The sequence below is a fragment of the Alligator mississippiensis genome, chromosome 13, assembly GCF_030867095.1.
Source record: "Alligator mississippiensis isolate rAllMis1 chromosome 13, rAllMis1, whole genome shotgun sequence".
In the NCBI taxonomy this organism is placed as follows: Eukaryota; Metazoa; Chordata; order Crocodylia; family Alligatoridae; genus Alligator; species Alligator mississippiensis.
The window spans coordinates 44,681,265-44,825,443 of NC_081836.1; the positions used below are offsets into that span (position 1 = coordinate 44,681,265).

General features: G+C 41.6%; 2 protein-coding genes across 3 annotated transcripts in view; both read right to left on the reverse strand.

Moving 5' to 3' along the window:
* ARL6IP1 (ADP ribosylation factor like GTPase 6 interacting protein 1) overlaps positions 1-10,967 on the reverse strand; it is a 13,442-nt gene extending 2,475 nt beyond the window's left edge. Inside the window, exons 1-6 of the mRNA XM_006273045.4 lie at positions 10,859-10,967; positions 8,224-8,357; positions 5,239-5,358; positions 3,018-3,135; positions 2,285-2,369; positions 1-842 (exon numbers count right to left, since the gene is read on the reverse strand). The exon at positions 1-842 is cut by the window's left edge and continues 2,475 nt beyond it. Of these exons, the coding sequence (XP_006273107.1) occupies positions 724-842; positions 2,285-2,369; positions 3,018-3,135; positions 5,239-5,358; positions 8,224-8,357; positions 10,859-10,894 (612 nt within the window). The 5' untranslated portion in view covers positions 10,895-10,967 and the 3' untranslated portion in view covers positions 1-723. The remainder of the gene's footprint in view (positions 843-2,284; positions 2,370-3,017; positions 3,136-5,238; positions 5,359-8,223; positions 8,358-10,858) is intronic.
* An 8,157-nt stretch (positions 10,968-19,124) lies between these two features.
* Positions 19,125-120,124, reverse strand: SMG1 (SMG1 nonsense mediated mRNA decay associated PI3K related kinase). Of its 2 annotated transcripts, none has more exons than XM_014610734.3 (63): positions 119,984-120,124; positions 104,415-104,578; positions 99,441-99,596; positions 94,228-94,364; positions 88,801-88,859; positions 86,234-86,447; positions 84,116-84,241; positions 83,950-84,022; positions 82,871-82,968; positions 81,481-81,654; positions 80,472-80,696; positions 79,476-79,577; positions 77,885-78,154; positions 76,817-76,947; positions 75,573-75,734; positions 72,261-72,379; positions 71,355-71,442; positions 71,161-71,262; positions 69,897-70,037; positions 69,328-69,527; positions 68,828-69,024; positions 64,887-65,054; positions 63,100-63,254; positions 58,803-58,948; positions 57,700-57,901; positions 54,760-54,869; positions 54,277-54,424; positions 53,674-53,833; positions 51,893-52,013; positions 49,817-50,065; positions 49,118-49,402; positions 47,916-48,060; positions 47,295-47,433; positions 46,703-46,933; positions 46,404-46,581; positions 45,661-45,822; positions 45,005-45,222; positions 44,629-44,783; positions 43,296-43,518; positions 41,298-41,544; positions 40,653-40,882; positions 40,055-40,303; positions 39,280-39,418; positions 39,083-39,192; positions 37,762-37,980; positions 37,124-37,314; positions 36,660-36,832; positions 36,127-36,406; positions 35,050-35,322; positions 34,518-34,752; positions 32,156-32,382; positions 31,177-31,327; positions 30,907-31,096; positions 30,194-30,663; positions 28,121-28,258; positions 26,712-26,864; positions 26,165-26,344; positions 25,723-25,950; positions 25,008-25,219; positions 24,095-24,201; positions 22,919-23,098; positions 22,720-22,826; positions 19,125-21,766 (listed from the first exon to the last, which is right to left on the reverse strand). In XM_014610734.3, the coding sequence occupies exons 1-63, from the start codon at positions 120,070-120,072 to the stop codon at positions 21,689-21,691; spliced, it is 10,989 nt and encodes a 3,662-aa protein (XP_014466220.1). In that variant the 5' UTR covers positions 120,073-120,124; the 3' UTR covers positions 19,125-21,688. The 2 variants fall into 2 exon arrangements, with proteins under 2 accessions (XP_014466220.1, XP_014466219.1); XM_014610733.3 differs by having other exon boundaries at positions 69,897-70,040.
* Between the last annotated feature and the right edge of the window lie 24,055 nt (positions 120,125-144,179).

Below are 144,179 nucleotides of genomic sequence, written 5' to 3' on the forward strand. Positions count from 1 at the left end.
TGACTGTTAAGAGCACACCCCCCTAACTCAGTCGCTACAGTGTCAGTGCAATGATTGAATGTTATACAACTAATGACTAAGCTCAAATTTAAGTCTTCTGGAGCCCAATTTGGCAGAAATAATCTAGGTCTATGCAACTAAGCTGAACAGAAATTAAGTACGAAAACTTTAGCAAGGCCATGGAATCATCTTCAGCTCATGTCTGTGAAAATAGCCACAGAAAGACCTGAACAGGAATGAAGAATGTTAATTGTTCTCTTCTCCCCACAATTAGTAGTAACAAAAATCTCCACACCAGCAGAATCAGTTCTTTAAGCATATACTTAAACAGTACTTGCTATGCCAGCAGGTCAAAACTAACTTCTTTATAAGGATGCTACTTGTATTACAATACTGCCATTTCTTGTTTTTCTTCAGTATCTGATAGAGGGACGTCTTACTTGGTGTAGATGTTGAGTAAGTTCAGTGCAGCTCCTCAGGTACAGGATGGCCATTTCCCCCTATACGATCATTAGGAGACTATAGGTGATGTGTGACCAACAGTGCGGGAGTGAGACAAACCCACAGCTGTTGCAAGAGTGATATTTCTGCTGAACAGGGAGCCAATTTTAAATTTAAAGCCAATAAACAGAACAACTTATTCTAATATATCTGAAATATACATAAGCATTCTAGAAGCTGTTCCCCAGGAGACCTTATGCTGTGGAAGTAGCAAGCAAGGCTTCATTCATTTTTCTTTTCCTTTTGCTTGAGAAGTTTGTTTATCTCCCTTTTTGCCATTCCAACATACTTTGTAATGATTCCATGTTGGTTTAATCCAGGAAACAGCAACAAAACACTCACTAGGAAAAGATTTAAAAAAAAAAAAATGGCTGAAGTTATTTAACAGCGTTCTTTAAAAGCTCCCTTCACTTTGTATCCCCAAGCTCTCATTAAACTTTAGTAACCATACTTTATATTGGCCCCCTCCCCACCCTTTTTTTCCCCACTGGAAAAAGTTTCCATAAAATGATCAAAGAATTAGGTCCGGTTATAGGCTGTGTGACCATATGTCCTGGTTTGGCCAGGACAGTCCCAGACTTCACAGGCTGTCCCAGTCAAATGGTGAGAATTGAAATGGAAATCCTGGATTGGTGCCACCCTGACAGCACATGCTCGGTCTGGCTCCTCCTAAGCAGGCTGGAGTCAGGGGGCTGGGCTAAACAAGGTTTCTCCAGCCTAGAGCAAATCAGGCTGGGGGAGGGAGCCAAGGTCAGGATTTGTGCACCCATGTGGGCAAGCAAGGATGGTGGAACAAGGCTGAGCAGGACAGCACAGAGGCCCACAAACACGCTTCATTGCCAGTGCGCAGAGGCTGAACCCAATTGGAAGCAGACCCTGTGCAGCTACACCAGCCTATACTGTGCAGCCACACAGCACCTCTTCCCCTGCTGCCAGCAGCCTCATGCCCCACTGCTGCAGCTATTGCCAAGGCCCAGGCTGCACATGGCAGCCCTAGGCAGCTGCCAGTGGCAGGGGCAAGGGGTGCCACTCCCAGTTGGGTCCAGCCTCTGCATGCATAGGATGAAGCCCAGCCACAGGCCTCCCACTGTCCCATCTGGCCTTGCTCTGCCATCAAGGATCCTGGAAGCCATTGGGTCATAACAATATCTGTGTGAATACACAAATCTGTACAGGAAGGGCAATGCAAAGGCATGATGAATGCATGTGTAGGTCCCATCCTGGATTTACTTGCCCCTTCCCAAATTTCCCTAAAATTATGTTCACCCCAATTATAGAACAATAAATTGTTTAAGAGGCGAGGAGAAAGTTTTCCACTAGACCAGCAGTTTTCAAACTTTGAGCTGAACCCCTTCCCCACATCCTTCCCTTTGAGTTTCAGTTTTGTTTGCCCCCACCCCAGAGCAGCAGCACAGCCAGGCACAGGGTGCCCCGTCTCTCATCCTAGCAGCCACTGCAGCTCAACTCAGTCCACTCACCACATCTCCAGCACCTCCTGCCTCAGCCCTGCTGTAGCTGCTAGGCTGCGTGCCTCATGCACCAAACTCCTGGAGGTGCAGCCACCTGCCCAGGGCTCCCCATCCCCACATGCCTCTGCCAGGCTGCAGAGGCACCAGCTCCTTGAAAACTTCTTGCCTGCACCCCCCTGTACTGCACATCCCCCAAAGTTTCTCCACATACCACCCCACCCCCCCAGGAAGGCAAGCCCCTCAGTCTGAAAACCACTGCACTAAACTGTTTTCACACAATGCTTTCTTGCAACTATGTTGCAAGATATACTTACCAACAAGGTAGGTGAGGAAGAGATTGTGAACTTGCTGCCCTACCCAAGCAAGCACAGCAAGAGAACAAAGCATAGTCATGAAGTACTATGAATGAGAGAGAAAGAGAAAATAAACATTAGGTTACCAAGAGCTTTTTGGAAATCCTCAAACAGCCTACCTGATATGGTAAAAATTAATTCAAATTTAAAAAAGAAAAAATGTTTGACATGCCCATGATTTACACCTTTAAACAAGCTATTTCATGTGGACAAACTGAAAAGGCTTTTTGATTTCAAAATTGGTAATCTGACTGTTTCTCTTTATGTCAGCTGTCCCATTTCACTCAGGGTGCTTTCATAAAAATATGTCCAAATACTAATTTTGGTTAACATAATATTTGAGAACTGAGGGTTTCTAGTCAAAACTGTTTTTTAAGCTAGAATTTCAGAAATGCACCTACACAACACCTTAAGGGGTCTACACAATACAGTATGTCCCAAAAGCAGCATCTGCCTTAAGGGCAATTCAGAATCTGGGTTTCCAGGTTGTTTTCCTTACATTTACAAAATTTCACATTTTAAAAGAGATGGCTACAAATTTAAAAGTTGTTTAAACCTTAAGTGGCAAGGTACACAAATCACAGGCATTATAAGCTGCAAATCACAATGGTCACACTAAAGCAGGATGCCATTTTATGCCTTAAGATATAAAGTTCAACTGAAGTTTGCTTAACTGAGGAGACAGACACGCTACCATTTTAGGTTTTTCTTCCTTCAGCGTGAAGAGTCGTTTCCACCAGCCAACAACTCTGCGACGTGTTTTTACCAAGTTGCTGCAAATTTCATGGAATCTTTGCTGCTGTTCAGTGGTCCTTTAGAGAGGGGATTGGAGGAAAAGGAAAAAAAAAAAAAGAAATATTTGAAGTGTTCTATAATGCAGCAAACATCCAGAGTTTGGATTTTCAAGAGTCATTTAAAATTTCACTGCTTTTTCAGCAAAGACAAAGCAGCCAATATTTTGTTGCTGTTGTAAAGTGACCTACAAGTAAACTGTCTTAGTTTTGTTTGCTTCTATATTTTCTTAGATGTGAAGTACTATATTTGATCAACTTCATACTTGCCCCTAAGAGGAGTGAAGAACTTGAAGTCAGCATATCATTTTTGTAAAGAAATCTATTTAAATAGCATCTATCACTACATAAATATGTACATGACTACCTGAAAATAGTTATCCAAGTCAGGCTACATTAAAAATTTGAGGCCAAAGTATTGTTACTTAGCTTGTATAAGCTGTTACCTGACACTGAGCACCAAGAGGAACCCATGTTAGTGTCCATCTTTTTTTAAACTCAAATTTAATCCCTTCTCATAGGATTCATAGATGTAGGGTCGTAAGGGACCTGTAGATCTTCTAGTCCGTCCCCCTGCCCTGGGCAGGAGAGAAAACTGGGCTCAAATGACCCCAGCTAGGTAAACATCAAGCCTCCTCTTAAAGACCCCCAAGGTAGGAGTCAGCACCACTTCTCTTGGAAGTTGGTTCCAGATCCTAGCCGCCCCGACTGTGAAGTAGTGCCTTCTAATGTCTAGTCTAAACCTACTCTAACACTTATGGCTGTTATTCCTTGTTCCCCAGAGTGCCTCCCAGAGTAACAAGGTCTCTCCCAATCCCCGCTGGTCCCCCCTAGTAAGTTTATAGATGGCCACCAGGTCCTCCCTCCCTCAGCCTTCTCTTGCGAAGGCTGAACAGGTTCAGGTCCCGTAGCTCTCCTCGTAGGGTCTGCCCTGCTGTCCCTGGATCATGCGAGTGGCCCTCCTTTGGACCCTCTCAATACTGTCCACATCCTTCCTGAAACACGGCGCCCAGAACTGGACACAGTACTCCAGCTGCGGCCTACCAGTGTCGCATAGAAGGGGAGGATCACCCCCTTGGCCCTGCTTGCAATTCATCTATGGGTGCACAACAAGGTATGGTTAGCCCTACTGACTGTGTCCTCACATTGGCGGAGTCAATAATGACTCCAAGATGCTTTCTGCCACCGTGCTTTCGAGAAGGAAGTTCTCCAGCTTATAGGTATGCTGCCGGTTCCTACTGCTTAAGTGCAACACCCTGCACTTTTCAGTATTGAACTCCATCCTATTTTCATTTGCCCACGCCTGTGACCTGTCCAGGTCCCACTGTAATCCATCTTTCCCTTCTAGCATGCCCACCTCACCTCAAATCTTGGTGTCATCTGCAAATTTAAACAGGGTGCATTTCACCCTGTTGTCCAAGTCGCTAATAAAGAAACTGAACAGCAGGCCCAAGGACCAAGCCCTGGGGGACCCCACTGCCCACTTCCCTCCAGGTCGAATATGACGCATCCACCACCACTGAGTACGACCCCTCAGCCAATTTGCAATCCATCTGACTGTGTAGGCATCAATGCCAGTCCCCTCACTTTTTAATAAGAATGGGGTGGGAGACCTCATGTTTCTCCTTCTACAAACATCCATTGTTTTACTTCCAGAAGTAACCTACCAGGTTTAAGTGTTTTATTATTTCCCACCATATTTCTGTTCTCAATCCCTGTGTATCTAAGTCTTCACTAGATATCATTCCCGACTAAAAATCTAACTCTTACTACTGTCTGATAAGGCCCAAAGCATTAGGTTTAAAGAGACTACAATGGCAATTTCTTGAAGTACATTAAAGCAACTTGGACCAAATCCTAAAAGCCTCTTTAGCTTAAGAGACAGGGAGCATGAAAGCTATAGCTGCAACAACACACATTCTCTGTGTTCTGAAGAGGCATGCTGGACTCCTTAATAGACCCACTAGTCTATTTTTGGGAGGCTTTAGTTAGCAAGTTTTTTACTCCAACCTTCATATCCTTAAGACCATTAACCTGATATTCACCACCATGTTCCTCATTTGATACTTAGTTTTTAGAAAAGAAATCCGAGATAATTCTTTTGCTAGTTTTGCCTTTACATACCATTTGTTAGAGCCAAAAATTCTGGGAGCAAGAGCAGGAACAAGATAGTCAGCCAGACAGAGGAACATGACAAAACAAGAAACGCCTGAAAGAACAGATGGATCCAAGTAGTAGATCATCCTGTAAAAAAAACAAACAAAACTCAAATACAGCATGACTGCTGGGCTGTAGCTTTCCAGAGAGACTTATACTTCCCTACTAGAGGTGCACCAATACATTGGTCCATATTGCACTGGCAGTGATAAAAGGAAAACTGACATTATCAGCAATCAGCTTTTTTTGGCTAATGAAGCTGGTAATGTCACCAGTAAGTGCTGTCTGCACAGGTGGGAAGTTTGGAAGGGACGTGGAGTCGGACTGAGGATCCCACGGTGAGCGAGTGGTGCTGGGGCAGGTGCTGCCCAGGCCAGGCAGGGAGGGGCAGAGGACAGAGCTGTGGGCAGCTTGTCGGGGGAGGGGGGGGCAGCTCCCACTGCCACATGCACCCCAGTGAAGGCATGTGTTCCCCAGATGTGTGCTGGGTGAGGGAGGGCTGCCTGCTGCAAGCTTGGGGCCCAAGGGCTGTGCCAGCCTCTTCCCAGGATAGGCAGCAGTGCCGGGGGAGGGGGCTACAGTGAATTTTGGGATGGCCATAGCCCCCCCTCCCAACACCACCACCCACCCCAAGCATAGCCCTGGCACAACCTCCCCACTGGGAAGAGGCCAGAGCAGCCATCCCCCAGCAGGCAGCCTGCCCTCACCCCAAGTACAGAACTGGGGGCACATGCCCCCCCACTCCTCCAGAGTACACACAGCAGCAGCAGTCTCCCTTGCTCCTGACAAGCTGCCCACAGCTCCGTCCTGCACCCTGCCCTGCCTGGGTACCACCTGCCCCTGCCCTACTCCATCCCTCCCTGTGGGGGCCTCAGCTTGTCCTCCCCCATGTCCCTTCCTACCCCCACCCCCCCAAAACTTACTGGCCAGACACTGCTCTCCAAGCTGCTGGGCTGTATATGGCTAGTTAATACTGATCCAATTGCCTATAAAACAGCTGATAACTAGCCATCAGCATTGGCCAAAACAATCTTTATCAGTGCACCCCTATTCCCTACCTTTAAAAGGAACACCTCCCCACCTTGGAACAAAAATTAAAACAAGTCTTTCAAAGTTGTTCTCATTATCAGTGGCAACACATGTAGGACTATACCATCAACGCAGATGTATTGCAGGGGTAAGTGAAAAGAAGGAATGCAAAAGCACATTTATTGCCTACACTAAAGGAAAGCAGAATGGCACAATATGGAAAACACCAGTTTTGAGAAGTTAATGGCCATGTGATAGTTAAGTTTAAGATAACAGCAACCGCTTAAGGCACATGGCTGAACAGCTGCCAATACAATGTTAACACTAAAACCTGCAGCAAAACAATGCTTTGTGTATGTTTAGCATAAAAACTTGCTACTGAAGTAGTCATTACCAAATTATTTAACTTGCACCCCTGCAAGCAGTTGTTCACCAAGGATCTTGCATCAGAGGACAAGATGTGGATACTAGCCCTGGAAGCAAAATAACTGGTAGCATTTGATCCCTACAAAGTGTCCAACCTTAATGCTTGGGAAGTATTACTCTGTGCAGGTAAACCAAGCCATGTACACATCACAGCTCACTGCCTTTCTACAGGAACAGAATGTTCTCTCAGGGCAAGTACCTTTGGTTCATGTTTGACACCATAATGTTCAGACCCTTGAGACTAGCTGAAGCAGTACTGTCACAAGGAAGTCTGACACCTGGGACAAAGCCCTCAGTAGCAGCCCACCCTCACCCTTTACACAGATCCAGGGAGCACACAACCCCCCATGCTTACCCAGGAGTGCAAGTCGCAGTGGGAGTTGCCCCTCCCACAATGAACCACTTGTGGCTCTGCCCCACCCCCCTGGCTGGGCAGTGCCTATTGGCAGCTCTTCAGTTCAGCACCTGGGGCAGTCAACCCGCTTGCCCCCCTCCCCTACCTTGCTAAAGCACTGAACTCAAGTTATCATTTTGTCTCGGTTTTTGCTCTACTACAACAGATCAGCTTGCTATCACAGACAACTCAGCAATCAAACTGAACTGGTACAATTTGGGATGGGTCAGTCCCTCTATGTAGGGAGGTGAGGTGGGCAAGACAACTTTTAGGATCTTCTTTCTGCATGCTTCCAGCTGACTTCAGACCTCAAGAACTATTTGGTGGAACATCCTGTTTAGATTTATAAACGAGTCCCCTGTCCTCCCCTGTCCTTGTGAATGCTTGGGGGGAGAACTTTGCAACATTTGTATCCCTAGGCTTCCACAATTACTCTACATCTGTAGGCACATCCCAAACTCCTACAGTGTGTGCGTGTAAATCTGTTACTTCATGAACAGAATCCTGTCCACAAGGACAAACCCCAAACCAGCTTTATTTACTCTCCAACTAAGGACAAAGAGACCAAGAGAACACAAGCAGCAGCATAAAAAGTTTATATTCTGAATGCCACATACTGTAAGTTTCTTGGATAAGGCACCTAAATTGTTAGTCTTATAGACTCAGCCAAGAGAAGCAAGGCTCCTCCAAGGCTCAAGACCACAAACTGTCAGTGCTATCAAGCCAAACAGCAACGCAACCTAAATTAAGAACAAGAGTATCAAATCTGACTAGAAAGCGAGAGATACAAAAGGACAAGATGCACATGAAACTGAGTGAAGTCAGAATGCAGTAAAAAGCTAGAGCAACAGCAACTCATAAAGGACATTTTTAACAACCAAGGTCAGAAAGGATAAATAAAAGGATCAGTGAAACATGCAATCACTGCTGGCCTCAGAGCAAGAGGTCTTGTGCACCCTCCTGTTACTACTGCTCTTACAAAAAAATCTTAGACCTTACTGTCTATATTAAGCAAGAGATACTGGAGCAAAACTTTCCCAGGTGGTATTTTTAAGGAGAAAGCTTCAGTTGATTTTCTGGCAAAAATAATGCAGACTACTTACAGGAAAGCAAAGGTAACAGTACCCATTACTGCAAGTGGAAACCATACTTTTTCCCAACGAAGGATTTTGTCAGTTACCAGAATTACTTCTCCCCATCCTTGTAACTGCTCTTCCAAGCTGGCAGTCTCTGCAGCCTGCATAAAAAGACATTTAAAGTTGTCACTAATTAGAAAGTCACATGGGTACTTACATATGAATTATTTACTACATGCACTAAATTTTTCATTAAGTATTTGTGCTTGCAAAGCCACACTAAAATAAATTATTCTTCTATAGGTACAGGACACAGTCAATCCTTTTCAGTTAAATGTTCTTCCACCAGTTTTTCCTCAGTCATACAACTTGGCACTGTAACTCTGTGGTTTTAATGAAGACAGTAAGGTTAAGATTTTCACAGCAGATTATGTAGTAACATGTCCTCCAAGATAAGGTGTCTTTAGATCTCCTAAGCTATTCTGCATCCCAACCTGAAGCTCATCCCTTCAGAAAAAGAAAGGGAGGGAGGAAGACTTTTGTTTGGGAGATTAACTAGTCTGCCAATCATAAGATTCTCCAGCATAGAGAAAGCATTTGTAAGGAATTCAAAGTGTCCTCTTTTTTAAAAACTAAAACTGAATTCAAGTCCCCCACCCTATCCAGTATTTAGTACATGTATTTTACTGCCCTTACATCCAGTCCGTTTCACTGCTTCTCACTCCATTTTGAGTTAGACAAAAAGCAGAAAAACCTATTTGGAATTTTTTTAATAGTGGGAAAAAAAAAAAAAAAAATCAAAGAATTAAAACACACATTTCCAAGAGTAGCACCCAAAAGTACTTGGGTACACTAGTACAATGTACTTAGTACATTTATTTATGAGATACCATAAACTGAACAATTTTTGGCTTGCATTCTTTTAAATTATATGTATGAATGACAAAAGGTGATGTTAACTCAGAAATGGTCAAAAATAGAAAAAAAAAAAGGTAGTTTCACATCTGACTAGTCACACGGCAATCCAACTTAAAAAAAATGCCTACGCCAGCCTCTTTACCGTTGCCTCAGGTCATATGTAACACATTAAATATAGCTGATAAGCTTGCTGTCCATGGGGAAAATAGGAAAGATTGCTGGTATCACAAAAAGGGACTATTTTCCTAGGGAGAGGGAAGGTAGAAATAACTTAAAACAAAAAACCCAAAGTAGTCAGTGTAAAATCTGCATGTGATGATCAAAACCTAGATGCAATTATCAGATCAGTTATATCTATATGTCCTGCCCTATCTACCTTCCACATTAAAGATAACTGTACCAACAATAAGTATATCTACTTCACACTTTCTAGAAATAGCCTCAATTTCTCATTTTCCAAACTAGGAGACAAAAGCCTGCTGTCAACAGACAAGTCTATGTTTGTGTTACTTCAGTATCTGGGGCCACCAGCAATCACTCAGAAAAGGGAACTCATCTTAAGTTACCCATTACACAAGAGGCACTTTAGCAGGACAAAGGTTAGAATACAGCTGTCAGGAATAACAGCCTGACTTCTGCCAGCACACAAAGCAGGTAGCAAGTGTACTTGTTCTCCCATGCAAATAGGCAGAGAACAGGTGCCAACTCCTCCTGTCCATCACCTCCTCAACCTTCATTCAAATGCTTGCCCCTCCCAAGCCTTCTCTCCCATTAAGTCAGGCAATTTCAGCCACCTCCCCTCCCTAGCCCAGGTATTGTAGTTATGCCGCATGCAGCACCTCCCAGCTTCCAAGAGACCCTTTCTAGCCGAGTGCCTGAGTCTCACTCTCATCTGCTGCTGCTTCCTCCTTTCTACTACTTTTTCAAAGCTCCTTCTAGGAGCTTCTTTCAGCTCTCAACACCGTTTGAGTGCCTCACTTTTCAAAAACAAGGAACTGGAAGGGACCTCCTGGGCCATCAAGTCCAATCTGAAACTGCAGACAAAATATCACTCCTTTCGTTCCTCAATGTCACCCTTCAAAGCCGCCCTCCCCCTTCCTCCCACGATTATTTCTGCTACTACCTCTGACTCCCCAGCCCTCATTTTCAGTTCCTGCCTGAACCTGTGTTTAAAGCCATCTGCGTATTCCCCACTTCGTCCAGAGCAAGGCCCCTACACCTGGCTGTTTCAAGCCTTCCTGTCTCTCCGAAGCAAAAGCATAAAAACCCTGGAGTGAGAAGAGGTGCACCTTACAGACTAACTGAATCAGAGATGCCACAGGCTTATGTGAGACAGGGGTGGAGATGGAGCTGCAGTGTCAGCTGCTCTGTCCCGAATCCAGACTAAGGAGAAAGCAGCCCAGCCCTTTAGGGGAGACACAGAGCCTGGGGCAGGGGCCAAGCCAAGCGCTAGGAGTCGAAAGCCGAGAGGAGAAAGCGCAGAGCCCGATGTGGGGCGGGGAGGCAGCCGGGCCCCAAGCCGCAGAGGCCTCCCCGCTGCCTAGGGGAAGGGCAAGGGCGCACCAGGGCACGGGCCCAGGGGAGCCGAGCCAGGGGAGAGCGAAGGCGCGGGCCATTGCTGCGGCACAGCCCGGGGAGACTGCGGCGCAGGAGCTGGGGTAGGCCTCGCCCGGCTCGGGTGCAGCAGCTGAGGGCGAGGAGGAGAACGGAGGCGGAAGCAGCCCCGCCCGGCCCGGCCGCTCACCAGCTGGTTGGTGCTCTTGTTGTCTCCGTCCGCCATCTTGTGCGGGTCCGCACGCTCCCACCAGCCAAACACTGCGCCCGCCCCAGCTAGCTGCTCGCCGAGCACTGCGCCGGGTTGGCGGCGCCGCCCTTTATGGACACGGCGTGGGGGCGGGGTCCGCTGAAGTCTACGCAACGATTGGTCGACTTGAACGAGTGGCCGGACCAATCCCAGAGCGTCGCTATTTGAAAGCGGGCAGCTGCCAATCGGGGCGTGGCTCTCTTCTGTCTGCGCCTCTGCCCTGGGGCGGTGTCAACGGCCAACTGTCTCGGTCTCGAGCGACGAGCGCGGGGGGCGGGGCCACAGCCTCGTTCCAGTGCGGCCCACGGCCCGAGCTCCTCCCCCCGCGACACTTGCCCCCGCGTGTTCGCCTGGTCTGAACAAATATACACGTACGTGTACACACACACACACACACACACACACACACATATATGTATATGGATAGATAGATCATTTTAATAATTAAAAAAAAGTGTGTCTCCCAAAGCTTGCACAGAACAATTTTTCCAACTTTTCAGTGGGTCTAATAAAAAACCTCCCATTTACTCAGAGAGTCTCGTCTGCCCGTGCCCTCAGACCAACGACCGACAGTCTGCTAATCTTCCGTGCCCCGGGAAGGAGGGGAAGCCAGGAGCAGCCTGTTGCCGTCCGGTGCTGCCCTGCATCCATGTCTGCTCGCGCCTGTTGTCTTTCCCCGCGGCGCCGGGGCCCTCGCGGCATCGTGGCCCTCGCCCAGCGCACGCGGTTCAGAGCAGGTCCCGCTGTGCCTCAGCTCCTTAGCTTAACGAGTGGTGCCCCATCTCCGGCCACATCAGTGTTAATTGCTGCTTCCCTGACGCCAAATGGCCGGGCCTGCGGGCTGGATGCCGTGCCACGGCGCACCGGACGGGGCTGGCACGCAGGGTTGGGCCGACACGCCAGACCCCAGCCTGACACCCGCGCCAGCATCTGGCCCACAGGGCTGAAAGGTTGGGCGGCCCCAGGCAGCCCCGATGAACGCCTGGCCCGGTAAGACGCTGCAGCACTAGAGAGGCAATCTGCATGGAGGATGCATCTTGTGAATTATACCTCCTGTGAGGTTAAAAAACCCCTGCAGTTAAACAAGCAACTTTAAGGCTCCCTCCTTTGAGTGCACGGTGGTTGATGGGGCTCCCACATAGATACCAGTGTTGTGACTAAAACAGTCGATGGTCACCTTGGCTGTCAACAGCAAGAGTCCTATTTAAACAAGGATGAGAGGATAGCCATATAAGTGTACAATCTGAAGCCTTTCCCAGACAGCAAGGTCCTGCGAATGTGGACTGCTACCATATTCACCTATCCTACCTATGCTGAATATGGTGTTACTTATATTCTGGTCGTACCTGGGATCCTTAAATATGGACGTGGACCACAGTATATTAACTGCTCGATGTTTTTCAAGCAGGGGAAAACAGTGCTGGATCTCTACTGAAATAGGCTCTATAATGGCTGCAGGAATCTGACTCAGCAAGTTCACTGCATGTTATATGCTTAGAGACGCATTTTAATAATCTCTGTGAGACTGTTGCCTAACTTTCTATCCTATTAGCAAAGACAGTCTAGGTATGTTCCCATAGGATTTTGTCCTGTTAAAGTAACCAGACCCTTCCTACCACCAGTGTATGAAGTACAAAGTTCGCACTGTGGTCAGTGAAGAAAACTGGGAAATGAATACATAGGTTCACATACACCTCGTACAACTCAGGACAGGAATTTGTGCAGAGTGCTGTGTGAGATCCTGTCTTCAAAACAGCACCGTGGAAGGGGATCAGCTCTGAGAACCTGAATCTTACACTTGGAGGAGATGTAATATTGAGGAACAAAAAGGCCTCTTCCCTGACTCTTAGAATAGAGAACAGGTCGCTAAGGGCTCAAGGCACAAACTAGCAATACTGATAATATTATATAGATTCCCCAGATAGAGATCCCTCTCAAATTGGGAGAGGGGGAACACACGAATGGAAGCCTTAGGGAATCAAATTGCTGTAGAAGTTACATGCAGCCATGAAAAAGGTGATGTAGAGGTAATTCCTGAATGCAGGCATCTCTCATCACTATTTCTGGGAGGTCCGTTGCAGAGAAAGGTGTTCTCTTGCACACCTGACTGAAGAAAAGACACCTTAAGGGGCTATGCACATCATGTCCATGAGGTGCCTGCTGAATAGACACACTGGGCACATCCAGAAGAGCGTGCACGTGAATTTTCCCGGGAAGAAAATAGCAGTGACACAGTTGCGCTGCTGCTGCTTGTCCCTGGGGAGCGCCTGTGCACGCATGCTGTGGCAGGCAGCAAGTTGCCCTGGCTGAGGTAAGGGAGGCTGGGGCCAGCACCTGGACTCATCCCAGCAGCCTTACCTGGGGTCCCATGGGCCTCCAGGGGCTGCAGTCGCGCCAATCCAGCAGCAGGGAGGCTGGGCTGGCAGCCAGAGTGTGGCTCCAGCCAGTTAGGCTCCAGTTTCGGGTGGTGCATGCTGCCACCACATGCACCACTCTGCTTTTTTTAGGTGCAGGGTTTTTTTGTCACTGGGATCTCTCAGTGTCAGAATCCCTCCCCTCTGCCCATGCTGCAAATTAGCCGTGCAGCGAATACCTGCATGTATGGCGCTGCAGAAGAATCTGCAGCACCAGATACTGCACATGCTCATTCACCTGGATTTCGACTGATTTAAACTACCTTTGCCTACGTGCATGTGCTAAGCCTGGGAAACCATTACGTAGGCGTCAAAGGCCGCATTCCAAAAGCTGAACCATGCTCTTACTGATGTTACTGGGTGAAGTAGAAATAGGTTGGTGAGAGATTCGTTATACATTGGATTTTTTCTTGTGGAAGATAAGATCTTACTAACTTGTAATCTAAAATGCCCCTATGAACACTGGCACATGAACAACTGGTGCCTCCCAAGACTGGGGGGCACCATGGCAGCAAGCAGGGACCGTCAGTGGCGGGGGGTGGCACTGCCGGTTGTGTCAGCAGCAAGGTGGGGGTGGGCAGGTGCAGGCAGCAACTACCCGCAGAAGCCAACAGTGGCTTCGGCAGTGGCCAATTTCAGGAGGGTACATGCCCCCACATGCCCCTCCTACACATTACCTGTGGAACTGCACTTTTCCCCATTGACTTAGATGCCTCAGCTGGCAAAGTGCCTTAGCTTTACATGAATGAAACCGGTCAGCTGCTGAGGTGAGTGGGATTGCACCTTAAGTGAGCTGCCACAACTGCCCCTACATCGAGAGCCTATTGTAGTTGTTAATCTTTTCTAACAACAGCCCCCTGCCACTTGTCACTCACCTATCATAGACCCAGGAGTCCCAGGGACTGGGAAGGTTGTGGAGTTTTGTCATCTGCATAATCTCATAGAACTGAGATGAAGAGCCTATGCCCTGAGGAAAGGGCACTGTTTTACCACTATTGGCCTGGATACAGTAACCACTTGTTTTTTTTCCATGATAGCACTAGTATAGAGAAGGGAGAGAAGGGACTGGAGCAGGCTACCACCTCATAGACAGCAGTAGGGATGATAGGAAACATTGTAAAAGTGCAACCTTGTCTGCACTCAGCTGCAGAGCTTTGCACAATATTCTTTAAACAGGAAATATACACAAAATAAGATAAAAATCCCCACAACACAACATGAAGCATCAGGAGCATGTTGTATCTATGTTTCTGTCCCTCAGAAGAACAGTAGCACTTTGTAGATGTTATTCAAAACACTCAGGAAACCTGCCCAGCTCCTTCTCCTATCCATTCATGAGGCTGTCTCCCTTAGTTTCACGAAGGTTGTGCCAAAATGGCAAGGAGCTTTCAATAAAAGGTAGATGTTTCTCATCAGCCTCCAGCTCCCAACATCAGATTTCTTCCTTTACCCCTCAAGTACTAAATGACTGTAGACAAGTACTAAATGACTGCGCAGTAACTGGAGTACCTGTGCAGTAGTGCTGCCAAATGGCTTTTAGGTGATGCCAACTGCACAGTAGCTCATTACTACTGCACAGTAGCATCATGTCACACTTTGTGCCACGTGACATTACTGCACAGTAGTAGCAAGCTACTGAACAGTTAGTGTCTCATGTAGACACAGCCAGGGCGTAGTTAAACACTTCCTCCTGAGCCTTTCCAGACCACCTTATATAACTAATGGTGCAGTTCCCATAGTCAGCAATCAGGCCTTGCCTCACCATAGAAAATTCTAATCTGTTGGTGAACTCCTAGGTCTAGTGCAAAAACCAACACTTTGGGATCCCCTGACCTGCACTACCCATTACTGCTTAGGAGACAATACCTCCTTGATAAAGTACTCACCTGTTACAACAGATCCAGCAGCTGATCTACCAACATCAAGATTGGTAGCTATAGCCTGGTAGCAGTCATGGATGGCCATCTTCCAAAGAGTTCTCCGTACAGAGAATTCACATGTATTGTTCTGTTGCTGCAGCTCCATGCACTGAACAGGTTTAATGGGTTTTGGTCATCAGAAGCCTGCAACATTATCCTATCCCATTACCTAATACTAGTTGGCTGAGTCACAAAAGTGGCAGGTGATTGAAGCTGCTTTAGATCAGAATCTAGAAGTGCCTGTTCTGTTTCATGCTCCTCAGGGGCTCTTATTAATTACCCCAGTTGTGAAGATATTGCATAAACATTAGATATGCTTGCAAGAGCTAGTTTATGTTCATTACTGTGTAGACAGGATCTGTTGGCAATACTTCCTTTATATTGTAAGACCGTATTTTTAAAGCCCTCCTACCTTGCATCATAGGAACAGTTAGAGGATGAAACAAGAGGAACCACAAGAATTTTCTTTGATAACAAGCCTTGGAATCCCGCTGCCTTCCAGTCAAAATCCTATAATGGTGTAGCACAACATGCTTCAGGATGCGTACCACAACACCGAGTGTTTATTTCAAAACATCACGCTGCCAGGTGTCCTCAGTTATACAAGGGTAAAATAACTCGATCGCTGCAGTAGAGTGTGAGGAGGATATTCTGTTCCATTCATTAGTTACTGCAGATCTCTTAAAATGGATACACAAAACCAGTACAGGTTTCCCTTGTTTTATGTTGTACATGTGTTCTAGAAAACGGCACATAACTCGAATTCGCATAAAGGGAATCCACTTTACAACGTAACAAATAGGGATATGTTCCAAAACCTCAACTGTACTGACCCCAGACCTATTTCTACCACTTTTACAAGACAGTTTTGGTACTCAACAACAGAGACAGTACACACAAGCACAGGGCACTAGCATAATGGGGATGGCAACTACAGAAACATGTCGCAGACGAGCAAGGAGCCACACAGGAGAATATATTTTGGTGCGTGTCACTCCCACAATGCACCACACAAAGCACCTGACTGTGAGCTTCCACCACACCAATCACATAAGAGTGAATTTACCTCTCATATAACAATTTTTTGGTATAAAAAGGGCCATCACATAAGAGCAAATTCACACATACAGAACCCACATAAAACGAGGGAAACCTGTATCACATTTCACACTGTAGATGTGCTCCAAGCTGAATTTTAAAGACAGACTTAAATGTGTGCCACAACTGCATTTAAACCATGCTAAGAGAGCATCAGCTCTCTGACGGTAGCCTCTCTCTCTCTCGGGACTTAAGGAAGGGGAAAGACACAGAAATGAGTCTCAGTAAATGCTATATGGTAGGCACTGCCTATACAGGACCCATGATTTATTGAACAACACCAAGCTGGGGGAAGTAGTAGATATGCTGGAGGGTACAGCTAGGATTCAGAGACCGAGACAAATTGGAGGATTAGACTAAGCAATCCCGTGCACAGATACAAGTTGGGGACCAACTGGCTGAGCAGCAGCTCTACAGAAAAGGACCTGGGGGTTACAGTGGACAATAAGCTGAATATGAGCTAAGAGCGTGCCCTTGTTGCCAAGAAGGCTAATGGAATCCTGGGCTGCATTGGTAGACGTGTTGCCAGCAGGTCAAGGGAAGTGATCATTCCTCTCTATTCAGCACTGATGAGGCCAGATCTGGAGTACTGGGGCTAGTTTTGGGCCCCCCCACTGAAGAAAGGATGCAGACAAATGGTTAGGAGTCTGGGGCACATGACTTCTGAGGAGAGGCTGAGATGGGTTTATTTAGTCTGGAGAAGACTGAAGGGGGTAGGATTTAATAGCAGCCTCAAAGGTGGTTCCAAAAGGGATGGAGCTAGACTACTTTCAGTGGTGGTAGATGGTAAAACAAGGAGCAATAGTGTCAAGCTGCAGCAAGGGAAGGTTAGGTTAGATATTAGGAAAAATTCTCTCATGAGGAGGGCAGTGAAGCACTGAAACAGGCTACCCAGAGAGGTGGTAGAATCTCCATCCTTGGAGGTTTTTAAGACCTGGCTAGACAAGGCCTTGGCTGGAATGATCTAGTTGGGGATGGTCCTGCTTTGAGTGGAGGATTGGACTAGATAACCTCCTGAGGTCCCTTCCAACCCTCATTTTCTGTGCTTCTATCATCTCAGAAGAGGTAGTTCTTTGTTGGATGGTAATATAAAGGCCAAGCTTGGGGAGCTGGGAGATTTAAATGTTTGTATTAATAAAACATGTAACATTTATACAAGTTGTTTCGTTATACTGTGAATACTTACACTAGATTGTGCGCAGGAGATTGGGGAAGGCATGAAAGCAGTGAAATCAAATGACTTCAAAGCCAGATCTACTAGGAACAAAACTTGTGTATGCTGAGAGGGGAAATGGGCAACTGTCTAGTTAGTTTGCATTTCAGCTCTCCCTACTCTTACAGCATTCAAAAAGCATCCTAACACTCAAGTAGTGGGATGCGTTTGTCCATTCCAAAGGATTTCACACTGAGAACACACACATATTATTGTGCAAATGCAAGAGAGAACTTCAGCAACTTGCCCAAAGACACCATAATGAACTGGTGGAAGTGCTGAGGCCTGTAGAACTCAGGCTTCCCAACTTCTATGTGCTGGCTCCCAATGGAGCCTGCTCTCCTTACTTTATTACAGCATGAATACAAAAGCACTCTAATGACAAAAAACTAATTTTAAAATGTTGACTAGATTTCTAGGCAAGTTGAGAAATTACTGTAGTACCTCAGAATTTGATATTGCAAAACTTTTGTGCAACCACTAATCAGATTGCAAAGCTGCTTGTAATGTTTTCTGACATTTACATGATACAACTGAAGAAGGGAGCAGATTGGCAATAATGAAATGGCTCTTAAATTATTAGCTTATCAGAGCAGTACAGGACAACCAGGCAATGGGAAACAGATAGTAACTGGACCACCTTTTAAACTACTGGTTGAACACAGAAGACTATTTTATTAAATCTGTATTAAAATTGTTAATACAGCAGTATTAAAAAAGAAGTCTGGCTTTGCAAAAGTCAAATGTAATTACTACAAAAACATGTTTGAAACATCATAGTTTTACAAGTTTATGTCACCATTGTTTTTAAAAAGTCCCTTTGGGATGCTTGCGTGGCTTATTACATGGCAACTGAGTCCCTCAGAGCCTCTAATGTATTTATTCTCCCATCTGTGTGAGGGAGGGAAGTGCTGTTATCCCAGTTCTAGAAAGGAAAACCGGAGGCAAAGACACAAACTTGTCCATGGTCACATGGGCAGAAAAGGCAATTTGATTGAATCAGGGCTTCCCCAATCTAAAGATAGTATCCTAACTACTAGATTATGCTTCTCCCAATGAATGTAACTGTTACAATAGCTATTTTTCTTATCTTAAAATCCAACTGCTACTAAATCACTATTATATGTTACAACTGAAAACTTCAAGGCTACTTGGAATTTAACTCCTGTGATTGAATTTATAAGTACATGAAGATGGTGATTTGTGACCAGCTTGCACCACTGACAACTTTCTGCCGTTAATTACACAGGTATAACTTAAACAAATGTATATTCCTCAGCTAATGCAAGAGTACAGAATTTAATTCTGAAATTATATTCTCACTTAGCACAGCTAAACAGTATCTTTGACTTAAACCCCTCAAAAGCTGAAGCATACGAGCAGTCACACTAAAACAAAATGGTCACACTAAAACAAGATGTGTGTTTATATTTAATTATTGGCAAAATCTGGGTCTCAGTTTGGTACTATTACAGCCATTTTCTCCCCCTCATTTTGTAACTTACAGAAATGAAAATAATTTTCAATATTATATAAGGAAATTAAGAATACAAGTTTTGGGGTATTGTTTTTAAACTTTATTCAGTTTTGCAGTAAAGAACCCATCTCCACACAAGCGTTTCATTTCTGGATAGCAGAGGTATAATACATGAACCACAGGTGAGTGCATTAACCCTCCCCCTCCCCCAGCTTCCAAGAAATAAAACATGTATAATACACTCTTATTACTATGGTACTCCAATACAGATAAGGTTATTTGTAAGTGGAGGAAAAGTAAAATGGACTAACAGTGTGAGTGCCGTCTTATGACTTTTCTTGTAACAATCAAACACTGTCTTTCTTGCAATACATGGCATGGCAGAGGGTTTAGAAAGCAATGACATTGGAATGCATTTGCTCATGAAAATCATTAAATATATAGCTGGTGCCTTCCCTACACCTAGTGAGGCCATCAGAATTTAAAAAAAAAAAAATCTTACACAACGTGTATTTCTGTGAAACTCTGGCAAAAGGGGAGACTGAATTGTCTATAACCTACTGAGAATGCAGAGCAGTTACCATAGTGCAAATGTTTCAAATATAAGTTTTGCCAGTACTTTTGCTTGGTGTTGATTCATTTTATTTGAGAATTGCTAGCCAAAGGACAAAAGCTCTCTACTCACACAGGCAGATGCAACTCCATTAATTTCAATGAAATTGTGTCAGCTCATGCCAGTAGTAAATTTGGCTCAATATCTTTAATACTTAACTTTTAATTTAAGTATATCATTTAATTGAACTGCTCAACAGTTGTGTGTTTTGACTCTGAAAACTGACTAGTATGATGGAATTCCAAGTTTCTCTTTCAATTGCTTTTACATTAAACTTGCCAAGTTTACAAATGTTTTTGCTTTTGGTTTTTTTTGTTTGTATCTGTACCAGTCCTGCAAATTCATCTGGAATCTGAAAGCTGAGCTGTCTGTTTTGGACATCCCCACCAGTAACAGATTTGTAATTGTGACTATTACGCGTGAGAGCAAAAAATATTAATAATAAAAAAAGTAACCTTCTTCCATAGTATGCTAGAGCTAATGCAGCCCAAAGAGGTTAAAATGGTGGGAAAAAAGTGGGAAAATATTTCGGTCAACAGACAGACTGACACAGAGCACACATAGGAAGTAGATCTGAGTAAGAATATGCCATTTTTAGAGAGACTTTCTGATCATGATCATACTCTGAGCACAAAGCTGAACTTAAAAAATAAAAATTTGGTGGTAAGAATTTCATTCTGAATGCATTATTAAACAAATGTCTACTGAAGCCATATGGTAAAGCAAAGTTACTTTGCCTATATCTTTACAAATCCTGTTGAACGAAAAGTGGAGAGTCCTTCATTTATTTTCCATGTATAACCCCCAGGAAGTGAAGCACTCTAATTTACAAACGTAAATTAAAAATCTTAAGAAAGTGAATTAAAAAGCATATCACTCTACCTCCACCAGAACATCACTTTATTGTTTATCTGTCATCAACAATGTAAAACTCTACTAGATATTCTATCCTGGTTTTAAAAAGGTAAAGATTACATTGGATTAGCTATGTATTACAAAAGAAACTACAGCAATCACAGTAGAATGAGATTGGAGGGACAATTTTGAAGTACAAAAAAGTGTACACTGCAAGCAGAGGGAAGTGCACATTAAATCAAATGCCTGTTAGATTCATTACTTTTAAATGCACAGTGACAATCTGAGAAACTGTACATGATAGAATCACAGAAGTGACTTTAAAATAACCAAAATTACTTTTTGTATTTGACCATCCAACTCAGATAATCATTGAATGTTTGATGTTTTCAGTGTTTTTGGAAAATTTCTTGTTTATCAAACAAAAAATTTAAATTGTTAATTTGACTAAACTGTGAAGTACAAGGAGTGAAATAAAAAGTATATTGGAAGTACACCTAAACTACAAGAACAAGCCAAAAAGGGTGCGTGTGTGTAAGGTGTGTGGGGGTAGACACAAAGGCTTTTTCTTCTATCTCAGAAGTTCTTCCAATGTAGTGTGTATCCGATGTACAGCTCTTTGCTTTCAGTCCATTTCTGAAGTTCATATTTTATAGCCTCTTTTGTACTAACTGGTCAACTCAACCAGCTTTGTTGCCAAGCAACAAGAGTAACACAAGAATCTGAATGCATCAAATCTTCCTTTGCTGTGATTTCTTCGTGGCCCCTTTTTTTCTGTTTTGCTTGAACAGGGTTCGATGTTTCCTGAATTGTTCACAGGGGAATTGAGGTGGAATTGAGTTCCAAATCACTCTGCGGTTTGTAGCATTCTGATTTCTTTCTGCAGCTCACCCCCGGACACGTTTGCAGTTCTTCTGTAGCAGAAAGACAACCGTGTTGCTCAAGCGGTGAGCGTTCACCCTTGACCCTAGGGGGTTGCAGACCATTGTGTTTAGCGTATCCCTGAGTGCAGCTATCCTGCAGGATTCACTTCCCAGTGCACCGAGATTTCCTAGGTTTCCTCAGAATAAGCCCCAGTATGCATCACCACCGGCTGTGGTGCAGCTATGGATGCCTGAGGCCGAGTTGATTCTGGTGGATGTCTGACCTCGCTGAACCAGACTGATCTGCTTCCTTCCTATTCATACCCAGGCTGTCCAACCTTCATACAGCTGAGCCAAGTTATCTAGATTAGTTGCTTCCTTAATCACATAGTCAACCTATTAAAAAGCCAAAAACACTTTTAATATTAGGGTATTCTGAATATATTTTCAAATATACAAATAGACAGCAAGAATGATCAATAAATTAACAAGGGGTTATAATTTAGAAGTTTCCAGAAATAAGATTATTCAATTAATTATTTCATTAAGTCTACCCAAGGAACAGAAACTTGTAGGGATGAAAGGACCACATATCCCATGTAAAGCCTAAACCCTACAAACATGTAAAAGTGAAGAGAGCTTCACTACTGTTAATAGGGCTGCTTGGGTATAAAAACCAAGCACTTCCTTGCAAGTCCGTACGACACAGACCAATCATGCTCTCCAGGACCTGTGCAACCTTGTCTTCAGTGGCTGTGCACAATTATGTTACTTGGAAAGTTCAGTACCAGTTCTGATGCATGAAAGAAATGCATGATTAGTTGCGCTAGATCTCCATGGCTCACAGGAAGAAAGATCATTAAAGTAAATGTGACATTGGGATTAGGAAAGTATGGAACAAACTAAATGCATCACTAGTGCATTTTACACCAGTGTCTCCCTGCTTTGTCATGTGACTGCACACAAAAATTTAACTCACACTGGGATTTTTTACTTCTCTAGCACATTAAAGATCTTGCAGTGTATGCTACTCTTCCTGCCTCCCCACTCTAGCACGCTCTAATTAGCAGTACCAGTTTCCCAGGTTTCTCCCTGATATAAACGCATTTATTTTAATTAAAATAATTGGGACAGAGCACAATATTCTCATATACCTCTTCATACAGTGCTAGGGTAGTTTAAATAAACTTGACTGATCATAAAAAATATGCTACTTCAGTGTTTATATTAACAGATGAAAGCTAGAGACCGCTCAACACCAGGGCTGCAGTTCCAAAGTTGTGCTTTAAAAAATAATAACTAACTTAGCCAAGATGGTTAACTTGGTAAACACTAAGTTTTTAACTCACCTGTTCAGCAACAGACATTCTCCTGTTGAGATCCACATCTCGGCCCTCTAACTTGGCTTTGACTCGTTTCCACACACTAACTGCATACGAATTTCTTTCTTGCACAGCTAAACGTATAAATTCAACTGATTAGCTGCATTTTGTACTGGGGCATAATCAAATGAAGGCTTTTTATAGCAGTTTTTATTCTCTTATTTACCTTTTCCTGTTTTCGGGTCCCTGACAGCCTTTTTAGGACTACAAGCAACACTTTTGCCAGTTCCTGGAACTGTGCTTGGAGGTGTATCTGCTGATGTAGCAAGATTCTTCTGAATTAGCTTTCTGGCATTCTGTGACATGACCTCTGGCTGGGTCTTCTGCCCTGTATTGTTCCGTACCGCTGTAAAAATAAAGTTTAGTAATTTAAGTTGGACAATACAATTTAGAAAGATGACTAAACCCAAAATACATTTAAGTGGAAACAAAAATTCTGAACCACCAAGCACACACTTTTATATATAAAAAATAGTATGTTAATTCACTAGTTCTTCAAAGGGATTATGATAGCCAGGGTATAATAAGCAATTTAACCTTGTAAAATACACATATTATGTTTGCAGAACCAGTGTGCTATAGATATATGCTCATATATGAGAAAATGAATATGAGCATTTCAGTATACTTAAGTGAAGGATTCCATTACCTGATCTTCTCTCCTGCTTCCCAGCCTCATTATTTCTGCTCTCATTTTCTTTGTATAAAAAACCCATTACCCAATTTAAAAAAAAACAACCCAGATTTTTTTTTTTTTAATTGTAAACCATGTTTTTTATAAAAGGTTAGAGGATTTGTTTCCAAGTTTAATCCCCCTGCATGGAATTTGCACAAATAATTCCTATCAACTGAAAGGAGTTAAGAATGTAAGCTTAACCCAAGTACGGATAGTAGAATGTTCTTAAATTGGAATACAAGTTTGTATGGAGATTGTTTATGGGATCTTTCATACCACGCTTTTATGCCATGTGAACATTATGAGTTTAATTTAAAATTAATCCTTTCCCACTAAAATGTAATAAGTGGTATCGATAGTTCAATTCTTTATTCCCAATAAGATATCTAGACGGTTCTACAGTAACAGGTTCTAGTGTGTTCAGGATATATTTGACACAGCACAGAAAGAACAAGTGTTAAAACTGTTACACATTCTTAGCTAAATATTCTTGGATTTGTGTGTTGAAGCCAAATATTAGATGCTACAAGAACTTTCAACTGAAAGTATTTATTAACTGCTAATAGCCTAGTTACATCTGCACAGTTGACTGTATAAAGAGAATCAGTGAGCTTGTTTTAGAAAAGCATAACTATTCAAAGTTTAAAATTTGAGATCCAGTGTTACCTGCAGCAAAGGTTGGCTGGTAAGTTGCAGCTGATGTTGGGCTTGAACACTCATTTGATGCATCTGTGACTAACGGTGACGCAAAGCTCACTAGATTATTGTAGACACTACAAAACATAATAGTCGGTAAAGTTTTTCAATTTATAGTAAAATTACTTGAAAATCTCATATGAAAATGAGTAAACAATTGAAATGAAATGAAATTTTATGAAATTATTTTGGCGTACTGAGACACTTGAGTGTTTGCATGTTGTTTTCTACTTCAAGCTTTATTTCCATACTAGCCAACTACCCATCAGAAATGATGGGAGGGGAGGGGACAGGTGCAGACAGAGCACTGCCATCCACCACCCCATGCTGCCACTGCCTTCCAGGAGCAGGATACAGGGTGTGGTGGGGGGGAAAGCTTGCCTTGCTGTCCCCCTCGGCCAGTACCCTGTGCCACTGCCACCTCCGGGGGGTGGGGTGGGGGAGGGAAGGAAAACCCCCCCCACTCTATCTGTACAGTCACTGCTGCCTCCAGGAAGCAGGGCCCGGGGGGGGGGGGGGGGGGGGTGCAGCTCTGCTCTGTTGCCACCTCCTCCAGGGAACAGGAACCAGGGTGGGGTAGGGCAGTGAGGCCAGTAACACTGGCCTTGACCCCCCCCATCATGGCAGAGCTCTGTCACCACCGCCTAGTGTCCAAAACACTCTTGGAGTACTCCAATTGGTTGTTACAGTCAGCATTATGATTGGCTGCTGAGACAACCAATCAGAGTGTGAATACAGCATTATGGACAGACAGACAGACAGACAGACAGACAGACAGACAGACAGACAGACAGACAGACAGACAGACAGACAGACAGAGACTTCTAGTATATTAGAATGCAAGAAAGAATATTTCCTTCAACCAAACAAAAGACTGTTTTACCTCTGACTCTGTGTTTTCAGTTCTTTCAGGGTGGGAGTTATTTCCTGCAGCATTTCAACATGCTCTTGACTGCGGACCTGACCCATAGCCTGAACTAATGTAAACAAAACTGTCTGAATATTGTCTTGCCATGATTTATATTCACCCAAGAACTGCCTAACACTATTCTCATAGGGAACATCTTCACCATCTGCCAGTGCTGCTTCTTCATCCTATAACAAAGAAATTGTGTGTTAAAAAATAAAAGTTTGCTTTATTATATACTGCAGAAATGATTAGCAACTGCCCTAACCTCTGCCGCCTATGATGGTTTCCCAGAGTTGATACATTTCAAGAGTATCATCTCAAGAAAATTAACACACAAAGAAAACAAGTGTCAAATTTTAACAACCTATACAAAAATACATTAAGAATTCTTGTTTAACTTAATCCAAAATAGATATGTATATACAAAAAAAGAAAGGCTTTACTTTAACCAATGTCAGATTAACATAAAAACTGCACAATGGTACAGGACCTCTGCAATAGATCCCTGGGTAAAATTTCTTTGATCTCAAAATGTTTGTCTGTTCAACTTGACGCACTGGTTAATTTCTGCTCATTTCAATATATACACAATATTGCCTAACATGAACATCCTACCAATTATATATATTTTCCTGGACATGACTAGTTTGGTTCCTCAGAAACAGAATGAGGCAAGGTTCAGTCATACCTTGGCCATAGCTTTCAGCAGATGCTTGACATCTCCAAGTTGTCTATTGTGACCAGTCAGAACAGTTTTTATGGTGTCAACCAGATTCTGAATTGTTTCACAAACTGTTTCTGTCTGCTGTTCTTTCTCTGTTTGCACTGTTCTCTGCGTAGACATGTCCTGGGTCAATTGTTTATGAGCTGAAAGAAGCCATTCAGAACTACCAATAGTATGTTCAAGATTAGTGCCCTAAAGAGAAAAAGAAAAGACATTGTATCTATTCTGTTACAAACAATTATTTTCCTTCCATTTTGTTTACCGTTAATAGAATAAACTTTGTACATCTATGCCTTGCTAGAAAAAACATACAAAACTACTTAGCATTAAAAATAAAGCCGAGTGTCTGTAATAATAACTTTGTTAACTTAAGCTTTACATCACCGCCCCCTTCGATTTTACTCACCACTCTCTGAAGTAAACGAAGCTCCAGTTCAGAGACTGAACTATTGAACTGTGATGCAAATGAGCACATTTGCTGACAACGTTTGATAAGTTCAAACAAAGATGCATCAAGGTTTAAGGCTTCTGCTGTTCTAGTACGCAAACTTTCAAAATGAATGATGTTGCTGCAAAGGAAAGTAACCTACAAAAGCAAAAGAAAATGAAAGGCTCCCCATTAAATTACATAATATAGAAAACACAAGTATAGGCAGCTTAAAATTCTTGTCTGGAAAGCTTTGTTGAGATAAGAGCATTAAAGCAGCCTGCTAGGGTAATGGTAGCATTTCCTGGACTGTAAACACTATAGTAGTTGTTCCAAACTGTTTTTAAATGTAAAATTCACAGAAATATCTGACTGCCCTTGCTAGCCCTTGTTCCAAAAGAGACTTATGCTTATTTGCAAGTATCGAGGGGAAAACAAAGTCTACTGTACTGCTCCTAGAAGAACTAAACAAAGTTTCCCTAAGTTATCAAATAAATCAACCCTAAATTACTGAAGTAAGAAATACCTGATTTGCTCTTTGACTTTCTTTAAGGACAAGGTTTCTTCTTTCAGCAATGGTGGCATCAAAATCCTGTAGAACTGGTGCCAACGCAGGATTAGCTCCTCCTGCCCATTTCAAACGCTGCTCAATACTTGCTTCAAGCGCTGCTAACTTCTCCTGTGTTGAGAAAACAAATCTGAGACGAAACATACCAAAAACGCAATTCTTTTCCCATGTAGTTCTTATGAAAGATGGATATTACCATAGTGCTATTCAGATTTTTAGCAGAGGCCATAATTGCAGTTATCTTATAATGGTATCAAAAGCTATAAACAGCCATTTCATTCATCCAAGAATAAATCACCCAATCCTGGGACAAAGTGCAAGCATACAGACATCCACACCCACTGTCCCAGGATATATCCTGAAAAAGTTTCCCAGAAAACGTGGAATAAAAACAGCTGTTGAGTTTATCCTGGGTCTGACTGTCCCAGACTTAGACTTGCACTGAAACAGGTACAGGAGTCTTTACATATGAGGCTTGAATAGCAATTAACTTGAAATAGCTCTGATTGTCCTAGGAAAAGTGTTCAAGGATAATTTATAGGTACGTAAAAAGGGAGGCAATAGGCTTGTAAATCTGTAGAATCCCAAAATAAAAAGCTCTCTCCCAAGAGAAATCCAATGTGTTTTTAGCCAGGTAGTAATGGTTTATCCCAAGACTGCACCATTGAATCAGTGACAGAAAAATGGCACCACATTAGGAAAAACTCTCACGAAGGGGGTAGTAAAGCACTGGAATGGGTTACCCAGAAAAGTTGTGGAATTTCCATCCTTGGAGGTTTTTAAGAACCAGATAGACAATGCCTTGGCTGAGGGTGGTCCTGCTTTAAGCAGGGGTTGGACTAGATGACCTCCTGAGGTCCCTTCCAATCCTAATTTTTTATGATTCTATGATTCAGCTGGCTGCTTAACCTCAATTAAAAGGGTGATGTGTGTACATGACAATCACAGGATATTTTTGTTCCAGGACAAGTACAGACACAATTTGCCCATGGACAAGATGCATCATCTGTTCCTAGCCAAAGTAATGGTCAAGATTTTATAAAAATAAGATAAATTGGCTCACTACATTATCAAGAATAAAATGAAGGGAAGGACAGGAGGGGGAAGGGGAGGGGGAGAAAAAAAAGTACTCAATATTTTTTAAAATGGATCTAATTGCATACAGAACACCCGCTATGACATCTTTAGCCTTTACAGATTGAGCAAGGAAAGACAACATTGACAGAAAGGACTAGGTGAAGTTCAAAGAAAACTGAATTCAGACTGGCTAATAACTAGAATGCTGGTTTGGAGGAGGCAGATGATCTTGGAACACGTGACTGGGGGTAGTACAGTAAGTTATACACACACCCAATAAAAGAAGCTACCTGAACTGTTCCAATTGATGCTTCAATCTGGCTGAGTGTATGCAGCTTCTTTTTCATGTTGGCTAAAATTGCAGACCGAGGAGGAGGAGTAACAGACATGGCTTGAGGGCGACTTATAAGAAGATCTTCGTGTTGCCACTTTTACGGGAAAAGAAAAATCGTAATGTATATTGCTGCTTATACTAATGTTAAGCTAGCAGAATAAATAGTATTTCTAGCACTCTGGTTACAGTTCACAGTGAGGGTATGTTTTAAAAAATAATGACAAACAATGGTTGAGAGGCACAATAGAGAAAGGGGTACTGTGCCATAGACAGAAACCTCAATAAAAAGATATTACAGATATTCATACAACACTGTTAAACAATGTGCTGTACAAAGAATAATTTATTAACTATTTTTATAACAACTATCACTGTTTGACATTCTAGAATATTTGTTTTTATAAAAAATTTCCTTCATCAAAGGGAAGACTGAACTGAAAGGCAGGACCACTTGTAATTGGTTAAAACCAAAACAGAATATTTACCATATTTACTTGAATCCAAGACAAAGCTTCCCCCCCACCACAATCACTACGGGGGGTGGGAACCTAAATTCAAGTGTTGGCCCAGGGTAGGCGGGCGGATGGCAGCTCAGCTCCAACTTTAAACTTGGGCTTGAACTGTCACTTGCCCCAGGCCAGGGTGGCTTGCGCAGTGGGAGCATGGGGTGGGGTAGGATAGGGACACACAGGGCAGACCTCATAGCCTGCCCCCTATCTACCTCCACCCCCTCATTTTGGTCTCTTGCGCTAACCTGGTCAGGCCTGGAGCTGCTGCTACCGTTTCTGCTGGCTTGGCTGGGCTGGGCCTAGACCACCACTACTGTCTCCACAGGAGGAAAAGCCACCCCAAAGGTAAGCGACCGCGGGGGGTGGAGGTGGGAGGCGTGTGGGGGCAGGAGAAGTGGGGACAGGCATAAGTAGCATGGTGGGGAGGGCAGCAGTCTGGCCCCCCACCACTGCTTTCCTTGACACAGCTGTGGGGAGAGGGGGAGGGAAGGGGCACACAAATTTAAGACAACACCCCCAAATAAATTAGATTTTACACATGGAAAATGGTAAAAAAAATATATATATATTTTATGTCTAGACTCTAATTTTTGGGAGGTCATCTTAAATTCAAAGTAATCTTGGATTCATGCCAAAACTGTAAAATGCCTATCTATGAAACAGTTTAGTAATTAATATTTTAAATGGTTATTGTTCATTTTACCCCCCTGCCAAAATTAGCACTTAAATCAAATAAACCTTCCTATTACATCAACCTAACATATCACCCTGACTGAGATAATTTCTATCAAGGTAGTTCACAACCTGCTTAATTCAGAACAAACAGGTGAGTAAAGGATATGCCATACAACTCTTATTGCACCTTTTCCTTCAAAGGGCGCTGCTTCTGCATTTAGATGCAGCACATCACTGGTCCATGAAGCTGACTGGAGCAGCACTGTCCTTTGAAATAAAAGGCACAGCAAAGAGGTGAAGCACCTCAGCAGTTCCATGGAGCTATTTGCTGGAGCTACATGCTCAAGCACCAAATACGGAAATCATTAAGTAGCACTGTCGTTCAATTGATTCTATTGTTTTAGAATCAATATTGCAGATATTTAGGGAATGTTCAATTATTCAAAAGGAGAAACAGTTAAGATACTAAAATCATGAGGAAGGGACTTGAGGAAAGATCCAGCCATGGACACACACAGCACACTAGGATTAGAATTTCCTTTCAAGTACAGCTGTATTATAAAGGCCAAAAAAGCTATTATTGGTGCAAAAGGCAGCAAATGTCATACACTTTTTGCTAGTAAGCAGCAATTTGGTTAACTGAAGTATGACTTATATAGTTTCAACAAAAGCTTGGGTTATAAATGTTAACATTTACAGCTCTGAAGGCAGCTGGACTCCACAAGCTACCAAACTGCCATTACCATTTTTCCAATTGTGTAAAAAAAAAGAAAACACTAACTCCATTAAAACCCATAAAAATGGATGATAACTGAAGTGTATTCTTTATACAAACAACATATTACCTGGAACATAGCAATATGCAGCTGCACCCTCTGAAGGCTAGTCTTGCAAGAAGAAATACTGGTTTCAAGTCTGCGCACCAAATCATGCTTCTTCCATGCTGTGTCATATGAACTTGCCAATACTGTTGCCCTATTCATGACCAACTGTGAAAACTTGCCGATTTGAATATTGTGTTCTACAGCTTTCTTACAGAGATCATCCACAGAAACTTTGCTTTCTGCTCCAAAGTCCTTAGCCTCTACTTGAGCAATGATATCCACACCCAAAGCACTGATGAAACTGCACAGAGTAAGCCCCAAAGCTTGATTTGGAAGTCCAATTAAAAGTTGTCTCACAAAGTCTGCTGTGAATGCTTTTATTGGTTTGGCCATTTGGTCTTCACTAAAGCAAGAATTTCTATAAAGGGCTTTTACAGTGACAATCTGAACAGGTCCATTTACTGTGTTCTGATCTTCCAGTGAACTTGCTCCTTCAAAAGAAACAGTATTTCATATGAATATTTGTTATTTCTAGAATAAAAATCACTTCTACACAGACAGTAATATCCAAATAGGCTGAAATATATTTTTGGATATTAGCTGAATAAGGTACATTGTTAGACAGAGTCTTATTCTGCGCTCATATTCGGTGTAAAAGGCTGGGAGAAGGGGGTAAATTCTCCTACTGCAGCGAAACTAAAACAAACAGTTTGTTTTGTAGGATGCATATTTACCTGACAAAGTTTTAGAAAAGGTACCACATAGTCTGAAAAATTCTTTAATGGTCTGTAGTCTCTTCAAAAAGAAAATCTCCTCTAGTACTTGTCTGTTATTATCGTCATCAAAAAAATTAACTTGTGTGCTACGGGCTTCCCTGATTATGTCAATCTTCCGCCAAGCAACAGGTATTTCCATCTTGTTTAGCTGAATGAAGGCAAAAAAGAATTAGTTCTCTTGTGTAAACATGTTACTCCTGAAGAGCATGCTGAAAAATAAAGCCATACCTTTTCAATTAACAAACCAAATGCAGTTTCCACTTGGGCAAACATTCCATCAAATGCCACCAAAAGCATCTGGCCAGCTGACATTTTGGGAGTTTCATCAACTGAACCATTTCTTGGCTGAATCAGCTCGCCATACTGAGTATGAAGCATTCTAAGAAAAAAGTTAGGAAGTTTAAACGTTTTTTGCTTTATTAACGTTAAATAGGAAGGAAGCGTTAAAAAAACAAAACAGTTTTGTATTGAATAGGATAGACATGAAGCAATATTAAGTATCATTTAAATACCCCAGGGTGCCTGTAGACACGCCAGGAGGCTGCTCTGATGCACTGTAATAACAGTGTCAGAGTAGACTTGATTAATCGAGTCTGCCTGAGCATGCTAATTAGCATGCTTGTCAGCCTCTACATCTCATGTCCCAGTGTCCCTGTGCTTCAAAATGGTGGCAGGAGCACTTTAACTAAAGCTTGTTAGACAAGCCTTAGTTACAACACTTCTCCCACCATTTTGAAGAGCAGGGACACTGATACACAAGACGCTGCAGGCACTTTCATTAGAGCGGCTCTCAAAGCCAGTCTAATTAAAGCACCCTCCCATCCCAGGAACATGTGTAAAAATGACTCCAGATTCCTTGGAAGCTTGCTCTCCTAAAAATAGTCTCTCTTTGTCAATTTCCTACACTTTTCTTTTTAAATCTGTAAGATGAAATGAATACACCCTACCCCCACTTTTGTGTTGTCTACAACTCTTACAGCTAGCCCAATCACCATACATGCAATTTAAAGCCTAATTAGGCAGCTCAAAAAATACAAGTTCCCAGCAGCTCGCATTTACATTGATTTCAGCATAAGAAGTTAAGCATTATCAACTATCGTCTTTTGTATAACAATTTAAGAGACAAATCAAGAATCAGAAGTGGCAAGCAAGAAGATGGGAAAACACACCAAAACTGTACTAAAGGAAACACATGCAAGTTATTTACCTTGCAACATCAATATAATGGGTGTGCGTTTCTTCTTCCAGCCCCATTGCTGCATTTCTTAAATAGGCTTGAAGAGATTCAACTAGTGTTTGCAAAGGGACTCCATCAGTAGTTTGTTCAATAAGGCTGTCTAGTTCATGAAGCATGCTTTCTAAAGTGTATTCTCCTTTCATTAAGCACCTGAGAGCTTCTGGAAAAATGATCTGGCGGAAATTTGAGTTCAATTCCTGTCAGAAGTTAAATATGGAAGATTAGGTAAAAAAGCAAAAAGTTATTTTGAGTCACATAGAATGCCTATCGTTTTATTGTGCCACCTACAGTAAGGACATAGCCAGGAAGTGGCCTAATAGTACCATATTTCCTCACATACAACACACCCGGAATACACATTTGTTTTTGAAAAGCAGAATGAAGAAAAAACGGTTATTCCAGAGTTATGGCTGCAGAGAACAGGGACAGAGCCTAATCTTCAGCTGACTCACCCTCCCTTTCCTTCTTGGCTAAAGCTGAAAACACAGGTGCTCCTGAAGACTGGTCTCCATGGGTGGATCTATGATTCTGAAAAGAGCTGAAAGTCCTCACAAGGCTGTGAAGTAGGAGAAGAGAGACCTGGAGCAGCTATCAGAGAGATCAAAATTAAGCTAAGAAAGGTTAGCTTGATTAATAGAACACCAAAGACCATTAAAAAGAGGGATGATTGTTAACATCTCTAGACAGAAGAACAAGCAGCCATTAAGTCAACTGACTCCCTCAGCTGTTTCAACAGTAATGTAAGAACTGCTGCAGTGGGAATCAGGAATCAGAACAGAGTGTTTCTATCCCAGGCAGAAAAATAAGCTCTCTTTTTTATTATATGAGCCCCAATTTTGGAGGACGGTGGGAGAAAGAAGTGAATGTTGTATGTGAGAAAATACAGTATTTTATCATATAAATACAGAATATGAATCCCTGTAGATTTCAGTTTTTAAAACTGTACAAAGAAGCATATTGTGTAAAATGAAAAGTAATCAAAAGCTCTCAAACATTTACACAGTATAAGCAATCCTTAACAGAAGAAGTATATTGAGGACCACCTTGTTTCCCTGCGATTTATGTAGAACACCTGGTAAGTGATACCTGTAGTAACAAAAATCTCTTTTGTGGAAGAGTAATGAGAAAATACTGGGTTTTAGCTTATTTTAATGCTGTTTAGCAGCTGGAAATGAGGCTACCCAACACCAGATGACCCACAATCAACTCTGGACAGACTGACAAGAAAATGACCTGAAGGCAACTAAGGGTGTAAAGGCTTTCTTTTGGGAACTACTGGATCAGGGCATTCTGGACAAAAAGGCAGTTTAGATTTCTACTAGTGATATTCACCAACAGATATTTTCACTATTTCTGTGCTAAATTATATTATGTAAAAGAAAACCTAAACTTAATATTTATTTACTATAATTACAATGCATTATGTCCTGGACTAAGAAAGGGGGGAAAAAAATCAAAGACCCACCAAATTAGCCAGATACCTACTCATGCCACAGAAATCAATTCAGGTAAAAAGACGAGTACCTTAAAGTGAAGTAAGACAATTTTCACTAAGCAGAATGCATCAGAGGGCTGAAGTGGGCAGTAGAAGGGACCAACCACTGCCCTCCATCTCCAAAACACAAGATGCACCAAAAGAAAGGTTAGTTACCTTAGCTAAATTTAGTGAGCTTCTCAAATCCCGTCTAATAGCTCAAAAGGAGATATGGCCATATATACATGCAAATTTCAAGTGGAGCACACTGCAAGCTATAGGCTTGCTTCAGGAGCACAGGTTAACACTTTGCACCTTGTCCAGATATACTCAGAACACTTTCATAAAGATGGGTAAGGGTGTTTTTTTGAAAGTGTTACACTTGTCCTACTTCATCAGATACCTAGGCATCTAGTGAAGACAAAGTAGTTGCTCTTTATTATTCAAAGTTGCCTTTAAAAGTTACAAATGTCTTTGAATGAATATTCTTCAAAATTAAGAATAAGGTTTTCCCTCCCACTCTTGGGACTTTAGCTTGTAAAGGATGCATTAAGAATTCCGCTTCAAATTACTTGTTTTGGGTGAAAACTAGTTTTTGCTGGAAGCAGAAAATATTCAGTACAATTTGAGCATGTATTGGGACTCCAAGCAACAGGATTATAGAATAATAGTAAACAATAAAACACTGGGAATCACTTAACAATTAAGCAAAAATGTAAGTAACCCATTGAGTCAGGGGGAAAATGGAGTATTTAAAATTAGCTATTATTTTAGGAGGAAAAAAAATCTTGAAGCACTTGATTCAAATACATGGCTTAACTGAAGCCTTTGGGAAAATACCACAAATGTAAACTTTACCTGAAGTGAAATGTAAACTCCATTAGCCAAGTGAACTGCTTCCGAAGCTTCAATTGGGTTAGGAATATCTAAATCTTGGGGGACAAGGTGACACTGCTTCAGTAACTGCACAAGGCACGTAACGTTCCCACTCATGCTACAAAGCTCTTCTAGAAACCAGGCTCCATCCCTTGAGGTCAGGTCAACCAGCTGCTCTCCAGCACTAGATGCTGCACCTTCCATCATCAGATTACGCCTAAATAAATTATTTCAGTTAGATTAATTTGTTAATATACTCTGAGCTTACTTTGCTCTTTTAAAAATTGATAAAATAGCTATCAACACATAAAATAGAACAGATCATCTGAGAAAGCAGACATACATTACACAGGGTATTCTAAACAAAAGTCATTTAGATATCCACTACTAACATTAACAGATGGATATTTTCACTGCTTGTGCGCCAAAAGTCAAAATGTTAAAAAAAAAAAAAAAAAATCGCCAAAAATTAATCTAAATTAATCAGCAGTATGTTTTGCAACAGGCTGCTCACCTTGTAAGTGTGCAAAGAGCAGAGATTATAACACTTGCTAGGCTCAGTGATCCCTCCTCTCCATTTTCATGAAGGAAAACCTTTATGCAACGTTCAATTTCTTTCAACTGTTCCTCGCACACAGGCACAGTAACTGCTTCTTGTTTCAGACGTTCCACCTGTCTGATGAGTCTGCTATTGATATCGGCTGCATAACGCTGAAGGGTCATTTCTGTAGCTGTTATGAACTGACACACAGCTGGAGGTGGCTGAGGAGCATACTGCATTTCATACCTTTAAAATGAAAGCAGAATGACAAAAAGTGACAAAATTCTCTTTTTTACAAGCCCTCACAAATTGCATTGCTCTGTAGGAGAAACAGTCCATATATTCATTTAAACAGTTAATCTCATCAAATACGCTGGACTAAAGCCTAGACAGGAACACAATAGATACATGGGTCATGAAGCAAGAGCAATTGAAACGGCCTTTCTTAGCACAGTCCTCTAATCCAATACAGTAGACCCTAACTCTCCAGTCAACATACCCATGCAATTTGTATAGGGAAGAGGAGGAGGAAGCATGGAGAGAATACATTAAGGCAAAGGAAGAACAGAAGACAGTACTATTCCATTGAACTAGAGACACCTACCCATGAAGAATTGCTCACAAAGAAATCTACTTTTTCAAAAGTTCACTTATAGTTAAGACCATGCTAACCACACTTTATTTTTTATACAAATTTAAGAGTTTTAAACTGTCAATCACTATAGGATTTCCAGTGATTTGAGTCTACAGTGCTGCTTTTTCAGATAAAACTATTTGTTACAGGTGAAGTTCTCCTTTTTTTTTTTTAAACCATGCTGGTCAAGATCCTAAAATTGTGACCTACCATTAATAAATACTAGTGTTGCCCTCATTACAGGGCAACAATATTTAGCTTTATTTTAGCACTACAAAGATCCAGCTGTGACATTATATGTTAAATGCTCTCCTTTCTTTTAAAAACGTAACATAGTCATGTTTGAAGTGTCTCTGGCACTCTAATACAAAACTAGAATTAAAGAGTTTGGGAACGCCATTGTTTTGTCAACTTACTTCCTGTAGATATCCTGGCAACGCTCAACTGTCATGTTACAAACAAGATCGTCCATCCATGTCTTCCACTGTTCAATTCGGTGTTTCTGAAACACAGCTTTTGGGTACTGAAGAGCTACTGTTGCATAGTTGTGCAACTGTTCTAGACAGCCACGTAAAACAGAACGTCTCTGCTGAAGAAAAGCACCAACCTCTCCTTCTAACTGCTCACACTGACTGATCAAGTGGGCCTGGCCGGCATTCTGCAGAAAGGCTGTTGCTGGTACATAACTTGGGGGACCTTTCAAGGAAAAGCAGATTAAGATTTAACTATAGTACTGCAAGTATTTGTGATGAGATTGTAATTAAATGATAGGTACATTATATAGAAGTTTTAGATACAGAGAGCCGTCCAGTAGTATGCTATTTAAGTCTAATTCTTACTGGAAGGCTTTCTTTTCAGTAAATTATAAATACTGTCTCTCAACTGATTTAACTGATTTTTCACAGATTAAAACTATTAGGAATGGGATAATATACTATTTATTTCATACCAAGGTCCATTTGGGTGCTAATTTCCTGCAGTAGACTTGCGAGTTGTGTTGCCTCTAAATTATTAAAAGCAGCCTGGTAATGTGTTATCCACTGCTCAAATTCATTCAGCTTCACCTGGATTGCCTCCTGAACTGCTCTTTGTTGTGACTGCAGTTGTGTGTGTTCAGAATACCTGAATTATGAAAGTTAAACTCCATTAATGATCATAAATTAAACCTAATACACTTAACTCTGTTGACCCCAAACAGCACTAACTTATTGCCTAAAATGTTTTATATACTTCACATAGATTATGTTATAAAACTATAAAACAATACTCTGATAATTTTTACAGATTTTCTACTCTAATAATATGACCGTCAGTCTCTGGTTTGGAATGAACATGTTTTTAACAAAAAAAATCTGAAATATATTATACCTTCAAGATCTTCAAAAATTACTATAAATGCAGTTATTTCTATACCTGTGCTGCAATGTATGAGATGGATGATCTGCTCCCTCTGCTCCTTCCAGAAAATCAATTTCCTCCAATAATTTACCCTGCAGTTTTTCAACATCTGTCAACTGTTCTTGCAAGTTGAGATACTCTTCCAAACTGCTGTCCAGCTTAGGAAGCACAGCCATCATTTCATCTCTGTTCTTAAACCAGTTCACCTATAACAAAGAAATAGAAAATCAGAAAACCAGACCTGACAGTTATTTAAAAATGGTGGAAGAGGGGGTAGGCCACAAAGATAGCAATTCATAGCTGTGAGCTGTTGCTCAGCTGGGATCCCTGAGAAACTTTTGAAGCAGATGAATAATTTTTCACCCTCTGGTCCCAATTCAAGGGGAAGAAAAAAAGAATAATTTTAGACTCTTAAGCATATTATATAAACAAACATATTGGTATATTTTATATAGAGGTTAAGTACATGCTAAGTTACCCTCCCTAAATAGGAATATTTTTGCTAGCACTTTATACCCATTTAGCACAATAAAAAGCTGAAAATGTAAATTCAGAATGTAAAATAATCTGCATTCAATACTTTTAGATACTAGACAGAAGAAAAAAAAAGTGATAGCAAAAGGGAAAATGTTACTCTAGTTGAAATACTTCACCTTAATTTCAGCCACTCTAGAAGAAAAGAGGCTTCGTGTGATGTCTCTTTCCATTTCTCTCTTGCTCTGTTTGTTTTCAGCCTGCTGGCCGCCACCACCATACACTGCCCCAGCAAATCCTGCTTCCCCTCCTGCTGTCCAGTCCACAAGGGGATCATAAACAAAGGCCTCAAGCAAGGTAAGCAAAGTCTCCCTCCCACGCCGCATAATATGTAGAACCTATACATATTTTAAAATAAAGTTCATCCTGTTGTTAATTCATACAATTTAAGTGCAATACAGAAAATATCTGAATAGCCAAAAGAAAGCTATCCATAGGTTTTTCCTGAAAATGTAAGTAACACTGCAATATCTACAAGTGTATAGTAGCACTTGCTCACGGAACAGTTGCATAGAGGTTTGCAGTCTATCCTCTGACAAACGCAACCCTTGAAATCGTTCAGTTTGGGAGCTCAATTTTGGCAAATTAAAGTGGATTTTACTTTCTGTAGAGCAACATGTGGATGAGGAAAGGAGCCAGCTGGAAGATTTTAGAGAAGAAAAGGGAAAGTAATAAAATCCAAGTTATGTAAAAAAGAAATAAACAACCCTATTTCCCTATTGTAAAGAATATATATTAGCCACAGTTTGTTTTGGTGATTGTATCAGGTGCACCAAAGAATACACCAAAAATAAGAAAAAAAGACCAAAGTCTGAAGTGTAAGACTGATATGCCTACACTGTTAATCTGTTAATACTGGTATCAAATGTATGACCAATGGAACTGTTCCAGCCAGCCAGCTGGTAGTTCAAGAGGTTACCAGGAGTTGAGAGACGTGGGCTATAGAAGAATTCAGGCCCCTAGGCTCTGATAGACATGGCCTTTGGCAGCAAAAGGGGAGGGAAGGGGGGAACAGGGGCGAGGGTGAGTGAGGGCTATGGAAAAACAGTTGTCACTCCCCTACACTTCCCTCCCCTCAACCAGAGCTGCACTACTGCTACTAGCCCCACTGGTCTGGCCTGGGAGGAGCTCTGATGCTCTGGATTTAACCTGGAGCGAGTCTGACACCCCTACTTTAGAAGTAATCTAAAATTGCCTAGCAATCCAAAAGCAAAGTCTGGATCTAAACTGTATGCGCTTGTACTTTTGTACTTACTTTCTTAAATGTTTAATATACTTAAACGCGTCCCCAAAGTAATGTTAACTAAGATACTATCCATTATTTCTCCCATTGTCAAACACAAACTAGAGGCTCTGAATGTCAGGAGGGAGAAAGGGAATATTTCCAAAACAATAAGCAATACAATGGAGCCCCATGTTGGTAGAAGGCAAGTAGCTTACCTGTTCACATGAAAGTCTGAATACCCCTTCTACTCCTGTTACTCCAAGTGCAGTTTCAATATTGTGCGTCATTCGGAATGGAACTTTTTCTGGTACTCTAAGGCTTTTTCCTGTAAGAAAAAAAGGATTTCTCTTACAGTAATAAACACAACCTTATATTGAAACACTGTATAAACATGATGTATTTTTGTTTTTACCTTTTTCAAAGCACACATTGTAATCTATGTGAACAACTTCTCCTGTAGTCATATCTATAAGAACATTATCCAGATGTCTGTCTCCAAGACCAATTATGTAGCCAACCATGGACATAACTGCAGTGGATCTTGCATATAACTTAAAGAGAGAAATTCAGAATCTCAGTTGCATTTCAGAAACCCTTACAGTACATTAGATTTATTAATTCTTAAAAGGACTCTTATGCATTTATTTTACAAGATAAAGTACACTAGCCAGCTGCAAGTTCTCTTTCACTCTTGAGAGCTACCAACAGACTGCTCATTTCCTTAGGTTGGGAACTTCAGCTAGGCTAATACAGATACAGGTCGTATTAGGTTACCAGTGGATGTATCTACACGTTCATTAATGAGCTGTAATTATGGCGCATTAAGTTAGTGCCTGTAATAACAGGCGCTAACTTTATGCGCCATAATTAGCACAATTGCACATTTGCACAGATGAACGCTAGACTAAATTTACTGTGCATTAGCACGGGTTTTGCCCGCTAGAATTAGTCTTCTGCACATTAAGCATCTCATGTAGATGCGCCCAGTTTCTTTCTACCATTTTCCTCATTTTACTCCCCATGTCTGTGCAGTTTTAGCTGTCCTCATTTATAAAAAAAACACTAATTAAACGATGCTTTATCAGTGCTAGTTCACTTGCTCCAGCAGCAGTGCCATCACTAAGTATCCCAAACATCTGCTGAACATTTCAGTTAGAAATCTGCTTCAAATATACACATTAACTTACCTGTGTAACTCTCCACCATTCATCAGGTGTAGTACATGATGACCACAATTCTTTAGCTAGAAGATTTGGTGGAGTTGCTTCCATAAGCTCCTCTAAAACAGCTTTCATCACATTCAAAGGCCAGTCACGACGAGACACATCTAGACTAAGCCCAACTGCTTTTAAAGCAGGTCCAATTTTACTGTAGTAAAGCTCACTGGGTCTAGGTACTATGCCAGGATTTTGAGCAGTCTGGTAGGAATCTTGGGCCTATAAGAAATCGTATTAGGAATTTAAAACAAATGACATTTCTTCTGCTAATTAGAGCACCTTGGATGAGGGAGTAACAAGCAGCATTTGTGCCCTGGGAAGTCTGGTAGGGGGAAGCTGCAGCATAGTCTGTTTGCTCTGGCTACGGCTCTTATAGTAGCAGCACCATGACCGTGCACCCAGCTGCTGCTGCAAGAATAATACCTTGGAGCTGCTTTTGCTGCTAGGTGTGGACTCTGCAAGAGTGGGAGAAATTCTGGTGCCCCTGCCAGGTTGGTGCCCAGGGCTGTGCCCTGTTTGCCCATCCCTAGTTACACTGCTGCTAATTAGTATCAAACACAGGCATTACCTTCTGTGCTTGCAATGCAGCCTCTCTTTGTTGCCACCGCTTGTAAAGACCAAATAAAGGTGTTGCTCCATCCACCCACTGAATCAAGCCTGATCTTGTTCCCAATGGTGTCACAGAATAGTGTCTAGCATGAAACCGTGGAGTCTCTTGACGATTGATTGTGGCAAACATAGTATTCACAATTGATAAGAACTGCATAATCCTCTCATCTAGATGCAAGTCTTCCAAGCCTGCGTTAAAATATTTTAAGAATAGAATAAGAAGATCTGTCTTAATTTTGGAAGCTAACTTTCAAAATTCTTCTCAAATAAATTTTGAGAAGTAGCATTTCTTAAATGTACACTTAAAATTAAGTCAACGTAACTTGCAACTCCCTGCTCAGCAAAAAAAACAATATATATATTACAGTCAGTATGCATTAGCAGAAAGAAAGGCAGAAGGATGACAGAAATTTCTGAATACGGACACAAACAATATTTTTCAGATAGAATTTTAAGGACTGCCTGAAAGATTTTTTTGGTCAGTATATCACTTAGAATTGTAACAGTACCCTGACACCTGTAACAGACAGATCTTATATTTTACTATTTAATTTAAAGTATCAACGTGAGTATAAATAAGTTTTGAGAAGAAATTTCCACTTACCTTTGAAAAGATATGGGTAGTTTTTCCCATCTGAACCCAAGAAAAGCAATTTCTTAGGTTTGGTTTTAGTAGGTAAAATTGTGATAGTGCTTCCCACGCTATGAATTGTGACTGTGTCTCTGGTAGATACTTCTCCAGGGAGTGCTATTTCAGTGTTTGTCATGGCAGCCAGCCAAGGACTAATTTCTTCAAGGCGTAAGAGGTAACTAGCACGCTTCTGTGCTCTTTGCTGCAAACTTAGCATAATCTATTTAAAAGAAATGGTTGAAAAGCCCAGATTTAAGCTGATACACTTATGAGCATTAAGAAACAGCAATTCCTGTGTGGCTTTTTTTGTTTGCTTTACACATTACCAATTTGTCAACATAACTAGATTATTTAATTACTGGCAACAAAAAACAAAGGGCAGTAACATCCTTTCCACCATTTTTTTATGTAGCAAATATCTAAAATTGTTGACCTTGGTCCCTGCACTTATCAAGACTGGGTATGTTTATATAAGGTTACCATGCCAGGCAAACACCACACTACTCCACGCAGCCTTCCTCCTGCGCCAGAAGCAGCAACATTGCCAATTTGGCAATTTATTGCTAATTAGGCCACTTGCAATACTGCACACCACCTTGCTATTCTGCTTCTGGTTTAGGGAGGCAGCTCACACAGAAGAGTGCAAGATCAAACCAAACATTTGTCTGCTGCTCCAGTTTTAGTTGCCTGATTACCTCTGACTCTCCGACAACCAGGGATCCTGGTTTAAAGAAATCCCCAATTTTTGCATTAAAAAAATAACCCCCAATCCACATTTTTCCACGATTAAAATGAAACACCACTAATACACACACACACACACACACACACACACACACACACACAAAGTGTTTCATTTTAATCGTGGAAAATGTGGATTGGGGGTTACTTTTTTAATGAGAAAACTCGAGATTTTTTTAAATCAGAGAAAACCAGAATCCCTGCTGATAACATGCCTCTTTTCCCCTTTTCAGGCTTATAAGAGCTCTCTTGCTATAACCTCACTAAAAAAATTTTAAAGTATCAGCAAAAAAACAGCACTGGAGAGGACTAAAAGGCATCACAAGACAGGTCTTAAAACTTAACAGAAGGTAGGAAGGGGGGAAGTTCTTCCAACAATGTATATATGGGATGCTAACATAAGAATGAAACCATTTACAAGAAATTCTTGCATGTCAGTTACTGGCACATGCAACAGGTCTGAGCTCAAGGTCAAGCTCACGACTATGTAAAATGTCACCCAAAAGGTATTAGCTGGAGGAGTACAAAACCCTATTAACTAGAGTCATATCCAAGAAACCTTCAAGAAAGCTCCGTATTTGTCATCTTGATCCAGCAACCCAAAGCTACAAGTACTAACATGATGAAGCCTCACCCCAAAGGAATCAGGGAGGCTTCAGTAACTGGGGGACCAAGAGAGAGACTGTCAGGTGGCAGAAGATAGGCCATGTAAAGAGAGCTTGAGAGCCTGAGGACTGCTATTAAAACTGACTGGAGTACTAAGAGTGAACAGCCAAGCTAAGTGAGGAACATTAGGCAGAAGGAGGTGTGTCCACTGAGCTCAAGGAGATGGAGACGGAAAAAAGTTGAGAGAGATGGGATGAAAAGAACAGCCGCTTGTTCCTGTCACTTTCAAGAAACCTAGATACAGAAGATTAGAAAAGGAACGTAATATCCTGTTTGTTGAAAAGTGAGTAATACCCTTCAACAAGGGTTCAAGTTCTATTTGATACAAGGGCAAAAACCAAACCCAACTACGACCCAGAGTTACCAAAAGAGCTCTTCTGATTCCCCAGAATCAACCAGCTATGATGCAACCCTAAAATAACGATGAACAAAACTCATGCCTGAAACAAAAGGAGAAACTAATTGGTATAATTAGTTATTCTAGGAAGTCAGAAGTCAATCACATATAGCAGAAAAAGTGATCAAATCTTATATTAATTTATTAGTAGGTTGAAGATACAGTACCTCTTTAAATGGGATCCAGCTGCTTCCAGGTTTAGCAGGATTGGAAGGGTTCTTAAGTTTTTCTAATGCACTTTCAATTGCATCTCCATAGCTGTCCTGAAACCATTTCTCATGAGGAGTTTCTGCAGGAGCTGCAGTGATGCTCCGTACATGTTCCAAAGCAAATACAATGGGTTTCATTAGTGCAGTATGTTTTTCACGCATAATTGCAATCTTTTCCTCCCTATAAAGAATAGAAAAAAAATCCATTTTGGCTCCATGAATGAAATACTTTAACATATTTCTTATAAGAAGTCAAAGACAGCTTTTCAAGTAGGTAAATAAAGAATAAAATATCACGAACAAGCAATTTAAAATCCCAAAGCCAAACTAAAGTTTAATAGCTTTCTCTTCAGCTTAAAAAAGCAGCTAACCTACAGACACACCAAAAAATGTACAAACAGTATTTCTATATTATATTACAAATGTAGATGAAGCCAATAGAAAACTACAGTTATCACTGTTTAAAGCTCTTTTCTTAATTTAATTTTTTTTTTTTTTAATAGCAACACCGGAAATCAGCTTCAAGAGGCACAGCCTCCCACAGCTTCCTCTACAGTCTCAGAGGAAGCTCTCCTGTGAGCTGGTAGGGCCCCAAGCAACTACTTCCCCCTTCTCTGCTAACAAGAGGTCAGCACCTCCACACCGCATTCAAAAGAGGGAACTTTGTTTCAGCTGCTTCATGGCCTTGTTCTATGTCAGGCTTCAAATACTACATTTGAGTGGAAGCAGACCTTTAAAATACTTTGTTAGGCTTAAAAAGAATCATCTTGCAATCAGTGGCTTCTTCACTCAGCTTAGCCATTCAATAAATAGGAAAAGGCAAATTGCAAACCAAAAACAATAAAGGCTTCCGGAGCCAGCTTAGCATAAGCTGTAAATCCCCAAAAGACCATGCACCAAATGCTGACAGCTGTGGTAAAGCACACTCAGGCTACTCCTCCCTCTTTGACATGTCTGTCTACACCCCAACATGATCCTGCACCAGAAACTCTGGGGAGAAAAGGTGGTGTAGGGCAGGTTACCAATCTCTAGGCACTCTAAAGCTGGAGGAATCTTTGGTAAGAAAGCCCTGGGTGGTATCTCTTCCTTTTACTACTCCCAAGTGGGCCAAAGTATGACTTGTGATACCAGCAAATTTTCAAAATGAGGTACCTGGCTCTCAGGCCAAAGCAGCTGGAGCAATATGGACTTAGAACAGACAGCATGACTAGATAGTCGGATCATTCTAGTGTACAACAAGTAGTCTTATCTAACCAAACTTGACTTAAATAACTATTAAAAAAAATCTTACTTCCGTAGAGTATTGTTGTTTTGGACCCTCTTGACTTCATCTTCCAATTGCTGAATCCGTCTGAGTACATACATGTGTTGCTGCAGCAAAACTCCTAACCAAAGTTCATCCCAAAGAACAGTTACTCTTCGCAGCTCTGCTACCAGCATCTGAACCTTTGTAAAGTAAATAAAAATACACTTATCTTTAAAGTGCTCACAACAGGATTTAATTTTTGTAGTTCCATGACTTGAAAGAATGACATCTCCACAGAAAGGTCAAAGTTATACTTATATCTTTAACATCCCTCTTCATCAAATGCAGGGATTCATAAACTGTATATTTCTGGCTGCAAGTGAGATTATGTTGATTAAACTACAAATCCAATTTGCTTTACCTGCAATACCATTGTTGGATTTGCAGTAGAAAGTTTCTCTACAATTTTGCTGTAGCAGTCCTGCATCATTGCTTGGTCTTCATTTAATCCAGTTTTTGGTTCATCCTTATTACTTTCCTGAGAAGCTGGAGGACTTCCTCCCTCACACTCACCACCTAACAGTTCTTCACCTTGGATATTACCTAGCAAAGTAGGGATCGAAGATGGCAGTTTGTTCCCTAAAAATTAAAAAGAGCGTTAAATTGGAATCAGCACCCCAATGGTGCACAAATATGTGCAACACAAAAAGCTTAAATATAAGGAATCATCATAAAAAAAAATGACAAATTGTTTCCAATCAAAGTACTGGAACTAGACAGTTCACTGTCCATGCTGCCTCTCATTTTCAGGACTGTTTTTATTTTAAAAAAATCTACACACACACACACACACACACATCATAATGACATTATATCAGAACAGTATTAATAATGGTATATTGTAAAAAAAAGTTTTAAAATGCACATTAACTAGTACAGATTTGGCAATTCTGAGTAACTAGTTTAAACTATCATTAACATAGACCTTCTGAATGTCCCAATTTTAATGTTAAAAAATTGACAAATATAAGATTAAATAACTTTAGCATAAAAGTTACAACATTAAAGTTTCCATACCCGAAGACTGGGATTCACTGCTAAGTGAAATGGTACCCACTATTGCTGGGTACAGTATAAGATGAGGAGAATCTTGAGCTACTCGACAGAGTAAATTACAAATGCTTTGACGAACATAAACTTCAGGGTGGTTCAGACGGGAGAAGAGCTGAGGAATAATACCTTAAAGGGAGGAGAAGAGTCTCATTGGTTTTTAACCATTGAATATTGCAAAGCTATACACTAAGTAGTATGTACTTATTCTAACCAGGAAACTAACTTTTACTCGCTATCAGTGCTTCACGGGCTAGCCCCAACATCCTGATATCCATTCCTAGCACAGGAAACAAGTGGCAGGAATTCAATACTAGGACAGTTGCCTTTCACCAACAGTTACCATGATAACTTCGGGGTGGGGAACCCCACCCCTCATTTTTGTTTCAATCTGGCTTAGCTGTGGAAGAGTCATTCCTCTTTCCAAAAAATTAATGTAACATTCAAATTTGAATACTGGTAAATTTCAGTTTTGCATGAGACCTGGAAATACCAAAATTATGCTTCCTAAGTCTAAGATCAAGAGTATACAGCAGTGTGCTAATAGGCTGAGGAACAGCCAGTTTGAATACAAGAATTTTGTAAAATCACAACTTGTAAATTAAGGTCTGGCCTTAATTTAGTCTAAAGACAGAGGTATCTAAAGATAAGTTCAGGGGCTGATTGTTTCTATTTAGAAGCTTGTCAAAATTCAGCTAAAAGAACTTTACCTCTCCATGGAGCAGTAGGTGTGGTTTCTAGTCCATGCTCTAGATACTGTCGAAGTTCTCCAGCATGTTTCACAAGCAATCTCAGCAATCTCAAAGTTGCCATTACAATAACATCATCAGTACTCTGTTCAGAAGTATTTCTTAAATGCAGCCTGGGATCATCTTCATCCAGAGGTACCTAACATACCATACACAGTTAAGATAGTACTCTTAACTGACCTTACTTTTTTAGTGTCAGGACTCAAGGTTTAAATGTTTTGAAAGTAGGTTTCATTACTAGCATAGGCTATAATGCGTACCTGGCCAGCATTGAGTTTAAGAAAGGTAAAATATGCACTGCAGGATAGTTTATAGAGACTGAAGATTCTGTCTACAACTTTTCTCCACACTTTAATTAACCCCTCTGTGGCATTTTCATCAAGATCTGAAAGCCAGGCGCAACTTGTCAACAACTGCCGCCATATAACATCCACCATGTCATCTTCTTCATTGTCCTCATTTTCAGGGATCTGTAGGGTCATATCTTCATCCTAAATTAAAATAGTGTAAGAATATTAATTGGAAAAACAATACAATAATTTGTTTAATCAAGTCCACAACCCATTTCTTTAATATAGTAGTTGCTGATCCCAAGAAAGGGAGTTAGGTATCTGAAATGAGTACATAATTCAGTTCACAATTATCTGTCATTAATATAGCCATAAGGTTGAGAAAACACACTGCCACATTCACTAATCTAATCACATTTCTTTTAGAGCTTAAGTTTATTTTTGTACTGCCAGTGGTGGGTTGAACTTGATTTTAAGGTGTTACCCAAGTAATAGAGGGGAAAAGTAAGGTTGTCAAGCAAATGAACAGTACACTTTTTGAAAATTCAAAGTTCCTCCATACCTGAATCCCAGCGGGACGACATACTGCCTGCCCAAGAATTCCATAGATCTTCTCTTTGTCTTCTTCTGTAATATTGTCTGGAAGCAAGCTCTGAACCTCAGACTTCTCTCTTGGCAGCAGACGGACTCCTTCTCCCTGACTGTAACATTTAATAAATCATCACTCTCCAAAATACAGCCAAATACTTATAGAGCTACTTAGCTTTGTAATTCTGTAAATAATATTGTAGAGTTAGGTAAAATAGGGTAAGCAATCAAAAAACAATTAAGCAACAGTTTGCTATTGCTCTCGCTGTTTACTCAGAGATGAATTTCATAGAAGCATAGAAAAACAGGGCTGACAGGGGGATTGGGGAGTCACCTAGTCTAATCCCCTGGCTTAAGGCAGGACCATCTTTGTCCAATCGATCTCATCCAAGTGCTCGTCTAATCTGCTCTTACTGTCCAAAAGTGGACTGTGCTTCAGGGACAAAGTTCTATGCATCAGTAGGACAAAAAGAGATACAGGAAGGGTAGATAAGAGACTATAAGAACTGAGATACTCTTAACAAAAGTGAAGCTTCTTATTTTTTCCCTTTTTATTTTTAAATATGATCAAATTAAACGTTAGGAATGGCTTTACCTGGCATTGTCAACTACTTTCCGGCCCCATCTGTAAGCCCAACTAGCCAATGCAGCCCAAGACTTGGCTACTTCTGGTGCTTGTACTGAAGACAAGTGGTACAGCTGTCCTAAAATGAAGTCTGGTTCTCCAACTCCAATATTTACTGTAGTGATCAAAATAAAGCAACATAGATTCATTTTTGTGAGTTAACTTAATTCAAGCACCCGAGACAAAAACATACTGCCCCCCTCAAAATCAGCAAGGCAGGGCATACTCTTATTAAACATACTCCGTAATGCACTAGGTTTCTTACATTTCTCAACTACTATTCTAAAAAGGAGAATGTGGATGCTTACTGTTGGCAATAAAATGAAAACTAACAATTAATAGCTTCCATGACTATATCACCACCAAACTTTGGAAGCTGCACACACTCTTACTACCACTCTCAAAAAAAAATTCAAAATAATGATTAAGAAACCTTATCTCTGTGTCTACCAGGCACCATACTTCAAAGACAGACTTCTATGTATCCCAAGGAAAAGGAAAGACTATATAGCCAAACCAGATAAAAAATTAAGGCATTTTTAACCAGTAATACTAGATTTTTCAGTGCACAATCAATTCTAATTTGGTTATTCCGAATACAGGAAGGTTGCTCAAGACAGCCAGTTTTATTAACTGCAAAACACATTACAACTGTAAGAGAAATTAAAAAGTTGCACTAAATTACATGTCAAGGAAAAGCCTTATGACTGTTTCTCAAATCTATTAACGAGCTTTACACATTGATCTTTTATAGCCACATCTTGAATGCCAGATCTACAATACTTTGTGTAAGGCCCCTGCTACATGTTACATATGTTACACAATTAACTAGTCAATTGTGCAATAAATTTAGAGCAGCCACAAATGCAAAGTAATTGATTACACCATAAAAATGACTATCCAACTATAATCTGAATGTGTATAAGGGCCCAAGGTTATATAGAATCTGAGTTGAGAGAGGACACCAAAGTAAAGCAAACTACTATCCTCTGAGAATTCATTTCAAGTCCTTGTATTTTTCACTATTATTTTTGTGTACCATTTGAGTATTGGACAATCTCCAACCTATTAAGCTCATTCACCATGAAAAATCACTTCTATAGGAAAGAATCAGATTTGATGGTTCCAAAGAGTTTGGCAAAGCATAAACTAGACGAAAGAACTTCTTCTACCTGTAGATTCACTTTCAATCCTGGGATATTCCTCCTCTAGTGTATTAACAGGTGGTAGGTCAATCAAAGTATAGATGTTCTTAGATAAAGTAGAAAGGCCAGTGAGATTCTGCTGTTGTCGTGCTCTATACACTTGCTTCAGCTGTCCTGAAATCTCTTTCCATTCAGCTTGAATCCACTTAGCCAGAGTAAGAATGGACTTAGCTACTGCATATTCAGCTTTGGCAGATTTACAGAAGCATATGGCACAAGAACTCAGCATTTCCATAGCGTGCGTTGACTGACCTGCATGTTATTAACCAGATATGTTTATTGAATGTTAATTTTATTAAAAATACAGCATACTTCAGATATAGCTTTAATACATTATGAACAGAAATGAGTGACTGACTCTCTCACTTACATGAGCAATTTATAAGATTCTATGCTAAAGGCCTAAATGTGTGTGACAACTGCACTTGAAATACAGACCTGCTATAAATTGTCATGTAGCACGAGTAATTGGGAATTTGTTTCAAATTTAAGCAGCATAATTAAAAAATAATTTAAAATACTCTGAAATTTTACATGTTATTTACTAGGCAGAAAGCAGCTTAAGTTTACTGTGCAATCATGATTTCTTAAGAAAACTTCTTAGCTAGAAATACTTGACTATATTATAACATCACATAATCATAGTGTTAGTTATCAAACACTAACCTGCTGCATATAACAATTTTGTTTTCTCAATATCCAATTCAGGTCCCCACTTTTCATCCATTTGACCTGGTGTTGAGAGTTTTTTGAAGTGCTGAACTAACTCTTGTGCAGTAGTGGTTTTTCCCAGCTGAACTTCACTGCACTGAGCAAGCAATCGTGTGGCTAGGGCAACATTCCCTCGTTTTCGAGCAAATTTTGCTGCTGTGAGGCCCAGTTCCATTAGATGACTTCTTACTGGGACAGTTTGTTCTGGGGAAAACAAACAAACGAACAAACAAAAAAAGTTTGCTTTTAAGATCAGCCCATGTATTTAAGGCATACAGCAGAGCTTTGCCTTATGCTAGATACATTACAGAATCCAGTTTCAAAAAAAGAAAAAAAATGATTCTCACAGTTCTTAATCTATAAGAATTGGGATGAATAACAGAAGATTTTTTAAACAAGACAGATATCCCTGGCAAAAAATTAAACAAGACTCTTCTTCCCTATCAAGAAACTGCATGATTTCCACCAGGCTCCAAACCTCTTTCAATTTGCTGATGTACTACTTTGACATATGAATTATTCACTAGGGCTGTGCAAAGCTTCGATCCCCAATTCGATTCAAAAGAGATTCGTCCCAATTTAGGGGCCGAATCTCTGAATCTGAATCGAATCAGAGGACCCTTTAATCTCTCTGAATCGAATCGGAATTATCCAAATCAATTCGGACATAGACACAGCTTTAAATGTTTTTTCTACATACCTGTAGGTAGCAGGGGCTTGTGAATGCTGCAGTGGTGGGGCACATGGTGCATCCCACAGGAGCATGAGGGGGCTCCCCAGTGTGCTCAGCAACAGACCTGGAAGTGGACCAGAAGCACTTCCAGTCCACTGGGGAGTGCACTGAGGGCCCCCCACCCCAGCTCAGCAACTGGTGCCTCCTAGGTCTAGGGGGGCACCTGGGGTCCCCCCACAGCTGAGTCAGAGGGGCGCAGGGGAGCTCCCCAGCGCGTTCCCCGGCAGACCCAGAAGTGGACCAGAAGTATTTCCGGTCCACTTCTGGGTTCACTGCCGAGCACATGGAGGGCCTCCCTGCACTCCTGTGGGACACCCCATGCACCCCAGCATCACAGCGATCATGAGCTACACTGGTACCTACCTTGAGATATATAGAAAAAACATTTAAAGCTGTATCTATGTCTGAATCACTGATTCTCCGAATCAGCATCGAATCTTCAGATTCGGATTTGGCTGAATCGAATCAGGGACAGTGATCCGAATCAATGAAATAAATTGCCGTCTCCAATTCAGGCCAAATCCAAATCTAATAGGGCCCACTTTGCACACCCCATTATTAACTGCTTTTAGTTTTAAATTTTAATTCCCAAGTTTCTTAAAGAATCTGTTGTCCTTCATACCCAAGTGTTTCTGGAGGGATGACTTCATATTTATGTAGCTAGCATTTCAGATTTTGCATAGTTTAAAGTCAAAAGCTTCTGTGGTGTGAAGGATCTTTTTAAAAGGTATTAATTTCAGAGAAATAGCCATGGTAAACATTATAGCTACTACAGTCAACTGCATGCAAAACTACTTTCTGAGGTGTTTCAGCAAATTTTGTTCTCATAATAAATTCTTTATTCCTTAGCCTTACCCTCTGTGTTTGTTAGTCAACATGAAAATAAAGAAGGGGAACATCTTCTGCTAGTTCCCTTACACAAGTCCAAAAGGAACCGTTTAACCCCACCAACTTAAACAGCAGCTTGGGGTTGAGTCAAAGAGCACTTCAACCCAGGACAGGACTCTGACATGCAGTTCCATTCTACCAAAGTTTTCTTTGCATTAAGTTGAAACAAAAGAAGCCAGTCTTTCTGATCTAGTATTATGCTGAAAACCTGTTAAAATTTTCCAATTGTTGTTTTTGTAACCTGGTGCAGTGAGCCTTGTCTACGTATTTTTGTTTTTGCTTACAAGGGATTCAAACTAGCTCAAGTATATCAGGTTGGTTTGAACTACTCAAGCAAAAGCAAGTGCTTCTCTACAAAAAGTTTTAAGTTAATTGCATAATTACTCTTCAGTAAAATTTAATTTCTATACCTTTAAGTTTTTCTATCAATTGATTCTGGTACACTGTGTATCTTAGGGCATGCATCCATGGTCTTACATCATGCTGTTTGCATGACCGTAAAGCATCACTAAGAAGAGGGATAAGGCAGTCCTGCAAAAAATATAAAAATTGCATGTTTGTCACAGAACAGTTTTTGAAAATATTTTCAGATTTTGATTTTTTTGATATGTAAAGAAGATTTTAGAGGGAAATAGGGTACAATCTGTGTTAGTACCCATTTTATTTACCCAGTTAGTCTGTAAAATACAAAATGTTTAACAAACTGATTTAATACATAAGACACCTGAAAATAAGATTATGAAAAAGGAAGGTTTCAACTCAAGCATAATTGTTATATTATTGAACCAAACAGATTAACACAGGGGTGGGCAATTATTTCTGCTGGAGGGCTGCTTAACAAGTTTTGGTTACCTGTCGAGTGCCGCAAGGGTAAACCCACCCCTTGACAGGTGCCCCATTCCCTGGTAGCCATCTTGGGACTGAAAGTCCCCCCTCCCCCCTCCCCCAACCCCTGATCTTTGCCACCCAAAGTCCCACCCCTTTCCCCCAGAAGCACTCCTTCTGAGAAGGGGGTTTGCCATCTTGGAACTGCAAAAGAAACAAATTATATACTAAAAATCAAACATTAACAATATCGTATTTTAATTATATTTTAAAAAATATATTTTTTTGTTCTGTTTTGTGTGCGTTTGCATGGTGTATACAGAGGCGACTGCATAACAGCTCAAAATGAAGTCTTACTCTTGTATATTGTGGGGGTGTGCAGAGGTGTGGGTGAGCATGGAGTCTGTGGGGACTGTGGGTATGTGTGTTTGGATGTGGAGTATGAAGGAGGGTGTGGGTGTAAATGTGGATGCATGGGTATGAGGGTTAGTAGAGGTGTGTTTGTGGGGATGTGTGGGTATGGGGTTTGTGGGGGGCTGTGGGATATGTGGAGGGGGAGGGTGGGTGTGGGGTGTGTAAGTGCCCCACCTCCAAGGGCACGTGGGTATGTTGGGGGGGGGAGGTATGGGGGAGAGTGTAGGTGGCTGCGGTGTTTGTGGGGTTTGTGATTGCATCTCAAGGAGGACATGGTTGTGGGGTTTGTGGGAGAGGGTTTGTGGGTATGGTGGGGTGTATATGGGAGCCCCCCCCCACATACGCCCCCGAGCCGGTCAGCAGGCCAGGTTGGAGCTATGTACGTGGTCTGCACTGGTATCACAGGACTGGAGCCAGAAGCAGCAGCAGCCAGGAGCCACCGCCACCTGGGCTGCCTAGAAAGTCAGTCCAGCTGTGGAGCTGCCCCGGCCCTACTGCATACCCAGGAGGCAGCAGGACATGCCATAGCTGGATGATGCCTGGGCCAGGCGGGACTAAGGGTCCCACTGCAGGCCAGACAAAGACCCTCTGCAGGCCAGATTTGGTCTGTAGGCTGTATTTTGCCCACCCCTGGATCAACTAGAAAGGATCAATGTCAAACTTCTGTTGTTCAACTGGATGTTCTCACAAATATATATATATTTTTATAAATAAAAGTAAAACAGATATTTTTACCATGTTTATGCTTCATTAACAGAGTTACCCTGACTCTGTAAAAAACTAAATGATGTTTTACTACAATGTGATCTCAGGCAAGTTTGAGCAAAGAACCTCTCTCTTCAACACTATTTAAGTAGTGACAGTGCCTGAATCATTTACATTTTATAAATATTGTTTTTAAAAAGAACCTGAATGTCTGCATGCATACACAAATACAAAAAAAAACACATACCTCTGATGAAAGCCTGTTAGAAACTGTATTTTCCAAAGCAGACGAACAATATAACTGCACGGTGCTCAACACCGGCAGTGACTGAGATACAGTCAGGGTGGAAAGCCTTAAAGGTCCAATGGCTATTCGTGAAGTCTGCTTCAGGTATTTTATAATATTTCTGAAATAAAAGATTTAAGAGACTATAGAGCAATACAATCTGCTATTTACTTATTTTCATTATCTCTTTAACAAGATAGCATTATTTATTAGGACAAAACCCTGAACAGGCAACAAGTTCAGCCTCTTCCATACTTTATAATGCACAGTATGTTCTATTATATGACTTTCTACTTCAAAGTCGAGCGCAGTGCCAAATAAGCAAGTGAATAAAAACATTAGATGATCTCCAAATTGAAATCTAGAGTTGTTCTTTCTTTCCGAATAGGTTTATATTCTATATCTCAAGACAGAAAAAGCAACTACAGTCTCATAAAAAAAATCCAAACAAAGCATGATACTTGAAGTATGAAGAAGAGCATGCTTTCAACAAAGTCATGTTCATAGGTTGAAACAGCTTTTCCCCATAATCACTGCATTCACTTAAATATTCTTTAAACTTACTCAGTTATAGATTGCCACTTTTGTTCCTGTTCAATATGATTTATAGCTGTGGCCAAACACACTGAACTTCTCAATAATTGTACTTCAATTGCTTTTTGAAGTTCTTTCGGATCAGGACTTAGCATGTTAGGAAGGAGCTTCTTCATATCTACAAAGATCATAACACAGATGTAATACAGTCTACAAAAGGTAAAAGTGTGTTCCAAATGTTATTCTTACAATGAAATCTTAAAAACAAGAAGGCTTGAGAAAAAAAAAAATCTGTAAAATAAGTATTGGTAATTAACACAAAAATTAGATCCAAAAAAGCTTCAATGGCATTCAGAACTGATTGCCAACTATTTCTGAACTTGGCTCATAACATTACAGTAGTTCTGATAAAATCTAAGACAGTATTTTTCCTTTTAACAGGCACAGTTTAGATGAATGTCCTCTTATTAAGTAATTAACATTTCCATTATTAATTTTAAATGTTATTTGTACCTATTTTTTCTTTGGATCCTCCAGTAAGAAGGTTGATGTTTTCTCCTGGCAGCAATTCTAGCTGTTCTGTACATTCTGTGAGTTCTCCAGATTCAAAGCTGCTTAAAGATCTGCAATTCAATTTTTACATTTTTAATTTTTATAGCACTCCTACTTTATCTTAGCTGGTAAATATCCTACAACTCTACAGCAAGAAAAGCAAAACAGAGCTAGTAAAACAAATCACCCTTTGACACATTTCTTCAAGTAGAAGAAAACTGATATTTTATCCAAGCATTTTAATAAGATAAAATTAAAATCATATTCTGTATCATTATAACTGTATGCAAAGGATTTCCATTTTAAAGTTTTAATTAAAAATTAAAATGTACATTAAAACATGTCATGAAAAACTTGCATCACTTTTTGCCATTCTAGAAAAACTAAAAAAAACCTATTGATCAAAATAAAAACGTGTAAATATAACAAAGCTTTGTTTATAAAAAAATTATCATTAGTCCACATACTTAATGTTCTTCCAATATGAAAAAATACTGGCAAATTACTGTGAAATTCTTTCAGGGGAATCAAGCAGAAAAAGAGCTTTTCTTTATGCATAAGGAGTAAAATCCTCATCAACTGAACTCCATGCAAGTTTCACCATTGGACTGCCATAAGTCTAAGCTTTCACATGAAAATTTCTTGGCCAGTATTAGCTATTTGATTCACATGACAACAAGGAGCTCTAGTAAGTGCTGAAGTCTTGTGCTGGGCCTGCTTTACACAGACATACATCAACAGCAGCCAAAATATGAACTTTCTCCTCCTATCCAGTTGACAAAATCTGCTAAGCATGTGAGATTCTTTCCAGAACCCTACTAATTAGTCATTGAAGAGCAAGAGGCTTGCTGGCCCAAATATAGAGGAATATGATAACTCAAAGAGTTCAAGTACTCTCTTACCATCTCCTGGCAAGAGAAGAATTATACTGGAGTATCTGGACTGACAAAGGGGGGAAAGTACTGGTTATAAAGCATTTATAGCCCTATTGCTGCTTTCAATTTATCCATTTTTTTTTTTTTTTTTTAATGACAGGGTTGTTCCTTTCTACTAGATTTTGTAAAGTCAATCCTATGCAAGGGATGAATATTTTAAAAAGCTGTATGTATTTGGTGCCTAGCAACCAGAAAAAGCTGCGAGTTGGATAGTCCACCTGTAGGACACTGCCTCACATCCTAGTCAAATGATCAAATCTCTGCAAATACACACAAAAAAAATCTGTGGCTACTTCTCTAAAAAGGATAAGAATGAAACATTCGGAACTAAGCCAAGCATGGATTAACATTAGGGACCAACTACATGATAACTATTAACTGTTACTCCAAAGCAAACTATTTGTTATGAGAGTATAGAAGAGAAAAAAATTGCCAACTTTAGTATTAGAAAAAAAAATTCTTATTAACATATTTTACTCTAAAGAATACAAAAAAGATACAAGTGGATTCACCCCTTCTAGTGAAATAACTGACACAAATTTAATATCTTTGCTTCCAAAGCAACAATTTAAAATGTCTTTCCCCCCAAAAATCATGCTTAATAATCAGGAAGCTATAACAATTATTTAGGATCATGTGAATTCTCTGATGTATTTGCTATACATCAAGAACAAGTCTTGCTTCTAAAATCATTACTAGTTTTTGCATCATAAAACACAAAATATCTTAGCAATTGGATGTCACTGACATGACTGTTTAGGGCAAGGGTGGGCAATTATTTCAGCTGGGGTGTTGCGGGGTGTGTGTATATATGGGGGGGGTTGTGGGACCAGGGTGTGGGTGTGTGGGGTGGGAGGGAGGGTGGGGGTGAGTGTCCCCCTGCACACTCTCCCCTATGGCGCATAGCCCCTGCCACTGGCAGCAGCAGCAGGCAGTGGGCCCTTGGGGTGATTATGGCCCACACAAGCACTGCCACTTGGCAGCACGTAGCTCCGGACAGTTCTGGAGGCTGCACATGGTGGCAAGGAGCAGGACCACACAGGCCCACCTCTATCATGTGGACTTCCCCATGGCACATGTGCAGCTCCTGGCACTCATGTGCCACTGGAGGGAAGCCCTGAACAATCGAGCTGGCTGCCTTCCCCGCTCCCTGCCACCACGTGCAGGTCCTAGGACTCCACTGAAAGTGGAGGGAAGCCCTGCCCCTTGCTTCCAGGCACAGTCCCGTGAGCTGTATATGGTGGCAGGGAGTGGGGCCAGGCTGCTGGCTCCATTGTGCGGGGCTTCCCCCTGGTGGTATGCGAGTGCCAGGAGCTGCACATGCGCAACATGGAGCCCCCGCATAACGGGGTTCTGCTCCTTGCCGCCATGTGCATCTCCTAGAACTGGCTGAAGCCATATGCTGCCAGGCAGCAGCACCTGCACAGGCCATAAGCACCCCTAGGGCCTGCCATCTGCTGCTACCACCAGCAGCGGTGGAGTCCCTACAACCCCACCACCCTTCCTTACATGACAGAAACCCCACACCCACACCCTGCCCACCCGAGCTCTGTGCTCTTGGTGCCCCCCAGGTGTGGGCTCTGTGCTGCCACCCAGCAGCACCCACCCTGCCCCCACTGCTTCCTTAACAGCTGCCCACAGCAAGGGCTGCAGCAGGGACAAAAGGAGGAACCACTGAAGCCTGGGGAAGCTGAGCAGGTCCTCCAGCAGCTTCAGCAGTGGCAGCTGCAACCCTGCTTGGAAGAAGTACGTGCTGGCTGGGCCGGGCCTTTCTGTGCCAGAGGGTGGGAGTAAGGTGCATGGCCTGGGTGTGGTACAGTTAATTGGTGGGCACCTGCAGGCCAGATGAAATTGCCCGATGGGCTGAATCTGGCCCACAGGCCATATTTTGCCTGCCCCTAGTTTAGGGGAAGTTTAATTTCAAAGTTCACTAATGTACCATTGAATAAATTAATAAAAATCTTACTTTATGTAGTTAAAGTCTGCTTTTAAATTGACTGAAACATTGCTTGTACTTTTTTTCAAGTCATGGACTGCATTCTGCCATTCTTGTACTGCAGACCAATCAGCAATTGAAATGTAACATTCACATGCTTTGTTACCCAGGTAATTTATAACTTCAGGTGAAGAGTCACTTGGTTTTGTAAGAACAGTTTTTCTAGCTTCACCTGTGAAAAATAAGAAAAGTCAATATTAAAAATCAGTATTACTTAAGGCAAGGGCTGTCAACCAGGGGTACACGTACCCCTGGGGGTATTTTGGAAGACCCCAGTGGGTACATGGCAGCAATGCAGAGAAGCTGCCGGCAATTCCAGTTTCACTCGTGGACCAGCCACCAGGAGACCCACCCTCCCCACTCGATCGGCCACTGGGGGACTCCTTGCTTCTCAACTACCCACCAGGGATACACCAACCAAAACAAGGTTGAAAACTCCTGACTTAAGGCATTTGAAATTACATTTAGGCAAAAAGTTTGTTTTTTTGAGATTAAGCAGTTTTGAATTATGTAAAACTAATGAAGAGATTTAAAGATGTAAAATACTTAGTCAACACACACAAACTGATTTAATACATATAACCAAGTAATGCACTCAAAGGAGCATACAAAAAGCTCACCTTAGTTCTCAGTATTCTATTAAATATTTGTGACAAGGTCTCACATTGGGAGTTCTTTACTATAGTACAAAAATTCATCCATGAAGGATAAAAATAAACAGAACTATTTAGGCCATAATATTCATAATGCAATGTGACCATTTAAAATGCCAAGTACATTTTAGAACATTAGCCTACCTTTTATAAAGTCTACTCACTTAGTCCCCAATCCTGCAAACCCTTATGAACTTGCTTACCTATGCATAAGTGCTATTCATTTCTATAAGATTAAATGTGTGGACAGTTAAAACCTGCACAAATGTTTGCAAGATCCAGGTACCTTATGTGGTAAATTAGCAAGGAATCACTAGTCCTGTTTAAATGTTAATATTATAAGCAATACATTATTTACTTTAAAATTAACATTTATATATAGCTTGTGAAAAATCTGAAAAAGAAATGAATGCTACTCACCATTCAAAGCATGCTTTGGGCTGGCATTATTGCCACTAGTTGAGTTGGCTAACTTCAGAACAGATTTATCAAAGCCTGCTATGCAACAGTCTACTCCTGTCATGGAAAACAAGTGCTCCTGATATTCAACAGTTGCTTTTTCAAACCTTAAAATTAAGACGTAAAGTTTTAGTTACTATTACACAGCAGTGATTTTCTACCTTTTTGTATAGCATATGAACAACATTTCTTCAGTCCAAACTCATCAACTATGCCTTTAGAAAAAAAACCCACATTGTTCAAGATGGAAAATGGCTGATTGCCAGCTGAGACATGATCATGTCACACATGCACAATAGTATCAAGCCTTTTAAAATATCATGTCACCTTCGAATAACCAGGAGCTAAAAAAAAAAAGATATGCAGTATTTTGGATGAGTGGGTTTTTTATTTGATTTTCATTTTCACTCCCTCTTCCACAAGAGACAGGGGAAGGAAAAAGCAGGTTGAGCCCCAATGGAGCCATCCTGTGTCATCATCCCCTGTGCCCATCACCTGTGGTGGGGAATTCTTGGGTGCTGGTGCAATCCTCAGCATGCAGAATCCCTTCAGGTGCAGTTTGCCTCCACTTTGCCTGTGACCAGAAACTATGCAATGGTTGTACCTCTATTTAATTCCTTTTTCAGAAAGCATCAAGTATGTGTAATGCAAAGGCATGTTGCCCTTCAAAAGAAATTACTGGCAGCAGAGAAAAGAGTGGTGAAATGTTAACAGGAAGGGGAGAAAATGCAGGAAACTACTTCCATGAAGACCAAACTAAGAAAAATGTAAAGGTAGTGCCTGTGACAGACAAAGATTTGGTTCTTAATCATTCTTCCCCACCCCTAGTTCATCTTAATGCACCTAAGTGGCACTTAGCCACATATATGCAATTTTTTGGACACTTTTATAAAGGTTAGATTATATTTTCACTCACATACCAACCCTTATTGAGCACTTACCTTCTAAGCAGGATGAGACTATTGCACTAGAGCTCCAGAGCAAAAAAGCACTGCTCAGGTACATACAAAACTGTTCAAGTGTCCACAATCTGAGTTGAACAGGGAGGGAGATGCAGATACAAACTCCCTTTGGGTGAAAGAGTCCAAAACCCAGATCTCCTCCCACTGGGCAAGTGCCCTAACCATTAAGCTACTGGGCCCACAGGTGGGAAGGTCCTCATACACAGTTTTATTTCAAGTAGTTATGTGCATACCCAGATGATCCTATTCCAACACAGGTGAAAATGTAATCTAAAAGCTGTTCAAGTCCCAAAAACTGCACTTGCACAACTACAAAAGTGCAACATAGGCACATATAGCTGAAACTGGATTTGTCCCCAAGAATGGTGTCTCCCCTGTATACCAGAAAAAAAGAACATTCTACAGCGACACTGAATGCATGTGATGTCCTGTAAGTTTTGCCCAATTAGAAGTTTTGTCTTTTTACACTTAAAACTTAGATATGTTTCCCTCGCTTTATGCAGGTTCTGTATGTGCGAATTTGCTCTTATGTGATGACACTTTTTATACCAGAAAATCATTATATGCAAGGCAAATTCACTCTCACGTGATTGGTGTGGTGGAAGGTCGCAGTCAGCTGCCTTGTGCGGTGCATTGTGGGAGTGACACGCACCAAAATACAGCCTCCTGTGTGGATCTGTGCTCCTCACTCATGGTCTGTGACACGTGTTTCTATAGTTGCCTTCCGCATTATGATAGTGCCCTGTGCTTGTGTGTACTGTCTGCTGTTGGTGAGTACCAAAACTCTTACATAAGTGGTAGAAATGGGTTTGGGGGTCAGTACAGTTAAGGATTTGGAACGTATCCATATTTGTTACATTGTAAAGTGGGTTCCCTTTATGCAAATTTGAGTTACGCGCTGTTTTCCACAAATGCATGTACAGCATAAAGCGAGGGAAACCTGTACCATTTCCTTTCTGAGATTCAATGTGTACTTTCCACAACAAAGGGAGGAATGAAACTATACTTCATCTTATTGATCCACCATTTTATATCAACTATCCACTATAATACAAGCCAGTAAGCTGCCAATAGGTAAACAGGCAGACATTTAATTAAAAGCTGGTCTAGGCAGCCTGGGTATGTTGCACACAGCAGACTGGGAACAGACAGCAGACTGGGAAGAGACAGAAAGTAGAGCAACAGATTGGGCATAGGAAGGGAATTGGAGTGGCATTTAAGATAAGCTCTGCATCTTCCTCGTGGCAAGCATGCCAAGAAAGTTGGACGCCACTGCACTTGACATTTTTCAAATGCCACTGATTTCAACATTAAAGGTCCCAGCTCATTTAAGCATGCCTTCTAATTCATGCAGGACAGCCTACTCTCCGTTTTTCACCCATCATTAATGTTCAGGCACTGAACTCAGCTTCCGCTCAGTTGTTTGCACATCAAGGCTCATATTATACTACTCAAAGCATCTTGCTTGGAATTCCAGGACCTCTTCAATTTCAGGGCCCCTAACAGAAAAGTACTGACAGAATCCAAGTTGTACAAGAAAAATTATCATGTTGGACAGCTTTCTGAATATCAAACAAGCAGCTAAGACTTTTTCAGTAATTATCAGTGCTTCCAGGAAGAGTTAAAAGTAAGGTCAGAAACTTTGGCATAGTGTTGCTAGTGACCCTTCAGATTACTAACTTCCTTTTCAGGTTTTCAGAAGTCTAACAGGACTGTTGGGCTAGGGACAGAAGTTACACATAAACCAGTTTAAGTGATCAGGAACTAGTTTAAAACCTGTAACAGAACAGAAGTTCAGTGCACACTTAACCACTTTCCAAATGGCTGAAACTGGTTTAAGATAAATCAGGATGGATGTAGTCTCAGACTTGGGTCAAATTGGTTTATAGAACTTCTGTCCCAGATCCCCTCCCGATTCAAGTTCATTCACAACCCCGCCACCCCAGTGTCCCAGGATGCTGTGCAGCCCTGGGCTGTGCTCTCTGCTCCAGAAGAGTAGGGCGGGCCCCACCCACAGCTGTCGCAGAGGTTTTTCCATCCCCCACAGCACAGAACTTGGGTGGGGGTAGTAAAGTTCCCGCTGTGGGCTTTCCCCACCATCCACACACCCTCCTTGGCTGGCAGGCTGGCTGAAGAGGGAGTGTTGGGGGTGAAATGCCACCCCTGCCTCGCCCTGCTCCAGACCCCCAGCTAGGCTGTGACCAGCACAGATAGGGCCAGGGGGGTGGGGGTTGTGCCCCCCACTCCCTCCTCAGCTTGGCTCCCGGCTTACAGCTCAGGCAGGGGAAAAGCCCACGGTGGGTGCTTTCCTCCCCATCTCAGCTCGGCACAGCCCAGATGGGTTACAGAGCCAGGCTGGGGGGGGGGGGGGGGGCGCGTTTCTCCCTCCCCCCACTCCAGCCAGCCAAGAAGGGGTTGTGGCTAGGAGACTCAGCTGGCTCCTGGCTCCAGGTGCATGGACAGGGGAAGAGGGATGGAGAAATGCCCTACTGGGGCCTTCTCCCCATGCCAGGGAGACCCTGGCTGGTGGTCTGATGCGGGGGGGGGGGGGGGGGGGTGTCCCCCTCCCCCCACTCCTCAGTATGCCCAGGGCTGAGCAGGGAGTGTGGTTAGGAGACTTGCCCAGCTCCACGCTCAGGGGAGAAACACCCCGTTGGGGGCTTCTCCCTTCCCACCATGTTGGGGAAACCCCGGTTGGGGGGGTCCAGTGGAGTGTGGGAGGTGGGACGGGGAATTCTTCCATACCTGTTTCTCAGCTGGCCAAAGGCTGAGAAGAGGGTGTGGTTTTTTTGTTGTTTTTTTTTGGGGGGGGGGGAGGGGGGTTGAAATCGGGGATCGCTAGGTTCTCTGCAGTGGCTGACAGGGTGAGAGGCCTGCTCTAGCATCCCCTGGCTACTGGTATGGGCAACTGGTAGGGTTTGGCTTCCTTTCCAGTTTGCAAAGTGAACATTAGTTCACTTGCTCATTGGTTCAATCTAGACAGTTAGAGAAATCTGCAAAGACTGAATCAATTCACCCTCAGGCTTTCTGAATGTCTGTCTTTAGCCTTGATGCTTAATCTGTGACAACTGAACTACACCCTTGCATATTTGTTTGAAAATTTACACATATAAGAAATTCTAGGACATGCAAGCCAACGCCCAAAAACACATTAAATACAATTCTTCAAACAAAAGAAACAGACCAAGCACCTTGATACACAGAGCAATTTTTTTCATCAAATATAAGAAGGTGAAGCCTCATGTGATTAGGAAATAAGCCCACATTCACACCATCTAGCCCTTGTGCAAACTCACCTTCCTTCTGCTTGCTGGGCTACAGAATTAATCCAAGCAAGACTCTTCCCAAGTACATTGAAACACCAAACAGCTATTCCCTGGATAGCTTCCGGGCAATGAAGCTCACATAGTGCTTCCACCAACATCATAATCGTCACTTCCAATTCATTTCCCTGAAATTAAATTTCAATTGAATGTAACAGCTACTGTTTGCAGTAAAAAGCTATGTACACTGTTCAATGCTTAAAACAAGTAAAACAATGAGAACAATTTGTACACACATCCCACAATGAATGTTCTGAAAAGCCATTTTGTTTCCACACTCCTCCCTTAGGATCTTTCAAAGCCAGGTTCTGTGTATGACATACTCTGGCAAGACTATTAAGCACTGCTCTTTCTTGCTTATTGACTGTACTTGGGTAAAAAATATTTTGCGGGGGTTAATGAAAAGATAAAAAAATCACAAATAGTTAACAGGCACTGATCTAGGAAAAAAAACCACCTCTGCCCATTAAGTAGTTCAAATTGTTACCTTGACAAGTTATCAGTGCGCCCTTCAGCTTTTTACCTATTATATATATTCGTTGTCAACCACTATGAGTACATATAAACATTCAGGGAGGTTAGCGGAGGTTAGATTGAGTTAAAAATGACCACCTGATCCAAAGTAAGTCAGGATGGGAGGGTAAGTGGAGCGGGGGATCCAGGAGGATTGGGTGGGAAGGTTGATGGGGCCTGGGAGGGTTTGGCAGGATCGGTGGGATTGGCAGTTCTATGCCCCCCATCCCCCCGAAGATCAGGGGCTATTTTTAGCTGCCCCCCCCGCCACGCCATCTCCCACCCCCAAATGAACAATGCCCCTCCCCCCTGGTGAACCTACCCCCTCACATCCTGCCTGCCCCCTTCCTCCCCACTCAAACTTACTTTGATTGGCTGCCAGCACTGGCAAGCACCAGTGACACAGGCACCGAGTTTGGCTTGTGGGGTGTGGGGTTTGGCAGGCTTGAGTGGGGGAGGTTGTTGCTTGCCTGTGGGTGGGGTTAAGGGGCCAGGGGTCATAAAAAAAATAGCCCAGTGCCAAGGGAGCAGGTAGGAAAAGTGAAGTCCCGGGGCCGGCGCCGGGGCCAGTAGCTGGGCTTTCCCAGTCACAGGGCTGTGCTGGGAATCGTACAGAAGTTCAGTTAGACTGGTCTCACCTGGACCCAAACTAAATTAGACTACCACCGAAGTCAGGTTAACTAGGATCAGGTCGATTTTCAAACCAAGTTAACTTCCTGAGCTTCTGTACAATTTGCACTTACATCTCTAGTTAAATCAATCTAACTGGAAACTACATTCGTACCTGGGCAAACTAAGTTAAATCAGGTAGCCAAGCATGATCTAACCTCCCTGAACTGCTGTACTTAGCATTTGTAGGAAAGAAACAATCTTTTAGACATCTTTTCCCAGCCCTAGAGGCTGGTAAAGAGACGGAGAGAAAAAAAAAAAAAGCATTTTCACAATTCCAGGAAAAATTCCACCACAGATTGGTCTAATAGAGATATGAAAAACTATACCACAAGTTTTAGACAAGCTCTCATTTAAACAGTTGGAATTACTGGTCAAATATGAACTTAGTGTCCATTTATTTTCCATAATTTTCTGACTAAATGCATAAAAGAAACAAAATTTCCATCTTCTAAAAAGGTTTTTGACTAATCACTTCCCCAAAATAGAAGAGTTCAAAAACAATGCTAGAACACAACAACTCAAGAATTGTGAAAAATTTCTCTCAACAGCTTACAAATGTATGAAAGTTACAGTACCTGAGAGAGACTGTTATTGGTCTTCATTTCTGTGAGTAAATCAAAACCATGTCTAACAGTCACAGCAGGTTGGCCAGCCAATAATCCAACGCGCATAATGGAAAGTCTAATACGAGTTAGCCAGTCTTGGCAGGTCTGGCGGTTAGTATAAAAGAACGTCCTAATAACCTTTAGAATAGGAAGAAAGATCCTGAGTTTTATATTGCAAATACCCTTTTTGTGTAAATTAATGTTAAAATATGTAATGATATCTACAACACAGGAAGAGTTTTCCCCTCTTCGATTCAATTCCCAAATAGTTCAATTCATTTAAATACAGAAAGAAAAGAAACAAAACACCAACACTATTGTATGAAAGTTCTATCAATAATTCCATTATTAAAAAGCTGTACAGTATTAACATTCCCTATTCACAGCAGATCGCTGCCATTTTTGTTCTGTCTAACCCACCCTTCTAACACCTGTTTGGAGGGTTATATTCCCCTAGGTGAGAGAGTCTGGGAGGTAAGGAAGGGGAAGAAGGGACGGAAGGTCCATTTCTTAGACACCACTCACTTGCTGACATGCAGAATATGCTCATTCTGCTTTCAAAAATCTGTTAGTTCTGACACTGGACAATCAGAACATGAATAAAAATGACAAGGATTCAAAAGGACATTAGGTGGTATCTAAATATTATAATCAATCTGGTACATTTGTTCAGAAATTGATGGAAAGCTTTCTAATTGGGGTGCATAAAAATCAACGATTTGAAAAAAACAGATTTTTTTTTATTTCAATCAGAATTTTTTTATTTAATCGTGGTTTTTTTTGTTAAGATGCCTTTAAAAAAATCCTATATAAAGATAGTTTTAAATTTAAGATAAATTAAAGCTCAAAGATATCATCATGGAACAGGGATTATAATGTTTAATAATATACTATTTGAGACAATATATTCATGCAACCTTTTTAGAAAAGTTTTATAAATTGGTCACAACAGGCCACAAACTATATTAGGGGCCCAATCTTATAGGTTCCCAGAGACTTCTCTATAGATTAGTAAAGATTAAAGAAACTCTACCCAACAGGATTCAGTGCTCAATCTAGAACAGGGATAGGCAACATGTTTGGGCAGAGTGCCAAAATCACCTGCAACCTCAACTCATGAGATGTTGGTGTGCCAGGGGCAGATGGGAGCCATGAGGGATCCAAATCCTTGCTGCAGTACTATAGACCTGGCCCCTTCCCTGCCATCTGCCCAGAGGCATGCGTGCCACACTGGTATCCATGCTAGGGGTTGCCTAGCCCTGGTCTAGAAGATCTCATTAAGTATCACCGTGATGCTTAATTTTAGTTCTCAAACCTGTGGACTGGTGTCTCCAGAGATAACATCCTTGTCAACAGCAGTATACGGAGATGAGACATAACAGACCTGAACAGACCATCAGCCCTATTGTCTCTGCAAGTTTGTGTACACAGAGTCAAGCCCTTACCTTTCTCTAAAAGTGCAAAGTTTCAAGAAGTTAAATGAATAGAGGATTGTTGGGGGTGGAGTAAATCTGGACAAGGAGGAGGAGTCTGGAAATAAATGCAAGGAGGGAGGGGCAGTAGAAACAAAAGAGAAACATTTTGAGCAGAATATTCCAGAAGTCTTGAGGGATACGTTTCTGAGTATAGCCTGTTCACTGATTTGAGATCTAGTGAAGGATTAGTATGGTACAAAGGAAAACCTACGATGGCAGCAGGCTTGCCAGGCTGTAAAAGAAAAGAAATCAAAGACGAGAAAAAATCTAGAAGGAAGTGAAGAAAGTCCCAAGCTAACAACGTATGGCTGCAGCGCTCGTTTGATGTCCTTCTAATACAGCGTGGCAAAAATACCCCCCAAATATCCATGATTAATCTAGTGAATGGGAGACAGGTCATCTCCCAAGGACTTCACAAGTATTTGCTTCAATCAGCTTTGGCAAATAAAATAATCAAATCATAATTCAGCTTTCTGATGTAGCTGCAAAATTGATCTGAAATAGTATCAAGATAAATCATCGCGTTATGTATAGTATAGTGCGTACCTTCTAAAAATGAAACCTACATCAAGCTCTGAGTTGTGAATAACATGTATTACGGTTATATCAAACAACAAGAACACACTTTTTGTAGAAAACAATGTCTCGCAGGGTGTTAAAGCAATCCTGCTCCTTTAAGAACAGAAACAGCCTGGCTAGAGAGCCCGCTGCAGGTTGGGAAGCAGGCTAATGAGGGAATTAGCCAGCACCTGCAGGCAGTCAGCTGACCGGAAGGAGGCAGGCCCTGGGCAGGTATAAGCCCCAGGGCTGGGGCTGGCAAGGAGTTAGTTCTCTGGTAGCTGCCAGGGGAAGGAGCCCTTGTAGGAAATAATTATTTAGAGATGTTTGATGGCCTGGGTTGCTGCCTGCAAGATTAACAGAGCTCAGAAGGTACCTGGGGCTAGGAGGAACACAGTAAGGAGAAGTTTCTCTCTTTAAAGGGGCAGAATGTGGCCTCCATTATTATTATGTTGCAGCCCAGGGGCTTATTTTTCTGTTGTCTTTTATAACGGTGGATCAGTAAGAGGCTAATAGGGGAGGAGGTGGCCTCATTGGGGCACACGATTGTGTAGAGCCCAGCAGAGGGGTGCATTCGCAGGGGCCGCAGAGCCCAGCACCAAAGGGGTGCAGTCACAGGGGCCCAGTGATAACAGGAGGCTGAGTCAGGACAAGACCTTATCAGTGAGACAATATTTATATACCACCTTGCAAGGCATAGGGCATGGTAAAGGGGAGGTTTTGGAGTCATGGATTTATCCCATAAGGCTTGGGGTGTTCCGTGAAGCACCAAATTAGAGCAGAACCCAGCAAGGGGTCCAAGAACTTGCAGGGTTTAGCAGGGTCCAACATGACTGTGACTGCAGAAATTCATGGGCAGCCTCCCATGATATATATTTATTTATACCAACAAGACATGGCAGACAAGAAAAGAAGGCACCTGCAGGGCATAACTGACATGGTCACGGAGCCTTAGGGGCATCATGGCCATCCCCAGGGACCCCACACCATGACACAATGATTAAAATCAAGGCTTCCTGACCAGCGATTTAAATTGTGATTTACATCGATTTGATTTACATCTAGTCCATCCTGTTTTAATTATATAATTGAACAGGCAAGGTAGCAAACAAACATATTCCTATAGAAAATTAATTATGATCCCTTAATATTTACAAATGTCAGACAGGTCATTTTTACAATTTAAATACAAGTGGCAAATAGTAAAGTTGTTCCCTCAAGGTTTTTTTGGTTTTTTAAGGTAATTCATTCCCATGGCTAGAAGCTTCACAAATTCAATTGTGAACAGATCTATTTGTTTCAAATGCCTCAGAAATGAGTCTGGAGTCCCTTATACTACATATATTTTACAACAGAAGTTTTGATAACCATTTAATATACAGATGGGCATAGTACCTTTAAATTCACACCAAAGAGTTATTCACTTGTAAATTCTCTGTGCCCTGACTGATACTGTGCTGTGGTGCAAGATATTTTTCTTAAACTATGAACTGTTAAGCAACTATAATGAGTTACATTAAATACAGACAAAACAAGAATGGGTGGGAATAGTTCATGTTCTTTACAAAAAATACTTCAATAAATAAAACTTTATGAAAATAAGAACATGAACCTATATGTTGGAAAACAAGTCTGACCAAAATTGATCTTTTTCAAAAGATCACAACAAGGAGAAGAAGAGATGGGCTACCTCGAGCTTTTTCTTTTCTGGCTTATACCAGAGCAAACTTATCATCTTTAGATTTCTACAGATAGTTAATATTACTGTGAATTATAAATTTTATGCATGTTGAGAATCAACAATTGCATCACCTCATTAAAATATCCCTATATTTGTGGGACACTTGAAGTAACGTTTGCATTGTATAGGACACAAACCTTGGGTGGAGATGTGAGTGCATTAGCACATCCTTCATAAGCATTGTACATCAGTTTCTCCAGGTTCTCCAAGTATTGTAAAAGGAGAACAAGCCTAAGCTGGTTGCTGCTGTGTCCCTCATCATTGTCTGCTGTAGTCCACTGGCTAACATCTTGATCAGGGTTTAATGTGTGGGCTGCAAGACTTCTAATGATACCTATGAACAATTAATCAGAACATACCAGACTCAGGTTATTAGTTACATAACATCCTGAAGTTCTATTCAGAGTCTAAAAATCATTGAGATATACTGCAATTAATACAACTACGTAAAGAGCCTCCTCAAGTATTATTTCATATCAGTCCAATTATTAACATCTGGGACATGCCAAATACATGAAAAACTACTTTAAAATTAAATCATCATATTTTAACATCTTGGACACAAAGTTGTTTAGAAACATTTTGCAAAATTTCTTAGCAAATATCAAATAAAAAAATTACTACATCTTTATATTACCTTCAATTGTCTGAAATGTGTCTTGGGCTCTGCCTAGAGGAGTTCTTAACTTGGAAAGGACAGTAAACTGTGCTGCTTCCCAAACAGCCCACTGCCAAAGAACAGCATCAGTCTTCAACAGATTGCGTGGAATGGTTGATTGATCACGCTTATCTAGTCTCTGGCAGCTGTAGAACAGTCTTTCTAACCAATTGTCTTTCCTGAAACGAAAAGCTGAGACATAAATAGCAGTTCATATCTACATATATCCAGCTGTAAGGTATGTTAGCTAGTATATGATTACTCTTATAATCATAACTCTAATTGAGTATGCCCCCTGTATTTATGCACACATGCATATACGTATACAAATTAGAGGGCTGCAAAACAATAAAGCAGCAAAACAATGTTAATATTAGCAACTCCCTTTGATCTAGGTTTGCTGATGAGCTGTACTACCTATTGAAGGATTCTAGGTAACTGACATGAACCAAATACATGGACCTGTTCAATACATATATAGGGTCTACATTTAGTAATGAATTGCATGTATTTTTCATACTTTTATCAACTTTAAAAACAGTTCTTACCCAGTTCTGTGAGAGCTTCCATACAAAATAAAACTGATGACATCAGAAAAATCCTGTGGGTGGAATGTGTTACTTGGAGCTTTGCTCATGTGACTTCTTATAGCCAAAGAAATTTCTTGTATTTCTGTGTGGCTGTGGTTACTGCTGACAGAAGAAAGTGTATAAATAAAATATCATATATATTTGATTATTCTTAAATCAAATCTACTTTTTAAGCTTCAGTAACATGTGGTGGAAGACTATTACCAAGAATTATTGAAATTATTTATGAAAGGGACTTTTGTAGATGGTATCTTTTGTTGGACCAACTGCAGGGTTGGGACAGACCTAGACAATTATTTACGTTTTCTCATTCTTAAAGTATAATTAATTATAAATTAACTCTTAAATTATAACTTATACTTTTTCAATTATTTGTATTGCGGATATAATCACGCCAATTACTTCAAAATATGTTAAACTAATGAACACAAAAGTTGAGACTTCCTGAGATACAAAAACTAATTTAACATCTGAAACATGATAGTCTCTGATGAACAGGTTCTCAACATTTAGGTGATTTTTTAAGGACATGTATTAGTCTCCAAGAAAACAGATGACAAATACAACTTAATGTAGACTCAGGCTCAAGACTGGTGGGCTGGATGATTTACCAGATACTAGAAGCAGTTCCTCATTTAATTTTTTTGCCTATGTAAACTGAACTATTCTACTGAACTAGAGTGTAATCAAAATATTAAGGAGAGGTATTAACTGTTGTCAAACATTACTAATCGCTTTGATCCCTAAGAAACTTCAGCAACTCAACAACTGTTAAGCCAGGAGCACATAAATTTGTCATCTTAAGGAAGCTATCTGACAAATTAAATTCTGATTTCATTATATGTACACTGAAGCAGCAATATTCATTCATGTTAAGATGCAATAGTTAGAAATAAGCATGCTTTCTGACAATGAGTATATAAAATGCATTTTTTTTTAAAGCCAGGTTTCAGTGTCCCAAAGACCAAGCAATACTGTGATGCTGAGATTAGTAAGCTTCTTATTAATTTTAAATTTTGCTCTAGTTTGTCATAAATTGTCATTGCACACTAATTTCTTCCTGTAACTCCATGACCCAGTAGAAAGGGTTATGACTTTTTAAAGAATAATCAACTGAGAAGTTAAGCCCTTTGAATGTATTTGAAATAGTGTATTTTCTTGAATTTAAAATCTAAATTAATTTTTAAACATTTTTAGACATAATTTTATTTAAAGAACTTACCTCAACACCACAGCCAAAGGAACTGACTTCAATAGCCTTCCAAAAGCTTGTCTTACACGGGCACCACTATGAACTAGTTGAACTCGGCACACATCAACACACCTGTATCAAAAAGATTAAAAAAAAACAAATAATAACAATTGTAAAGCAAAAACATATTAGAAAATATACAGCCCCTTTGGAAAAGTAAATACCTTTGTAAAAGATCATCTGGCAGGGAAGCTGACAGGGCATGAAGGCTGCTACATGCTTGAAGACAAATATTCACATCCTCAAGAAGGGCTGCATTATGGGTAAAAATTAACAATGTTATATTATCAATAATTAAATAATCCATTCATTACTACAGCAAGTTATCTGAAATTTTAGGGACTATTATATACTTGTGTGTGTATATATATATTTTAAAAAGGCACAGAACATTAAGTATTATATTTTATTCTGATTTAGCTCCCTGTGTTTCATTAACACTAACGGATGCTCAAGATTATGAAAGAGGAAGCTATATCCTAGTCATGCAGATTCAACAAAATTTGTACATTTTTAAAAATATAATAGATACCTTGATACTATGTAGTCCTTAACGACTTTCAAAATAGCACCAAGAAGCCGATCCTCGTATGCCCTCTATGCAATAAACAAATGCGTTATCCCCGTCTTACCAAGCTAAATGCCCAAGGTCAGGAGTTAAGACCTAGGCTAGGATTAGACTAGGGGATATGCGTGTTCCCACATCTCGATCTGCACTTAATTTTGCAATCCAGCAGGTCAAATTATGGAAACATTTGGCAAATGGTTTCTAAATCCCCTGCACTGCCAAAAATCAGGTGTAGCACTGAGAATATCAATAAACCTATTCTGGGACCTCAATTACTTCACGCAAGAATAGTTTTCCTCTCTGAACACCAGACAACATTATGGGGTAGGGGGAAGAGGCAAGGAAATGGTTACACAGCTGCTATTAGAACCATCAAAAATGCAAGTCAGGAGGTGGCCCTAGTTATATCTACCAGTTGTGCTTACAAAGGACATAACTAAATGGCAAATAGCAGCTTATAAAAAGGTAAGTAATAAGAAGAAACAATTTTGTGAAATCTTACTGTTAGCTAGGAGTCCTTTACAAAACTTATGGAAAGATGGAAGAGAGAATAATGGTGCGTATGTTTCCGATTTTTTCATCAGAACAGCCACTTCCAAAGCCCAAGTCATCAGCAGTTTCCTAAAAAGACGTTAAAAGAACAGTCAATTCTATATACTCATCTCATGATGTATATTATATCCTAAATTGTTATTTCAAGTTGCCCATTGGCACCTTAGGCTAAATTCTGAAACAAGGTTACTCATAGCTAGGGACCTAGTTTAATTGCTGTTTCACACTTCTTGCAGAAACCACAAAAAAAAACTGATCTCTACAAAAAATGGCATTGGCCATGATCTCCCAGGAAACCAACCAAAAAAAAAAAATCCTTGAAAAAATTAAAATGCTGGCTCCCCAGTGGGAACCAGTGGTCCTCACTGCTGCTGATGCCCACCTTCACAGCCCACCTGAGAGCAAAGGCACTGGTTGGCAGGGCAGCACAAAGGACAGCAGCCAAGAAAAAAAAGCTAAAAGCTAAAGAGGCGGTAGTCATGGGGGACCTAAACTACCCAGACATCTGCTGGGAGACGCAGACAGCAAGGTCCCATCGCTCACGCAGGTTTCTAACCTGTGTACAGGACCTCCACCTGACACAGGAGGTGCATGGTCCCACTAGGGGGAATGCCATACTGGATCTGGTATTGGCAACGGGAGATGACATGATAGGGGACCTCCAGATCGGTAGCCATTTGGGAGACAGTGATCACCTTATAATAGAATTCAACATAAGACGGCGAGTGGGTAAGGTAGGGTAAAAGTGCTAGACTTTAGGAAAGCTGATCTCATTGCACTCAGGCGATTAGTCAAGGAAGCACTGCAGAGTAGGAGTTTTGATGGGATGGGTGCACAAGAAGGGTGGCTGTGCCTAAAGGAAACGATCCTTTGGGCACAAAGCAAGACGATCCCCGAGCGAGGCAAAAGAGGGAAAGGGGCCAGGAGGCTTCCATGGCTGACCAGAGAAATCCAGGGCAGCCTAAGGGCCAAAAGGGGAGCACATAAAAAGTGGAAACAGGGTGAGATCGCTAAAGATGAATATACCTCCTCTGCTCGTGCTTGTAGGGAGGCAGTTAGGCGGGCCAAAGCTACCGTGGAGCTGAGGATGGCAACCCAAGTAAAGGACAACAAGAAATTGTTTTTTAGATATATTGGGAGTAAAAGGAAGGCCCAGGGAGGAATAGGACCCCTGCTAAATGGGCAGAAGCAATTGGTGACAGATAGAGGGGACAAGGCTGAACTCCTCAACGAGTTCTTTGCCTCAGTGTTCCTAAGCAAGGGGCACGACAAGTCTCTCACTGGGGTTGTAGAGAGGCAGCAGCAAGGCGCCAGACTTCCATGCGTAGATCCTGAGGTGGTGCAGAGTCACTTGGAAGAACTGGATGCCTTTAAGTCGGCAGGCCCGGATGGGCTCCATCCGAGGGTGCTGAAGGCACTGGCCGACGTCATTGCAGAGCCACTGGCGGGAATATTCGAATGCTCGTGGCGCACAGGCCAAGTCCCGGAGGACTGGAAAAGGGCTAACGTGGTCCCCATTTTCAAAAAGGGGAGGAAGGAGGACCCAGGCAACTATAGGCCGGTCAGTCTCACCTCCATCCTTGGTAAAGTATTTGAAAAAATTATCAAGGCTCACATTTGTGAGAGCCCGGCAGGACAAATTATGCTGAGGGGAAACCAGCACGGGTTTGTGGCGGGCAGATCGTGCCTGACCAACCTAGTCTCTTTCTATGACCAGATTACGAAACGCCTGGACACAGGAGGAGGGGTGGATGTCGTATACTTGGACTTCAGGAAGGCCTTCGATACGGTATCCCACCCCATACTGGTGAACAAGTTAAGAGGCTGTGATGTGGATGACTGCACAGTCCGGTGGGTGGCGAATTGGCTAGAGGGTCGCACCCAAAGAGTCGTGGTAGATGGGTCGGTCTCGACCTGGAAGGGTGTGGGCAGTGGGGTCCCGCAGGGTTCGGTCCTTGGACCGATACTCTTTAATGTCTTCATCAGCGACTTGGACGTGGGAGTGAAATGTACTCTGTCCAAGTTTGCAGATGACACAAAGCTATGGGGAGAAGTGGACACGCCGGAGGGCAGGGAACAGCTGCAGGCAGACCTGGATAGGCTGGACAAGTGGGCAGAAAACAACAGGATGCAGTTCAACAAGGAGAAATGCAAAGTGCTGCACCTAGGGAGGAAAAATGTCCAGCACACCTACAGCCTAGGGAATGACCTGCTGGGTGGCACAGAGGTGGAAAGGGATCTTGGAGTCCTAGTGGACTCCAAGATGAACATGAGCCGGCAGTGTGACGAAGCCATCAGAAAAGCCAATGGCACTTTATCGTGCATCAGCAGATGCGTGACAAATAGGTCCAGGGAGGTGATACTTCCCCTCTATAGGGCGTTGGTCAGACCGCAGTTGGAGTACTGCGTGCAATTCTGGGCGCCACACTTCAAGAAGGATGCGGATAACCTGGAGAGGGTACAGCGAAGGGCAACTCGTATGGTCAAGGGCCTGCAGACCAAGCCCTACAAGGAGAGACTAGAGAAACTGGACCTTTTCAGCCTCCACAAGAGAAGGTTGAGAGGCGACCTTGTGGCTGCCTATAAGTTCATCACGGGGGCACAGAAGGGAATTGGTGAGGATTTATTCACCAAGGCGCCCCCGGGGGTTACAAGAAACAATGGCCACAAGCTAGCAGAGAGCAGATTTAGACTGGACATTAGGAAGAACTTCTTCACAGTTCGAGTGGCCAAGGTCTGGAACGGGCTCCCAAGGGAGGTGGTGCTCTCCCCTACCCTGGGGGTCTTCAAGAGGAGGTTAGACGAGTATCTAGCTGGGGTCATCTAGACCCAGCACTCTTTCCTGCTTATGCAGGGGGTCGGACTTGATGATCTATTGAGGTCCCTTCCGACCCTAACATCTATGAATCTATAAGATGGCGGTTGCCCCCTCACATCTCTCCGCCAATCAGTGCCAAGGAGCTGGGCCTCAGAAGGGCAGCCAGCAGTCAAGATGGCAGCTGCCCCCTCGTCCCTCCTCTCCCTGGGGCGCCTCTGCTAATCAGCGCCAAGGGATCGGGCCTCTTTGCCAATCAGCACCAAGGGATGGGCTGCTGTGAAATGACCACAAAACTGGGCCATGACCAAGACACGACAATTGCTTTCTCTCACCACGAATCTACCCACGGCTGTAGACATTTTCTTGCTTCTAAAATTCAAGCCAGTAATGCTAGTGGAAAGAGAAATCCTGTGAAGTCAATAATCAGAAATAACTAGTAGTTACCTGGTATCTTGAGTGAGATTATCTTTCTTAAGCAATAATCCTAGAAGGTTTAGTATGATAGAGAAATGTTTTTTTGTAGCTGTTGTCACAGTACTAATTACCGCTCCATCAAACAAAGAGGGTGAAGAGGAACTGAGGCTACTAGATATGAAGTGATCATGCCTGAAGGAAAACATCAAAAGATTCCTTTTAATACATCTCAAAACTAGAAAAAAAAAAAGTGTGCATCACATCCAGACATATTCAGAAATTAGTTTAAATATAACAATCACACGACTTTCTAACAGTAAAACTTCATCAAGTATTTTCTATGCTGGCAAACATCCTCTCCACAGATAAATTTCGATGTGGCATTAATAACTGAATAAACAGGCAGGGGTTAAATATAATTATGCTGTAATTTGTTTCATGTTGCGACTCCAAGTCTTGTTGAAGCACTGAAAATACAATTACTAAATTAAATAGAGAGATATGAAAAAAACCAACAACATATATTTGCAACACTGACTGGGGAGTCTAGCACCAGCCTTACGTGCATTTTATCCAGCTTAAAAGTGCTGTTGTTCTTCCTTGCCACCAAGAACACTGGATTCAACCACAATACATGCAAAATATCTTAAAAATGAGTGATTATTCATATAGTCACTCTTGTGCCATTTTAGAATTAAGCTGCATATCAGCAATCTGTTCCTCCCTAAATTTATTTCAAGCTAGAGTTTTTATATCACACCTTAGAGTCTTACGGTGCAAATCTAAAAGTTTATTATTTCTGGATACTTTACCCAATACAACAAAATTTACTTTAACTTCTGCAGTTGCATTTAAGGATACAATGTTGTGCCAGATTTACAAGAAAGATGTACAGAACGAAGTGCTCTACAATGTGGAACTAAAAGAATAAACTAGATATGAGTTTAAAAAGAAAATACCAGTTTCTTTTTTTCCTAATTTTTTTTGGTCCACATCATTTATAGAATACTTGAACTAGAAGTTATAGAGAAAAATTGAGAGTATTTTTTTCATAGCTGATTACTAGCTCAACCAAGAAATCTAGGTTTAGTTAGCAAATGGGCATTCATTTGTTTCAGAAGAATACTGTGCAGGAAATAATACTGTATATTTCAATTTCAAATATAAACAATGACTGAAAATAAGGATTAAATAGTATAAGAAACCTCACCAAAAAATCATATTAGCATTTTTAAATTCTCACTTAATCATTCATGATTAAATAACTGTCATACCTGGAACAATGTGAATATAAAGTATAAAGAACTGCATACTGAACAGCAGGGAAATGCACCGCTATGTCATCATGTACGATCATCAGATTTTTACTGAGTAATGCAAATACAGTTGGAGAAAGGGCCCACATCTGTAAAACAATTGTCAAGCAAGTGTAGAAGTTTACAGAAAGGAAACAGCTATTAGCCACGTTTACATGTATCTGAATTATGAAGGAAAAAAGTCATGAGTTCTGTTTAAACAAAAAAATACAATACTAAGAACTTGGAGTCAGTACTTTTTTACTGGGACTCAACCTTTTTTCTACATATACATTTTCAAATGTAAATGAATACACATTCCTGCCCTTAGCTAAGGAAGCCCACCTGGGTCTTTTCAGGCTTAAAAGGGATGCAAGAGTAGATTGGGTAAATAATGTGGAAACTGACACTGCAGGTTTGCACATTTTGCTTTCCTGCAGGGGAATTTCCCAAACCCTTTGTTCAATGCATTGTTCTGCAGTACTTTTTATGTGAATTTATTTAATATGATCTTTCTTGTAATTATTCTGCCCCCAACACCACTTTTTAGAACAGCATATGGTATCGTGCTTTAAAGAACTTGTATTCACTTGGAAAAAAAATAGAGACTATAACATCAAAATGTGCAGCCTACTGTCAATGTATACTACTACTATGACTGGCTAAAACTGCTCTGTATTTTTACATAAAAAAGAATTCCCTGACAGCATCAGAAGCAATGCGTTATTACCCCAATAAAGGAACTACGACCTGGGAATTATATTTCGGAATTCACTGAACATTTTTAAACAAGAACTACAATAATCTTGGTGAATTATGGAGCACTGAAATTACTAAAACTGCTTTCCCCATGAAAGTTTTATGTAGGAGACAAAGAAAAACAGAGTCACCTCACGTACAAATGCATACTATGTTGAAATGAAGTTTTATAATATTAAAGTGAGGCCACAGAAAATTGTGCTTACTCTGTCAATAAAAGCCAAAAATACCGATTCTCAAGAAAAATCAAAAGCCTTTTTTATTTTTATAACCAAATTCAATACTCACCCCAATCAATGAGTTTTTAGCATTTCCAATGGTACTTAGGGCACTGAGGTCAAATATAACTACAAACTTTGCATTAGCCACACTGAATACGTGGTTCTTGAAGGCATCGTGCTGGATTTCAGAACAGGCCTCAGGAAGTTGCAGGCTACAGAGGAGACTGTTCAGAGCACAGGTCATTTCTCCCAAAATCAACCTGTAAGCCGTCTCCAAAACCGGAATGTTCTTCAGGCTCAATACTGCTTGATATACAGAATGGGCTGCTGCAACAACCTTGAGAATTGAAAGATTAAAAATATAATTAAGAGACATCATTTTGGACGGTTTCTTGCTGGCCAATTAATGACACAAGAATAAGTCCAGTATAATACGGTGCTTATTTAAGCTTTCAGTCTTCGATAGTTAACTCTTTCAGTTCACCTACCCAAAGTAGATTTTAGGATATCATTCAAAATGACTATGTAAGAATTACATTTTAGACAATTGAACTTCTATTAAAGGTGTTCAAGTGACAGAACAAAGAGCAATGGTCTCAAATTGCAGTAAGGGAAGTTTAGGTTAGATATTAGGGGGGAAAAACTCTTGAGGAAGATCATAAAGCACTAGAACAGGTTACCCAGAGAGGTTGTGGATGCTTCATCCTTGGAGGTCTTTAAGACACGGCTAGACAAAACCCTGGCTGGGATGATCTAGTTGGGGCTGGTCCTGCTTTGAGCAGGGGGTTGGACTAGATGACCTCCTGAGGTCTGTTCTAACCCTAATTTTGTATGAATTCTATGATAAACAAAAATATCAACTGAAAAAAACTCTAAAAATTACATGGAAATACAGTTAAAAACAACTAAATTCATTTGGGACAAGGGCATACTTAGCACACAAAAATACCATGTACAAAAAAAAGCCTCCCACAACCCTGGATTTTTAGACTTTTTGCCCAACTTTAATTGTTATGTTTATAGTATGTCACAGTTCAGCTTTCTATAATGCAACATTGTTTCTTATGGAGCAGAATGCTGTAACCTAAGAAGTCAATACTCTAAAAAGGCAAACAAAACTCTTAGTGAAGAAGTGGAATCCTTTATTAGACCAACTAAATAGTAGCAAAAAATTCTCTCTCTTTGCAAGCTTTTGGGCCCAAACACCCTTCATCAAGCAGAGGAGAATTCAAAGATTGTAAAAGTTCTCCCAGGCAGAAAAGAAACTTCATCTTGTACAGAGGAGGTAAAGAATGGTAGGGTTCCCTTGGGTTTCAAAGTCCCTTTGTGAAAAAGTTACTCTGTGACTGAAAATTAGGCAGAGACAAGGCTCCATCAGGCTTCTTCCCTGAAGGTGTCAGATGTCAGGCAGGGAGTTGAATTTTGCTTCTTTCCTGTTTAGCAATGAAGATTACATTTCCAAATGGGTAATGAAGATATCTTCCATGTTTCAGGGATATAGGTTGTAGCCAAGTTGGGTGATATCGCTTCTACACCAAGAGTTTTGTCTACCTCTGCTTTTTAGACTAACAACAGCTAAAAACTCTATCCCCGGAATACTCTAAAAATGCATAAAACTACAATACAGTATATTTGTTAAACAGGTATCAGCTGCTTACCTCTTTCTCTTTATGGTAACGAAGTACAAGTAGCTTAGATTCTGGTATAAACAATTTCTCTACAAATGAAGATGGCAGTTTTGTATTTATTTGTTCAACAATCTGGGACAAGAAAGAAAAAAAAATGAAGCATGGATAATAAACATTTTCAATGGCCTGAATTTGTGTCTTTTTATGTAAAAATTATTTTCTTCAAATATTCAGTACTCCATTAAAGATACATGTGGTTGTTTGCTTATATCAAAGTCTGGAAATCAGTCTCAGAAACAATTTCACAACGTGCATGGGTTTTGGGTTTTTTTGATAACTTAAATTCACTTTCCCTAGATTCACTATTCAGAGGACATGCTGTTTTAATACTTCCTTTTCAACCCAATTGTACTCAAGCACACAGATGATATAGGTTGCTGGACATAATTTCCATGGTAGCAGGCTAAAATGGTTACCCTCCTACCCCAACCCAAGACTGAAGAGTAATTTAGCCAATGGTCTTGTTGTTGGATCAGGCAGAAGGTAGTGCAGGGTGGCACATTATAGAGACTAGCTGTTTCAGAGAGGCATGAGCTTTCATAGGCAGATACTCTTCATACACTGATGTTTCAGCACTAGTTAACCACAACAGATGTGGCTGCATAAACTTACTACATTCCTGGCCCTCTGGCAATCCAAATGTTTTTATCAATTTCAGAGAAGAAGTTAAGTTAACCTAAAGAAATGGCTCTGGTTAAATAGGTTAAATGAAAGAGCAGTTACCTTGGCTAAATTAAAAACTACTCAACATATAATTCAGGTTCTACAGAGACAAATTCAAATATCTGTATTTGAAAAGGGAAGGAGGGAGATGAAGCAGTGATTACACAACCTAAATGGACTAAAATGGAACAACGGTCTCAATTTACCGTTAAATCAGTTTGAAATTCAGATACCTTAATAAAAGTCTGATATATAACATTTTCTAATTAGAAAAACCCCACAAAAATGAGAATTTGTATGTACCAGTGTCAACAGATTCAAGACTGAGATGATATAATCAGTACCACAAGTCTGGCAATTCTCCAGTTGATCTAATCCATATGTGATGACCATGTCACAATGTATAGTCATACTGGGGTCCAAGCTACCAAGTAAAACACCAACACACTCATTGGCAGCCGTCAGCACAGCTTCAGAAAAGAACACCTGGTTTGCTGCAGTCACACATCTCATTACTCGATACAGAACCTGGAAGAGAGAGAAAGTAAATTCATTTCCATCTAAACAAACCAAGCATTGCATGTCATTTAAACAGAGCCAAAAATCTGCATCCATTTGAAACTACATCTACCACACTAACCGACAGTGGAATGAGTATTTAGTTACTATAAATTGACAATGCACATACAAACATTTATATTTTAATTAAATGAACAAACAACAGTCAAATCTAAAAGCTGGAAACCTAAGAAACCCGCAAGCACACAGGAACTGCAAGTTAATTATTCTGGGTCCTAGTCAGCCCCAACTGAAATCCACAGCAGAAAAATCTAACTGCGTTCAACAGAAACAGGGTTTGGCTTCTTTTTTTCATTTGTGCCAGAAGAGCCCCTTTTCAGTCAATGTTCAAGTGAATCAAAGATTGTCTTGGGCCTTAACCATGAAATCTGAGCACCCAAATTTTGTATGTGCAAGTAGTCTTGTATCTTGAATGTGCTGGCCTTGTTTAGACCAAATCCTTGTTTTACTGACAAATCCCAGCCACTTACAATATTGTTATACCACAAAAGTCAGAGTCATACTTTGTAATATTTAGACTGAGTTTAAACTATTCCTTAAAATACTCTAGTACAAAAAAAAAAAAATACACGGTATAAATTCCAATGCTAATGTTAGATTGTGTTCATAATTATTTCTATAGCAACACAGCTTGAATAAATAGGCACAACCACAGATGATAAAAACCAGGCACCTAGTCAGAAGAGACAAATCTTTCTCAGTAAGTAATGTGAAGCAGATACTGAAATCTTACATCAGTTACATATGCCTCAGTAATTGGTGGTCCTCTAATTGGGCTGAAGCGCTCCCCAATACTTCTCACCACAGTACTGAAAACCCGAAGAAGTGCAGCCAATTTTGGTAGTGATACAGAAGGAGGAGGAATATCTTCATCTACTGACTCCCCAGAAGCCACATGGCCGAGGTCCTAGGCATGGAAGTTTCAAATGTTATTATACGATAAGCAAAAGCAGCTTTCACATATATAACAAAACAGCTACCTAAAAAATGTGGTTTTACTATCCGTTAAAAGGTATCCCATCCCATTTCAGAACAAAATAAAAAAGAAAAGAAAAAAAATACTACAGACTTCTGCTAACACAGCTGTAATGGTAAGGAGGTAACAACATTTCTCTCTAACAGAGAGCACCTATGAAGCTCTGCTTTTACCAGGAAACTTTTTGGGGTAGAATAAGTTATACTGACATATACTGGTGTACAAATTACAATTCTTATTCATGCAGGTTATAACCATGCAACGGTCACCCTGTTAAATAGGGAACACGTTTTCTTAAAATCACTATGACAATTCAAAATCCTCTCATCTATCCCAACAGGAAACCACAAAGACAGGATTACAAAGTAGGGAAAATACTAAGGGGAAAAAACAAAACACTGTGTCCCCTTATGTCTCACTGGGATTCATTTATAAAGAATGATTAACAGAGCTACCTGCAAATGTTTCAGACAACTGTTCCTACAGTTCCCATCTTTGTATTATGCCCCTCAAAAACAAGGGGGTAAAAGCTTGTCTGCAGTGAACTCGATGGGTGCTGACAGAGATGCAGCTCCCTGCTGTAACTCATGGAGCTTTGCAGAAAAAGAGCTATGAGTTACAGAGATCCCACTCCCCCTCACCATTCTCTGTTTGATCAAGGAGGATAGGGACACAATTGAGCTTCACTTTGGAGCCAAACCACGAGCGAGAGGCTGCCCGTCTCTCCCCTAGCCCCACCCCCAGCTCTGGTGTTGTCTTCAGGATGGGGGGGAAGAGGGCTGTATGGGGTTTGCCCAGCCTGCGCTAGAGGTGGGGTGAGTGGATTGGAGCCCCTCCAAGGTTGGAGGCTCCAATCCACCAGCCTCACCCTTCAGCACAGGCCGGGCAAACCCCAGATGAAAGTCCCTTCCCTCTCCTCCCTTCTCGAAGACAACTTCAGTGACACCAAGATTTCACACAAATCTAAGAAGCAAACGTGCAGTTTCCTTTTACATTCTGCACTTTGAGCTCCCTCCCATCAACCTCACGTATTAATCTCTGCATGCTTTCCATGAACTTGAAAAAGGAAGTATTTCGAATAGTACCGTGTAACTATGACATACTCTATTTTATAAACTGCTAGTGCTGCTATACAATAACTGTTTACCTCAGCATATGCTTCCATGTCCTCTAGAAACTGTCCCAACAGCGTGGTGGAAAAAGCAAGATCAGCTACCCAAAATGGCTCCAAGCTCTGTAGCCACCCTGAATAAAATTCAAGTCAAAAGAAATAGAATGAGTTGTGTGGGCCAACCTTTTTAGTAGGTATGCCACAAATCAGCCCCACACCCTCCCTGAATGCCAATCCCATCACCTTCCCCCAACAAATGTGCTGCTCTCCTTTCAGCTCCCTACCTTATCTGTGGCTCAGCTGCCTGCCCCTTCCCCCATCTGCTGCTGCCACACACCCCCACACACCCATGCTACTTGGGGCACATGTGCAGCAGGCTGGCCACCTCTATATTAGTACATTGACTTGGGTATTAACAAAGAAAGTAAATGATGTTCATGCTAGAATTTCAAATTAACATTTTTTGTTAATAATTATTGGCATTATAGCACTATTAGATGTCACATGTCAAGCACTGAATAAATATATTATAAAGAAGTATGTTTACATCTTGCTTGAAGAGGTTACAGGGGAGGAATTAAGAGAATTTAAAGTTATTTGCCCAAAGTTCTTATGAAAGTCTGTGGCATGAGCCAGAAGATAAGCCTTTATCTTCTGATTTCCAATCCAGTGCTTTAACCATACATCTTTCTCTCCTTCTTTACACAATATTATTTTTGGTATTAATAAGGAGCTTATCCTTTTAGAAGTTAGTTTCTGAGAGTTGATAAATAATACATCCTTTTACTGGATTTTCTATTTTTTTTTTTAATAAAACAGAAAATGTTATGGATTAATCAGACCAGAAACATTTGCTTTTTGGTATCAATTCACTAACTCTAAGTAAAGAGGAGCTGAGACTTTTATTAATTCATGACAATTAACTGAAGCTGTTCTCAATGACATACAAAACACCTTTGCTAGGGACTAAGGGAGGCCTGTACAGTTCTGTATGCCATGACAGTGAAATAACTTAGAAATGAATCCAAACAGTCCAAAGCATACAGTAAACCACTGTTAAATATTGATCACATATATTACATTTTGATCTCTCACATTTTTATGGCCAGACTTACCAGACACCTGTTGTGTCAAAGAAGGTTTCTGAGTATGATCTATATGCCACCCAACCAATATATCAACCGTGTCCTTGAAAACAACAAAAATAGCAAATCAGTCTTCTTTAATTGTGTGAAACATTGATACAGCATATTAGAAGGTAAAAATCAGGCAAAGGCTTACCCTAAAATTGGTGCTGAAAATATGTGGGTAACATCTGGACACAAGAAGGATGCATTTAACACATATGCAAAGTAACTCTGGTGTATCCACATTTTCCAGAATAGACTGCAGGCTGGTCATTACAAGCTTAAAAACAATAGCATATTTAAAGGGCTAGTTATTTCAGTGTATTCCAAAACAGATTTTAAAAAGTCATGAGTTTTGTTAAACACACAGGCATAAGAAAGGCGTGCTGAAAAATGGATGACTGCTCACAATGATACTGCTGTAAACCTGTAGGTAATGGTTTGAATCGCAACAGTGTCAACAAATGCTACTTATCTTGTCTCCCAATGAAAAATGAGAATCCCTAGATGTGGCCTGTGGTGTGAAATGGTAAGTGGAGAACAATAAATTTAACTTACTAGGAACTGCAACCATTAGGGAGGAGTTGGCAGCTGCTAGGTGTTCCAGTGAACTACTTAAAAACTTGAAGTGGAAGGAGTAGCACTCCTAACAAATGCCTACAATCCACATGGGCTAGAATATACGCTCAAGGCTCTCCAAAATGACTGAGGTTTAAAGCCTTGTCTTGACTTACAATATATTTAACATTTGTATAAACTTTTCTAACTCCCCAACGTTGAACCCGGGCTACAAGCATTTATGGTTTCTCCTATAGAGCGGCTTTGCCTTTCCCAAACACTAAGGACATGTCCTCAAAATATCTGATTGTTGCTAACATTCTTGTAAAAGGCTAGTTTGAATACTACATACCAAAAATTTAGTGCAGTGATTCTCAATCTTTTCAGACTCAAGGCACTGCTCAGAAAATGTCAACTCCTAGCTTTAACCTGATTTTTCACTACAGAAAGATAATAGAGCAATTCTTCCATTGCCAAAAGCTAAGAAAAAGCACAAGAGATCAGTGATTTTAACACTCTGGATTTCCACTTGAAAGTTCTGGGTTTATCTTGTGAATGATGTTTGCATACCTAGCAGTGCTAAAATGTCACAACACCCTGAAGCATCCCTGAAAAGACCTCAAGGTCAAGAACTGCCGCTCTACTGGTTTACTGTAGGCTGGGGCCTAGGGTAAACCAGAGAAGTTTTCAACTCAGAGTGAGTAATGGGAAAAGAGGAGGGTATTTCCTACTTGCAGCCAAGGAATTTACAAATAGCTTAGCTGATTAATTTCAAATTTTTGGTGGCTATCTTGTCCATTATCAAGGCACCCTTGTAACTGGTTTACACTTTGAGTGCTCTGCTGGGAAAAAGACTAGACATTTCAAAATGCAAGCTTACATTTCTACATTTTATGATGCCAGACCTCAAAGTTCACAAGTCACTCAGAAATCACTACTTAATATTTTTTTTTTTAAATGAACACTAATCTTTGCTCCTGTGCACATCTAAACTGCTTTTTTAAATCAAAGTTACCTTTCTTGCAGCTCTAGGAAAGTAATTCTGATCTCTAGTTCTCTAAAAAGAGGCACTTGTTTCTTACTTCCAAATCAGGTAGAGAGAATATCCCACTGAATACCAGAAAAAATCTGGTATTCGATGGAATAGTTGTAAATATACCAACGTGACAGCCACACCAGAACAGAATGGAACATTTCAGATGTGGAAGTACTCACTGAGGCCAATGAGTTATCAAAAATAAGCTTCACTGATCACAAGTATTTTTAAATATTCAGAAAGCCTGCTCGATTCATCTCAGGGGAGTGACCTAAGTTTTTCCACGACTCCCTGGTTAGACAGAGAGATTTGAACCAGGGTTTCCCACATCCTAATCAAGTGCAGTACCCTACTGCCAAATGCTTTTGTTTGGTTTAGATACATTGCTGCTTTGGACCACATACTCCATTTTGGAGCTCTAAACTCCCTCCCGAAGGAAGTTCTACAAAAACTGAAAAATTCCCACAAAACCTCAATTCTGATAAAAATGAGCCCTTCTGGAGGAACATGCATCCAGTGAAAAATGCCAAACCAGCTCTAAAAATATATGCCTGTTGTGCCAATATATTGTTTGATTACTCACATTAATCTCTTCAGTGAAATGAGCAAATGTTAAGCCAAGTTAAGCACTATACTGAATAACAATACAATCACCATTTAAACTCTTCTCCTTCTTACCTGCATTACAGATGAAAAGGCTTTCTTTTCTCCCACAGTCTCTAGTGCTTTGTAGGTTGCACACAAATAAAGAAGTTTAACTTCATCTTTCGTGGATGGGGTAAATTTGCTAAAAATCCATTTAAAGATCTTCTCAGCTTCATAGCTCAAAGCAGCACAAAGAAGGCCAAGACAGCAAGCTCCTTCCTGTCTCAGTTCTTGAAGCAATTTGCTACTGTATTTATAACAAGAAGTAAATTTACACTTTCAGAGATGACCAGTTAGATCTTTTTAATAACAAATAAGAAGTAAAACAGAAAAGATCCTGAACACATTCAGTGTAAGTTTTGTGTGAGCAATTTGCTTCCAAAGCAGAAACCCATACATGCATGAAGCCTTTGTATTTCCTCCAGTAAACAGCTACAGCTGCCACTAGGTTTACATAGAAATTTGAAATGGGTTTTCACTAAACAGGTCCATATATAAGTTTAGTTTGGGTCCCAGACAAACATAATGCCTTTCAGACAGATCAGTGAATATAAGTACAGGCACAAGCAAGAAATATTTCAGGGTCTAGTCATCTGAAACAATCCTACTACATGCTCCACATACGTCAGGCTTAATTGATTTCAGTTCTCATCTAGATGCCTTGCAAAGCAAGCTCGCTCTCATCTGTGGCTCCATCTCCTCAATGGGAGATCTGTTCTGGAAGTTGCTTTCTCTGACAAAAGCATGAGAGTTTACAGCTGGCCATTGTTTTAAATTTAGCTTTTCCTTGAATGTATGTTGCCTGTTGGTCGGGGGGGGGGGGGGGGGGGGCCTTCGGACAATAACTTATTTCAAATTATGTCCATAAATAGTATATATTTTACTTCATATAATAGTACACAGGTACCAAGCTTGTTTTCTGTAATCTGTACATTAATATATATAGATACTCAGGTGAACAAATCTTGGGTTTCTCCTATCTCACTCTTCGTTATTCACCCTTCTAAGGAATAATTATTGCTTTGAGGTGATAATGAAGTTCCAGTACTTTATGTGCAAATTAAAAAACTTAATAGAGTTCAGCTAATTAATTCTGACAGCTAAAAGCACAGTACAATAGAAGTGACTGATCCAGAAACTACTGTATAGAAGTTAAATGCGCTGCATCTAAAAGGTACAAAGTATTTTAATTCTTTACAAGCAGAGAATTTACCAGAGTGGATAAATCCACTTACTTCAGTACTTCCATTTACTTCAGTATTCTGCTTCTAACAGCAGTTAAGTATCCCAAAGGATGATCCATCATGGCCAATGACTGAATAAATTAGTCACAGAATTTTTTTTTCCCAACAATCAGCACATACTTGTTTCATAAACCCAGAAACCTTGAAGTTTTATATCCCTTGTAAAAAGATATTTGAATACTACCTAATGCAAATATGGACTTCCCAATGCTCACAACAAACAGATATTTCTTTCAAGTGCTACATAAATTCTTCAAATCAATAATCTATCATTTCAATTAATTCTTCAGATTTTAACAAGTAAAAATATACTTCCTTTCTGCAGTTCTGCTGTCTTTCTTTGTGACAGAGGTAAAATGTGAATCAGGGTGTCTACAGAAACTGTGCAAAGAACTACTATATAAAGTTGTGGGGCAAAAAGTTGAAAAACTGCAAGGTAGAGACGGATAAAACAGGAAAGTCTGCAATCTTGTTAGAAGCCAACTAAACATCTGTTGTTTTGATTTTGTGGAATATGTTCACGTGGTCTGCTGGAAGATCTCACATTTGAAACATGATGTTAACTGAAGGCTTATTTAAAACACCCACTGTGAATAGGGTCATGGGTGACTTTTACTAGATGTTAGTCAGTCCAATATACATGGAGAAATTAGGAATGATGGAAGTGAATTGCTATATGAAAATACCTTTGACAGATCGGACAGATTAGAAGTAGTACTATCAATATGCAAGATATACCATGTTGGTAAGCCCCCAAAGCAACACTTTGTTGTGATGACCACCACAAAAAAAAAAAGTGAGGCTACTTCTAGTTGCCAATGGATATTCATGCTAAAACTTATTTTAACTAACACTTCCTACACTGCACATGAAAAAAGTATGTCAATGACTTTGTATAGCTGTTTAGTCAAAGGGGCACAACTGGAATACAGAAGTCTTGTCTTTGCATGAAAATCTGTATTATTGTTAACAAAATACCAAGATAACCATTTTTTTTCCCTTCTGACAGACACCCAAGGCATCTGTCACTTTCATACTTTAGCAATACAGTGGGATTTTTTGATAGGCCTCACTGAGATTTGACATTCAACTGCCTGAAGCATTTTTTTTAATCCAACCTTATTACAATATTATCATGCCAATGAAATGCTACCAAATAGAAATTTTTATAAAAGTAGATCTTGTTAATTCTTATAATCAGAGGTAGAAAAAAAACTTACTTTTTTAATGATTTTAAAGCGAGACAGAACATTTAACGCACTACCAGGAAATGGTTGTTTGGGAAGTAGTTCACTTTGAAAAACTGAAGTTGACAGTGTCTCAGGGACTAAATTTTTCTATCTTATTTCAACTTACCTTTCATTAAGCACATCATGTATGGCAGTCAGGATATTATCCAGTTGTTTAACTAGAACCTATAAGTTAAAGAATACATATTTAATACCGTCACGATTGCCAATACAATCCCAACTACACTTGCATTAAAATACTGTTAGCACCTACGTTTGCTAACAGGATGCTACGCTGCTTCTGCTGGCCACTATAGAGAGGCACAAACTATATTTGGCAGCTATACAATATTGTGCTACATGATTGTGCTTCATACTAGTCAAGCATATTAGCAAACTGCTATGAAGCACTGTGCTAAACAGTTCGCACTCATTGTCTTCCATCATTTTCTCCAACATTGTCTTCTACAGCACACACATTACTGTACTAAGCATAAGAGATAATCAGTAAAACAATTCATTGATTAGTTAAAAACTCTCAGGTAAATAAATAAATACATTTCCTTAGATGGCCCTAACTTTAAAATGGATTAAGCAATATCTTTTTCTGTAAGAAAAGGCTATTTATAAGCCTACTGAATTTAAAAGCTGGGAACATATGTATGAAAGCAGTCTGGTTCACCTGCTGGCCCTTGCAGACTGGCTCTGCCCCTTGACCAGCTCCTCAGCTAGTCCTTGAAATAAATCAGCCCTGCCTTAAATTACACAAAAGCAAACAAATAGAAAACAAAATGAAACCCTTCTTCTCCTCTCAGGCCCTGGACAAGGAACCCTTTGGCTCTGGCTCTCGGCCCAGCAGCCTGGATTCTTCTGGCAGAAGGAAGCTGAACTCACCATTTGCTTTCCCCTCTCCTGCTTACTCTCCTGGGAGCTTTCCATAGCTCCTAGCAGGACACTCTCTCTGGACCCACATGCACTGCAGCTAGGCTCTCAAGGAGGCTGCCTACTCCATCGTAAAGGGACAGACCGCCCCATTACACATCTTCCCCCTGCCACTTCCCCAAGAGTGGAGTCTGCAACCCATTCTTCCATATCTAATCCCCACTCCATCCCACAAGAAGTCCACAATGGCACATGCAGCTTCTGACTGGTGGCAGTTGTCAAACGAGTAGGGTTGTAATGCCAGGTACCTCTGCATCAGTCTGGCATTGGCTTTTTGCATTACATTTAACCTTGTTAAGGAGGCATAATCTGTAACCAGAAAAAAGGGGAACCCAAAGAGATAATATCAGAGGGTCTCAACCCCCACTTTATGGCAAGACACTCCTCTTACTGTGCATTATTGTTCTTGGGGAAGGAGCTTTATACTCATATATGAGATTGGGTGTTCTCCATCCTCAAAGTCTGGAGACAGAACAGTCCCAAGGCTTCACTTCAAGGCTGCTGTTTATAGAACAAACCTCCAACTAAAACCCAGATTGCACAGCACTGAAATAATGCATAGTATTCATTTTATCTCTCAAAAGGCATCTGAACATGCTGAACCACACCACTTCCCTGGGTGCTGGCTTGCACAGCTTCTCTCTTAGTGGAGCTGTAACTGCCAAGAACAGTGGAATACAGTACCAGTAATAGCTTGCCAATCCCAAGACTGACTTTAGTTGCCTTTTCGTCTTAGGTACAGGGGATCCTACCAAGGCCTTCACTTTGTCAATGAAGGGACTAATTCCTCATTTCCTAATCCATACCCCAAATACTTGGTTTTCCTATAGATAAGCCCAAATTTTGAAGGATCTGCTGAAAGGCCAAACCTGCTATAGATATTCCTTCCACATAGCAATAAAACAGGAATCATCCATATTGACCACAACAAGTTTTCAGCGTGACACACCACCAAACATTTTTGGTACAAACAAAGATGCAAACAAAAGTGCTCTAACTAGAATACTGTTAGATATTATCTAGCAAAACTACCTTCCTGGCAGGTTTTTAAAAAAAGAATACAGATTAGAAGTGCACTGATCGGCCCAATATCGGATTGGCACCGATATGAAGAAAAATTACTATATTGGAAATCGGCCTGATGTGGCCAATAATTTGGCTGATAAATGCCTGTGTGCATGCGCAGGCGCAGCACAGCACACAGGCAGAAAGCAGAGCCTGGCAGCATACAGCTGGTAACTCTGTTGTGGTAAAAGGGGAGAGGGGAAGGAATAGGGCTGGGGTAGGCACTGTGCTGTGGCTCATCAGGGGGGTACAGGGGGGCTGCTGCGGCATGCTGCTTATCCAGGAGGGATGTGCCAGAAGTGCCCCTGGATCTGTGCAGGGTGGGCCAGGCAGGCTGCAGCTGTGGGCTGGGGGACCACGCTGTGCTCGAGGTGGGCGACAGCAGTGCTGGGAGGGGGTGGCTATGGCCAAATTTGGGTTGGCTGCAGCCCCCCCCAATAGCCCACCTCCAAACACTGCCGCTGCCCACCCTAAGCGCAGTGCCACAGCCTGCCCAGTGCAGATCTGGAGGCACCCCCCCACCCCTCCTGGACAAGCGGTGGGCGCCGCCCCCTCCACACCCCCTAGACGAGCCACAGCTCCGTCCAGCACCTGCTCCACCCCAGCAGGGCAGCACCTACCCCAGCCTCACTCCCTCCCTCACCTTGATCTTTGCATGAGGCTTGATCTTTGCACCCCCAAGCCCCTTCCCTCCCCCACCCCCTTTTACCACAGACTTAGCAGCTGCATGCAGCCATATCAGAAATTGGATCATATCGGCAGATATGCTCCTTAAAAATCAGTTATCAGTATCAGTCACCAAAATCTCTATTGGTGCACCCCTAATACAGACTCACTTTTTCTTTTTTCTTTTTTTTTTTTTGAGACTCAGTGATTACCTTCCAACATGCTTTTGGGCCATTTAAAAAAAAAATAAAAAATCTTACATTCTGACCAGTACCATTCCCTTTCATAAAATGACCAGAGTTACTGTGATCTGTTCCCTCAAAATACCACATAGTCATCCTCAAATTGCTTAGACAGATTCTGCCTCTAAGAAGAAGAAAAAAGTATTTCCCTTTAAAATATTAATGGTTTGACACTGTGGAGAGGGACTGAAAGGACTCTCACGAGCCAGTTACAAGAAGAAAGAGTTTCTTGATGCTAGACGCATAGGATTGTGACTGGTGCAAGGACGCATCAGAATGGCACTGCCAGGATGTTGTGAGAAATACTGCACTCAAGTATATTCTCAAAGTTTCATGTTAATGTAAACTTTGCATGGCATGACAGAAGAAACTTGGGTTGGGTTGAAGCGAGAGACGGAAGACACTGACTTTATTCTATTATGCCTCCGTCCTTGTTATAGGACAGTTTGTTATCCGAATTTTCTCATTAGGAAATTACACATGGAAACAGAATACGTCACAACTTTCTCAGGATTTTAAGGCAGCATAGCTTTTAGAAAAAAAGTACAGGAGTACTCTTTAATATCCAATGGGAGCTTGAACCAATATTCTGTGTACGAAGACCTTACGAGATCCTCATCTTTCTAAAACTATTAAACCTTAGCTCCAAAATCGGACAGTGCTGCTAGCAAACTACATAGCTACTGTTCTTAATTTCCATTCCATGCTCCTCAAATTGGTATACTGGTGAAGTGTTAACCTCTCACACATCTAGAAAAAACGTACACATTATTCAAAAGGTTAATGACATGAAGTATCCATAAGATAGCCCAGAAAAGCTCAGCAAACTAAACTTACACCTGAAGTTCAGAGGACTAACAAGATAAAACATGATTTATTTTGCAAGAAAAATATTTAACAACAGTATCTACAAAACTTTTGATTTCTGCTTAAGTGCGACTGATTTAGGCCTTATCTGCATGGGAAAAAGTTGTGGGGCTAATTTGTGACATCCTTACTAAAGAGGGTGTCCCACATTACTATTTTGGTTTTAACTTTAAAAGGGAGATATTTATGAGACTGTTTCTGGTGCTGTTTTTGAGCATTGATTACTATGGAGACCGAGGACTGCAAAATATCCTCTTTATATGCTTTCCCTCTCAAAGGTTCAATCTCTCACCAATAAGTAAATATTTACAAGTTTGCTGAGTCTCACACATGAGGTCAAGTGCTGTACCTTTATAAACTGCAAAGTGAAACTGTAGAGTTATTATTGTGTCTACCAGTTAGTCAGTGGAAGCAAAACATTTGCTGCTTCCGGCACAACATTCATGAAGCCCAAACCAGAACTGCTTTTACCAGTGGTCATTCTGATGAATCCAGGCTACACTCTACAGAAAACATTATTCCTGTTGTGACAAACAGTATTCCTGTGTCGTCTCTATCAGAGCTCAGGTTTTTTTTCCAGATTAAAACACTGGTTGTACTGACAGAGCTCCGACTTCCCACATGCAAACTGGAAATCTGCCTGTTCTGGCTGCTGACCTAAATAACCACAAACATGACCTTAACTTGGGCTACTGCTGGGACATCATCCATTTAACAACTGCAGGAGAGGTACTGAAATACTATTAGTCTACAGCCAGGGTTAAGAGTAAAGTTAGTCAGCTGCAGACAGAATCAAATATACCTTGCTATAACCTTCTTTCCTAATTGGACAAAGTTACTAAAGACATTGCAGCAAAATAACTTTCCATCTAGAACTTTCTTATGACCTCACCCCGTATATCTGGCTTTCAGCCTGGTTTGTAGCAGAGACTGCACAAGTCATTAACTATCTATTTCCAGTGATGGATAGGTTCATGAAGTACAAATGAGATTACAAAACTAGTGATAAGATTGTTAACTTGTCCGTGAGCCGTGGAAGTGGGAAAGGGAAGGTCCTTCTGTGGTTACACCTTTCCTCTAAAAAATAATAAGAGGCGGATGTTGAGGAAATGCCCATCTTTTGAAAAAAAAAAAAAAATCCACTGCACAGATTTCACATGACTCTAGCTCACGATCCTTGTGCATGACATCTTGGAAGCTTGAAGGAGACAACGTTTGTGTCAAGCTGGTTCACAAATTCAGTCAAGGAAGGTGCTTCTGGATCCCTGCATGGTGCTCTTTATAGGCAGTACTCCCCCCATCTACAGTTCAGCTTTTTCTAGGCAACTTGAAAGACCTGGTCCATGCTATGGCTATGCAGTCCGTATAGATTAAAGATACAGTTGAAAATATAGCCAATTTGAGCAACAGGACAGTTTAAATTCAAGTAAAAACTGCACTTAAGTATACCTAGAAGATATTTCTGGGAGCAGTCAAGAGAAAAAGTAAACTGTCTACTGCACAATCAATATCACATTTATATCCAGAGTTTGGGCATTCAGTGATTCTGCTTTGAGGCAAATGTCTTAAGTAAATCAAACAATAAATCATTTCCTAAATGCCACAAAAACCATGACCTAGAAATAATTCCCATAGGAAGAATCAACTAGGAAATTTTGCCTACCCACAATCTCAATAGTCAAACCTTTTCAAAAAGAACAGATTAAAAAAAACAAACAAACAAATACATAGGCACACATTTCAGCATCAAGAGACAACATAACATCACTAACCAGTTTGTTTTCTGGTTGCTGAATGAATTCTTTCAATTGCTTTACAGTAGCCAGTCTTCGGTCTCTGTCGTCTTCCCGAGTAATCCTCCGAAGAAGATTTGACAGTCGAGACTCGTCAGAATAAGACAACGATCGCTCTGAAAAATAAGTTTATCATCTACATATGCATTTTTGGTTTCATAAAGAAAACTAATTTCAAATGTATAGTTACATTTAAAAGCACAGCTTTTTCTTGGGGGAAAAACACAAGCAATTTTTATTTCAAAATTAACCCATAACTCAAAACAATCTAAATAGGAAAATGGGTTAAACTAACTGACAGTTTCTTCTCTTCCAGTGGATCCTATAATGGATCTTTCACATTCTTGTTGCTTTGAAGCTGAACATTGGATTAAAGCATTAGATTAAACCTGCCATTGAACAGCCCGCCAATTTAACTCCCAAGGCTGAAATAAACTTAATTGTATGTATACTGGGTTAACAACAGAAACAAAAGTTAACTGTTCTGATTTGTAAATGGAAGATCCTTCTGCAGGGACAGGAAAACAGAGTTCTTCAACATAAAATACCTTTACTATAAAACATCTTCACTTTGGATACAGATGCTAGATGTTAAGGGAGAGTCTATCTACTAAATTAAAGAAGTTTTCAGTAAGGATGTGCGAAACTGGCCCTATTCGATTCGACCCGAATCAGGGACAGTGATTCAATTCATTGACTGTCCCCAATTCGATTCAGCCGAATCCAAGTCTAAAGATTCGATGCTGATACAGAGAATCAGCGATTTGGACATAGACACAGCTTTAAATGTATTTTCTACATACCTCGAGGTACCAGGTGCAGCTTGTGAATGCTGAAATGCTGGGGCAGATGAAGTGTCCCACAGGAGCGCAGGGGGGCCCCCCCCACATGCTCAGTGGTAAGCCTGGAAGTAGACCGGAACTATTTCCGGTCCACTTCTAGGTCTGTCAGGGAGCACGCTGGGGAGCTCCCCCGTGCCCCTCTGGCTTGGCTGCAGGGTGACCCTGGGTGCCTCCCCAGACCCAAGAGGCACAGTTGCCGAGTGGGGGGGGTGAAGGGTAAGGCCCTCAGCGCATTCCCCGGCGGACCTGGAAGTGGACCGGAACTGCTTCTAGTCCACTTCCAGGTCTGCTGCTGAGCGCACTGGGAAGCCCACGCTCCTGTGGGACGCTCCATCCACCCACCATTGCAGCATTCACAAGCTGCCTGGTACCTTGAGGTATGTAGAAAAAACATTTAAAGCCGTGTCTATGTCTGAATCGCCGAATCTTTACGAATCTCTCTGAATCAATTCAGAGGGTTCCAATTCAATTCAGGAGGTTAAAAGGTTTCCTGATTCAATTCAGATTCGCCCACCGAATCAAGCCGAACCAAGTCAGTGACTAAAGCTTCACACAGCCCTAGTTTTCAGGTATCTAAAACCTATCTATTCTGCAATACATTAAGATGCAAAGAGCTTACCAATCAAATTTTAGCAGCTGGTTTGGAATGGAATGATTAACTGTTTTAATAATTAAGAACAATAACAAGTTTGTAATCTATAAAATAGAGTTCACCCCAGTTCTTTTTCTGATCTTTTTTGTTTTGTCTAATTAGGATACAATTTTTTGGACAGAAGCTATTACTTATGCATACATACAGCATAAAACCTCAGCAAAAATTCTGTTTTTAAAGACCCTAAATAAAATGGTTGATTTACATGCTAAGTACAGACAGTCAAATAGCCCAAGGCTGAATGGATTCAGTCTTTGCAGGTTGGTCTAAGCTGCACAGATTGAGCCAATAAGCAAGTGAACAGACAATCACTTTTGATTCCAGAAATGCAGCCATATGCCTGCAGTAGCCCAGGCCAGAAGTTTGGGGGTACTAAAGCACACCTCTTTGCTTGCCTGAAGCAGGCAGCTTGGTCCAAAGCTACCCACCCACCTTCTGAGGGGGGGGGGGTTGTTGCAGAGGAGGTAGAAAGCAACCTGGGATGTTGGGGGACTGTGGGTTAGCTTTAATCTGGAGGAGATCTGGAACAGAAGTTCAATAAACTGATTTAACCTAAATCAGTTAAGTCTGATTCTACATCCATTCAGGTGTATCTTAAACTGGCTTCAGCCATTTTGAAAGTGGTTTATATGCACTGAACTTTTGTTGCATTACAAATTTGAACCTGTTTCCAATCACTTATACCCATTTATGTGTAACATCTGTCCCTAGCCTTAAGATCTGAACTCATAACTACCCTACCAGTACCTAAAATAGGTCACATATTTCTTTTTGGATAAGAAGGATTTGCACAGTGTTTGACTGGCAGTGCCAAAAAGACAGTGGAATTATGAAATATTGAGTCACTTTGGAAATAAACCCTCTTGGGTCTCTTTATGCAGAAGTGAATAGGGGAGGTGAGTTTGCAGCAAGACTTCCACAAGTCACATTATAACATGAATTTTCAGCATATGCCTTCACTATTGCATTAAAACAACACTGGATAACCAAACTGCTAATCTACCAAATAATTGGGAGTCTGCTTACCCAAGTGTCTTGACACCTGCATTTTAAGAAAGTGTTTATCTCGTTAATATGAGGATATGATTAGTAGAAATGTGCTCTCCAAGAAGATCCATCTTCATCCAGCTCATCTTAGTGAAAACCTTGCATTTGTAAAATCTTATTAAGTGGTTCTGATTGATATTAATATAGTATTTGAGCCTTACCAGTACGCTAAACCTTCATTTTTATTTTGAACTGAAAATTTTGTAAATTATGTTCCCCAAGTATCTTATTGGTATCTTCCAACGAACAGAAAAGACACCAATAAGATACTCTTGGAATATCCCATAAGAATACCACCAACAAGAAGTCCTCCTAGATTTTAGTAAAATCTTGATAGGGCAACTCCTATAAGGGCAAGTTCTTCCTGAATGGAAGAACCAGATTATTTTCCAGAGAGCTGTTTGCTGCAAAAGCAAAACTTAGTTCCCTTTTTAGCTCAGCACAAAAAGACGACCGTTCGTCCTCCCCTTCTGATCTCCAGCATGGTCCCGATTCTGAAGAAAAACTAAGACTGTGAACAAGAGATGCCTTAGTCAGAGTCATGTGGATACTGCTTCATATTTTCTTCTAATGGATTCAGAGTCAAAGAACAATGGAGATCGCTTTGTTTTGACTGGCTACAGAATGGCCATTTCCTCCAAAAAGACTACCACTCCTGTTTTGCTCCAATTTCTCCAATATTGCAGGGGTCTAACATGCATTCTGTTCCTGACCAGGATGGCCTCACAAAACATTAATTAAGCAAAATGCACAAAGATTTGTAGTTATGTCTTCCTTTGAAGCTGCACAGGATTTTCCTTTTCTCTTGGTTATTTACAAACCATGCTCTTAAGAAGTGGGAAAGACCACATATTCTGTGAGGAACATTGAAGGAACCTAGGTCACAGCAGGAGATATTACAGCCAGAAGATATGAAGTCTCTGAGTCACTAAGATGGTGGGCAATTATTTGGGCTGGTGAGCAATTATTTGGGCTTAAGGAACTGTGGTAAGCGGTTATGGACTAGGTACGGCTGCGTGGTGGGGCAGGACCTCCATGAAGACCTGCCTGAGACTCTTGCGGGCAGGGCATGGGCGTGCTTGGCCAGGCAGATGGCATGAGGTTGCAGGCAGGTGGGGCGTGGCTTCTGGGAACAGGATAGGTGGGTGGAGCCGGGATCACAAGGAGACGACAGCACGGGGCCAGGGCCTGGAGCAGAGCCGTGATCCGTTCCCTGCCCAGAGAACCAGCACCTGCCATCCCACCCCATTCATCAGCCAAGCATGGCCTGCCCACAGGGGTCTCAGGCCAGTCTCCATGAAGAACCTGGCTGCCTAGATGCTCTGTCCAGTGCCCCCTGTGGTGGATACAGGGCAGATGGGCTGGCATGCTTGGACAGTGGGGCAAAGTTTGACAGTGGCGGAGACACTGGAAAGTTGAGTCCAGCCACCATACTGCCCCGGTCCTGTCTCTCTCTCTCTCACACACACACACACACACACACACACACACACACACACACACACACACACACACGTACCACGGGCCAGGTGAGACTGAGAAACCCACTGCAGGTTAAACAAAGTCCCTTGGCGGGCCAGATCTGACCTGTGGGCCATATTTTGCCCACCCCTACAGTAAGAACTAGAAACCCTTGCTATAGAGTTGACCACTCAGATCTGTGAAACTCCATTTTACCCTCTAGCTGTTGAGCTGAGCTAGCAGCTGCACTCTGAAGGTTGCCTGCCAATGCTCCATACATCATTAAGCTCCAAAGATAGGAAACTGGAGCACAGGTGCATTGCATGGACTCATAGGAAATGCAGCAAAAAAAAAAATCAATTCTATGGTCATCTCTGGAGGAAAGAAGAGAACAGAATAAATATAAAACTGTGCTCCACGGCGTGGCAATTTTCTGTGGTACCTGGGCTGAACCGTACAGGTCACAAGTGAGCCTCTAAGAAATTATGTTTCTGAAATTCACATCAAATGAAATGGTTAGAAGCCAAAACGGGCACTAAGGAATGCAAATATTTTAAGATAGTCTACATTTGAAAATTAATTTTTGCTTAAGACAGCAATTGCACTTAAATTTATATTCTACTTCTGTATAGCTCCACTTACTCTTTCAAATCTAATTTCAGATTAAACAGGCACAGTTCTTTTTCCGAGATCTCTTTATCTGTCCAATTCCAAAAGTTCTACTTTCCACCACAGTTCTTTTAAAAATTAATTAAAAAAAACAAAACCACCTTTATCATGATTAAAGGACTTCTGTTCTTTTATTTATGACCAGAAAAGTCCTTTAAATAGGTTTGAGAATAGTTTAGACCGCCCTTTTCCACTGTAGGTACACCTCGTCCTTCTTGCCTTTTGAAGTAAATTAAGGAATAGCTATTCCAAAGTAACTTCACGTACAGGCCTGTCCGTAGTAATAGTACCAGCATAGTATTAGTAATCAAAATAGTTGTTTCTAAAAGAGGATGTTTTCCACTTGCAGCCAACACATATTTAAAGATTTGCAGTTCAATTGTAACAACCAATACATATTGCTTACTCATAAAAAAGGGGGGGGGGAAGAGGAAAAAAGAAAATCTTTTTATCTTTTACTCACTAAACATGACAGAGATTGCTGAAAATTAATGGGTATTTTTGAAAAACAACTTTCTTACCCTGTGATTTCCTCATGTCTTTTGTGGCTAAAGCACGATTCCCATGCTGAACACTGGTAAAATCAGGATTGGTCACATTGTTAACTCTCAGCTCTTGCCCCAACGACTTCCGACCATAAGTATTTTCCCCAGATCCTCCATTGACATTGTAGCCACCTGTTGAAACATTGATTTGAAAATCAAAATATGCTGATGCCTATTTATCATTTTGCCGTATCTATGTTAGGAAGTCTTTTAGTTTTGTTCTTAATTATTAAATTTATCATCTTTGAATTATTTTAATCATGTACTTGTCTTTATGCTAAATGGTGACTTGCAAATAGCTCATGTTAAAATCAGAAGAATACTACACTATGGTATTTTTTTAAACTGACCAATTGCAAAATCCCTATTTTAAAAAAATGCAATAAAAGGAAAAAATAGTGTTGCTTTTTAAAAAAGGATGAAAAGACCCTAGTTCTCAATTTATATACAGAGGGGTCCTTTGAGTTGGCTGGAAAGTAAAAATACCTAGGCCCATCTACAGACTCTGCGTGTGCCTTCCTTACCTGTCCACTTTGTTTCAATTCTACTGCTGCTACAAACACCAGCCTACAGAGCATACAAAACGGCAGAGATTATCAAACGAAGAAAATCTACAGTCTCTGTTTTTACAAATAACATCTACGTTTGCTATGACAGATGGCAAAACATTCAAATGAAGTGCAATTTAAAAATAGAATGGGTCCCTTTGAACATATGTCCAATCAATATCCTCAGAAGTCAATTATGGTCATTTTAAGGAATATTTACATAAACACATTAAACATCTGATGCACATCCTAAAAAATTAACTAGGTGCTTCACTGACAGCAGGCCAGTCTACCCAGAAGAAATAATAGCCTCTTTTAGAAGACAATGGTCCCAATTTGCTGCAAATACTTTTCTTAGTAGTGAACTACCTCCGGGAGTTCAAAACATCTCAGGATGACAGCCACATACAAAACCATCCTCAAAGAACCAAGCTCCCCAAGAATTCACATAGTGAGAAGCCCAATCTTTCTGTTTTGTCATATCTATTACAGCAGTTTGTGGTGTTGGAGCTTCTTGTGCCCCTTTTTCTTACAGGGCTGCCAAACGTTTTACTGATTGTGCATGATTCTTTGTGCAACTTGCAAGAACTCAATTTTGAGGTTTAAACAAGGAGAGAAAGTTTCAAGCCATGCAGGCAGCCTTTTAAAAGCATCTTTCCTACCTGACCCACCAGAATCATGCAGGAAAGAACAGGATTTGGGTCAAGGCATCTAGAGGATTGATGAGGCTTTCCTCCAGCAACATAACTCACGTGACCCCATCTCTTAGAGACTATGAAGATATTGGAGAAAAAGAAATCTGAGTATTGTTCAGACTATCTTTTAGCAGCTACATTAGTTGCTCTGTAAAAGGGATTAGTCTGCAAGACTATAGAATTTAGGAAGTTTCAACTACTAAAGTCCAAATGATAAACAGGGTAACATGGAGCTGTAGTGATCCCAAAAAGCTACTGTAACAGCTTCTTCTTTGGACAATACAGGAAATTATGAAATTTCCATAGGACTCTACAATGGTCCAACTAAGAGACCACTAAAGCTATTTTGCTGTACTGGTGCAAATCACTCCTTAAAAGAAAATTACTTCTAACTGTGATATCTTGAGGTCAAAAGATCACATACCACTGCAAAAATTCAAGACTAATATCACTGAGGGTGTCAGCTAATCATGCATTCAAATCACACTCATCCCACAAACTTTCACCTTCTACAACAAAATCCACATTGCCATATTTCATAATTAAGTGTAAAATAACAACCTCAAACAACCCCATAATCAAATGTAGTTACCTAACTACAGGAAGAAAAATAGGAGATGTAGCACCCTCTCCCTGAAGGAACTTCAACTATTAACTGTGTCTTAACATGCAGGATAATTTGTCTTGAAATAGCCTAGATAACCTTCATGTCATATCTGTTGCTACAGGAGTAAACATTTTTCCTTGGCAGTGTTGAAGTACTCCACCAAGTGTCCAATGACCACTACTGGGCCAAGACTGAATGTGAGTGTACAGAAAACACAATCACAGAATCACTGAATAAAAGGACCAGAAGGGACCTGTAAGACCATCAAGTTTGGTCCTCTGCCATGGGCAGGAGGAAGCTGCGCTCAAATAAGCTCAATGAGGTGCTTGTCCAGACTCCTCTTGGCGATTGCACCACCTCTGCTGGAAGTATGTTCCAGATTCTAGATACCCTTACGGAAACGGAGTTTTTCCTTACGTCCAGCCTAAATTTTTCTTCAACTACCTTGTGCCCATTGGACCTCATCCTCTCGAGATGCGTCTTTCTGAAGAGTTACTCCCCTATGTCTTGGTGTTCGCCCCGACATACTCGCAAGAGGCTATCAAGTCACCTCTCAGTCTTCTCTTGTTCAGACTGAACAAACCCAGTTCCTGGAGTCTCACCTCATAAGACCTGTCCTCCAGGCCCCTAATTATATGGGTGGCCCTTCTCTGTACCCTTTCAAGCTTATCCACACCCTTCCTGAAGTGTGGTGCCCAAAACCGAACGCAGCACTCCAGCTGTGACCTCACCAACGCTGAATAGAGAGGGAGAAGCACCCTCCGTGGATCCATTGGCAATACATTGGCTGATACACGCCAGAGCTCTATTTGCCCTGCTGGCAACTTCACCGCACTGTTGGCTCATGTTCATCCTCTGGTCAATTGTCACCCCCAGATCCCTTTCAGATGCAATGTCAGCCCGTGGACAACCACTCATCATATACTTATGATGAGGGTTCTTCATACCCAGATGAAGGACCCAGCACTTGTCCCTACAGAACCTCATCCAATTGTGTTCGCACTCCATCTGTGAAAATTATCTACACAGCCTCCTGGCCATTAGTTTAGGTTATAATTGAAGCAGTGTGTCAAACAGGTTAAATATCTGCATTTATCTACAGCACACATATCTATCACCTGTACCCAGACCTTTAAAGAAAAGTACAGATTTCTTTCCGAGACTATAAACACTGGTGCAGCAATAAGAGCAAAGAACAGAAAGCTATGCAGAAATACAGACTTCCTCTCACTGGAAAAGTTAAAACCCAGTTAGTGAATCAGATTTGAATGTGGAGCTGCAGATCCCTTACATCTAAATGAAAAGAAAGATTAACCAGGCCAGCTACTTGAAATTTTACTTGGTCATTTCCACCCTACAGAATTTCATAAAGAAGGTCCTAGAACTGACACTTTCAAACCTAGAAAAAAAAAAATCCAATTTAATTTTTCCTATTCCACCCCTGGAACCAGATGTCTTGTTCTGAAACGCAACAGGTATGAGCCAGCTTCTGGAAATGATTTCTATTTTGTTAGTTTCTAGTATCAACACTAAGCACTGGCAACTCAAAATGTTTACTGTAACTTAAAAAATGTATCCCAGGTAGATTTATCTACAACAGAAAAAGAGGCCAAGTTCTCAAAATGAACTATTTTGACCTAGACAGTCTGGTGAATAGTACAAACCTAACCCAGCTGTTTTAAGAAGAATATACTGTTCAGTATCTCACACTTGCTAGTAATTACAGGTATGACAATTAACTAAGAATGCCTGGAGTAAAGAGTATCATCATCTCTTTCTTGATTAAAACAGGTTGAAAATGAAGATAGTCTGATCAAAATAAATGAGTTGAAACGGCTGATCTAGCAGAATTCAAACACAGCTGACCAATCACGCTTCTCTCCTGAAAGGAAAATAAATCCTATAAATTCCAGCAGCTATGAACAACTAAGAGCACCGAGCAAACTTTAAAGGTGTATTTCCCAAAACAGTAACTTCCTGGATGTATGAACCTTAATATTTGAACATACTCCAGGTATTATATTAATAATACCTAGCACTCTTTTGGGTGCTCAAAAATGCCATAATTCTAGCATTTAATACTGAAGGACTAATTAATAGAAAAAAAAGTTGGGTTTTTTTAAGGTAATGCAATCCTTGTCTAAATAATTTTGGAATCTTAAACAACTACTGATTTCACACCATGTTCCTTCCTGCTAACCATATCTATTGATTGAAAAGATACATCAGTTGGGGTATTTTTATCCTATTCATACCTTTGAAAGGAAAACAAATTGCAAGTGGTTTTTTATAAGCTTCAGAATCAAATAAGTGTTTTTATGAATGCTTGACATTTTTCACTTTTAAGCCAGATCTAAAGGAAGTTAACTTTCTCAAAGACAGTGATTTTGCAAGATAAATTTCCACCGCCCTTTACATGTCTATTCTTATCAGCACTACTTTAAATATTCAGAAGCAAGAAGTTACTCCATCAGACAATAGTTGGAAGCGTGAATTAAACCAGGCCACTTCCAGCTGTGCAAAAGAGCAACATATTCCCCTTCCCCCAAACCAAATAACTTTACAAACGACCTTCACAACACTCCTGTGGGATATATATGTATCACAACTAATTTATAAAGTTAGACTGAAGCAGACAGAAGAGAAATGATTTACTCAACGCTATAGAGGGAGGCAAAATATAGGCTAGTTCAAAGTCAACTGATATAAATACAATCATTTCTTTACCAGATCAGGTCAGATCACAGATCCATCTACTCCAGTAGCCTACCTCCAACAGCAACCAACATTAGGGGTTTTTTTAAGGAAGGTTTTGCATCCCAAAGTAAGCCATTCTGGAATAATGGAAAATTTCTTTCTATTCTCTGTCCGCTGATTATTAGGTTTGATCTCCCCCCTCCCCAAAAAAGGAACTCTGGATGAAAATCTCTCATAATCCCTACTAAATTTTTGGACTCCATGATATACTGTGGCAATGAACTGTACAAATATTGCTTTTTATTAAAACAATAACAAACTTTCAGTACTTTTAATTTTGTCGCCTTTCATTGTCCTTGGAAGTCCCCTTTTTACTTTATATATAACAGAGCAATCCATATACCTTTTTCTTCATTCTGTATGTCAGTGTGGACTCTGATATCATCGTGTCTTTGTCGAGACACCACAGCTGAATTTGAGGGTTGTAATCCATAGGAGGCAGAACTGCCCCGGTCTCTGGATGCAGAATATTTTAAATTGTCTTGGTCAGTAGATGCACTGTCAGTTCTATAAAAAGAAAAATATTTTTATATAGTATACTAAGAGTGGGATTCACACTTATGAATGCATTTATGAATATATTTAAAAACCAAACCCAACATCTTATATATCCAAGCTGCTTTTAGATAAAGCAATTTAAGCTCATGCCTTGAACAAAAACTGAATTAACTGTAACAGAACACCAAGGACGTGTGTCTCAATGTGTCAGTGCTCTCTCATATGCATTGTCTGGTTAAGTGCTTGGATTTGGATGGACACTTTGACTGCGCAGAACATTGATGTTTTGATCAAGTTAACTCTTGGAAACAAAGAATGGATGCTCTAAAAGGGAAAAAGTGTGAGGGGATGTTATTTTGTATCTATGCATTATTGCTCAAGAACAAACCCTAAGCAGTTCACCCTGAACGAATTTACTACTTCTCCAACACAACTCCTGTCTGCCAGTAAATAGATCTTTTGAGCTGAGATTTAAGGGAATTTGACTGAACGTAAGAGAAAAAAAAATAAAACATAAGCATAGAATCAGGAAATGTATGATCTACTTCTCACAAGAACTGAAACACTAAAAATGAGACAAGTAACATAAATATCAACACTTACGTAGCGTGCCACAAGAATACGGCAACAAATGCAAGGTAACTTCCAATGTACAGGTGTCACCAGCGGTCAAAGGTTCTAATATAGACTGTTAGTAATTATGATGTTTTTACAGCATAATAATAGAAATGTAAGAAACAAAGCTTTCCTGTGAGGGAAAAAGCTACAAAGTTGTATCCTTTCAAAGGTCAGGAAGTTAAGATTTTTTTTCCATGAAATCCCTTTCTAATATTATGTTTATGCAATAATGTCTAGGTATTGGAGATTTACTTTATATCCCAGGGTAATTAAGTGCAAAATAGGAAAAATGAGCAAGAGGGCAACAGTGATAAGGTACTTCTTTTATTTTCTTCTCTGGATGCATATTAATTTGACTAATTTTAATAAATTACATTTTTTAAATTTCTGAAGACTTCTGTTCATCTAACTCTAGTACCTTATGTTAATTAAAACAGACTTTTAAATGCATCCTTATAAAGAACATTGGAGGTTGTATTTTCTTGGCTTTAACATACCTAAGCAAAATGAAAACATTGACATTAAAAAATAACTAAAATTCACACTGATTAAAGTACCGACCATGGGTAACTGTTCATCAAGTCCTAAAGGTCTCTCCTCATTGCTATGAGCTTTGGAAGGCCCCGACATTTTACAAAAACAAGTGATTACACCTATTTTCTGCTAAAAGAAAATTATCCTTCACCACTTCCCACTTAAACATCAAGGATAAATGCACAGCCCCCCTCAAAATGCGCTCCCCCCACCAACAAACAAACAAACAAGGACAAAACCCCCCTGCCACTATTAACCCTTGGTTGATTCCTTCATAAAAAAGGAAGAAAAAAGTTACTACAGTAAAAGCCAACAAGTAAATTCAAGAGTCAAATACACTCCATAGGCAAGAAGGTAAAAACAGAACAAAACTAAGTCTATAAATAAATTGAAGAGGGAACTTAATCATCTCTTAACACATACTTGATCTCAAAGATCAGCTTCCTCATCCGTAAAACAGAAAAAATAATCTTATAAGGATTAGCAAAATGCATTAGCAAAATGCAAAATTGCCTATTTAAGGCAACTGAGAAATTAAAAGATCACAACACTCTTTTCCTTCACCCTATTCTTGAGTGAACTACAAAAGAAACAACCTTACTGGGTTGGACCATAGGTCCATCTTGCCCAGTATCTCATGTGTCACAGGGCCACAGCAGACAAGATTGTACTCCACCTTGATCTCACAAGCCACTGGGGACCAGAGATTGCAGCTCCTGCACGGGGCCATTGCCACAAGCATGTATCTGGTGCAGTTCACAGACACCCCCAACCTGCCCCTTCTGTGAGCAGAGGGAGACCCTGGCGCACACATACCTGGAGTGCACTGGCTGCGCTATTCCCTTCCCCTCACCTGTTTATTTATGGACTCTACGTCTGTGGCCCCCCAAATCCCAGCACGTCTTGGTCAACTTCCTCCTGGCCCTAGCCAACCAGCAATATACCTCATCAGGAAGAAGACTCTGGTCGGAAAGACGCCCAGGGACTGCAGGGCCCCTTTCCTTTCCTTAGTGCAATCTCATCTCCTGGCAGAGTATCACTGGACAGTGTCCACTGGCTCCTTGAACTTGTCTGAGGGCCAGTAGGTGCTGTCTGATGTGCTCCGCTTGGTGTCCCCCCCATGGCACACTAGTTATTAACCTTTGACCGTCACTCCTGTCCCTGTTATGTCTTTAGTTGTCCCCAGAAATCAGTTGCTACCTTCCCAGTAGTCTCCACGTTTAAGGGAGGCTAATAGTTTACTTGGCAGGCACTGCCCCATGATTTTTTAAGGCAACAAATAGATGTGAATCACAGTGGCAGAGAGCAGATACTGAAAGGGAGAGTGAACTGGGTATGACCCGGGTTTCCCCCTCCCACCACTGTTCCTCACTCTCTTGCAGCCTCCAGCATTTAAGGTCCAGGAAGTTCTGATTCAGAGGCCGTCTCCCTCACTCCCATGCTCAATAGCTACTGCTGCCCCTTTCCTCCACAAATCTGTCCAGTCCCTTCTGGCTAAACTGTCAGCTTCCACAACCTCAGGTGGCAATAATTTCCACACACTGATTACCTGCTGTGTGAAAAAACTTCGTTTTGTTAATTTTAAACTCACCACCTATTTGTATCTTTTTATGATTCCTAGTTCTTGCACTGTTACCATTCTCCATACCTTCCCTAGCTCTTCTATATTCTACGGGGTACAGTATTCAAGGTGCGGACACACCATGGATTTATAAAAGGACATGATGATACTTTGTATTGTTTCGTTTCCTTCTTAATAAAATTCCTAACAGACCAACTGCAGATGCTTCCTCAGCCTGATGAAGGGTATTTGTACCCGAAAGCTTGAAAAGAAGAATTTTTCCAACTACCTCAGTTGGTCTAATAAAAGATATCGGATTTACTCAAAAAACCTTGTCTGACAGTGTCCTCAGACCCACATGGCTACAAGCTATACCCCTGTAACATTTTGTTTGCCTTTTTGATGGCTGCTGAGCACTGAGCTGACATTCTAGCCATGAATGGTCCACAATGACTCCAAGACCTCTTTCCTGTGTGTAGTAACAGCTAATGTGGAGCCCATCATAATGTACATATAGTTTGGGTTATTTTTGCCCATGTGCATCTCTATATACTTACTTACATTGAATTTAATCTGCCATTTAGTTGCCCATTCTCTCAGTAGTGCCGGCTCCTTCTGTACTTCTACGCACTCCACCTTGGTCTTTACCAAGGTGCTTAATTCTGTGTCTCTACAAATTTGGCCACCTTACTAACCCGCACCCTTTTCCAGATCTACAGTCACTATTATTTTATATGTTGTTGAAAAGCAAATAAGGCCCATTTTGCTTGTGGAAGACAAGATGCATCTTGTGTTTCAATTCACTGGTCACTTACACAGCCCATGTACATTTTCTCCCTCCATGACGAGCAGAAGAAACTTCCAGTTCAAGCACAAAGTTGCAGGATATATAGGGTTTCTGCTGCTTTGGTATTCCACTCAATTGTTTTGAGTTTGAATACCAAATAAGTTCTTAACAGTTTGATTCTGAGACTAATATAGCCTTCAAAAACAATACAGTATTAACTCATACCTTCAAAACAGGGAGCTGTCAAATGTACTTCAAGAAGTAGTTGATTAAGAATGTGAATTTTAAGCACCGTACTTTGAAAATATTTGAATAACCTCACTTCATATACTGTTGGAAGTATTGTTTTATCAAGGTGAAGCCCAGAAGTCCTATAGGCCTGTAGTTTTTTGAGAAAGAAAAAGAAATCTTGAATGGGCTCTGTGACTGGGGGAAAAGTTCTGCAAATGGTAAGGGTAGACTGATAGAGATTTTATGGGCCAGTACTGGTGGCCAATTTTTAAGGAGCCATATCAGCTGATACCGATCCAATTCCAATATGCAGCTGGGCAGCTTGGAGCATCAGCTGGTAAGTCTGTTTTCGGGGAAGGGGTGGGGAGAGGGGCACAGGGGGTAGTATGCCCCCAGATCTGTGCACGGGGTGAGGGTGGGCTGCTGCTGCGGGCTGGAGGCAGCACTGGGCTCTTCCTGGCAGGGGGCTGGGCCAGGCTGTGCTCAGAAAGGGGGCTGCGGAGGGAGGGACTGCAGCCCTCCCCAAATTCACCGAAGCCCTCATCCCAGCACTGCCACTGCCCACTGCAAACACAACCTGGCCCACCCTGCCATCCCACTACAAAGTGCCCGACACTGCCCTGGCCACAGCTGGCAGCAGAGCCTGCACTCGCGGCTGCTGCTGTGCTCGTGCATGGGACATTTATCAGCCATATTATCAGCCGCATCAGGCAAAAAAAGGCAATTGCCAATACTGTCAATTTTTTCCTATATCGGTGCTGATCCGATATAGGACCAATGTATCAGCACACCTCTAGCAGACAGACTCAAAAGACAGTGCGTGTCAATCCATTAACAAAAGAAGTAGCATTAAAAAAAAAATAAAACAACAACAACAAACCCTGATCTGTCCTCATATACTCTTCTAATAGACAATAATACTTGCCTGAGAAACTCTCTCTTTTCACTACAATCAATGTGCATATTAGAAAAAAAACAGCAATTTATATTCATTTCCCAACAGACACTGTAAAAAAAAAAAAAAAAGATCCTTTGGTAAAAACTACTAGTTTCCTGGTTAAGACTTTAAGATCCAACAGGTTTCTATGATCAGTAAGGCTTTGCAGTGAGGATTTCCAACTAAAGCAAGCTTGGAATAAGAAGATTAAGCATTTTATTTGACAACGATTACCTGTATTACTGCAACTTATTCAGAAACATGTGCCTGAATAACAGTGACAGAATACATATTCTCTTTTAGTTATATTTATTAGTCTCCCACGTGTCACTATGAAAGTTTAAAGTTCACATTTCACTGAAGGAACAAACAAAGAGTGCTTAAAATCATAACTTATTTGTGCTTATCTAAATGTGTTCCGCAAATCAATGAATACTGAGAGAAAGACTTCGCAGTTGAAAACAGGTTTGCTTTTAAAGTTCAGAACCAATTCAAAGGGTTATTTTAGAGACCACACACAACTTCTTGAAGTCTTAACTCAGGAAACAGCCTGTACATAAAAAAATTACATATAGACTCATGTTTAAAAGGAAAGGTATAGGAAGTTATTTCTCTTATCTCTGCTTTACACCTCTTTTAAAGAGACAGTATAGCCAGGCCAGAAAACACACAAGATGACATTTTTCCTGATAAGGTAATATTTCTACTTGAAATAACTTGCGACAGGCAGATATTTTGGAAGACACACTTAACTGTGCTAAGGTTTAGGCTGTAGCCATGTTGGTCAAAGGATATAGGCAGACAAGGTTCCTTGGGTGAATTTGATATCTTTTATTAGACCAACCCAAATGGTTGGAGAATAGTTATTAAGCAAGCTTTCGGGTTCAAAAACCCTTCGTCAGGCTAAGGAAGCTGCAGCAGTTGGTGTGTGCTCTTCCTGGACTTTTCATTCCATCCAGGAAGAGCACACACCAACTGCTGCAGCTTCCTTAGCCTGACGAAGGGTTTTTGAACCCGAAAGCTTGCTTAATAACTATTCTCCAACCATTTGGGTTGGTCTAATAAAAGATATCAAATTCACCCAAGGAACCTTGTCTGTCTTAACTGCGCTAATACTTTCTTCCAAAGTCCTGGACAGCACCAATTTTAAGCCAGTCAAATAAAGTACAAGCTCATTATAATAAATCTTCGCAGAACCAAAGATTTATGAAAAGGTGTTCACTGTAACTGGGTTAAGCAATTTGCCACATCATAAGAATGAAGAAACAACTGGTCCCTGATGTTGGGATTGCTAGAGGTAGCAGTTTGTAAACACGAGATCATACCATAAGCTGAGATGATCACCTAAGAGAATACACACAAAGCACATACTGTGTGCTGCCAAAACCATTACACTGTGGTATAGAGGCAACTTCAATTACAAATACAAAATTTATTAGAATAAAAATTGTATAGGTGGAATGGAAAACTGAATGAAAAATTCTAACCCTAAACACTATAAAAGATCCTAGATGAACCTTCAAGAAGCAGTACTACTTAGCTACCTTCAAAGTTTTTATTTCCCCTCAAACAAATCTTGATCATGAGCAAGAAAGCGAACCTGAACCTTCCATCCAGAATCAGTCAAAAAAACTGATTAAGTTTCCTGCTGAGCAACTTGCTAGAGCAGACTGTTCTGCAACAGAGATTTTGGTATTCTTTCCTATCTTTAAGTTCTTTACCCATCAAAACAGAATAGTCCACCTTCATATTCAGAAATAGCCATTGCAATTCTTTCAAAAAAAGTTATTTTATTTGTGTTGTGTTTCAAGTGATACACAAGGAATCAGAAATGAGTACAGCCATTATCTCCTCACCTAAGAAATTTGATTGAGGGACTGGATAATGATTTGGAGGATTTTCTGAAGACATTGCTGATGGTTATATTCCAAGGCTTTCAGATATTTCCGATAAACTGTCCAAGTTTCAAACCCAAACAACAGGGTAGAGTTGACAACAGCTTGGTAGACAACAAGTCTGATTTGGGTCCTGATATAATTATCATCGAAAATACAATTTCAGAGACATCCACCAGCAGCACTAGTAGATTTTATTTGGCGTTATATCTCATTGTCTATGTTAACTTTTTAAGAAAGGTGGCTACCCATGTAGAGGAAATGCTCAACGTTCGCCAAGGACTGCCTTTTAAATTTAATATGTGCAGGACAGCTGGTTGGTAAAGTACCTTGATTTTCATGAAGTTGACAGCGAGTCCAAGCATTTCACACACTTCACAGAAGCAATCAAGAGTGAGCTGAAGCTCCTCATCTAAGTAGGCACAAATGAAACAATCTTCAGCCTACTGAAGATCAATAACTGAGGTGTTGGTTATCTTGGATTTGGAATGTAACCGGTTTGTATTAAGAGAAATTCACTTCCATGCGATACCACATGGAAACGTTCATCATAGAAATCATACTAAAGTAGGGCTGGAAGGGACCTCCATAGGTCGTCTAGTCCAACCCCCTGCCTGAGGCAAGATCACCCCTATTATTATTCAATTTAGCTCATTTATTTAATTTAGCATGTGTATTCTAGAATATAATTATTCTGGACTAAACTATTTCAAAATAAATTCCTCATACGGATAAGATTCTGGAATCAAATCACTTTAGAGAATAATTATTTGAAAAATCTCTAATTTCCAAAGAGAACATCCACACAGGGGAGTTACTGTTTTTCTGCAATAGCATTGCCGGTTGCTCCATTAGGCAAACATGTAGTAAGGGCAGGCTCAAAGTAGACACTTCTCCCATGGAAAATGTGCTTTTAAAATTCTCCTTCTCATCAGAGCTTTTGTGATCTGAGATAGCTTAAATGAATAATTATAACTGATTGATCCAAGATATTTCTGGTTTTGAGTTTAATCAAGAAACAATAAATATCAGGAATTGAAACATTCTTGGCATGATGACAGTCAAACAGATCTATACAACCCTCCCCACAGCATACAATAATACTGTCTATATCCTTAATAACAGCATTTCCCCAGGACCAGTAATACTAGAATGAAAAAAGTTTCATTCTACATCCATGAATACTGCTGGAAAGCAATATTATGCTTGAGAATAGGCTCATTTTCCTATGCTGCCTTGGGTCAAAGAAGCAACAACCAATGCAATAATACAGCTCGCCTCATTCAGAACATCAACACATACATAATGAAAGATGGGAACACCATGAACAAATTAGCTAGGCTCTACCTGCTATGTACTCTACCAAAAGGGAATATATTAATTTAAAGAATACGTTTCTACAATTTAAAGTTGATGTAAATTCCTGAAATAAAGAATTAATCCCTTTGGACCTCTATTTCCTCCAAAATATGGGGAAATCAAACTAGCAATAAAATTCAGGTTGGGGAAAAAAGCATGACAGACCCTGCTCCAAGTTTCTGTTCCCTGTTTGCCTAGACTGCTTATCAAAGCAAGTTTCCAGATGCCCCCAAAAATTCATAAAAACTGAATAAAAGTCCAATACCTTCCTACTAATTTTTCTCAATTCCCTTTCAACATTTAAAGGAAAACACTATCTTCCAATTACGACTTCACAAGAAGTGAGAGGATCAAAACCTGATGACCTTCAACATAGAGAAATGCAAGGTGTTCCACCTCGGGAGAAAGAACCCACATCATACTTACAGGCTCAGCAGTGCTACACAAACTAGCACTACGACCAAACAAGACTTGGGGTTCATGACTGACCACAAGATGAACATGAGCCACCAGTGTAATGCTGCAGCCAGTAAAGCAAATAACAACCTGGCTTGCATCTACCGATGCATCTCAAGAAAGACCCAAGATGTCATCCTCCTGCTTTACTCAGCCTTGGTGAGGCTGCAGCTGGAATACTGTGTTCAGTTCTGGGCTCTGCACTTTAGGAAGGATGTAGAGAAGCTTGAGAGAGTCCAGAGGAAAGCCACGTGCATGATCAGAGGTCAAGAGAGCAGGCCTCATGAGGAAAGGCTGAGAGTCATGGGACTCTTCAGCTTGGAAAAGGGTAGGCTCAGGGGGGACTTGGTAGCAGCTTATATCAGGAGTGTGCATCAGGATCTGGGAGAACACCTGTTCACCAGGGCACCCCAAGGGAAAACAAGATCCAATGATCACAAACTGCTGGAAGACCATTTTAGACTGGACATAAGGAAAAACGTCAATACCATCTGAGCCTCCAGAGTCTGGAATTCCTCCCAGAAGTGGTGCAAGCACCTACTCTGGACACATTCAAGAGTGTTTGAATGATTATCTTGCTGGGGTCATCTGGCCCCAGCTGACTTCCTACCCTTTGGGCAGGGGGCTGGACCCCACATATAAAACAAAAAATCAGCAAGTAATCATAAAATAGAGTAGGTGCTTGCACTTCTGGGGGATCAGACTGAGGCCCTATTGAAGTTCAATCTCTTAAAGTCTATATAAGAATGTTACCTGATCATGATCTAGTATTCCCCTATGGGGTGGCCCTGGTGAGAAGGTGTTCAGATCTGATGCAATGATAAGTGACAAGTCAGAGCTACCCTTTTCTGAAGAAAGGAGGGAGGTTAGAAGAAAAACCACCTCTGACTACTAAGTCCAAACATGAAAAAAATCCTATTCACTCTCAAACAGCAAAGCCAGCAAAGTTAAGGCTTGACATTTTCCAACTATATTTTTGATAATCTGAGAAGTAAAAAAAGTGTCCTTAAGAGTATAAACTAAAAAAAAACAAACCCTAATTGTTACTTTTAAAGATGAGCCCCATAGACTCACAAAGAAAGTTATGCAAAATAATTTTCATGCATACCCAAACGATACTGTTCTGGCAAATAAGAACAAAACTTGCACATGGATCTGTTCAGTGAATAAAGTATCAGAAAGAATAATTTCAAGTTTATAAGAAGCATCTGAAAAACTATTAAAACGCAACCATAATAACCAAATTAAATAGTCATTATATGAAAGATATTTAAGCCATTTCACTTTAATTTTCTTAGTTTTCACACAGTCCCTTCTTGCCACCTCTATTCTTTCCAACTTCTTCTTGCGTATCAAGTTTTATTGCTCTTTTGTGCCATATAAAATTAAAAAGGAGCCTGTATGAATTTGAAAAAAGAGCCACTCTTTTTCAATGATAAAATAAATAAAAGGTTTTCAGTAGTTCAGAAACCCTTCTGGCAGAAATGGTATTTCTACTGGCAACATGAACCACAATCACCAGCTTTTGCTGCAATAAGGTCTCTCAAAGCAAAGGTCCCAAACCAACATCAACTCTGTAAACACACAGAGTAAACAGAGGTGTGCAGATAGTGCTCTATAACATACTGATAGTTAGTTTACCTCTATGAAGATTTTAATCTTGACAAATTAGCTAAATATCCAATATCCTGTATCAGAACACAAAGCCTGGAAATCCCAGAAGTTAAAAAAATAAAATAAAAATCTAAACTCTATGGACCAAAGGGAAACAAAACAAGAGGACAAAAGCGTTCAACTTGCAAAAATACAAACATTGTTTATAGCCCTCCTGAAAGAGTTCTCTCCAGCCATATTACAAGATGTCTACCAAATGGCATATCCCACTTGTTTCATTGGCTATAACATACCTTCATTCAAAGTCCATAACTTTGAAACGTCAGCTTATCCTGAGACTTCCAGTGATGACTGTTTCTCGTCTCCTCTTACGTCTTTCATTGAAAGAACTGCCTACACACCCTCTACAATTGTTTTTTCACGGTGGACACTTTTGCCACATTTTACTACCACAATGTCCAACCACCTCAAGCCCTCCCTCATCCTCAACAGCTACTTCTCAACTCCAGGGCAAGAACTGAGGAAGAATCTGTTTTCTTTGAAGGTTACAAAGGAATCTGACAATGGTCTCTTCCTCCTCTTTACATCTTCCCGCTGGGAGAATCTCACATGCAAGCTCAAATTCAGCCACTCTCTCCGTACTTGTTACTTAAAAACCTATCACCCTCCACACGTCTCCGTCCATGCAGGTTAAGCCGTCTCCCTATAGGTGTCTAGGTGTCAATTTAACACTGATAAAACAAAGTTGTTATTCTCTCCCATCCCAAACTCTTTCCTTTTCCGACAGAGATAGACTGAACCAATATCCCATACCATCGCTAAGTCCATAACCCAAGAGATGTCTTTCACTCAGACCTCTCTTTAGCTCTTCAAATCCAAGCCACATCTAAATTTTGCTTATTCTTTCTGCATAACATCTGTAATACTATCTTTCCTACCTTGTCTATGCTTTCACCGTGCTGCCCAACTATTACGGCAACATTCTTCTCCCTGCTCCTGGGAATGCAAGCCTTTCCAACACCCTATTTCCCCCCTACGCCGATATCTCCTCTTCACTATCAAAGCATCAAGTCTCACTTCTGACCAGCCCCTGGTGCTAGCCACTACATTTAGGCTTTCAAACAAGAACCTTCATAGTTTCTCTCATGCCACCCCTCATGCTTGGGATCATCCCCCTATAAACAGACAAACCTACCTCCTTATCCCCTTCAAAGCCTCCTTCTTCCATGATTTTCACAAAAAAAATGACAGTATTTAGGTAACTTATGTGATGAAAGCAACATCTAATATTGTGTCTCAAGGTTTCCTTGTGCTATGCCATCAGTCTTGCATTCTTAGGATGTCTTATTCTATACTTACCCAGTTCTAAGATTTTTGTTCTCTAGTTATACAGTGCATATATTATGTGACTTTAAATGAGTATGTTCTCCAGTGGATCAGCGATGTAATAACGAAACAACATTAACTGGGATGACATTAAGGAGTTTCACGAGGAGTACCTGTAATTAGGGACACTGACTTTGCGTGAAAAGGACTAATTCCATTTCCAAGAACTGAAATCAAGACTAACTTTGTATTTTACAGGATGTTTCTGGCTGTTCCATCAGATCTGTAAGTTCTCTCTTTCATCTCCCTGTAAATCCCCTGCTACTCTACGTTTATAACAAGGCAAGGCATTCTACAAAGTGGCTTCCAATTTTCATAGCAATATACTGAGCCATTTAAAAATCCACTCCCACTCCTTTCTCACCTTGGCCTGAAAAGAATATTCTTAAAATTACTGTTCTAATCCTAACTACTATGCTGTACCTAAAAACATTAGCCTACTTAATGCTAATGTGTTGCATGAAACCAGCTCTACCACACAGAGCATTTCCTGTTAGTGTAAAAGTGTTGAGTGTAACCAAGTGAATTTAGTAACAGAGCCAAAGATTGACAATAGCCTGAAGTTAGTAAGAGCTGCAGCGTGGTATTACTTCCCCTCCCCCCACTATTTCCAGAAGCCAGAGACAAGGGAAATAAGGCAGGACTCATCAAACTTAAAAACAAAACTAGGAGACAAAACTCCAGATAGTAAGGGTTGAGCAGATCTCTTAAACCTAGCACCTCCCTATCACACGCCCTCAGCCGTGTTTACAGTTTTTGTAGTACTCTAATTAGATAGATTTAGAAACATATATAGTTAAACTGGTACAATTCTTTCTAGATTCAAAGAAACTTACATTAATACTGCTTATTCCTGTATGATCACAATTATACTAGTAAAAAAAGAAACATGTGCAAACCAGCCTGCAGGCATCTGACAGGCAGGGCTGCATTCATACAGGCTCAACATTCTAATTCTAATTTAACAACTAAACTTTATTAGAGATGAACTTAAGCTGAAAAATTCAGATCCAGATTTCTCACACTAGAAGTTCAGGAGGTTTTTGACATTCCATTTGCATGTTTGGTAATAGCAACAATTTTTTGCAGACACTTAGAAATACAATAAACTCGGGAGGGGAAAAATCATTTCCATCTCAGTGCTGAAAATACTCATTCTATCATTTTAATAAAAGTTCTACCATTTTTGCTCCGATAATTTGAGACAACTGTATGTATCAGTTTTAGCTATTTTGTCCTCTCATCAAACCCCACGAACTGAAAAGGTAGCAATCCGCACAGAGGCATATGACAAAAAGGAAAGAGAAAGTAGATGTAATCATATTTTATGACTCAAGTGTCAAGTCTAGTCCAAAAGACCATTAAAAAAATATCAGGACATAATATCTAAGGAAAGTCTACCAGAAACTACTCAAATTATCTATTTTAAGGGAAAAATATCAAGTTGGTAATCTACCTTTACAACAAAGATTCAGAACTGAAACTCTGCATTTCATTTTTTCTTGGTGCAGATAAGATAATAATTATGCATTGATTCATACAGTCGACATTCTTTATAAAGTCTATGGACTTTAGCATGAGTCTGCAGAGAGAATTAGCAGCTCTATGTGCATTTTCAGTCTTTGGGGTGCCTAGTCAGGAGATACTGACAGATAGGGAACTGCCTAAATGACAGCAAGGCAAAGGGGTTTTCACAGTGCACACAGCCGGTTTCACAGGCATTTGACAGTGGCCCCACTCCTTGAAACGAATTGGCGGAGAAGCCCTACCCCCTGGCACTAATTGGCAGAGAGGCCCAAGGTAGAAGAGGGACCAGGGCACAGCCACCATCTTGACAGCTGGCTGTCCTTCATGCAACCCCACCCCTTAGCGCTGATTGGTAGAGAGACCCTGGCAGGGGGGAGGAGCGAGGGGGCAGCTGCTATCTTGTCTGGTGCCCTTCAGGTCACCCCACCAGCCAATGCCTTTCTGTCCTGGCAGCAAGGACCACTGACTTCCACTGGGGAAGCAGCACTTTATTTATTTACATATGTATTAATTTCTGTTTGATTTAATGGATTTTGAGGACAATCCTGGATTTTGCAGTTTCCACAAAACTGCGAATTAAGTAGGTCCCTAGTGACAGAGAACCTAAGAAGTGAAGTTAATTGCTATGAGTTCAGGTTTCTCCCAAGTTTAGTGAACAGATCTGAATATTTTTCTACAAGTGTCCTAGTTACATAATTCCCTTAAGGCAGAGGATCAGGCCCCGTTCAGGATAGTTAACTGGCTTGCCCATGACAATGGCTCACCTCCTCTCAAGACATTTTTTGTAATGTTATTACATACAGCTCAGTCCTGACTCTTTTTACCTTAAGTGCCAGTGATGTGTCCCCTTTAAATGGTTTACAGCAACAAATCTATTTTCTAGCCTAGACAGGGTATGTTAAATTGTGACAAGTCTTATTTTCAGCATAGACAAAGTATGTTTTAGAGGCAGCTGAAGTCCTACCTACAAGCAGTTACAGCTGTCAGTGTCAGGAAGGACATAAACTACATATGTAATGCCATGGTGGTGGCGGAGAGACTTCTGGGTCAGGAATTTACAAGCATCTGACTTCTAGCATGGGGCCCAGAAATATGAACACTGTCCTGTAAAGGGTGGCCAACCTACGGCACAAGTGCCAGAAGTGGCACAGCAGAGTGGGCAGGAGAAGGGGATTGGTGTGACACTTTCCAAACAGGTTAATCCACACCGCTATAAGTAATCATTTAGGGCTAGATGAATTTTGAGCCACTGCCCTATAGGCTGAATGAGTGACCCAGGGTCAGAAAAAAAACAAACTTGCCTTTTGGTTTAATAGGTGACACCACCAAATGTAAGAATTAGGTTAAGTACTCAAAATTAACAGCATGATCACATGTCTGTAAATTCAGTTGCTGTTGACTGCTGAGAAAATGAATCAAATCAGTTTCACTAAGAAGACTGGCAAATATCTTAGTGGGACATCCTTTTATGGTATATGCTCCAGTAGACATGAAAAGCTTTCAGTGACGTAAAGTCTGGTACATATCTTGGTCACCCCTGATTTACGGCAAGAGATATGGCCTGTGGATTGGATCCAGTCCGTTACTCCTCCCCCACCACCCCATCCCTGCCAGGCCTGGAAATTTGGCGCTGTGGTGAGCGGTGGCAACGTTAACTGCTGCAGCTGCCATTCCTCCTACCACCAAGTTTCCAGTCCCACGGGCCAAATCCAGACTCTGCATCTGGCCTACAGCGCTCCCCTTGGGACTGGAAATTCAGCCACAAAATAAGCAGAAACATCAACTGCCACAGCTGCCAGAGCACAGAAACTAACTACCGCTGCCACACCGCCAGATTTCTGTGGACCAGCCCCACCCCGCGTGGGCCATCGCATGGTCAACTCTGATTTAGGGGGATAAGCTAAATACCAGACTTTCCCTCACTAGAAGCTTTTCACATCTACCCAAGCACACCAGAAAAAGACGTCCCCTTGAGAAACTGGCAAACCTTCTTCATGAAACTCATGAATGACATATGTGTGTGCGTGCACATGCGTGCTTGCACCTAGGGTAGTCTATAAGGAGCCAATCTACCCCACTCCCACTAAGTACCAGTTAACAGAGGGAACAAGACTCACTATTAGTGACCCCCCCCCCCCCACCTCCGCAACTCAGCCCGGGAGGTGCCCCCAGCCGGGTAACAAAGTTGCCAGTGGCGGAGGCCCGGGCAGTGCCCAGGCGGTGCTGGGTGGGGGAGGGGGTGTCACCCCGCGCCCGGGCTCGGCGCAACCCCGGCGGGCAGCACACGCGGGCCGCGCCGGAGCAGGAAGTGCCCTCCGCCCGCGGGCCTTCCCGCTGCCCTACCCAGGCCCCGGCGCCGGCCGCGGGGCAGCCCCCCGCCCGCCCGCTAGGCCCCGGTCCCAACAGTCCGGAAGCGGCTCCCTAGGCCCCGCGAGGCGCGGCCGGGCCTAGCCACGGGCTGCCCCGCACCCGGAGGCCGCCTAGGCCGCGCCCCCCGCGCCCGGCCCACCTGGGTTGCCAGTCATTCCAGCCCCGCTGCGGGAAGTGCTGCCTGGTGCCGGTGCCGCTCAGCCGAGACCCCGGGGCTCTGCGGCTCATTACCTTGCCCGAGACGGCATGGCCGGCCGGGCGGGGGCAGCGGCGGGAGGGCGGGCGGGGCGGGGGCGGCGGCTGTGTCAGCGCGGGGAGGAGGAGGAGGCGGCGGCTCCGCCCGCTCCGGCTACTGCTGCGCTCCGGCTGGTGCCCGGCCGCGCGGCATGCTGGGATCGCAGGCCATGGGCCCCCCCGCCCGCCCGCTCGCCGCGGGGCATGCCGGGACGGTGGCGGAGGGAGGGTGCTCCCCACCCGGAGTCCCCCAGCCACGCGGCGGGTTGAGCCCGGGGGCGGGTGCGTGGGTCGGTGTCCCCCCGCGTGCTGCTGCTGCTGCTTGTCATTTTAAGGACAGATAAACGGCACGCCTTGTTTTTCCAACACAACCCTTTTGCATGGAGACAAGGGATGCCTGGTGGCAATAGCGGGGTGGGGTGGGGTGGGGTGGGGGGATGGATGTGACAGCACGTTAGAGAGGAAGCAAATCGACCTCCCCTCCAAAAATTTTTTTCCTTCCTATTAGGTCTGCGCTATAAAATAAATTAACAAGCTCTTCTCCTGCTGCAAAGCTGGTGTGTTTTTAGGCGGTTTCTTTCTGGTTGAGCTTATCTGGTAACCCTGCTGCTTGAATATGCTTTTGGCCCTTCCTCGTTATTGCCGACAGGTCCTCAAGTTACAGTGAAATCGATCACGCTCCTGTCGGAGAGTCAGCAAAAAAGAGGCAGGTGAACGTAACTGCTCATTTGAAAATGCTGTATCCTAGATTGAACATCACAGCAGCACCCCTAGGGGCCTTCGTAATATGCCGTCGAATGCACTGCGGTTGTACTGGTGAATCAGCGGAGTCAGCTGGCATATTGCCACCTTGCCTGGACTTTTCAGGACAGCTCGGGTCGCGTTGGCGATCCCGCGTCCCGCGAACGCAGCGTGCAGGATATTAACAGGTCCCAAAAGCAGGTCCCAGTTTCAGAAACGCAGCATCGCCAGGCAGCGTTGCAACACGATTACATTTTAATGGGACATGACCCAGTGTCATCAAAATGCACTTTAACACACTGACACGATGTCACCGGAAGTAGCCCTGGGTTGTCTGTATACATCTTTCTGCTTAATAGATTTCAAGTACTTGGCATACTGAAGCAGTACTGTGAGCATGTTGGTAAAATCGCAAATCTTAAATATGCAAATCAATTTTACAGAAATAATCTATTGGACATGGAATTGAAACCCTTTTACTTGCCGGCTTATTTCTACTTCTTATTTGTAAATGAGAAAAACATCCAGTAGCATTTGATTTTCAAGAAGCTGAAGAAACTTAAAACAGTATAAAAGAGACAAAGTCAGATTTCCTTGGAGCAGCAGCAGTATCCAGCACCTGCTTTGGCTCTTCCAGGACTGCGCTGCATATGGTGCATGCTCCAGACCACCTGGAGTGGAGGCTGTGCATGGTTCATGTCTTGAATGGACCAGAGCAGGTGCTGTATGTGGCTCAAGTCCTGGACCAGCCAAAGCGGGCACTACATGCAGGTGCAGTTCAGCACTGGCCACAGCAGGTGCCGCAGGCACTGGATCCATTGTGCAGGATCCCAGATGACCTGTGTGGGTGCTCCATGCAGTGGAGGTCCTGAGGTGGGCACTACATTCAGCTTCCATCCTGGGCACTATGTGCAGGGCTGGTTCAGCACACGCTGCATGTGGCATGTGGGCCAACTCAGGGCCCAGGGCTAGATTAACCCTTCAGTGGGCCTTAGGCAAACAAACTTGCAGGCCCTGGGCTGGTCGAGGCCCCCCTCTCCACCCTGGCGCTGCTGCCCACGGGAAGTGGAGCTTGGAGCCGCTGCTAGGAAGCAGCCGCTGTAGCAGCAAGGCCAGAGGAGGGGAGAGGAGGGGAAAGGAAAGGACATGGAGAGGGCCATTAACGCCGCCATGGAGGAAAGGACCAGGCCACCCCTACAATAGAGCTCTAGGTATGTGCCTAGTTTGCTTATGCATTAATCCAGCCCTCACTAAGAAGGTTGGCAAATTTCTCAGTGGGACATCCTTTTATAGTACATGCTTCAGTAAATATGAAACAATTTCAGTGATGTAAAGTCTGGTACATACCTTGGTTACCCCTGATTTACAGCAAGAGCTATGGCCTGTGGATTGGATCCAGTCTGTTACTCCTACCCCACCCCATCCCTGCCCGGTCTGGAAATTTGATGTTGTGGTGAGTGGTGGCAATGTATAGCTCCCATACCCACTGCAGCTGCCATTCCTCCTACCACCAAGTTCCCAGTCCCACAGGCCAAATCCAAACTCTGCATCTGGCCCACAGTGCTCCCCTTGCATTTGGAAATTCAGTGGCAAAATAAGCAGAAGCATCAACTGCCACAGCTGCCAGAGGCACAGAAACTAACTACCGCTGCCACCACTTGCCATACCACCAGGTGTATGGTGGTAGCAAGGTCAGAGGAAGGGAGGGGAAGGGAAAGGAAAGGAAGAGAGGCAAATGGAACCACTCACATCACTGCGGAGGGAAGGGCCAGCCCCCCAGCTCAGGCCCCCTAGGCATGTGCCTAGTTTGCTTATGAGCTAATCCAACCCTCACTAAGAAGGTTTGCAAATTTCTCAGTGAGAAATAATCCAGCCGGGACCAGTATTGGGGGCCACATGATGGAGCTCCACGGACCAGATCTGGCCCATGGACTGTATCTTTGGCAGCCCTGCTCTACTGTATTTCTGTAGTCAGTAAAAGAGTGATAGCTAAGACCTGCAATTTTCTGAGGAGTACCTTGTATCTAACAAGGTTAAGAGCCACTGATCTAAGGCAAGTGTTCTCAAAGAGAATCACAAGGATTATATCACCTCCCCCTGGTGCTGAAAGGAAATATTTTACCCCCTGTTAATGGTAGCATAATGTCATAGTGGCAGCTACAGCAATTGTTTATAACACTAGATAATATTAAGAATATATTTTAGTGACCCTGCAAATGACCAATAGCTGGCTGTTGACAACTACTGTTTGAGAACAGTTGATTTGGTGATTAGAGCAGGGAACCTGGTGTCAGAAATCCTGGATTCTAGTTATGAATTTACTCCTCACTATGTGCACTTCTGCAAATCACTTAACCTCTTTGAGTCTCATTTTCTGCCTTTGTAAAAAGTGGATAATATCAACTTGTTCAGTCTTGAATGTATTAATTAAACAATTTCAAAATGTAAAATGCTATATAAGTCCCAAGTTCTATTAAATATGCAGTCAATCTGTTTCTATTTGAGTGTCTACATAGTAAAATCTTAATAGTATTATAGACAATAATTAAAATTCTCATAGTATGTAATATGTTATAATAATTCGCTTGCATAGCAACATAGATCTCATGGTACTTTAGAAAGGTGTATAAAGACATTTAGTCCTCATTTTATATAGGAGATAAATGAGGCACAGAGAATGTGAGGCTCACATTTTCAAAACCAGCTTCCAAGGCTAGGGGCACATCAACAATTTACTGTGTGGTAGTTAGCTATTCTTAGTTTTTGGATTCCAGCTTTAAGTACTTAGAGCCCAGCACTGAGGTCAGTGAGAACAGCAGGTGCTCAAGTGCTTTGGAAAAAATCAAGTCTCAGATGTATTGATTTTTTTTTTGTTACAAATATATTTTAATCCTCAACAGTTATCCCATCATTACCCATCATGTATCTAGAAAATCTGGGCATGCTAAGGAATACAAAAAAATAAGTTACAGGAGCAGAGGGAGATCCAAAGGCTTTGTGTATATTAATCGCAAAGCCAAATATTGAAAGAGAAACAACAGTAACCAGTTGAACGCTGGAAAGAGTTGCTAACCTGTTCTGACAATAGGGCTGAAGCCATGGAGAAAAACACCGCTAGAACAAAAAACACAACGCCTCAAGATTTTGTAGACTTGAGTATAGTAGTTGCCTCCTAAAGATGGGACATGATACATATACTAGGGATTCCTTATGAACATTGCAAAGCTAGCTAAAGATAAGTCTGTATCATGTGCAAATGGTACAACCTGCAGCAAGGCCTACCTGCATTTTATCTTAAATACTGATGTTCACAAAGACTTCTTATCAGAAACATAAAAATTGTAAAAAGACAAACTCATAGTGTAGTCTGTTCTGTTCTATTGTGAATGATTATTTAATGCATCCAAATATTACAATAGATTCTTTGAGTATTATGGTAAATATCCTGTTATTTGAACTCTAGTAACTGTAGAGCCTCCTCTGTTTGGGCAGACGAAAAAAGAAACATAATTTTACCTCCTCACACATCTGTTCTAACAACTAACGAGTTCTTCACTTATTTCAAAAGCTACCTACAGCATCAAGGTCTTTTAGAGGACAACCTATATTGAGCACCATTCCTTGGTTCAGTGTGAGGAAAAAATCCATTAGCTGTCTTATAATTTGGGATTTTTCACTTGATCTTTTTCACAACTATTCCATTACAAGATGAGTATTATAGGTCTCCAGGATAAATCATCATCCTGTGCTTAAATTTAAATATATGTGCCGTATATGGTTTCTTGCCACAGGATTTGGGTGGGGCTCATTATTCCAATGGATTATTTAGGACTCTTGCTATGGGTATAAATTCCACTTCCAGATTATTTGTTTAATAAATTATGCATGTGTACATAAACCTATAAGATATCACACAAAGATTTGGGACTATAGTCAGCCATTATACCTGATAAAGCTAAATAATTCTATTAAAGCAAACTTTCTGAAAAAGTTAGTCAGTGGTGTTACTTTGACCTGACAACAATATAAACAAAAATAGATTTAAATAGGTAGGAAATTGTTTTAAATCTCTGAGAAAAATATATTCTGAAGTGAAATTAGAGTTAATATTTTACGTTATAGTATAAAACTGTTTAGCTCCCTATAAGTATAGTTTGAGACAGGAAAGAGGCCCTATACCATCAGATTTCTCAAGGATTTCAACAGGATCTTCAGGACAGCGCACACACTCTGAAATCCTTTTACAGTTATTTGCAAAGCATCATGAAATGCTTGGATGAAAGACATTATAGCCATTTAAAGTATTATATACTTAATTAATTGCACAGTATTTTGCTTTTGTAAAGCAGTCTCATTTCCGTGGTTTGCAGCACCAGTTGGGAACTGGGTATGGTTTTGCTTATGCCAAATAAGCCTATGAAAAAACTGTAACAAGCAGCAGTTCCCAGTGGATGCATTTACACATGAAGCAATGTGCTTTTCCTAATGCACATTAAATTTAGTACCTCCAGTGTGAGGTACTAAATAAATGCGTATTAGGCTGCCTCAATGCGTAGTATCGAAAGCACACATTTTTAAGTGATGCCAAATGCACAGTAGCCTATTTTACTGCGCATTAGTGTAACTGCATGGTTTTCTTATATGATGCTTTAATGCACAGTAAAATAGGCTACTGCATATTAAAGTACACATGTAGACACACCCAGTCAGATTTTCCTTTCAAAATACCATACCAAGGTCTTGTGTAAGAGACTCTGTTGTCTCTAAGCCAAACAAGGTATTGAAAGAACACAGTTAATGATGCTGTCAAAGCTGGATGTTTTGTTTGGAATTTGTAGTCACATTTGTACTTTTTGCATTATTTCTGGAAAGTCTGAGCTAGAGCCTAGTGAAAAACAGTGGACCTTGGAGGAGTAAAAAGCTGAATCAGGGTTTATGAGAAACTGCATAATATGGAACTGCTGCAAAACATTGGAACAGCAGCTGGCATTGACTGTTCTGCACTGCAGAAAAGCAGCAAATTTGAAACAAGAAACTGATATATTTATTTTGCCATGAATGCCAATAGTGGAGGGACACTGTCTTAAGTTATGCACATTGTTAGTTCTGGAGATGCAGGTACTGGTAATATTTTCAATTATTTTAACTGTATTTCCACATATGTTTTTATCCTCTGCAAAATCAGACCATCATTTATATCATATTTGTGTAAGGGTTAATTTGACACTTCCAGGACAAGTGTCAAACCCTCAGATTGTTCTGGCAATGTAATGATTGTAACTCATTCAGTTAATTCAGTGTAGTATTTCTTGGTTTCTGCTGGAGGTGGAATTCTGGGGAAACTCAAAATATCCAATTTGCATGATTCAAAGATAAAATATGAGAGAAATACCTTTAAAAGCCTCCCATAAAACTCCTAAAAATTCTTTTTTTCTTCCTTCTTATTTTCAAAATGTTTCATATCTCAATAAGACTAGATCCTTGTTTTCCAGTCCTTTCTGGAAGTCTTTAGCAAGAACTCTGATAACATGACTTCATAACTTGCATGGCAGCTCTCCCCCCACATCTTATGGACTGGGAAGATATCCCAGGTCTGAACACAAACTTAAAGAGTCATGGGGCTAGACCAGTGGTTCTCAACCCTTTTAGACCTGAGGCATCTCTGGATAGACTCTAGGCACCCCTCAGAAAATGCCAGCTCTTAGTTTTCACTCGCTTTTTGACTACAGAAAAATAACAGGACAGTTTTTCTGTTACAAAGTACTCAGAAAGACCACAACTATGGATTGCTATTTGAAATCTTTGGATTTATCTTGTGAATCATGTTTGTTAACCTAACAGTGCTAACATTGTATTGTACCTAATGGCACCCTTTAAAGCACCTCAAGGCACCACATGGTGCCATGTCACCCTGGTTGAGAATCACTGGGCTTGCCTCAATTTAGGTGGTTGCCCCACTTAGTGTTAGATGCATAGGTGTACAACAAATAAAAAGAGTTTTAAAATATTTCACAGTCCCTAAGAAAGGGATTTTAGAAGCTAGCATGCTGATCAGGGAGGTCCCTAATATTGATAATAGGAAACAATGAAGTGAAGGGCATTTCTAAAATCCCACCACTCTCCAGAATTTGGGCCATTTTAGTCTGATTTACAGAGGGCACCTCCCTTCACCCAGGATCCACAGCCCTTTGGCCTCCTCTCCAGTTGGGCACCCTCACTCTTTTTTCATAAAGATCAGTCACTTTTTTTCAGAAGTGGAGTGGCAGGCCCTTTTCTCCATTCCAGCAGTCAGAGCACTCTCTCAGATGTGGGAGATTCAGATTTACTTCCTTTCTTTGCCTATGAGGATTTTAACCTCATATTTCCTGCCTTCCAAGAGAGTGCACTAACCAGGTCTGTTGGTTACTCTGGTGGAAATACAATCTCTTCTGTTGAAGCTATTCCACTTCAAACAGATTAATTCACTGGGCCAGAATATGAGAGACCAAAACATTATATAAGGGGTGGGCAAAATACAGCCTGTAGGCAAGACTGTGTCCAGCTTGTGGAGGGTCCTTCAGTCTTGCCCAGCCCAGACACAGGGGGCTGTGGCACGTACAACCAGTCCCAACACCACTGGGTGTACAGTGGAGCTAGGGCAACACGGTGGCCAGACTTGCTTGCCAGCAGTGGCGGCTCCTTCCATCTGCTGCGACCACTGGACCTGGCTCTGCTGCCTGAGCACCCCAGCCCATCCGCTCTACACCCACCTCCAGGGGCAGGACATGCACAGGCAGGGTATACAGCCAGGCAGATGGGATGGGGCCAGCAGCAAGTGGGGAGTGGTGTTTGGGAACAGGATGGGCAGGTAATACTGGGATTGTGGGCCAGCATTTGGGGTGGTGATAGCATGGGGCCAAGGCTCAGGACAGAGCTCCCTCAGGACAGACCGCTCCCTGTACGCCTGTGCCTGCAGAACTGGAGGGACAAGCAGGCAGTGTATCACAGCTTTGCTCCACGCTAGGCTGGGATGGGGCTGAGCTCATCTGGGATGGGGATGGGGATGGGTGGGTGGGTTTAGGGTTACAGGGCGCCAGCGCTGAGCTGTCACCACTCCATGATCCCAGCCCTGGCCCTGTGCTGGCACTGCCTCACAATCCCAGGGTCTCTGCGGAGACCAGCTGGTACCTGCACAGGGAGATGGACAGGATCCATAGATTGTAAGGCCAGAAGGGACCTTGGAAGATCATTGGGTCCAGCCCCCTGCACCAAGAAGGAAAGATAATTGGGGGTCAGGTGACACCAGCAAGGTGGCTGTCTAGTCTACTCTTGAAGATTTCCAGGGTAGGTGACTGCACCACCTCTGGAGGGAGCTTATTCCACAGTCTGGACACCCTGGCTGTGAAGGAGTTTTTCCTAATGTTGAGCCTGAATCGATTTTCCAGGAGTTTGTGGCCATTAATCCTAGTTTTCCCCTTGGGTGCCCTGGTGAACAGTTGCTCACTGAGCCCTTGATGTACTCCCCCAGTGTAGTGGTAAGCTGCTACCAGGTCCCCTCTCAGCCTTCTTTTCTTCAGGCTGAAGAGTCCCAGATCCCTCAGCCTTTCCTCGTATGGCTTGTTGTGTAAGACTCTGATTATACAGGTGGCCCTTCTTTGGACTCTTTCAAGCTTGTCCATGTCCTTGTTAAAGTGTGGTGCCCAGAACTGAACACAATACTCCAGCTGCGGTCTCACCAGTGCTGAGTAGAGTGGAAGAATCACCTCCTTGGTTTTGCTGGAGATGCATCAGTTGATGCATGCCAGAATATTATTTGCCCTACTGGCTACAGCATCACACTGCTGGCTCATATTCATACTGTGATCTATTATTACCCTCAGGTCCCTTTCATTCATGGTGCTGGCCAGTTTGGTGCTGTCAAGCCTGTAGGTGTGTTGGGGGTTGCTCATCCCAAGGTGGAGCACTTTACATTTCTCAATGTTGAACTTCATCAGATTTCGATCTGCCCAACTTGCTAGCCTGTCTAGGTCTGCCTGTATCTGTAGCCTATCTTCAAGTGTGAACACACTTCCCCATAACTTGGTGTTGTCTGTGAACTTGGCCATTGAGCTCTTCACCCCCACATCCAAATCATTAATAAAGAAGTTGAAAAGTACTGGACCGAGCACTCACCCCTGCGGGGGACTGCTGCCCACTTCTCGCCAGGATGATACAGATCTGCTAACTATGATTCTCTGGGTCCCATCCTGCAGCCAGGTTCTCACCCACCTCTCTCGGAGTTAAGCCCACAATCCTCCAATTTTCTCGCGAGGACATTATGAGGTACTAGATCAAAGGCCTTTTGGAAGTCAAGGTATACAATGTCAGCCTGCTCTCTTGTGTCCATGTGGCGAGTTACCTGGTCAGAGAAGCAGATGAGGTTGGTAAGGCAAGATTTGCCCATGACAAAGCCATGCTGGCTGTCATTCAGAGTCTTACCTTCTGCAAGCTTATCACAGATAGACTCCTTGATGAACTTTTCTAGGATTTTCCCTAGGATAGAAGTTAGGCTGATTGGCCTATAGTTACCTGGGTCCTCCCTCCCTTCCCAGCCCTCTGTTACCTTTTCTCTGCATGGGAATAGATTTTCTTTGTGCTTCAAGGAACATGTCCTTAAAGAACAACCACTCTTCATGCACACCTTTTGCCTTTGGTCCCTGGCCCCACAGCACTTCCCCTACTAGTGACCTAAGCTTGTTGAAATTTGCACTGTTGACGTTCAAGACTTCAGTCCTGCTATCAGATATGTCTGCCTTATGTGGGACAAAGAACATGATGATTTTATGGTTGATGTCACCCAGACTTCCTTCTATATTTAAGTCATCACCAGGTCATCACCAGGATGGGGGTGCTTAGGAATTTTTGGTGAGCTGCTGTGTAGGTGGGGGGGGAAGAGGGAAACAGATGTTGATCAGGCCTGTAACAACTCACCAAAACTCCCTATGTGGCCTGTAGAACCAAATAATTGCCCACACCTGCATTATAGCCTACCTGTTGGGATATGTACCTGTGATGGGGGAAAATGAGAGGTCTACTCCTTGTGCCACTAGATATTTCACTATTTTATAATTAAGTATTCAAAGGAGCAGAGACTGCAACCTGTTTCCCCCTACAATATGAGCATCCAAATCACTAGGCTTAGGAGTCATGCCCATTCTCTCCATCTCTTCTTCTCTGTGCCAACATTGTTCCATACAAAATGTAATAACAGGCGTGACTGAGACAGTTATGGGATCCCAGTGGAGCTGACTGCCTGGTGGTTAGGGTGCTCTCCTAGAAGCTGGGGAGAGGTGGTTTGAATTTCCTTATACAAAAGAAGGAACTGAAGTCAGGTTTCCTACACCTTAAACCAGGGGTTTTCAACCTTTTTTAACAAGTGTTCGCCTTCTGTCTCAAAGTTTTAGCTCATGTACTCCTTTATATTAAAATTATTTGGGGGTGCTGAGTGCGTGTGCACATGCACCCCCCATCTCCCCAGAAGGTAAGGCTGTGGGGGAGGGGAAAGGGCTGTTGGGAGGTGGGGGCATAACGAGGCCCCTGCAGTGAGGGAGGGCACAGACAGGGTCAGGGGCCAGGGTGAATGGGGTGCCAGTCAGTTGCAGTCGTGAGATAGTTGGAGCCTGGGTGGCTCGTCCAGGGGCACGGTGATGTGGGAGGGGCTCCCGCCACTGTGCGCACTCTGGCAGAGGCCCGGGGGTCACGTGCCTCCCCAGTCTGTGCAGGGGGTGGAGGTGGCTGCCGTTGTGTGCTGGGCTTTGCATGCCACTGCAGCTGCCTTAGGACTAGTGTGATGCCATGTGTCCCACCACTGGGCGGGCAGGGGGCTTGGCACAGCCTGGTGGCGGCAGGCACATGGCATCACACCACTCCTGGGGCAGCTGCAGCAGCGTACAAAGCCTAGTGCGCAGCAGCAGCCACCTCCACCCTGTGCACAGATCAAGGGGGGGCATGTGCCCCCCCAAGCCTCTGCCGGGGTGCACACAGCTGTGGGAGCCCCTCCCTCCCCTGTACCTTGTACAACCTTTTTAAGTACACCATAGAGGTATGTGTACCCCCAGTTGACAACCATTGTCCTACAAGAATGGTCTAACCAATAAAATCACCTACAACATGCCCTAAAATGTATACCTCTGTATTTGTTCCTCCACAATCGATGACCTTTATTTGCTCTTTGATTCCTTTTTCTTGTGTTGTTTTTTTTCTTTATTCACTCATTGTATGCATCTTCCTTTACTTGCAGACTACTTACAATATTGCTATTTAATCAATTTAGGGATTTAGCCAACACCAAAAAGCCTCCAGCCAGAACTTCAGCTGTAGCTGACATGTGGAACAGCTGAGGAAGAAGACAGCTCAGAATCAGCTCTTCCTCTACCAGCTGTTAGCAGCCCTGTGAGGCCATTTGGCATCTGAGAATTAGTGGTGTAAGTCTGATACCCCTCTACAGTGAAGTCACTATGATGGCACTGAAGTATAAGATGATCTCCCTGTGCACCAGAGATCATCAGTGGGTTGGATACACCAGGGTTAGGACCATTTTGTGCCACTAGAGAAATGCAAGGAAACTGGAATGTGGTCAAGATTCAAGGCCTACATATGTAAAGGTAGTGACAATGGAGCTTCAATAAGTTTTCAGATTTGTGCATGCGCTACTGAATTTAGATTTACTCTATCTGCATATTCATGTATAGTCACTGCAATTGCATGCTAAATACCATAGCCCATTGTTTGTGTGTGCAGCTGGTGATAATTGTACAGGCAAATTGTGTGAGAGGAAGTCTAAAAACATGGGCTTTTCACTCAAAGGCTAGTAACTATGTAAAAATAAGGACACTGACAAGACAACTGTAGCATAAGGAACTGAGCTGGAACCTAGGACTCAGGAGAGCTGAGTTTTTTCCTAGCTCTATCACTCAAGTGTGCAAATTACTGTGCTTCCTTTCACTTCTGTTTCCCTTTAGATAAACCTTTAATCTACCTTGTCTAATTCAATTTTAAGTTCTCTTACGAAGGGGGTGTCTCTTACTATGTAGTTCCATAAGGCCTAGACCATTTGGACCACTGTGCTATTTTAATATGAACAGTAAGGAGCTATAATCTAATGGATAATGCAGGAATTTGGAGTCCTAATCTTCCATGAAATCTGAAAAATTTTAATGTTTACAAAATGCTCAAAAAAATTAACACTTTGGCAATGTCAAAGACTAAGAAGAAAAAAGAAGAGATGTCATTTATTGAACTCACGGCTTGGGATGACCTCCTCCCAAGACACAGTGGTCTTCAAACTGCATCTTCAAACTGCACTGTGAGGACAATCCCAGTTTGTAAAATTCTGAGAATTTCTTTATGGACTTTAATCAAACATTTGAGTGCTTTATGCAGACTTCTAGGGAACATTAACTATTGAGTGGGAACAATACGGAAAACAAGGGACAACAAAGGAATAACCTTTTCCATATTCCTAGAAGCAACAGGACCATACAAGAGCATCTTTTAAGAATTATTTCCATGTGACATGTCTCTTATGCTGCAACCCACCCTCTCCAATCTGCCAGTAATACTAGTAATCACAGTCATCTTCCCCTCTCTTTTCTCTCCCTTCCTGAGGTGGTTGCCAATTATTTTCTGCATTCGTATACTGCTAGAGACCCTTTTGTTTCATCATGTCTACAAGAAGCCAGGATTCTGGCTATAGGTCTTTAAAGTCAATAGAAAGACCCCAACTGAATGCCAGAAGCTTTCCATCAGGCTCTTACTAATGAATAGGGGTCCACCTAAATTTAGGAAGCAGGTAGCTGATTTCATGGGAAGGTGGCCGTCCCCACTATCATTTGCACTTATCATGGTGGGGCCCCCCATGCCTCTGATTGGCTGAGGGCCCCAGTGGCCCTGCCCCCCCCCCCCACTGATTGGATCTGAGGGTTGTCCATTGTGTGTCCCTGCCCCTTGCCATTGGCGGAGAGAGATAGGCCTGTGGGTTGGGTTGCAGTGGACTGCTGGCTGCTACTGGGGGGCCAGCATTTTATTTTTAGTAAGTTTTTCCTTTTCTGCCCCCCGTGGACATCGTCTGATTTTGCAATTTCCACAACATCTACAAAATTGCTATATGAGTAGGTCCCTACTAATGAAATCATTTGTTTATTTTCTTTCTTCAGTTTAATGAATGAACTAATCTTCTATGGCAAAGGATGGGATCAAATGTTGGTAGATTCAGGTGAAAGGATCTGGAACTGAAGATGGGACCTAGTTTGAGGAGAGTCTGACAATTATCCCTAGGCCTGAAGTTATTAATGGGAATTTAGATTTTTTTTAAAACAAGACCACACAGGAAATTGATTTATATGTAGATTTATTCAGTCTGAATGAAACAATTCATGGATAAAAAAAACCACAGTTTGACTCTCTTGTTTGTATAGTGTACACCCAATGCAAATAAGGAGTGCATAATATATTTATAGCCTGCTTAGTAGCATTTAGTCAAACAATGAAATTGCCTAAGGAGGAGTGTGAAATAATTAATGAGTTAAAACAAATAATGGTCCTGCAGAATGACCCCTACACAAGAACATGTTTTGCATTCCTTATAGGCATAAACATCAGACCAGATTATTGAGGCCCAGGGGCAAAAACTGGCCCTGTATCCCCAGCGGGTATTGACTCAGCAAGACCAATGTTTTTGCCACAGTATGCATGCATGTGTGCGTGTGTGTGTGGCTACAAATAGATGTCACATTTGTCCCAGATAAACCATTTTATGCTGGAATGGAGCAGAGCTAAGACTTTCATGTCCAGGATAAATCCTAAAAAGGTTCACAAGATAAGTACTAACAGTTTATCACAGGACATTATGAATTGTGTCTGAACTGTTATCATGGGATTGCATCATTGATTCAATGGCAGAAACATGGGAGTGATATTGTAGATAGGGGCATTAGGAAGGTAAATGCATAGATGTTGATATACTTGGGTAAACATGGTGAGTAGATTATTTCTTGGGACCATAGCCAGCTGGCATAAATTAGAACAGCTCCAATAAGAACTAAAGCTTTCCACACTGGGCACGTCTACATGGACAGTTACTGCAGAGTAGACTAATTAGCTCTGTAGTAAACATCTCAGCATCTACATGTGCAGGCTATTAGGCTGGAGTAAACTCATAAAGCACTGAAGCACCCTTGTGTCCCAGCCAGCCAGGGCAGCATCTACATGTGTGCTATTGTACAGTAAAAAAACTCCACAGCAAGGTAGTACTTGTACCTACAAGTAATTACTCTGCTGCAGAATTTTTTACTCCGCAGCAGCGCACATGTAGACACTGCCCTAGCTGGCAGTTCAGGGCGGGGGGGGGTGTGGATGCATGTGTATGGTGGGGTGTGCATGTGGTACTTGCTCTATGAACACACATATACTCTATCTCTCTCCTTCACTGGACATGCACAGACCCATACACGCTCACTTCTCTCTCTGTCCCTCCCTCCCTCCCTCCCTCCCTCCCTCACACACACACACACGCACAGTCTCCCCTTCCTTCATTGCAGGGACACGTGCGCACACACCAACATATGCGTGCATGCACACATATACCCTCCTGGTCCTGGCCCTGGGGTACTAGCACAGGCCACATGGACCCCAGCTGCATCACTGGACAGCACATGGTGCTGAAGCCGCTGGCGGGCATCAGGGAAGCGGTGAAAGCTGCAGCAGGAAGAGGTTTCTGGTTCTGGGGGGTGGGAGGGGGTTGGGGATGGGGCAGGGCCAGGCTGGCCTTGCTGCTGAGTCCTTCTGGCTTCCCCTGGGTCTTACTGCCCCTGACCGCTTTCATCTTTGACAGGCAGCCAAGAGCAGATAAATATTTTCTAAATTTTTATGGGCCCCACGGGCCAGATAGAAGGGCCTGGTGGGCCAGATCCAGACCACAGGCCATATTTTGCTTGCCCCTGCTCTTATGTCTTACCTGGAAATACTGGAAACAGGGATCTTCAAAGGTAGCAGGGAATAGGCACCTCAGGGTAGCTTCACCACCTATTTCCAGGTTTGAGGAGTGTGGGCAGAGTGATGGTCTTGCATGCCATGGAAGTAACCCAAAGACTTTTCCCTTAAGTCAGTAGTTTTCAGCCTTTTGTAGACTCAAGGCACCCCTCCATAATTTTTGTGAATTGAGCTACACCCCAATTCAAAAACTAGTTAACTTACGGGGCTTACCTCATTGCAAAGGGGCAGACAGTGGATGTCTGGGAGTGGCCAGGCAGTGGCCTGCCCTTATCTGATTATCTCCTCACATTCTCCAAGTGACCCTTCAAAGGATCCTGCCCCAGGGTACACCCTAGCACCCTGGTTAAGAATCTCTTCTCTAAGTCTACGGAGTAGCCCAGAACAGGAGTTGTGCTATTTCTAGGCTGTGCTATATTGTTTCCATCTAATTGTATACAAAAGCTACTTTACAGGAATATTACTGAGGTAGCAAAAAAAAAATCAAGCGCTCAAAAAAATCAGGAGAATCCCAAAAGTAAGGCTGCTTGCACAAGCTTAACTTGGCTCCCTTGTGCATATATAGTTCACTACACAGAGCATACTTTGAAGAAAGAAGAAGAAAATGAATATGTCCATTAGTGGAAACTTTTCAAATCCTGGGCTAATGAAGAAAAACAATTTGGCTCCTCTCTAACAACTTGCAAACTGTCCTGTGCTCCCTGGGTGCATCTGCATTACTTGCATAAATAAAGGCCGAAATCAAATAGAATTGTCCTATTTTTGGTTTTACTTTATTATTGTATATTGCTTCATTTTATCTATTTTTTGTAGCATCATATACTATGTTCTGTTATAATGTTGTTTGAACTGGTACAATGTATAACCTTAGTGTATGCTTTTAGCAAAAAATTGAAATTTACATAATTGTATATAATTTATCATTAAGTTTACTGTATAGTTTTACCAAAGCTATAATTACATTACTATGAAATACAGGGTATATTTTCTTTGCAGACAACATGGAGTTAAAGATACCAGAGGTAGCTTTAAACAAGCTAGGTTGTGTACTGAAAGCAATCTAGTTGCAGCAACTGACATACACTGCTTTCCACCTCTGCAACAAATGAAGCACCAGTTCTCTCAACCGCAGCTTCCTTCAGCACACAGCTGTGATTCGTCATGAAGCAAAGAAATGAAAAAAACCTGTATGTGATCATGCAACTAAAGGTTGCATCCTGATGCATGTGTAACCCTTAACACAAAAGCATTTTTAATTCCACTAGTTCCCAATTTTTGAATGCTTGACTTGAAATGATACATTTTTAAGGTTGCAATTTCCAAGGATTTGATAAAAGCAAACTGAAAAACCAGAAGTTCCATCATGTGGAATTGGCACCGCATGGGTCAACAAGAGCTTTGGAATCTTTAGACGCCCCATAGGCCTCTGCCTCTCCAGCTAATAGAATAAAGCAGGAATGTCAAACTCATCTGTCCCCACCAGCTGGATAGTGCAGAGCCCATCCACAGGTTGGCTTGGGCCTATGGACCTCCCCCTAACCCCCCCTTTCTTTACCCCACCCTCCCCAGCATGCCAGATCCACCCACTTCGCTGCATGCAGCGCCTGTTCCAGCTGGTCCAGGATGCACCCTTCATGTTACACACTCTGGCCAGCCTGGGACACACGTTGCATGCAGAGCTCACTGGGGTGCTGCATGCAACGAGATCCCAAACTGGCTGGAGAAGGTGCTGTGTGCAGCATGCATCCCAGACCAGCCAGACTGGGTATCAGGTGCTGCGTGGGTCAGCTATCAGACCCAAGGTAACACTAGGGACCAGATAAGGAGGTTCTGTGGGCTGGATCCTCCACCCAGGCATATTGGTCACTAGGGTGACTACCTGTCCCTAATACAGTGGGATAGTTCCAAAATGTAAACTTCAAGTCCTGGTCCCAGGTTGAATGACTCTGTGACAGCATTTGTCCCAGATTCCCCTGGACATAGTCAATTATCTTTCCAGCATGTTGTGCTGGGATCTGGGTTTTCTGTTTGCTGTAAAAAAAACCATGGGAAATCACAGGTTTCCTCTTCCAGGCTGGCAGAGTTCCAGGCTGCAAGGGGCTGGGGGAGCAACGTGTAGGGGGTGCCACATGCATGTGTGCATGCATACACCTGCATGTAGCTAGGAATATAGCCCCAGGCAGTAGTGGAATGCAGCTCCCCCAGCTGCTGCAAGTAAGTCTGGGGTGGGGGCTTGCAGATTGAGGCCCTTATGATGAAGGAGGGAGTGGGGCAGAGTTGGTAGCTGGAGCTGGGGTAGAAGTACTGCCCAGCTGAGGTGGTGTATAGGGCCCCAGAGCCCGGGCAGGAATGCACAGCTATGGGGCCTGGCTGGGGAGCGGGATAGAGCCACAGGCAGCTCATCCAGGGGTGTGGAAAGGGCACGTTTCCCACTTTTGTATTGTGAAAAGGTGGTCACCCTATGTGACACCCCTGGAGTAAAGGATAGCACTAGTAAGCTGAATGTGAACAAGCTCTAGTGGCAGGAAGGACACTTCACCAGTGAGTTTTAAAGATACTTGCTGACATCAGAGGAATAGTAAGACTCACAGACCAGGGGTTGCATTTCAGGCTCTGGAGGGGAGTGTCTTCTAGTAGGAACAGAAGCCCTACTTTGACCTTTGGGAGGTAGAAGCTGGCAAGGGGTAAAGACTTTGATTGGAACAATCTGATTGAGACAAGTGGCTGGTTTATCATCACCAGTGTCTATACCAAGCTTGGCAATAGTGGCTGCAATTTTTGCAACCCCCTAAATCAGTGGCCAAGGCTGGTGCCCTCTCACTCCCCTTTAGTTATACTGCTGACACATACTGACTACCCTTCTTCATGTAAATTATACTAAATACTTACTGGTAACACAAATTAGATTGTTTTTAGATTATGTCATAGAATCACTTAATTTTCCTCAGTTCCACATCCTCACCATTCTTCTGTCTTGCAGTTACAGAAATCGTTCAGCACAAATAAAATTAACCTTGAACTAATTTATACTTCACAAGCTGTTTCTTTCATCATATTTTATTTTCTTGCCATCTCCGTTTACTAAGCATGAGACAAGAAACAATGTTTTGTTCTCTCCCCATTAATTCAAGTGTTTTTGTGAAGCACTGCCACCATAAAGCTGCATTGCATTAGTACAAAACCTATTTTCTGAATAAAATTGGCTTCAGCCTAAAATGTTTGGACCCATCTCCCAGCCCATACTGGCACACTCACAAGTCTATAAACCCTATATACACACCCCCACACATGGTGAAGAGCAGTATTTTAAAAAGTTAACAGTAAAGTCATAAGATAGAATCAGATTTTATGGCTTTTATGAATAACAGCTCAGAGCCAAGGAGGCCCTCGACAAATCACATACACTGGTGTAGTTTACATTGCTTTTGTACACCAGTGTGAACTATATTGAAAACAGGAACAGACAGGTATGTAGTTATCCCAAGATAGCAAAGCCAGCCTTAGGAGTGGGAGATGAAAGCCACCACCCAGGACACTGTGGTCAGGGGTGTGCCAAACACACACACGTGTGCGCCCATGAGCCTACACTCACAGCAACACTCTTCTCATCCTGCTTTGGCAGGAGAAAAAGTACCCAGCCCAACCCATCTTCTGCCTTCAGCCACTGCTCAGGAGGAGCCAGGCCAGGCATGTGGTAAGTGGGATGACACCTGCTCCAGTCCACCTGCCTTGCTACCATGCAGCAGCAGTGGTGTCTCTCTGCCCACCTGCCTGATGCACCATGCTGCTCCAGCTCTGAGGGCAGCTCATACCATATGCAATAGGGCTGTGTGAAATTTTGATGGGTATTTCGTTTCAAAGCTGTTTCGATGTGTTTTGAGCTCAAAACCATGACATCGAAACAAACCAAAAAGCTTTGAAACAGCTTCGAAATGAAATGAGGGCACTTGAAACATCTCGAAAGTTTCAAAACAGAAACTAAGGAGAGGGAGGAGGAAGGACTGCTCTCATATTGACATCTACGTCCTGGTTCAATTCCCTAGCTCCCTGATCACTTCCCCCAGCTCTTCTTCCTGGGGGCGCAGGCCCCTGAATGATGTGGGATGACAGCAGGCTGCTGCTGCCAGCTGGGGATGGCGGCTGCTCTGGGTTATTTCCCCAGCTGGCAGCAGCACGCTGCTAAAACCCCGTGGGCAGATCCGAGGGCCGCGCCCCCCCGGAAGAGCTAGGGGAATGATCAGAGCTGAGAACTGAACTGGGAACTCCGGCTGACAGGTACAGCTGCCCCAGTTCTGGGACAGTGCATGGTACCCTGCCAAGCTGTGCTACTCCCGCACAATGGTGCAGCTGCTGTGCGGGTGCTGGGGGGGGCTCTGCCATGAGTGCCCAGAGGCCTCTGGCAGCACCAATTGGGCTTTTTTTTGAGAGGAAGTGCAGGGCCTTTTTTTTTTTTCTTTTTAAAACACTGCACCCACCAGCTACAGAGCATATGGATGACAACAGGCTGCTGCTGCCAACACCAGCACCTGAGTCTATCCAGCGTAGCCTGTGCCGAGGGCTGGGAAGAACCCAGTGCTGGCACTGGCCTTAGCCGGCAGCCTGCTGCCATCCCATATGCAGATCTGGGGGCGTGCAACCCCCCCCCCCCCCCCCCCCCCCCCAGGAGGGCTGCAGGACTGTGCCAGACTCCTCCTGGGGGAAAAGGCCCCTGGATCTGCTTGTGAGATGACAGCAGGCTGTTGCTGCCGGCAAGCGATACTAGTTTTGCTTTGAACAGTTTGAGGTGCAGTTTCACAAAACTCCCCACACCCTTCTCCTTGAAATTTGGCAGGCTTCATGCCCTCAGAAGGGGAAACCAACCCTGCAATTTTCATCTGAATCAGGCAAGAAATTAAACGTTACAGGCATTTTCGTGATTCTCTATTATAGCCTGTGGGCAAAACGTTGAAATGCATCGAAACAGCTTCAACGAAATGAAACAGAACAGTGCTTTGCAACAGCAAAATGAAACACCATCCCTTCGAAACAGAAGTCAAAACAAAATGGTGCTGTTTCGCACAGCCCTATTATTGTACCTTGCTGCTAGCTGGTGAGGGAGCAGCTGATAGACTTTGCCTTTAACAAATAGCTACCTTGAGATGAAAGCAGTCAAATAAAACCTAGTATAGTTTAACATTGGTAGAATATTACCTCTGTTCTTTCAGGGGTAATTCTCCAGATTGGTAAAGTTAGCCCAGCATAGGTATTTACGTGAGCTATCCAGTACACATGCCCCCTCCCCCACCCCACACATATAATGTAATGATGATCCATGCCAGAGTAAACATTATATCTATCCAGGGGCAGAGAATGCAGTGAACCTTCCTTCCCATCTGTGAATTGCTGGGCTTATTTGACCCCATCAGTCTTTCTTGCCTGGAGCAGGGGGCCTGGACCCAATGATCTCACGAGGTCCCTTCCAGCTCTAAACTTCTGTGAATACAAGGACAGGAAGGATTACTGCCCTGGAGTGCTCTTATGGGGACAGAGGAGTGAAGCTATCCCAGAGGAAGCAGCAGACTGCATTCCTAATATGTAATAGCCTATACTAGATCTGTGCAAATAATTCATTTTCCATTTCAGTTACAGTTCTTAAAAAATGTTTAAGAAAAAAAAAAATGGTAGTTTGGGGTCCAGCTGAAACCCTTTTTTTTTTTTTTTTTTTTAAATAATGTTTGCAGACAAATAAAAAGTTTATAAAAAGCCTTTTGGAGTTGAATGAAACCTTTCATTTCATTTTTAAGCTTTATAAAACTTTTGTTTTTGATTCCAAGATAAACTTAAAAAAAAATCCTTTTGAATAAAAGCATTTAAATGTCAAAACAATGTTTCAACCTTTAGAGGTTTTTAGCAGGTATCCCCCCCCGCAAAAAAAAAAGAGTTTCAGTTGAAAAATTTTACCCAGTTCAGGTATGCAAGCTTCTTAGCGCTCAAAGTCATTTAAGGAGACATGTCTCCTGCAGCAATAAATCACTGCACCTTTCTAGACTAACTGGTACAATCTAGTCCATGCAACTAACGGTAAATAAATGCTTGGGAGAGATGCATCAGATTAAGTAAGCCTCACATGTAATTAATAAATTTCTTTAACAGTGAACCCAAAATTATTTATGTAAATGGCAAGCCATATTTAAATTTCTTGTGGTTTTCCAACACACTGCAAAACTTGTGCTTTGGTAAAATATGTAAATTAGATTAAAAACTTACAGTGATTAATTGCTTCATTCTTCTTTACCTGCAGCTAGTTGTTTTCAGTACCTGCTAAATATTTAATGACCTGTCTTTTGTTTGCATTACTGTGAAATATGGTGAATCTGTCTATATATCATTTACAGATTCTGTTTGTTGTTGCCAACTCTGTGTCAGACTGCAATCTCTGTGTTAAATGTGGGATTTAATTGCCTTCTCTTCCATCTCCTTCTGTATATTGAACCAATACCTTCAGAAGCTGTTAGGAAAAAGCCTTGCATCTAGCAAAGGGCTAACACTGAGAGCTGTTATATGTTCATATTTCTCTGTCAGATGGGACATCTTTAGGCAAAAGATTTCTCTACCCAACAGGGAAAACCAGATTTTCATATCTGAAGTGGAAGGTGGAAGTAACAACCTACTGATGGGAGACTTTGATTGCCCCTTCAGATAATCAAAGAGGGCTCTAACAAGTTTTCAAAGGGAGGGAGCCGACAAAGGGGTACAGAGGTTATTAAAAAGGATCTCTCACCAAAATCACTTCTACAAATGTTTACTTTAATAAAAGGCAACATTCTTTTAAACTGATTTTTTTTCTTTGCAACAGCAGTTTTAATGGTGATTAAGTCAGCAGTGTGGTTTCATTGTAGCTTCTCCTTTCACAGTGGTGTAAACAAGAAGTATCAGGATCCACATTTAATAATAAACACCTGCCCCCAAGAATGTTAGTGAAGGTTTTGCCCTTCACTTTTATAGGAACATTTATCACTGCAAAAAACAATGCAAAATATGCACTGATCATTTAAATTATATAGTGAAGCAGATGGTGCCAACCAGAAATAGTCAATAAATAGTAAAATATTTCTCCACTCTCAGCAGGCTAGAAGTAGGTCTTTACTTCACAACTGTGGACTGTATATATAAAGTAAATCCCTACCATCCCTTTGTCCATTGGACCTTACAAAAAAAAGAGACCAAGAAGGGAAAAAGGAAAAGAACCAGATCTAGCACCTATAACATATGTAAGTATTGAACTACTGAATGAAATGCTGGTGAAGGCCTGCTTCTGCTGCTGCCCTCTGTTTTTTACACTGTTCTGTTCACTTCAGTCTCAGGATCGCTCAAAGTACTACATTAGATCTTGTGTGTAAAAAAAGCTTGTACCAGCAATTATTCTAGTTAGCCACCCTTCTGGAGGATGTCACCTTAAAGATACACACCTTGATCTTCCACCGCTCTGCATAAGATGCAAGTCACACAAAAATAAGACACATGAAGCCAGGGGAGTTGCACCTGCCATGAAGCTCACACAACATAATGGAGAAACAGCCCCATAAGATCCGATTCTCATCTTCAAACAGTCATTATTGGAATGGATTGATCCTCCTCTCACATCCAGTGCGAGTTAGGAGTAGCCCCACTGAAGTCAGTAGAATTACACCCATTTTAAATCCGTGAAAGAAGAATCAGGCCAGTAACTCTATTAGCTTCAAGGGAGTTCATCCTGAATAACAAATTCAGGTACTGTTAAGAACATTTCTAAAAGTGCAGAGAAAGGTACTGTTAGAAATGTTCATAGTTATGTGAAATTCAACCCTGAGCCAGGGCCCCACACCTCGCACTGCATGCCCAGAATATAACTAGCAAGTTTTGAATTCAGGGCAAAACCATGCTATAGAGCAGGCTGGGGGTGGGGAGCAGAGCAGCAGCATTTGTCTTACCTGCCCAGAGGGCTCAAAATCCCTGGTGCACTCTGCCTCCATGGCTGTTGCTGCTGCTACCACTTCACCCTAGGACCCAGGTAGCAGCTTAAAAGGATAAACCAGTTTGCTTTACCTTTTAGGCATTTTACTAAGAAGAATAAGGTTAATATTTAGATATGCTTACTAAAAAAAAAAAAATCACAAAGACTAAAAATCCTTTAAGTAAACCAAAAGTAATATAATGCAAAGGTCAAATTAAAGTCACAACTGAAGCTAAACTCAATAACTCAAATCGCTTAACAAGTAGGATGTTGTCTTAATCATCAGTTTCTGCAATAATCCAATTAAATCATGAGCCGATGCAAGAGAGATGCATATTTTGTCAATTCTGCATCAGGACATGGAAGGAATTGTTTTTTGTTTTAACCTAAGCCACAAATAAGAGATCCCGCCTCAACGGTGAAACATTAGCTAGTGCAGGAAGTGACTGTCTGTTTTGGTTTCAGATTCCGACAGTTTTAAGGAAGTAAAGAGATCATTTTTTTAACCCTTCCTTCAATGCTATTACTCGCATCCTCCTAGATCTCCCTCTTGTGATAGTAGCTATAGGTCTACTTCTCCTATTCCTTTCACCTTTAAGAGCATGAGAGTTTCCTGTATGTTTATAAGACAAGAGCAACTAGCAAACACCGCTCAGTTCTTGACACGCTTGTCATTTGATTTTAGGGAATTGTTAATGGCTCCATTCCTCACACTGGCATACACAAGCTCACACATACACAGTCCTCACATGCACACTACAAGAGAGCAGTATAGCATTCCATCTTTAACATCTGGGATTGAAAAAGTTCAGGTCCCTGGAACTGGTTTTCCAGAGCTCCTGGTTTACAAGTCCTGCAGTCCATGTTTTGGCTAGTGTTGCCTCAACCCTCCTTGGTATCCTGAAGCGCAGCAGTTTGAGGTTTGTGGTTGTCATTTACATAAGAACTTTATCGTGTGAAGACATCAATCTTGGGTGCATTTAATACTTTGAAGTCACATTTGGCAGATGGCAACCCTTCTAAATTGAAGTTGAAAACTTTTGGCCCTTCCCTTGAAGTTACTGCTTAAGTTACCTCACAATCCCATAAGGCTTCTCTTTAGCACTCAGTCACCATTTTGGTGGAAGTGGGTGTGCTGAAGCAACTCAGAGAGAAGACTGCATGAAGGTTGCCATCTTTCACCGTTTTAAAGATATAAAGAATTTGAATTTCTTGTTCCGTGTCTTGTGCCCTTTGACTCCTGCGGCTACAGCTGCTAGAGCCGGGTAATGGAGGATCTTGCTCAGAGCTGTTCTGGCAAAGGTTTCTAGTAGGGGAATATGACAGGCTCAGGTGTCCAGCCCCAGCATCTGACACACTCTGCTGATCAGACTCTCCTGTT

Bases quoted from the DNA above. Each gene is read 5' to 3' on its own strand.
- SMG1 (XM_014610733.3), bottom strand. From the start codon at position 120,072: ATGAGCCGCAGAGCCCCGGGGTCTCGGCTGAGCGGCACCGGCACCAGG. The intron at 45,223-45,660 runs GTATGGAAACTT...TTTAATTTTTAG, and splicing joins CAGTGAATCCCAGTCTTCGG to GGAACAAACTGCCATCTTCG. The intron at 37,981-39,082 runs GTAAGCTACTTG...AAATATGTATAG, and splicing joins TCAGACTTTCATGTGAACAG to GTTCTACATATTATGCGGCG.